Below are 113,961 nucleotides of genomic sequence, written 5' to 3'. Positions count from 1 at the left end.
TTTTTACTCTTTAGCTAATAAAGTGCTAAGTTGTTCAAGCTCTCGGTAATTAGTTCGATATTAACAAAAAATTTTTGCTTTAGCTTTAGGCGTTTGTCAAAATCTTAAATATAGTCTTCTATAGCATGAAATATAAGGATTTTTACATAATTAGTATTTTCAAAAAATAATCTGGAATTTTTTTTTTTACAAATTCTTTAAGTTAAGTGTTTGAGGTGAATGCTTCTATTATTTGTGTAAGTGGTTCTTGAAATAAGAAAACTAGTCCTACAAACATTATACTATATTGGTAATAATGGAAAACTCTATACGAATCAATTCTACTATGAAAAGTATGAAAAGCTAAATTAAAACGAAAAAAAAAACAATTTAAGAATAACGAGTTATTTAATATACACAATAAGAATACCTCAATAATTTTTTAGTTTCGCAAACAGTACACTGAAAATCTACTTTAAACGTTTGGTAATAGTTAATACTTACATACATGGTAAAAAATTAAATTTTCTATTTTACTACTAATAAAAATTAAGACGTTAAAAATTAAATATTGTGCATAACTAGAATAATAGTTCGGCAACATAAAAAAAATTTCACAAAGTTATGACGGAACAAAAATTGTTCAAAAATTTTTTAAAAGGAAATGTATTACCTATTTAATTTATTTACGCTATTGTTAGTTTATTTATTTTGTTCGGGTGTAACACTGATACCAAATATTTTTTTCAACCTTATAAAGTAAAATAATATACTAACTCTTCAATTTTATTCATATTGATTAAACATAAATCGCTGAATTAACAGCTTAGGCGGTAAAATATGCATACATTTATGAGTTAAAAGCGTATGAAAAAAGAGCTGAACATAACTTATAAAAGTGACACTGAAAAAGAAGGGGATCACAATAAAGTCTGAAATTAATTTATAAAAGTTATTCAGAGAAACTGGAGAAGAGCTGATTAATATAGTACAACTGTACAGACAATAACACAATTATTGCAATTAGAAAAACGACTTGTAACACACTTGCAATGGTTGCGCACCTTTGCCTTCTTTCGCCTTTTGCATCATCATGAAGTTTATCAAGATAGTCAAAGCGCTTGTCAATGTTATCAAAACGGTTTTGACTATCAGCTACACTCTGATCAAGCGAATAAAAGCGACTTTCATACGCTTTGTGGTTACGGTCTATTTGCTGCTCGAGTCCTTCTAAAAGCGTGTGATCTGACTGCTGATTTCTTATGACCCTGCTTAATTTGGAGTTTACACGATTGAAATCGAACATCGGCAAGTTGTGGTTACTGGTGTTGGGTTCTTTTTGAAGGTAACTTCCGAGAAATCTTCCACCAGATAAATCATAATTGCATGAGGAGCGAAAATTGTTTGAAGCACTATTATTTCTGGAAGCTGTTAAATCAGTATTAGTCAAGTACTTCGTAGGAGCTACGCTCGATGTATAAGGTATTTGGTTGGTGTTGTAAGGTCTCGTACCACCAAATTTTGGAGAATATGGTGGAGCAGAACTATTTAAAGATTTTGGAATGTCAGAAAAAGCTGTAAAATGTGGATAAGTTTCAACACCCCTCAATATTCTTGTTCCACTACTTGCCTGTTGAGGTACTCCGCCGTTTATCATGTTATTTGTTAAATTTTGTATACGATATTGTTCGTAAGCCTTTTGTTGATCAGAAGGTGTTATACTGTAGGTTGATCCGGGAAACTTGGTCAGTGTCGAATAGTTGGCACTATGGATTCCAGGATTTTGATTAGTCATAGAACTGCTAGATACTGGAACATACTGGTAAATGGATTGAAATACTTTCTCACTGTTTTTCTTAGATTGTGACTGCATGACAGGTATTTTAAAAAATTACAAAAGCTGTAGAACCTTACATTGGTAACGGGTGATTCAAATTAAAAGTTCTTACAACTAATATTAAGGTCTTTTATACTTTAATATCAACTTATAAACACAGTTTATACTCAATGTACTACTTAAAAACAGCAGAGTTTAAAAAATATACAAATATACCTTTAAATAATTTAAAATGTAGACCTGTATGGCTTTATTTTTAAAATAAAGAACCATATATTGATTTTTATACACAAAATTGTACTGTAGATAAGTTAAAAGTATCTAATTTTTCTTTGACTATTTACTACTTATTGACTTAATATGAGAATAATTATAAAGACGTTTTACTTAACTTTGTTTTGTATATGCTACGTTAATATAAAGCGAAATCTATAAACAAATAAATTTCAAAGTACTTGAAATTAAGAGATATAAAAAAATATTTATACTTGCAATAATGAACTAATAAATTATAACAATTAAGTAATCAGTATTCTCAGTATGCTTATTAAGAACAACTTTAACTAATAAAGTTTATAATCTTTGATGTCAGTTTATGCTACTAAATATAATTACTGGTGATATCTACAGATTTGAACTGTAACTTACAACTGATTAAAAAGTATAAATTCAATATAATTTAATTACTGAATCAAATTAGGACTAGTTAGTAACTTTTTTATTACAGAAAACATTAATGTACTTCTATTAGCACTTATCTAAACTTCACATAAAAACTATAAAGATGTTTAAAATCGTTGGAAAAAAACTTAACTTTTACCGAAATAAATGAAACTGCTATTGATGTTATTAACGAGACTAAATTTATAGCAACATTTAAACTTTTAAGTTTTTAATCTGAACAAGAAAATATTTTCATCACTAAATTTATTTTGTAATTTTACTTAATTATTAATCATACTGTAATAATGCCTTAAAATCTTAGTTCTGCTTCTAAATCAGCAAATGAGAATTAGAAGCCTTTTACTTTACTTTATTCCAATTGAAAAACCTTTTCCACAATATCATTAAAAAATCAATTTTATTTCAAGTTTTAAATTTTTTGTACAGCACTTATTCTGCAACGAGTTTAAAACTTAAAATAGAAAGCAAGTATTTTACACACAGACAAAAACGATAAAAGTTTGAAACTTCTGTAAAAAGAAAATAATTTTAATATTGCTCCTACTGCATTAGCTGTTTATTTTTTGATTAAAAAACCAGTCACTGCTTAAAAGCTTCTTTGGATTAAATTTTGCCGAACTCGGTAGTTTTATTTAATAAATTCTTTATTCTTTATTATTTTCGTTAATCGGGATTTTATTACTTTTGCTAAATATACCTACAATGTTATACTTACTTTATTATAATGTGTTTAGCTGGACTTTCTTTTATAAAAAAAAGTTAGAATGTATAACTTTAGGTAACTTTTGACTAAAATAAATCATTTTAGCCTTAAATTATATTGGTTATTAAAATTTAGACTTTAATTAACTGAAATTAATTCACAGTTTGTGTTATATTCTTTTTTTTTTTATTGAAAAATTGTTTTAACAATACCTTATGAAATACTACGAATAAAGTATTTCATACATCCTTTATTTTATAAATATCGATCATCGCTATTAAAAAACTAATAAATTATAAACTTACCACACGATTGTTTATGATATCATTAACTGTTACTAATGGCAGAAAACATAACAGCTTTAAAGTATAGCCGAAATAAATACTGCTTAATTTAAACTAAAAAAAAATTTGAGATTAAACTTTGTAAAGTTTTATAACATTTTGTGTTATAATACTTAAACAAATTTTACAGATAGAGTGAATCGAAATTAAAATTTAATTTACTATGTTAAAAAACTTAAAGTTAAAACACATAATAAAATGCATACACAGGTGTCGTTGTTTCCGTTTGTAAAGACACCAGCTTAATTTTTACACGTTAAATACTTAACTACGTTAAAGTAAATAAATAACTTTATTTAGTTAAGTAAATGACTGGTTATATAATGTAGATTAGTAGTTACAATACAGTTTTGATTCAATTAAAAGTTTTAGTTTTCTGTTTTTGAAATTTAAAAACATCAAAACTTATTTCTGATTTTTTATATGTCCATGCTACTATTTTTTTTACAAAGGTTAAATAACTAATGTATTTACAAAATTTAAACAAATTTGTAAATTATAAAGTCATCCTATTATTAATTTATTACTTATGTACGAATACAAAACTTTATTCACTAAAAGATTTTGAGCAACAAAAATTTAAAAATATATATAAATAATTTGTAAACAAAAAATAATTTAATTAATTATTTTTAATGTACTAGACTTAGCCGCAATTTTAAACACCAACAAAAAATCTAAGTTTTCATTTTTTTTTAGTTTTAAGTTATATATAGCTGCGCATATAAAATATTTTTTGCATGATAAATCACACATTTTATCAACTACATACTTTGATATTAGAACTTGTAAGAATGTTATGTTTACTTATATTACAGTTTTTACTCAGTTTTTATTGATAAATATGTCTTAAGTAAAACTTTGAATTACAATTAAAACTGTTTTTTTCAAACTAAATTATTTATTTTGTTTAAATACTTTATGACTATAATAAATTTGCTCTACAAAAAAACAAAAAGCTAGTATATAGAAAAAAACAATCTAGCTTTATTTTTTTAGTTTATTTCAAAATTGTTTCACGCTTGAGTACATTTTTTATAGGAAAAAAAGTTTTGAAACTGAACAAAAATTTGATAAAATCAAAGGCCTGAAAGCTTTCAGAAAATAAATTCTTTAGTAATTTAATAACGGCTACATTGTTTATAAGCAAACATAAAAATAAGTATTTTCTTATGCTAACAAACTATGTGTGTATAAAAAGTTTTAGAAGGGAATGAATGTAAAGTGGTTAATAAACATATTTATAGTGTTATTTAAAAAAGCTTCAAAAAAGTCCTGCAGTATTTTTTAGCAGCTAAATGCTAAAAAGTGTCAACAAGCATATTATATATAAAATATAATACAATTAACATTAAGAAAGCTAACTGTTTTGTTTATCACTTTCGTTTGACAAAGAAACAAAATAACATTAAAATTAAGAAAATATTTTTTTAAATTTATTATTTATTTTGAAGATAAGTTCTATTGTAAAACTAAAACAATTTTAAGTACTACATATCAGTATTATATAAAGTAATACTACAACAACGTGTTATTTTATTAGCAAGTAAACTAACAAATCATTAGGTCTAATTAATAATTCTAATAAAAAAGTTATTATTTTATGATACTTAATTTTATGTATTTCTCAACTCAGAACTATTGAGAAATACTTATTTGGCTTGTAAGCAGTGAGTGTAACATAAAAGTTTTAGATAAAAACTTTAAAAAATATTTTACAATGAAAATTAGAAGTTTACATAAAAGAAAAATGTCTAAATCAAGTCAAGTAAATAAAAACAATCTCATCGGAAAAAAGCTGAGATCCCAATACAACGTTCTCAGCAAACTTGGAGAGGGAGCTTTCGGAACTGTATATAAATGCCTTGATATTACAACCAATCAAAACTTTGCTATCAAGGCAATGAACAACAAGCATGCAACAAATGAGTTGGAAACTTCAGAGAGTCTGAAAGACGCTGATGGAAAGTGCAACTACTTGATTGAATTACTTAGTTGGTTTAAGGAGGATAGCTTAGTTTGCTTGGTTTACCCAGTCTACGGACCTAATACAGAAGTAGCTATGGAAAAAAATAATCAACCGTTTAAGTTGCAAGATGTACAAGTCATGGCTAAACAGCTGATTAAAGCAACAAATTTTCTTCACAAAAATAAAATGTTGCATACCGATATCAAGACGGCAAATATTTTATTAAACAGGTTAATTGTTTTATGCAATTTTTTTACTCTTAAAGTTACTTTTGTATAACACAACTAACAACTTCTTTTTTTTTTGCCATTAAAATTCTTACTAAAAAATATTTCTTTTTCTGTTAAACACTATAGAGATTTTTATTAATAACTAAATTTAATAAATAAAAGATAATTAGTTAATTTAATTTTTAATAAACAGGTATTACTACGAAAAGTCGAAAAATGATTTTTACATGAAGCCTGACATCATATTGTGCGACCTTGGCTCTGTTTACTTTGAGGAAGAATTCGACTATGACGTCATAACAACACTTCAGTACCGCGCTCCTGACGTCATAATGGGTCACAAGGTTGTTTGAGTATATTACTAAGAAAGTAAACCATTTTACATAAACAAGCAACTTATTATAACTAAATATCTTAAACAGAGTAAGCCATTATCTTTGAAAGAAATGTAATCTTATAAACAAAGTGCTTGTATGTTTTGCCTTGTAATCAAACTAGGATTTATAAATTTAACATTAGTTTTATTTAAACAGATCGGGTATCCATGCGACGTTTGGTCAATCGGCTGCACTTTGTTCGAACTTTTCACAGGAGAAACGCTTTTCAAGGTGGATACTGTTCAGGAACTTTTCAGGATGATCCACTTGATGATTGCTCAATTTACTAAACAGGAAGTTCAAAGGATTAACTTGAAATTGACCGAAGATGATAAAAAGAGGAAAGTTGGTCAAAAACTGACTGAAGATAAGGAAAATGTAGATATTTTGAAAAAGCCAGAGTTTACAGAAATTAAAGGTGAAGTTAAGAAGTTAGAGTCTTATTTTGATAAGAACAACGCTGGCGAAAAGAATTTGTTGGAATTGATTGTTTGCATGCTAGATGTAGATCCAGTAACAAGAGTGAAATTAAAAGATTTGATCTAAACAATTACAAACAGTTTTATCGATTTTAAATAATCAAAATGTCTTTAAAGGTAGAATGATTAGGTTTTTTACCTCAATAAAAATAATAACTCATTTGTTTGTTTTATACTTTAATTTAAAATACGATTCATTTTTACTTTTACTTCCTACCATTTCGCAATACTTACTTAGACATAAAACTTAGACGTGATAATAATAGGCATAACTAAGTGGTTTGTAGTACTTGAAGATAAACTCTTAAATGTCAACTAATACTCTTGTTGTTTGTAATTGAGACATTTTATAAAATTCATACTTTTTGCGGACATTGTAGTAAAACATTATTGCGGACATTGGTAAAAACTACACTAAAGGGACTGTAACTCAAAATTAATATAATATCAACTGAAAAGTTATCCTAGCAATCTTTGATATTTGTCGAAAAATTTTTAAACGTAAATTGACACATAATAAAAAAGAAAAATAATTAGATAAGTTACTAACTTCCCGTAATGTTAAATTAATAGAGATTATGGTAGACAGATAAACAATTATATAAATAGTTTGTAACTACTGAGAGTACTATAACAGAAAAAATCTATATAAACATTATCTTTAATAAAAAAACTAATAAAAAAGGTCAATTGAGTAAAAATTACCATAGTAATGTCAGTCTTATCATAAGAATTTAAATCGTCCTACCAAATACATGATATAGGTACGTCAAACCACAATAAAAAACTAACTGACTTTGTATAAATTAAACTTTAAAATGTTTTAAAAAAAGTCCGAATTCACTGCATTTATGAATTATTATAATGTCATATTAATATAAAACATGTTAAACAATGTATTTTGCAATTATTTCGCTGTGGATATGAAGAGGTGATTGTAATGACAGCTTATAAACCTTATCAGTATCAAAAACCCATTTTGCTAACATGTTTTATATTTTTGCTTGAAAACATAATAAGTTCTTTATAAAATATTGATTTATTGCAAATAATTTATAATAAAGTATTGTTTTTATAATCTGAATGAAGTAACACAAAAACTCGTATTTTTTTCAATTCTGTGCTACAATAAACTTTTCCGACGATTTTTAAGTTTTATTAAAATAGCCTTTATAAAAACTTTAAAAGAGTTATTTTTAATTATTTGATTTATTAAGGTTCATCTTGTTTTAAGGGTTATAATGATGAAAAAAAGATTGTTTATAAATGATTGTGTTAATGACTAGTTTTTATTTTAAAAAGTTGCTTAAGAAGTTAGGTAAAAGGACCTCGTATACAAAAATATTTTGAACTAAACACTGCAGATATAGTCTAATGCGTGTCTAGAATTTTAAACAGAAAAAAAAACTATCAGTTGTGATTTTAATGTAAATCACGTAGATTAATTTTTGTTTTTATGTTAAACGTACTTCCACATTAAAAAGGTTTGTACTTAGATTTAAAAGAAAAAACTATTTTTTAATCAGTTAAGCTAAAAAAATATTCAATTTTAATATTATACGAAACGGGTAGCTGTTTAACATGCTTTAAGGGTCAATTTTGCACAAAAACACTTTTGCACAAAGACCTTTTTGCTGGAGGGGTTGCTTTTACACGATGACACATTTTTGAACGCAAATATTTTTGCACAGTCTCGATTTTGCACGAAAGCTAATTTTTAAATGGAGACACTTTTGCAAGGGTCAAATTTTTTTAATTTTTTTTTTAATAATTTTTTACGTTTTTATTAATACTATCACTTTTACCCCTCACACTCAGTCAGCATTTTTTTTCGATTTTAATTAATTTGTTTTTAATCGTTTTTTACTATCACAGTTTTTTTAATTATTACATTTTACTCGGTTCTTTTTACGTTTATTATCACTGTTACCACTAACCCTTACTTCGGTTAATAACTTTTTTTAATATTTTTTTGTTTTTGATTAATTTTTTTTGCTTGTTTGTATTTATTTAATATTTTTATACTTTTTTCGCTCGTGCAAAAAATTACCTTCCGTGTAAAAATGTCTTTGTTTATATTTTACCCGTCCGCCCACAAAACAATACAAATTAAAACAACATTTTATATTGAACTTTATTAAGCTGCATTAAAAAACTTAATCTCAAAATAAAACTATAACTTTAATTTACGAAAGTTTAAAAGTATCTAATTTTTCATTATGTGACAAAAGTCATTATTATTTTTTATCGAGTTATTCGTCAACTATTCAACAAATTTAGATTGGTATTATATTAAATAAGCTAAGAAACTATTTACAAATTTATTACACTTTAAAATTAGTTTAAAAGTAAAATACTTAAAATAAAGATCCTATATAAATAGAAAAATAACTATTTTTGGGTTAACATAATGTTATATAATTTGTCCTATCGGTCTTTTTTTGCACAAAAGTAAAAGGAAAAACGAGTCAATAAATAGAAAAAAGCATAAAATAATTAAAAATACCTGTCTAAGGTAAAGGTTAAGGGCAACAGTGATAGTAAAAATATATGTAGATAAAATATATATGTAAAAATAATAATTAAATAATAATAAAGCAAAGTTACCGACAATATTAATGATAAGGGGCAACAGTGATAGTTAAGAAACATTTAAAGTAAATTAATAAAATTAATAAAAAAATGACAAGAAAAAAAAACCTACAGACCAATGGTAAAGTTTCGTAGTAAGAGTTATAATAATAGTAGTATCTATCTATTTACAAGTTTCTCAGTGCTAAAGTTACCCTTCGTGCAAAATATATTCTCTCGTGCAAAAAAGTCCTTCGTGCATATTTGGTACCTTACATATTTAATCTTTGTACGTTTTGATACAAACTTATTTAACTTAAAATTTAACAGCATTTTAGTTTAGCATTTTATACTAGCAGATCAGATAGTTTGCAAATTGAGCTTGTGGACCAAGTACAGTAGGAAAACAAAAAAAAAGTTATGCATTGTAATTTATAGTACATTATAAACTCTTTTTTAAATGATTGAAATAAAATTGTAAAAATTTTAAAACTAGGCTCTACGTTTTTCTTCAGTAGTTACTAGTCTGTTACTAATGCTTATTTATAACACTTTTAGTCTGAAACATAAACTTTTTATTGGTTAATACTTAAAATATTTAAAAATAAATAATAACACTCTATTGTTTAAAACCTACTTACTGTAACTAAAAAAAATAAAAAAACAAAAAAAAAGTTAAATGTGTGCTGTTATATTTTTTGAATACGTTCTGCACCTGTTACTTTGTTTTATGAAATTTAACCTTTTTATTTTATTTGAATATGCTGCAGAAACCCCTGTAACACAATAAAATTTAATATCTATAATAAAAAATTACTATAAAACAGCTAAAAACTTTTATTAGACGTAACTTACACACAAGATTCCTTGTAAAAACCAGATAAACCAAAAAAACTTTAAGACCTTATTTTTGTTACTTTTTTTTTATCTGTGACCATTTACTGTTTGAGTCTGGTTTGTCTTTTAACACGAACATCATTAGTTTAACAAATACAGAAACTTAATAATATAAATTTTTACTTAATTAATAACTATCTTATAAGCTCATAACGTGTACATGTAGTGTACAAACAAGTAATATTAGGTAGTTATTATTACTGAAAGGATCATGATAACAAAACAATGTTCGAATATTTCAGTCAAAGGACTAGCTGAATAGAAAGACCTTTGGTCATCAAGATACACACCGTTTTATTTTAAAATTTACTTAATCTATCTTTGACTATCTTTATATTTGAAATTTGACTTTTTCGGCTAAATTTTTTTTTAAATATATATTGATTGACATTTAAAGAATGTGTTTTTATTGTCACACTCCTAACAAAAGTTTAATGTTAGTATAATGTAAAAAACTATAATTCAAATCAAAAGTGATTTAAATTTAACATCTAATGAACCTACGAAAAACCTTGTAGTTATCTGCAAGTATCATTTTCTCGTAAATCAGCTTGTGATTTTCTATTATGACATGAAAACTAAACTAAAAACATATTTTACTTGTGACCTAAAGTTCAGTGCAACTCTATCAAACATAATAAAACCAATGATGTAAATTACAGTTTAAAAAAACTTAATAATATTAATTAATTAAAAATTTTTAAAACAAGTATTTTTTCAAAGACACATTCTATAGCAAGTAGAGTATCAATTATTTTTCACGTAATCTGTATACTATACTAGTATTAAAATCTTCAAATACTACCAACAAATTGAAAAATATAAATAGAAATACTTATTATGAGTAACTTATTTATTAATGACATTTGAAGATGAAGAAACTAGGTAAAATAAATACCAAAAAGATAAAATTCAAAAAATGTTAACAATGTTTTTTTCTAAATTATGTGAAGTGTTACACAATTTATCTACTAAAGACTTAGAAACTCCTCTCACTAAAGTTTAAATTTAGTTTTTGAATAGTGGTTTTCCAAAGATATTCATTTTAACTTATTTCTTTACTTAATTTTTGATAACAACTTAAGCTGTAAAACGTTGAGTTTTGTAGATGTTATCAAAATTAGATCATTCCTATAACATTAGATGAGTTCATAGACAAACTACATTTTAATTAATAGATGTTAGGAAGAAATTTTCTAAAACAACGATGATAAATTAACAGCTAAATTAAGCTTTCACTATTTTCAAAGTTTCTAATAAGTAAAATATTTTCTTTTTATTACTATTCAACTTATTTTTAATTAATAAGACCCTTTAAGTCTATTAATATATCCTTATATTAATATTAATTACTAATAGATAACGTGTACACAGCAATTATACTACTATTTAAAATACAATTAGAATGTCCAATTCAAGTCCAGTAAACTCATTGAAAAAATTGAAAGATATACTTACTGTCGTTGGAAACTTGCATGGAAATGGTTTCACATACGAAGTTCTCAAGGAAATCGGCAAGGGAGCCTACGGTGTCGTCTATGAATGCCTTGACGTTTCAACGAACCGGAACGTTGCTATTAAAGCCGTCGAACACGAGTATGGAAACAATGAGCGGGAAGCTTTCGACAGTCTGCACGACGGTGATGGGAATTGTAACCACTTGGTCGAGGTACTCAATGGTTTTACTGATCACACTTTGGCTTGCCTGGTATACCCGATTTACGGCCCCAATCTGAGCAAGGCAATGGAGATTAATAAACAGCCGTTTAAAGCGCAAGAGGTTAGAATAATGGCGAAGCAGCTAGTTGAAGCGGTGAATTTTCTTCACAAAAACGGAATGTTGCATTGCGATATCAAGCCGGAAAATATTTTATTAAACAGGTTAATTAATTGACAGGACATGAAGGCTTTACTTCAATATAATTTTTACCAATCAAATGCCTCTATTAACTGTTCTTGAAGATGTTTGTTTATAACAAATTATAACCACTTTAAATGACTTTTTTTTTTTTTTTTTAAATTTTATTTACTACAAATTGATTCGTCTTTATTTATAGTATAATATGTTAAAAAATAAATACTTTTTTTAAACAGGTTCTACTACGACCAGACTAAAATGTTTTCTTACTTTATGCCCGACATCAAACTGTGCGACCTTGGTTCTGTGCGTTGGGAGAGAGATTTCAACTATGACGTCATAACGACACTTCCTTACCGCGCCCCTGACGTCATAATGGGCCATAAAATTGGGTATCCATGCGACGTTTGGTCGATCGGCTGCACTTTATACGAACTCTTCACAGGAAAGGTTCTCTTTAATGCATTGACGGTTCAGGAATTGCTCCGGATGATCCATTTTATGATAGAGAATTTTACTGGCGATGAAGTTGAAATGATAAACTGAAAACTCTCTAAAGACGGGGAAATTGTTGATATTTTGAATGAGCAAGAGTTGGGACCCATAAAGGGCAAAACCTTGCTTTACGAATCAAAGAAGATGCGTTCTTACACTAATAACCAAAATAGAGTTAAGTTATTGTGGAAACTAATAAATAGGATGATTGACCGAAATCCAGTATCAAGAGTTAAACTGAAAGACTTAGTTGAAGAAGAAGAAGAAAATTAAATGGTAATTTTTCTGTGTGACCGTAATATCAACAAAGGAAACTTAACCTTTTGTGTTTGTTTTATGGACTACTATGTTTTTTACTTTGTTGCACTTATTTTCACTTTAACTCAGTAGCTTTTTGTTTTCGTTACTGAGATGGAAAACCTTGTGTTATTTATAAAATAAAAAAAGTTGTTTTGTACTACTTTAAAACAAACTTTAGAATTTTTTTTTTTAATCCTGCTTCTATATTTTTTGTTTTCAGTAGTTTAACCCTTATAAACAAAATTTGTAATTTAATTTGCTCGATTAGTAAAAAAGTGTAGCCTACATTTATAAAACGTATTCTTTAGATATTAAATGAATATTTTTAACTTTTAGAAAATAGATAAAATATTTTTATATAGGACCTCAAAACAAAACAAAGCTACAAAACAGTGCAAGTAAATTTTTTCTAACAAGGTTTTCCGGAGTTTAATGAAGTAAGACAAAAATTCATAGTATTTTATAGTTTGTCGCATCATAATTTTTTTGAATGTCTTTTTGTTTTTAAATATGCCTTTATGGCAGCTTCTAAGATTAATTGTAGACCATCAGTTGCAAACTTGTTTTTCCTAGATTCTAAAATAGATAGAAATTTAAGAAAGAGATATAGTATTAAAGCTAACGTTTAAAAATAAAAAAATCAGTAGTACACTGGTTAGTTAAAAATAGAAACATATACTTTATATAATATAAAGTATATATATAAACATATTAACATATTTTTAACGGTCATATTTCTTTTACTCGTTGGTATCAGACGAGCGGTCGCTTATCGAAACAAAGTTATACAAACAAAGTAAAAAAAACAAGTTAGTGAAGAATAAAATAAATTGGCAATTGGTGTTTTTAAAGCTAAAAAAATTAATTAGAGTTTTTGTTTTACTTTGTACACCTTTGCAGCTCTTGCTCCCGGGACTTTTGCACAAATAACGAAAGCCGTCCTTTAGGCCGCGTCCTTATGCTGGTCGGCACCTAATTAGTTTTTTGCTTGATGTACGAGTAGTTACGCACAATTTTTCGGTATGTTATTTTTCTTTTAAACTCAATATTAACATATATAAATTACAAGTAAAGTTTTATGTTTTATAGTATGTATCTTTGGTGTCGTACTACAAACGCTACAGATTTGTAGTAGACAGCCTGGTATTATTCTATAATAAACACTTCAACTTACTTTGTAATTTTATTTATCAGGATCATTTTATTGTCGTCATTTAACTAATTACATTGTTACACAGTATTAAATACCTAGTATGTCTAGTAAATAAATTACATCTTAGTTTGTTTGTGTATAAAGGTCTATTGAAAGTTAGTTATGGCAAGTTTGTAATACATCAAAGCTAATCATTTGTTTAGTTGTTATGGCATTTATAATTATCTACTAAAACTTATATGTTAAGTAACATTCTGTAGTAGGTACATTGATTTAATTTATATTACATTTAACATTTGGTATATGTCTATTTCAAGTTTGACCACTGTTTTGATTATATGTATTATTACTTTGTTGATCAGCAGGTCTGATAACATCTTTTGTTGGTTACTTGATAAACTATACAAAGTAAGTGAGTACATTAACTTCTCGTTTTAATTAGTATCGTTGTCACTCCACAACAACTTAAATTTTGGAAAATCTACGCTAAAGTTTTCCATTTACACAAGTAAGTATTTACGTCTTAACTTGTATAAAACAGTTTAGGCGTCTTTTAAGTTAGACTTTAATAAATCAGACTGTTTTTGTCCACGATTTTTCAAGTAATTATGTAATATTTTTCATTTTTACCTTTTTACTATTATTACGTCATCACTTTGTAGTCTTATACAGTTTAAACTTAGTTTAGCATAAATTTCACTTACACTTTAGTTGTATGTGTATGGTATGTTTTATAAATTATTTAATTGCTCTATATTTTTAAGTTGAATAAAGCAACTTATATAGTAATGAATAACACTAACTATATGTCCATGTATTGGATAATGTGCATCTTAATTAAACTAACAGATACAAATATATATGGCAATTAGCTCTTAAATATTTTACTGCTGTATATAAATGAATCTAATTTTTATATGATTTACATGATCGTTTCTAGTTTTATATCACAAACAACATATGTATTTAGCTATAAATTTAAAACATTAAACTGTTTCTTTTAAGTAATAATTACAGTTCAAATAAAATTCCATTTAGAGCCTTTATGAGTTTAAAGGTCTCTATTAGATTTAACCATTATATATAACTTTATTTACCACCGTATGTGTTAAAATAAATAAACAATGGTAGGTACCAGCTCTGTACTTTTGATAAAATAAATCAAATACCGTTACACCGACTAAGTACCATTATAATTTTAAGTTTTTATTTTTAGTTATATTTTAATAACAATTATTTAGTGCCATCTAAGCCAAGGTTTTGGTCTACAGGGTTTTTTATGTGTATCATATACAATGTTTTCTAATGTCTTATATCTAAGCATAAATTTGCTGTTAATTAGTTTGAAAGACATTAATATCCTTACTTACCTATGTTTTGAAGTACATCTACTAAGTTTAAGTTTTTTAAAGTATCTTTTTTTTCTCGGTTAACCTTAACACTTTTCATTATTTTAAAAAATCAAATCATTTCGTCTATGTAAAATGAAGGGTAAACTTGGTCTTTTAACTGTAGAAACGCCTGGGATTAATGTAGTTCAGCCTTACATTCTTTATTATACTTCTGCTTAATTAGACATTACAATCAATAATCTTAAATTTATCAGCATTATAAGCAACCACGTGAATTTATTTGACATAAAAGTCCAGGCAGGTAAATTAGAATTCCTGGCATTGATGATTTAAAAGTTTAGATATTCTACCACATTTTATTCATACCCATATAATTTTCATTACTGGCTGGTTCAACAAAATATCAAAACGACAACGTAAATGCTTGTGATGTTTCTAAAACTTTGCTTTGTGATATAAATGCTGTTATAATGTTGATTTTAATTTTGAAATATATCTCCTTTGCTTTAGTTCTGATTTTCGATAATATATAAACTGTTAGGTTATATTTGCATCTGTTTTGCCATAATAGCTAATTAAAGCTGGATAAGTTTGTTTAATTTATAAAGTTTTAATACTTTAAATGTACAAAAAAAAGTTTTTGCACGCTGAATTTTTCTTATTATCAAAGCATTTAATCAGTTTTGTTCTTTTAAATTAGATTTAAGCAACAAAAATCAAAACTGCCTTTAATAAGTACACTTGCTCTGCTTATGCAGCTTTTGAATGGAAAACTTTCAAGTATTAAAATTCACGTAAACGTTATGTGCAAAAAAAAAACAGTCTTATCTTTGTAAATATGTTTCAAATAAAAAAATAATAGCAATTTACAGAAAGGTAAACTAATAAGTACTAAATGAACTTATTTAAATCTAAAGTTTTTAAAGTTTATATACCAGCATTGAAGTCAACAAGCAAGTGGTTGTGTGGTTCAGCGATCGCCGACCCGATGCGTGAGTAGAAGGTCGCGAGATCGAGTCCGGTGGTACACACTTTTATTGATAAAATTTTATCTATATTTTAGGTTTAACTAGTCAGCATCTTAAATTATTCTTTAACTTTACTATGTACAAAAGTATTTCGTTTTCAAAACAATAATTCCGTAACAGAAGGTATTTACAAATATCAACGAATAGTATAAACTTAATTCAAAAAACATAAATTGAATAGAATAGTTCTAATTTTATTAAAAAAAAACACAAAGAACTAAAATATGGTTAGAAAAGTTGTTAAAAAAGTTATGCTTTGGTGTTAATTTTTCTGTGTTGACTTAAATGATTTGAAGAAACTTTCACCTTACCTCTAACCGATTTTCTAATTTCCACGCCAATGCAAAATGGGATCAAAAAAAAGCGACCTTGGAGTTTTAAGCTGATTTATTTTAAATGTGGCTACACACAAACAGATTGTGAACATTTTGAAACGACTCAAATGAAGTTTTGTTGTGGAATTTTTGATTTTATGTTATTTTTATGACTTTTTGTAAGTTTTCCAGTTTTTTTTCGAAAAATGAGCAATGATACAAAAAAGCTTTCTTTGAATATGTTAAGAAAAAAAATTACTGACCAACGGTAAGGGTTGCGATTAGATTATTAGTAAAACTAACTGACTGTGAAATAGTGTGATAACAAGTGAACTGTCTTTGAAAGGTATAAAAATCATCAAAAATTGTTTAATGTTGTATTTATACACTACTTTTTGATACAGTTTCAAATTAACTCCATTGTGCTTATTCCAATAAAATATTTTGGGTTCGAGTTTCATTGATAGTTGCCAAAACATCGATTATGAAAATAATTTTGTTATGTATACTCGAAAATGTAATAGTATCCAAGTGGAATCATGGCGGAGAGGTCACCACCGGTGCCTTCCAATCCAGAGACCCGAGTTCGAGTCCGCACTGCAAATCTTTTTAACTAACAAAATTTCGTTGACTTTTTTAATCTTATTTTTTTAGTTTAACTATTTTCAATAACTAAGAATTTTTACTTTAATTAGCATCTATGTTACAGCTCCTTAAAGGTAGGTTGCTTTTCTTCATTTCTATTTTTTTTGTGAATTATTTTCTTGTTTTATAGTTAGTATATATAATGCTGATACTATTTATCTTTTTATTATTTAATCAATATTTATCTTTCTTTTCGTTTATTGCTTTCTGTAACTATTTAAAATGATTTGAAGTACCAAGAAATCAAAAACTTTTCGTTTATAGCAATTAAAACTAATATCAACTACATACCAATAAAATAAAACGTAGTGAGGAAATTTTGTCAAATAAAAAACAAATAATTGTTTTTTTCAACAAGTATCAAATTATTTTTCAATAATGTTATTCATATATTATTCTTAAATAAAAAATTATTCTAGTTTTTCAAAGCATTTAATCCGAAAAATAATAATATAACTATGCTTTATACACTAAAAGTATGACAAACTAACATTAGAACTATGAAGGCTTTATTAAGCATTAAATTCTGGATCACTAGTTATCAAAATTATAAGTTATCATCCAATAAGAAAAGAATAAAAAACGTGCGGAATTGTATGCATAAAAAAGCATTTGAAAATAAATTTAACACCAAAAGTGATGTATAAAATAATTTAGAGAAATATTATTACAGCTGGTTTATATAGTACAACTGTGCAGCCGACATTATAATTAATACAAAAGAGAAAATATTCAAGATTATACCAACAATAAATGCAACCGTTATAAATTTCTTAAACTTTTTATAAAGATCATCAAAACGTCTATCAAAACACTTCTGTATACTATCTGCACTCTGATTCAACAAATTAAAACATCTCACAGACGCTTCTTGGTTGTCTTTGATTTGCCGTTCAATACCATTTAGTCGATTGATAACTGCTTGCTCGTTTCTTACAACTTCGTTCAATGTGTGGTTTATGAAGTTGAAACGAAATATTGATACACGGTTAGAGGTGTCATCATCATCGATAGGGTGGGATTGGATCGGTTGATAACCTCTTTGTATAAAACTTCCATAATTTGATAAGTCATTGTTAGCCGAATAGTTCATAGGAACTAAATTTGTTGTAGAAAGTACTTGATTTGTAACCGTGTTTATTGACCGCGAATTACTAGAACTGGCAGCAAGTAATGGAGCTATGCTACTTGCGTCAGAAGAAACTGTAGAAGCTGGATGACTATTAACACCACTCGATAAAGACGTTTTTATTCCACAATCTGCTGCTGGAGGCACTCCGCCCTTCATCATACTGTTTGCAATTAATACGAAATTTAGATTAGTATATTGTCCGTCAGAGTGAATAATATTTGATAATGTTGAAGCACTTCGTGCATCAGAACGTGTTATAATGCTTGTTGGTTCAGAAAACTGCGTCAGTGTAGGAAAGTTGACTCTGTTTTGCTGGATTCCAGGATTTTGATTAGTCATAGAATTGCTTGATACTGGAAAATTGCTGGATCTTAAGCCACTCTCACTGTTTTTCTTCGGTTGTGAATGCATGACAGGTGTTTTAATTTAATCAAATACAAAAGCTGCAAGAGTATTACTTGTTTTGAAAATATTCAAAGAAAACACTTACAATTATTATGATGGTAAACTATATTTTTTATTATATAATAAAAAAAAATTCACTTAATATATTAAAATTAACAGAATTTAAAGATATACATTTATGGTAAGGTTTTTAAGAAACAAATTTGTCTTTTAAATTTTTAAGTATTTTATTACAAAGTTGTACTATAAAACAAACAATAAACTCTGTTTGATAAAACCTGTGACTTGTTTAACTAAATACTACTGATTGATTAAAAGTTTATGTAAAGAAGTTTAATAATTTTACTCAATTTGGTTGTATATTTGTTAATTTAAAATTTTACTTTTGTAAATTTTAAACCTAAGTTTCTTTCAACAAAAGTAAAATGTAATATTTCGGTTAGATATAAAGAATATTTTACTTTCCACGTAAGTATGATCGAAAAAATTAAACTAATTAAGCTTTCTGAATGGATTCCTCTTATTAAACAATCTATATTTAATAAAATTTGTGGTCTGTAATGTTAATATATGCTGCATTTTCTGATTAACGGTGATGTTTACAGCCTTACATATAACTTTCAACTGATTACAAAGTACAAAATCAAAGTAGTTTAACTAAATGTTTACATTTACTTAAAGTAGTTGAAATTAATAACTTAAAGTTTTTTTTTTAATAAAGAGAACGAAAATGCATTTATGTTATAAAGTATCTAAACTGTTTCAATGAAAAGTATAAATATTTATATCGTTTTGTAAAAATTCGATTCTTACCTAACTAATTAAAATTGTATTTCACATAAACTACTAGATTTAATTTTAAGCAGAACTTGAAACATTTTTCTTAAAAAAAATTGTTTCTAAACTAAACATTTATTATACTTTTTCAAAATTTTAATTCTCGTAATGCATTCTTAACTTAATATTGATTCGTTTAAAAGTAAAGAGGAATCAACTGTATTTCGAATACGGTACTTGAGGAGGCTTCTTGATTTTTTGTTAATTTAAGCATCTACATAAACCTTTCTCTAAATCGTTTTAAATTGTGCTCAATGTTTTTACGTGATTATTGGCCCAATATGAAAAAAGATCGGATAAAAATGTAAAGTCGATTTTTTTTTCGTTCTCATACAGTTTGCATTGGGATGGTTTTCAGAAAATATAAAGTAACGTCTATAAAAACTTTTTCAAATATGCTAAATTTTTCTACAAGGTTGTTGTATGGTAGTTCAAACATACTTATACCTCATTACGCCTTCCTATCGTAATATTGGTTCGTAAGAAAATAAAGAACAATAAACAGTAGGTCGGCTTCGGTGGCTTAAGGAGTTTTTCGATTTTACGTAATTTTTATCACTTTTTGTAAATTTTCTTGAATTTTTTAAAGAAAAAAAATAAGCAACTCCATAAAACTTTCTCTGAATCTTATTAAATGTGAACAATGTGTTTATGTAATATTGGGCCACTTAAAAGCAAAATCGAGTAAAAAATTTAAAGTCAATTTTTGTTTTTCTCATACAGTTTGCATTTGGATGGTTATCAGAAAGTAGAAAACGTCGTCTAAAAAATTTTTTTAATCAGCTAAATTTTTGCAAATGGTGGTTGTATGGTAGTTAAAAAACTTTAGCAGAAAACTCAAAGATTGCCGTATTTATCAGCACCCTAATCAACAGCATTTTACTTTTTACTTAAAACCCAAGCCACGGTGTTTTTTTATTTTTATTATAAAAAGTCCATGCTTGAGATTGATTATGTATCGAAATAAAAATTCAAAATGGGCAGAAGTAGTTTACAAACAAGCGAACAAGAGAATTGTTAAAACTCTTGATGTGAATAGTTTAGCTATTAGTCTACTGCATAAGCAATTTAAAAGTAAAAAGCACAATATAGATATAACTAAATACCTTAAGATTATGCGGATCGAAATTCGGCAAACTCCGTACTAAAGCATATTGATTAAACTGTTTGTTAAAATTAAATGATAATGAAAATTAATTTTTTTTTGTAGAGAAACTTCTGTAAATCATCAATAAAAAGTGTTTAGCATTCGTTTTGAATTTAACGTTAAAAAGGCGACAACTCAAATGTAAAATATTTAAAAAAAAACGTGTACTTATCTGTAGCTATTACCTAAAAACCTTTATTTTTGTAAAAATATTAATATTTCGTATAAATTCTGCTACAATAAGGATTTAAAAATAAGGTTCTCTAGTAATTTTTTATATTTTCCATTAGCTTTTTTTTTGAAAATTAAAAATAGTTTTTTTTTATATAAATTGCAGTTATACCTACAAACGCTTTTGTATCATATATATAACTTTTTGAGCTGTGACCCTTAAATTTGTTTTGGAGTTTCAATATGCAGAATATTTATTGTACAAATTTGAATAGTCATATAACAATATATAATAAAAATTATGTAAAACTACAATGTAAAATTTAATACACATTGGTGGTTTGTTTACTTAAAATGGTTCTGTTTAATAATTTACTGGTAAATTAGGATTTTCTTTTATATGGGACACTATGTATTTATTGTCTTCTTTAAAAGTATTCTAGTAAGCAAAACTTGTGTTATTTCTAATTATGCCAATTTTACATTGTTTGAAATTTTATTGTTTTAATTTGGTTAACTTATGAACGTTTACTTTTTTTGTTAAATCTATAGGTAAAGATAAGTATTTATAACTCAAAACAAGTCACTAGGCATACGTTTATAGTTTAAGCTAAGCTAACTCTACCAGTTATCAAACCACTTATATTTTTAAATTTAGTCGGAGTTAAATATCTTATAGTGTATTGTTTATCTTATGACATATAGTATTTTACTCTTTTGTTTTTTTTTAATACAAAATATTAATGTTAAATATTATTTTCATAAAACAATAAAGATAAAGTAAATAGTTGATGCGTAGCTCGATAGTAAAAAGGTCTTTTAACAAATAAAGTTTTTTGACTACATTTTTTATGCGCTTTTTTCATTCCACTTAAAAAAATTTTAACTCATTAAATATTTTAATCCTAACTTTTTTTAATTTTAATTAACTCGTATTGATTAAGTAAAATGCTTTTTATATATAAGATTTTAATAAAGGTTTTATAAAACAATAAAAACAAAATAATCTATTTTGTGTTATTAAATTTTTCTGTTTACTAATAAAGTTTAGTTATTTTTTCAACGTTTTTTGAACAGAATAATTTTACATTTGATATTTTTACTCTTTAGCTAATAAAGTGCTAAGTTGTTCAAGCTCTCGGTAATTAGTTCGATATTAACAAAAAATTTTTGCTTTAGCTTTAGGCGTTTGTCAAAATCTTAAATATAGTCTTCTATAGCATGAAATATAAGGATTTTTACATAATTAGTATTTTCAAAAAATAATCTGGAATTTTTTTTTTTACAAATTCTTTAAGTTAAGTGTTTGAGGTGAATGCTTCTATTATTTGTGTAAGTGGTTCTTGAAATAAGAAAACTAGTCCTACAAACATTATACTATATTGGTAATAATGGAAAACTCTATACGAATCAATTCTACTATGAAAAGTATGAAAAGCTAAATTAAAACGAAAAAAAAAACAATTTAAGAATAACGAGTTATTTAATATACACAATAAGAATACCTCAATAATTTTTTAGTTTCGCAAACAGTACACTGAAAATCTACTTTAAACGTTTGGTAATAGTTAATACTTACATACATGGTAAAAAATTAAATTTTCTATTTTACTACTAATAAAAATTAAGACGTTAAAAATTAAATATTGTGCATAACTAGAATAATAGTTCGGCAACATAAAAAAAATTTCACAAAGTTATGACGGAACAAAAATTGTTCAAAAATTTTTTAAAAGGAAATGTATTACCTATTTAATTTATTTACGCTATTGTTAGTTTATTTATTTTGTTCGGGTGTAACACTGATACCAAATATTTTTTTCAACCTTATAAAGTAAAATAATATACTAACTCTTCAATTTTATTCATATTGATTAAACATAAATCGCTGAATTAACAGCTTAGGCGGTAAAATATGCATACATTTATGAGTTAAAAGCGTATGAAAAAAGAGCTGAACATAACTTATAAAAGTGACACTGAAAAAGAAGGGGATCACAATAAAGTCTGAAATTAATTTATAAAAGTTATTCAGAGAAACTGGAGAAGAGCTGATTAATATAGTACAACTGTACAGACAATAACACAATTATTGCAATTAGAAAAACGACTTGTAACACACTTGCAATGGTTGCGCACCTTTGCCTTCTTTCGCCTTTTGCATCATCATGAAGTTTATCAAGATAGTCAAAGCGCTTGTCAATGTTATCAAAACGGTTTTGACTATCAGCTACACTCTGATCAAGCGAATAAAAGCGACTTTCATACGCTTTGTGGTTACGGTCTATTTGCTGCTCGAGTCCTTCTAAAAGCGTGTGATCTGACTGCTGATTTCTTATGACCCTGCTTAATTTGGAGTTTACACGATTGAAATCGAACATCGGCAAGTTGTGGTTACTGGTGTTGGGTTCTTTTTGAAGGTAACTTCCGAGAAATCTTCCACCAGATAAATCATAATTGCATGAGGAGCGAAAATTGTTTGAAGCACTATTATTTCTGGAAGCTGTTAAATCAGTATTAGTCAAGTACTTCGTAGGAGCTACGCTCGATGTATAAGGTATTTGGTTGGTGTTGTAAGGTCTCGTACCACCAAATTTTGGAGAATATGGTGGAGCAGAACTATTTAAAGATTTTGGAATGTCAGAAAAAGCTGTAAAATGTGGATAAGTTTCAACACCCCTCAATATTCTTGTTCCACTACTTGCCTGTTGAGGTACTCCGCCGTTTATCATGTTATTTGTTAAATTTTGTATACGATATTGTTCGTAAGCCTTTTGTTGATCAGAAGGTGTTATACTGTAGGTTGATCCGGGAAACTTGGTCAGTGTCGAATAGTTGGCACTATGGATTCCAGGATTTTGATTAGTCATAGAACTGCTAGATACTGGAACATACTGGTAAATGGATTGAAATACTTTCTCACTGTTTTTCTTAGATTGTGACTGCATGACAGGTATTTTAAAAAATTACAAAAGCTGTAGAACCTTACATTGGTAACGGGTGATTCAAATTAAAAGTTCTTACAACTAATATTAAGGTCTTTTATACTTTAATATCAACTTATAAACACAGTTTATACTCAATGTACTACTTAAAAACAGCAGAGTTTAAAAAATATACAAATATACCTTTAAATAATTTAAAATGTAGACCTGTATGGCTTTATTTTTAAAATAAAGAACCATATATTGATTTTTATACACAAAATTGTACTGTAGATAAGTTAAAAGTATCTAATTTTTCTTTGACTATTTACTACTTATTGACTTAATATGAGAATAATTATAAAGACGTTTTACTTAACTTTGTTTTGTATATGCTACGTTAATATAAAGCGAAATCTATAAACAAATAAATTTCAAAGTACTTGAAATTAAGAGATATAAAAAAATATTTATACTTGCAATAATGAACTAATAAATTATAACAATTAAGTAATCAGTATTCTCAGTATGCTTATTAAGAACAACTTTAACTAATAAAGTTTATAATCTTTGATGTCAGTTTATGCTACTAAATATAATTACTGGTGATATCTACAGATTTGAACTGTAACTTACAACTGATTAAAAAGTATAAATTCAATATAATTTAATTACTGAATCAAATTAGGACTAGTTAGTAACTTTTTTATTACAGAAAACATTAATGTACTTCTATTAGCACTTATCTAAACTTCACATAAAAACTATAAAGATGTTTAAAATCGTTGGAAAAAAACTTAACTTTTACCGAAATAAATGAAACTGCTATTGATGTTATTAACGAGACTAAATTTATAGCAACATTTAAACTTTTAAGTTTTTAATCTGAACAAGAAAATATTTTCATCACTAAATTTATTTTGTAATTTTACTTAATTATTAATCATACTGTAATAATGCCTTAAAATCTTAGTTCTGCTTCTAAATCAGCAAATGAGAATTAGAAGCCTTTTACTTTACTTTATTCCAATTGAAAAACCTTTTCCACAATATCATTAAAAAATCAATTTTATTTCAAGTTTTAAATTTTTTGTACAGCACTTATTCTGCAACGAGTTTAAAACTTAAAATAGAAAGCAAGTATTTTACACACAGACAAAAACGATAAAAGTTTGAAACTTCTGTAAAAAGAAAATAATTTTAATATTGCTCCTACTGCATTAGCTGTTTATTTTTTGATTAAAAAACCAGTCACTGCTTAAAAGCTTCTTTGGATTAAATTTTGCCGAACTCGGTAGTTTTATTTAATAAATTCTTTATTCTTTATTATTTTCGTTAATCGGGATTTTATTACTTTTGCTAAATATACCTACAATGTTATACTTACTTTATTATAATGTGTTTAGCTGGACTTTCTTTTATAAAAAAAAGTTAGAATGTATAACTTTAGGTAACTTTTGACTAAAATAAATCATTTTAGCCTTAAATTATATTGGTTATTAAAATTTAGACTTTAATTAACTGAAATTAATTCACAGTTTGTGTTATATTCTTTTTTTTTTTATTGAAAAATTGTTTTAACAATACCTTATGAAATACTACGAATAAAGTATTTCATACATCCTTTATTTTATAAATATCGATCATCGCTATTAAAAAACTAATAAATTATAAACTTACCACACGATTGTTTATGATATCATTAACTGTTACTAATGGCAGAAAACATAACAGCTTTAAAGTATAGCCGAAATAAATACTGCTTAATTTAAACTAAAAAAAAATTTGAGATTAAACTTTGTAAAGTTTTATAACATTTTGTGTTATAATACTTAAACAAATTTTACAGATAGAGTGAATCGAAATTAAAATTTAATTTACTATGTTAAAAAACTTAAAGTTAAAACACATAATAAAATGCATACACAGGTGTCGTTGTTTCCGTTTGTAAAGACACCAGCTTAATTTTTACACGTTAAATACTTAACTACGTTAAAGTAAATAAATAACTTTATTTAGTTAAGTAAATGACTGGTTATATAATGTAGATTAGTAGTTACAATACAGTTTTGATTCAATTAAAAGTTTTAGTTTTCTGTTTTTGAAATTTAAAAACATCAAAACTTATTTCTGATTTTTTATATGTCCATGCTACTATTTTTTTTACAAAGGTTAAATAACTAATGTATTTACAAAATTTAAACAAATTTGTAAATTATAAAGTCATCCTATTATTAATTTATTACTTATGTACGAATACAAAACTTTATTCACTAAAAGATTTTGAGCAACAAAAATTTAAAAATATATATAAATAATTTGTAAACAAAAAATAATTTAATTAATTATTTTTAATGTACTAGACTTAGCCGCAATTTTAAACACCAACAAAAAATCTAAGTTTTCATTTTTTTTTAGTTTTAAGTTATATATAGCTGCGCATATAAAATATTTTTTGCATGATAAATCACACATTTTATCAACTACATACTTTGATATTAGAACTTGTAAGAATGTTATGTTTACTTATATTACAGTTTTTACTCAGTTTTTATTGATAAATATGTCTTAAGTAAAACTTTGAATTACAATTAAAACTGTTTTTTTCAAACTAAATTATTTATTTTGTTTAAATACTTTATGACTATAATAAATTTGCTCTACAAAAAAACAAAAAGCTAGTATATAGAAAAAAACAATCTAGCTTTATTTTTTTAGTTTATTTCAAAATTGTTTCACGCTTGAGTACATTTTTTATAGGAAAAAAAGTTTTGAAACTGAACAAAAATTTGATAAAATCAAAGGCCTGAAAGCTTTCAGAAAATAAATTCTTTAGTAATTTAATAACGGCTACATTGTTTATAAGCAAACATAAAAATAAGTATTTTCTTATGCTAACAAACTATGTGTGTATAAAAAGTTTTAGAAGGGAATGAATGTAAAGTGGTTAATAAACATATTTATAGTGTTATTTAAAAAAGCTTCAAAAAAGTCCTGCAGTATTTTTTAGCAGCTAAATGCTAAAAAGTGTCAACAAGCATATTATATATAAAATATAATACAATTAACATTAAGAAAGCTAACTGTTTTGTTTATCACTTTCGTTTGACAAAGAAACAAAATAACATTAAAATTAAGAAAATATTTTTTTAAATTTATTATTTATTTTGAAGATAAGTTCTATTGTAAAACTAAAACAATTTTAAGTACTACATATCAGTATTATATAAAGTAATACTACAACAACGTGTTATTTTATTAGCAAGTAAACTAACAAATCATTAGGTCTAATTAATAATTCTAATAAAAAAGTTATTATTTTATGATACTTAATTTTATGTATTTCTCAACTCAGAACTATTGAGAAATACTTATTTGGCTTGTAAGCAGTGAGTGTAACATAAAAGTTTTAGATAAAAACTTTAAAAAATATTTTACAATGAAAATTAGAAGTTTACATAAAAGAAAAATGTCTAAATCAAGTCAAGTAAATAAAAACAATCTCATCGGAAAAAAGCTGAGATCCCAATACAACGTTCTCAGCAAACTTGGAGAGGGAGCTTTCGGAACTGTATATAAATGCCTTGATATTACAACCAATCAAAACTTTGCTATCAAGGCAATGAACAACAAGCATGCAACAAATGAGTTGGAAACTTCAGAGAGTCTGAAAGACGCTGATGGAAAGTGCAACTACTTGATTGAATTACTTAGTTGGTTTAAGGAGGATAGCTTAGTTTGCTTGGTTTACCCAGTCTACGGACCTAATACAGAAGTAGCTATGGAAAAAAATAATCAACCGTTTAAGTTGCAAGATGTACAAGTCATGGCTAAACAGCTGATTAAAGCAACAAATTTTCTTCACAAAAATAAAATGTTGCATACCGATATCAAGACGGCAAATATTTTATTAAACAGGTTAATTGTTTTATGCAATTTTTTTACTCTTAAAGTTACTTTTGTATAACACAACTAACAACTTCTTTTTTTTTTGCCATTAAAATTCTTACTAAAAAATATTTCTTTTTCTGTTAAACACTATAGAGATTTTTATTAATAACTAAATTTAATAAATAAAAGATAATTAGTTAATTTAATTTTTAATAAACAGGTATTACTACGAAAAGTCGAAAAATGATTTTTACATGAAGCCTGACATCATATTGTGCGACCTTGGCTCTGTTTACTTTGAGGAAGAATTCGACTATGACGTCATAACAACACTTCAGTACCGCGCTCCTGACGTCATAATGGGTCACAAGGTTGTTTGAGTATATTACTAAGAAAGTAAACCATTTTACATAAACAAGCAACTTATTATAACTAAATATCTTAAACAGAGTAAGCCATTATCTTTGAAAGAAATGTAATCTTATAAACAAAGTGCTTGTATGTTTTGCCTTGTAATCAAACTAGGATTTATAAATTTAACATTAGTTTTATTTAAACAGATCGGGTATCCATGCGACGTTTGGTCAATCGGCTGCACTTTGTTCGAACTTTTCACAGGAGAAACGCTTTTCAAGGTGGATACTGTTCAGGAACTTTTCAGGATGATCCACTTGATGATTGCTCAATTTACTAAACAGGAAGTTCAAAGGATTAACTTGAAATTGACCGAAGATGATAAAAAGAGGAAAGTTGGTCAAAAACTGACTGAAGATAAGGAAAATGTAGATATTTTGAAAAAGCCAGAGTTTACAGAAATTAAAGGTGAAGTTAAGAAGTTAGAGTCTTATTTTGATAAGAACAACGCTGGCGAAAAGAATTTGTTGGAATTGATTGTTTGCATGCTAGATGTAGATCCAGTAACAAGAGTGAAATTAAAAGATTTGATCTAAACAATTACAAACAGTTTTATCGATTTTAAATAATCAAAATGTCTTTAAAGGTAGAATGATTAGGTTTTTTACCTCAATAAAAATAATAACTCATTTGTTTGTTTTATACTTTAATTTAAAATACGATTCATTTTTACTTTTACTTCCTACCATTTCGCAATACTTACTTAGACATAAAACTTAGACGTGATAATAATAGGCATAACTAAGTGGTTTGTAGTACTTGAAGATAAACTCTTAAATGTCAACTAATACTCTTGTTGTTTGTAATTGAGACATTTTATAAAATTCATACTTTTTGCGGACATTGTAGTAAAACATTATTGCGGACATTGGTAAAAACTACACTAAAGGGACTGTAACTCAAAATTAATATAATATCAACTGAAAAGTTATCCTAGCAATCTTTGATATTTGTCGAAAAATTTTTAAACGTAAATTGACACATAATAAAAAAGAAAAATAATTAGATAAGTTACTAACTTCCCGTAATGTTAAATTAATAGAGATTATGGTAGACAGATAAACAATTATATAAATAGTTTGTAACTACTGAGAGTACTATAACAGAAAAAATCTATATAAACATTATCTTTAATAAAAAAACTAATAAAAAAGGTCAATTGAGTAAAAATTACCATAGTAATGTCAGTCTTATCATAAGAATTTAAATCGTCCTACCAAATACATGATATAGGTACGTCAAACCACAATAAAAAACTAACTGACTTTGTATAAATTAAACTTTAAAATGTTTTAAAAAAAGTCCGAATTCACTGCATTTATGAATTATTATAATGTCATATTAATATAAAACATGTTAAACAATGTATTTTGCAATTATTTCGCTGTGGATATGAAGAGGTGATTGTAATGACAGCTTATAAACCTTATCAGTATCAAAAACCCATTTTGCTAACATGTTTTATATTTTTGCTTGAAAACATAATAAGTTCTTTATAAAATATTGATTTATTGCAAATAATTTATAATAAAGTATTGTTTTTATAATCTGAATGAAGTAACACAAAAACTCGTATTTTTTTCAATTCTGTGCTACAATAAACTTTTCCGACGATTTTTAAGTTTTATTAAAATAGCCTTTATAAAAACTTTAAAAGAGTTATTTTTAATTATTTGATTTATTAAGGTTCATCTTGTTTTAAGGGTTATAATGATGAAAAAAAGATTGTTTATAAATGATTGTGTTAATGACTAGTTTTTATTTTAAAAAGTTGCTTAAGAAGTTAGGTAAAAGGACCTCGTATACAAAAATATTTTGAACTAAACACTGCAGATATAGTCTAATGCGTGTCTAGAATTTTAAACAGAAAAAAAAACTATCAGTTGTGATTTTAATGTAAATCACGTAGATTAATTTTTGTTTTTATGTTAAACGTACTTCCACATTAAAAAGGTTTGTACTTAGATTTAAAAGAAAAAACTATTTTTTAATCAGTTAAGCTAAAAAAATATTCAATTTTAATATTATACGAAACGGGTAGCTGTTTAACATGCTTTAAGGGTCAATTTTGCACAAAAACACTTTTGCACAAAGACCTTTTTGCTGGAGGGGTTGCTTTTACACGATGACACATTTTTGAACGCAAATATTTTTGCACAGTCTCGATTTTGCACGAAAGCTAATTTTTAAATGGAGACACTTTTGCAAGGGTCAAATTTTTTTAATTTTTTTTTTAATAATTTTTTACGTTTTTATTAATACTATCACTTTTACCCCTCACACTCAGTCAGCATTTTTTTTCGATTTTAATTAATTTGTTTTTAATCGTTTTTTACTATCACAGTTTTTTTAATTATTACATTTTACTCGGTTCTTTTTACGTTTATTATCACTGTTACCACTAACCCTTACTTCGGTTAATAACTTTTTTTAATATTTTTTTGTTTTTGATTAATTTTTTTTGCTTGTTTGTATTTATTTAATATTTTTATACTTTTTTCGCTCGTGCAAAAAATTACCTTCCGTGTAAAAATGTCTTTGTTTATATTTTACCCGTCCGCCCACAAAACAATACAAATTAAAACAACATTTTATATTGAACTTTATTAAGCTGCATTAAAAAACTTAATCTCAAAATAAAACTATAACTTTAATTTACGAAAGTTTAAAAGTATCTAATTTTTCATTATGTGACAAAAGTCATTATTATTTTTTATCGAGTTATTCGTCAACTATTCAACAAATTTAGATTGGTATTATATTAAATAAGCTAAGAAACTATTTACAAATTTATTACACTTTAAAATTAGTTTAAAAGTAAAATACTTAAAATAAAGATCCTATATAAATAGAAAAATAACTATTTTTGGGTTAACATAATGTTATATAATTTGTCCTATCGGTCTTTTTTTGCACAAAAGTAAAAGGAAAAACGAGTCAATAAATAGAAAAAAGCATAAAATAATTAAAAATACCTGTCTAAGGTAAAGGTTAAGGGCAACAGTGATAGTAAAAATATATGTAGATAAAATATATATGTAAAAATAATAATTAAATAATAATAAAGCAAAGTTACCGACAATATTAATGATAAGGGGCAACAGTGATAGTTAAGAAACATTTAAAGTAAATTAATAAAATTAATAAAAAAATGACAAGAAAAAAAAACCTACAGACCAATGGTAAAGTTTCGTAGTAAGAGTTATAATAATAGTAGTATCTATCTATTTACAAGTTTCTCAGTGCTAAAGTTACCCTTCGTGCAAAATATATTCTCTCGTGCAAAAAAGTCCTTCGTGCATATTTGGTACCTTACATATTTAATCTTTGTACGTTTTGATACAAACTTATTTAACTTAAAATTTAACAGCATTTTAGTTTAGCATTTTATACTAGCAGATCAGATAGTTTGCAAATTGAGCTTGTGGACCAAGTACAGTAGGAAAACAAAAAAAAAGTTATGCATTGTAATTTATAGTACATTATAAACTCTTTTTTAAATGATTGAAATAAAATTGTAAAAATTTTAAAACTAGGCTCTACGTTTTTCTTCAGTAGTTACTAGTCTGTTACTAATGCTTATTTATAACACTTTTAGTCTGAAACATAAACTTTTTATTGGTTAATACTTAAAATATTTAAAAATAAATAATAACACTCTATTGTTTAAAACCTACTTACTGTAACTAAAAAAAATAAAAAAACAAAAAAAAAGTTAAATGTGTGCTGTTATATTTTTTGAATACGTTCTGCACCTGTTACTTTGTTTTATGAAATTTAACCTTTTTATTTTATTTGAATATGCTGCAGAAACCCCTGTAACACAATAAAATTTAATATCTATAATAAAAAATTACTATAAAACAGCTAAAAACTTTTATTAGACGTAACTTACACACAAGATTCCTTGTAAAAACCAGATAAACCAAAAAAACTTTAAGACCTTATTTTTGTTACTTTTTTTTTATCTGTGACCATTTACTGTTTGAGTCTGGTTTGTCTTTTAACACGAACATCATTAGTTTAACAAATACAGAAACTTAATAATATAAATTTTTACTTAATTAATAACTATCTTATAAGCTCATAACGTGTACATGTAGTGTACAAACAAGTAATATTAGGTAGTTATTATTACTGAAAGGATCATGATAACAAAACAATGTTCGAATATTTCAGTCAAAGGACTAGCTGAATAGAAAGACCTTTGGTCATCAAGATACACACCGTTTTATTTTAAAATTTACTTAATCTATTTTTGACTATCTTTATATTTGAAATTTGACTTTTTCGGCTAAATTTTTTTTTAAATATATATTGATTGACATTTAAAGAATGTGTTTTTATTGTCACACTCCTAACAAAAGTTTAATGTTAGTATAATGTAAAAAACTATAATTCAAATCAAAAGTGATTTAAATTTAACATCTAATGAACCTACGAAAAACCTTGTAGTTATCTGCAAGTATCATTTTCTCGTAAATCAGCTTGTGATTTTCTATTATGACATGAAAACTAAACTAAAAACATATTTTACTTGTGACCTAAAGTTCAGTGCAACTCTATCAAACATAATAAAACCAATGATGTAAATTACAGTTTAAAAAAACTTAATAATATTAATTAATTAAAAATTTTTAAAACAAGTATTTTTTCAAAGACACATTCTATAGCAAGTAGAGTATCAATTATTTTTCACGTAATCTGTATACTATACTAGTATTAAAATCTTCAAATACTACCAACAAATTGAAAAATATAAATAGAAATACTTATTATGAGTAACTTATTTATTAATGACATTTGAAGATGAAGAAACTAGGTAAAATAAATACCAAAAAGATAAAATTCAAAAAATGTTAACAATGTTTTTTTCTAAATTATGTGAAGTGTTACACAATTTATCTACTAAAGACTTAGAAACTCCTCTCACTAAAGTTTAAATTTAGTTTTTGAATAGTGGTTTTCCAAAGATATTCATTTTAACTTATTTCTTTACTTAATTTTTGATAACAACTTAAGCTGTAAAACGTTGAGTTTTGTAGATGTTATCAAAATTAGATCATTCCTATAACATTAGATGAGTTCATAGACAAACTACATTTTAATTAATAGATGTTAGGAAGAAATTTTCTAAAACAACGATGATAAATTAACAGCTAAATTAAGCTTTCACTATTTTCAAAGTTTCTAATAAGTAAAATATTTTCTTTTTATTACTATTCAACTTATTTTTAATTAATAAGACCCTTTAAGTCTATTAATATATCCTTATATTAATATTAATTACTAATAGATAACGTGTACACAGCAATTATACTACTATTTAAAATACAATTAGAATGTCCAATTCAAGTCCAGTAAACTCATTGAAAAAATTGAAAGATATACTTACTGTCGTTGGAAACTTGCATGGAAATGGTTTCACATACGAAGTTCTCAAGGAAATCGGCAAGGGAGCCTACGGTGTCGTCTATGAATGCCTTGACGTTTCAACGAACCGGAACGTTGCTATTAAAGCCGTCGAACACGAGTATGGAAACAATGAGCGGGAAGCTTTCGACAGTCTGCACGACGGTGATGGGAATTGTAACCACTTGGTCGAGGTACTCAATGGTTTTACTGATCACACTTTGGCTTGCCTGGTATACCCGATTTACGGCCCCAATCTGAGCAAGGCAATGGAGATTAATAAACAGCCGTTTAAAGCGCAAGAGGTTAGAATAATGGCGAAGCAGCTAGTTGAAGCGGTGAATTTTCTTCACAAAAACGGAATGTTGCATTGCGATATCAAGCCGGAAAATATTTTATTAAACAGGTTAATTAATTGACAGGACATGAAGGCTTTACTTCAATATAATTTTTACCAATCAAATGCCTCTATTAACTGTTCTTGAAGATGTTTGTTTATAACAAATTATAACCACTTTAAATGACTTTTTTTTTTTTTTTTTAAATTTTATTTACTACAAATTGATTCGTCTTTATTTATAGTATAATATGTTAAAAAATAAATACTTTTTTTAAACAGGTTCTACTACGACCAGACTAAAATGTTTTCTTACTTTATGCCCGACATCAAACTGTGCGACCTTGGTTCTGTGCGTTGGGAGAGAGATTTCAACTATGACGTCATAACGACACTTCCTTACCGCGCCCCTGACGTCATAATGGGCCATAAAATTGGGTATCCATGCGACGTTTGGTCGATCGGCTGCACTTTATACGAACTCTTCACAGGAAAGGTTCTCTTTAATGCATTGACGGTTCAGGAATTGCTCCGGATGATCCATTTTATGATAGAGAATTTTACTGGCGATGAAGTTGAAATGATAAACTGAAAACTCTCTAAAGACGGGGAAATTGTTGATATTTTGAATGAGCAAGAGTTGGGACCCATAAAGGGCAAAACCTTGCTTTACGAATCAAAGAAGATGCGTTCTTACACTAATAACCAAAATAGAGTTAAGTTATTGTGGAAACTAATAAATAGGATGATTGACCGAAATCCAGTATCAAGAGTTAAACTGAAAGACTTAGTTGAAGAAGAAGAAGAAAATTAAATGGTAATTTTTCTGTGTGACCGTAATATCAACAAAGGAAACTTAACCTTTTGTGTTTGTTTTATGGACTACTATGTTTTTTACTTTGTTGCACTTATTTTCACTTTAACTCAGTAGCTTTTTGTTTTCGTTACTGAGATGGAAAACCTTGTGTTATTTATAAAATAAAAAAAGTTGTTTTGTACTACTTTAAAACAAACTTTAGAATTTTTTTTTTTAATCCTGCTTCTATATTTTTTGTTTTCAGTAGTTTAACCCTTATAAACAAAATTTGTAATTTAATTTGCTCGATTAGTAAAAAAGTGTAGCCTACATTTATAAAACGTATTCTTTAGATATTAAATGAATATTTTTAACTTTTAGAAAATAGATAAAATATTTTTATATAGGACCTCAAAACAAAACAAAGCTACAAAACAGTGCAAGTAAATTTTTTCTAACAAGGTTTTCCGGAGTTTAATGAAGTAAGACAAAAATTCATAGTATTTTATAGTTTGTCGCATCATAATTTTTTTGAATGTCTTTTTGTTTTTAAATATGCCTTTATGGCAGCTTCTAAGATTAATTGTAGACCATCAGTTGCAAACTTGTTTTTCCTAGATTCTAAAATAGATAGAAATTTAAGAAAGAGATATAGTATTAAAGCTAACGTTTAAAAATAAAAAAATCAGTAGTACACTGGTTAGTTAAAAATAGAAACATATACTTTATATAATATAAAGTATATATATAAACATATTAACATATTTTTAACGGTCATATTTCTTTTACTCGTTGGTATCAGACGAGCGGTCGCTTATCGAAACAAAGTTATACAAACAAAGTAAAAAAAACAAGTTAGTGAAGAATAAAATAAATTGGCAATTGGTGTTTTTAAAGCTAAAAAAATTAATTAGAGTTTTTGTTTTACTTTGTACACCTTTGCAGCTCTTGCTCCCGGGACTTTTGCACAAATAACGAAAGCCGTCCTTTAGGCCGCGTCCTTATGCTGGTCGGCACCTAATTAGTTTTTTGCTTGATGTACGAGTAGTTACGCACAATTTTTCGGTATGTTATTTTTCTTTTAAACTCAATATTAACATATATAAATTACAAGTAAAGTTTTATGTTTTATAGTATGTATCTTTGGTGTCGTACTACAAACGCTACAGATTTGTAGTAGACAGCCTGGTATTATTCTATAATAAACACTTCAACTTACTTTGTAATTTTATTTATCAGGATCATTTTATTGTCGTCATTTAACTAATTACATTGTTACACAGTATTAAATACCTAGTATGTCTAGTAAATAAATTACATCTTAGTTTGTTTGTGTATAAAGGTCTATTGAAAGTTAGTTATGGCAAGTTTGTAATACATCAAAGCTAATCATTTGTTTAGTTGTTATGGCATTTATAATTATCTACTAAAACTTATATGTTAAGTAACATTCTGTAGTAGGTACATTGATTTAATTTATATTACATTTAACATTTGGTATATGTCTATTTCAAGTTTGACCACTGTTTTGATTATATGTATTATTACTTTGTTGATCAGCAGGTCTGATAACATCTTTTGTTGGTTACTTGATAAACTATACAAAGTAAGTGAGTACATTAACTTCTCGTTTTAATTAGTATCGTTGTCACTCCACAACAACTTAAATTTTGGAAAATCTACGCTAAAGTTTTCCATTTACACAAGTAAGTATTTACGTCTTAACTTGTATAAAACAGTTTAGGCGTCTTTTAAGTTAGACTTTAATAAATCAGACTGTTTTTGTCCACGATTTTTCAAGTAATTATGTAATATTTTTCATTTTTACCTTTTTACTATTATTACGTCATCACTTTGTAGTCTTATACAGTTTAAACTTAGTTTAGCATAAATTTCACTTACACTTTAGTTGTATGTGTATGGTATGTTTTATAAATTATTTAATTGCTCTATATTTTTAAGTTGAATAAAGCAACTTATATAGTAATGAATAACACTAACTATATGTCCATGTATTGGATAATGTGCATCTTAATTAAACTAACAGATACAAATATATATGGCAATTAGCTCTTAAATATTTTACTGCTGTATATAAATGAATCTAATTTTTATATGATTTACATGATCGTTTCTAGTTTTATATCACAAACAACATATGTATTTAGCTATAAATTTAAAACATTAAACTGTTTCTTTTAAGTAATAATTACAGTTCAAATAAAATTCCATTTAGAGCCTTTATGAGTTTAAAGGTCTCTATTAGATTTAACCATTATATATAACTTTATTTACCACCGTATGTGTTAAAATAAATAAACAATGGTAGGTACCAGCTCTGTACTTTTGATAAAATAAATCAAATACCGTTACACCGACTAAGTACCATTATAATTTTAAGTTTTTATTTTTAGTTATATTTTAATAACAATTATTTAGTGCCATCTAAGCCAAGGTTTTGGTCTACAGGGTTTTTTATGTGTATCATATACAATGTTTTCTAATGTCTTATATCTAAGCATAAATTTGCTGTTAATTAGTTTGAAAGACATTAATATCCTTACTTACCTATGTTTTGAAGTACATCTACTAAGTTTAAGTTTTTTAAAGTATCTTTTTTTTCTCGGTTAACCTTAACACTTTTCATTATTTTAAAAAATCAAATCATTTCGTCTATGTAAAATGAAGGGTAAACTTGGTCTTTTAACTGTAGAAACGCCTGGGATTAATGTAGTTCAGCCTTACATTCTTTATTATACTTCTGCTTAATTAGACATTACAATCAATAATCTTAAATTTATCAGCATTATAAGCAACCACGTGAATTTATTTGACATAAAAGTCCAGGCAGGTAAATTAGAATTCCTGGCATTGATGATTTAAAAGTTTAGATATTCTACCACATTTTATTCATACCCATATAATTTTCATTACTGGCTGGTTCAACAAAATATCAAAACGACAACGTAAATGCTTGTGATGTTTCTAAAACTTTGCTTTGTGATATAAATGCTGTTATAATGTTGATTTTAATTTTGAAATATATCTCCTTTGCTTTAGTTCTGATTTTCGATAATATATAAACTGTTAGGTTATATTTGCATCTGTTTTGCCATAATAGCTAATTAAAGCTGGATAAGTTTGTTTAATTTATAAAGTTTTAATACTTTAAATGTACAAAAAAAAGTTTTTGCACGCTGAATTTTTCTTATTATCAAAGCATTTAATCAGTTTTGTTCTTTTAAATTAGATTTAAGCAACAAAAATCAAAACTGCCTTTAATAAGTACACTTGCTCTGCTTATGCAGCTTTTGAATGGAAAACTTTCAAGTATTAAAATTCACGTAAACGTTATGTGCAAAAAAAAAACAGTCTTATCTTTGTAAATATGTTTCAAATAAAAAAATAATAGCAATTTACAGAAAGGTAAACTAATAAGTACTAAATGAACTTATTTAAATCTAAAGTTTTTAAAGTTTATATACCAGCATTGAAGTCAACAAGCAAGTGGTTGTGTGGTTCAGCGATCGCCGACCCGATGCGTGAGTAGAAGGTCGCGAGATCGAGTCCGGTGGTACACACTTTTATTGATAAAATTTTATCTATATTTTAGGTTTAACTAGTCAGCATCTTAAATTATTCTTTAACTTTACTATGTACAAAAGTATTTCGTTTTCAAAACAATAATTCCGTAACAGAAGGTATTTACAAATATCAACGAATAGTATAAACTTAATTCAAAAAACATAAATTGAATAGAATAGTTCTAATTTTATTAAAAAAAAACACAAAGAACTAAAATATGGTTAGAAAAGTTGTTAAAAAAGTTATGCTTTGGTGTTAATTTTTCTGTGTTGACTTAAATGATTTGAAGAAACTTTCACCTTACCTCTAACCGATTTTCTAATTTCCACGCCAATGCAAAATGGGATCAAAAAAAAGCGACCTTGGAGTTTTAAGCTGATTTATTTTAAATGTGGCTACACACAAACAGATTGTGAACATTTTGAAACGACTCAAATGAAGTTTTGTTGTGGAATTTTTGATTTTATGTTATTTTTATGACTTTTTGTAAGTTTTCCAGTTTTTTTTCGAAAAATGAGCAATGATACAAAAAAGCTTTCTTTGAATATGTTAAGAAAAAAAATTACTGACCAACGGTAAGGGTTGCGATTAGATTATTAGTAAAACTAACTGACTGTGAAATAGTGTGATAACAAGTGAACTGTCTTTGAAAGGTATAAAAATCATCAAAAATTGTTTAATGTTGTATTTATACACTACTTTTTGATACAGTTTCAAATTAACTCCATTGTGCTTATTCCAATAAAATATTTTGGGTTCGAGTTTCATTGATAGTTGCCAAAACATCGATTATGAAAATAATTTTGTTATGTATACTCGAAAATGTAATAGTATCCAAGTGGAATCATGGCGGAGAGGTCACCACCGGTGCCTTCCAATCCAGAGACCCGAGTTCGAGTCCGCACTGCAAATCTTTTTAACTAACAAAATTTCGTTGACTTTTTTAATCTTATTTTTTTAGTTTAACTATTTTCAATAACTAAGAATTTTTACTTTAATTAGCATCTATGTTACAGCTCCTTAAAGGTAGGTTGCTTTTCTTCATTTCTATTTTTTTTGTGAATTATTTTCTTGTTTTATAGTTAGTATATATAATGCTGATACTATTTATCTTTTTATTATTTAATCAATATTTATCTTTCTTTTCGTTTATTGCTTTCTGTAACTATTTAAAATGATTTGAAGTACCAAGAAATCAAAAACTTTTCGTTTATAGCAATTAAAACTAATATCAACTACATACCAATAAAATAAAACGTAGTGAGGAAATTTTGTCAAATAAAAAACAAATAATTGTTTTTTTCAACAAGTATCAAATTATTTTTCAATAATGTTATTCATATATTATTCTTAAATAAAAAATTATTCTAGTTTTTCAAAGCATTTAATCCGAAAAATAATAATATAACTATGCTTTATACACTAAAAGTATGACAAACTAACATTAGAACTATGAAGGCTTTATTAAGCATTAAATTCTGGATCACTAGTTATCAAAATTATAAGTTATCATCCAATAAGAAAAGAATAAAAAACGTGCGGAATTGTATGCATAAAAAAGCATTTGAAAATAAATTTAACACCAAAAGTGATGTATAAAATAATTTAGAGAAATATTATTACAGCTGGTTTATATAGTACAACTGTGCAGCCGACATTATAATTAATACAAAAGAGAAAATATTCAAGATTATACCAACAATAAATGCAACCGTTATAAATTTCTTAAACTTTTTATAAAGATCATCAAAACGTCTATCAAAACACTTCTGTATACTATCTGCACTCTGATTCAACAAATTAAAACATCTCACAGACGCTTCTTGGTTGTCTTTGATTTGCCGTTCAATACCATTTAGTCGATTGATAACTGCTTGCTCGTTTCTTACAACTTCGTTCAATGTGTGGTTTATGAAGTTGAAACGAAATATTGATACACGGTTAGAGGTGTCATCATCATCGATAGGGTGGGATTGGATCGGTTGATAACCTCTTTGTATAAAACTTCCATAATTTGATAAGTCATTGTTAGCCGAATAGTTCATAGGAACTAAATTTGTTGTAGAAAGTACTTGATTTGTAACCGTGTTTATTGACCGCGAATTACTAGAACTGGCAGCAAGTAATGGAGCTATGCTACTTGCGTCAGAAGAAACTGTAGAAGCTGGATGACTATTAACACCACTCGATAAAGACGTTTTTATTCCACAATCTGCTGCTGGAGGCACTCCGCCCTTCATCATACTGTTTGCAATTAATACGAAATTTAGATTAGTATATTGTCCGTCAGAGTGAATAATATTTGATAATGTTGAAGCACTTCGTGCATCAGAACGTGTTATAATGCTTGTTGGTTCAGAAAACTGCGTCAGTGTAGGAAAGTTGACTCTGTTTTGCTGGATTCCAGGATTTTGATTAGTCATAGAATTGCTTGATACTGGAAAATTGCTGGATCTTAAGCCACTCTCACTGTTTTTCTTCGGTTGTGAATGCATGACAGGTGTTTTAATTTAATCAAATACAAAAGCTGCAAGAGTATTACTTGTTTTGAAAATATTCAAAGAAAACACTTACAATTATTATGATGGTAAACTATATTTTTTATTATATAATAAAAAAAAATTCACTTAATATATTAAAATTAACAGAATTTAAAGATATACATTTATGGTAAGGTTTTTAAGAAACAAATTTGTCTTTTAAATTTTTAAGTATTTTATTACAAAGTTGTACTATAAAACAAACAATAAACTCTGTTTGATAAAACCTGTGACTTGTTTAACTAAATACTACTGATTGATTAAAAGTTTATGTAAAGAAGTTTAATAATTTTACTCAATTTGGTTGTATATTTGTTAATTTAAAATTTTACTTTTGTAAATTTTAAACCTAAGTTTCTTTCAACAAAAGTAAAATGTAATATTTCGGTTAGATATAAAGAATATTTTACTTTCCACGTAAGTATGATCGAAAAAATTAAACTAATTAAGCTTTCTGAATGGATTCCTCTTATTAAACAATCTATATTTAATAAAATTTGTGGTCTGTAATGTTAATATATGCTGCATTTTCTGATTAACGGTGATGTTTACAGCCTTACATATAACTTTCAACTGATTACAAAGTACAAAATCAAAGTAGTTTAACTAAATGTTTACATTTACTTAAAGTAGTTGAAATTAATAACTTAAAGTTTTTTTTTTAATAAAGAGAACGAAAATGCATTTATGTTATAAAGTATCTAAACTGTTTCAATGAAAAGTATAAATATTTATATCGTTTTGTAAAAATTCGATTCTTACCTAACTAATTAAAATTGTATTTCACATAAACTACTAGATTTAATTTTAAGCAGAACTTGAAACATTTTTCTTAAAAAAAATTGTTTCTAAACTAAACATTTATTATACTTTTTCAAAATTTTAATTCTCGTAATGCATTCTTAACTTAATATTGATTCGTTTAAAAGTAAAGAGGAATCAACTGTATTTCGAATACGGTACTTGAGGAGGCTTCTTGATTTTTTGTTAATTTAAGCATCTACATAAACCTTTCTCTAAATCGTTTTAAATTGTGCTCAATGTTTTTACGTGATTATTGGCCCAATATGAAAAAAGATCGGATAAAAATGTAAAGTCGATTTTTTTTTCGTTCTCATACAGTTTGCATTGGGATGGTTTTCAGAAAATATAAAGTAACGTCTATAAAAACTTTTTCAAATATGCTAAATTTTTCTACAAGGTTGTTGTATGGTAGTTCAAACATACTTATACCTCATTACGCCTTCCTATCGTAATATTGGTTCGTAAGAAAATAAAGAACAATAAACAGTAGGTCGGCTTCGGTGGCTTAAGGAGTTTTTCGATTTTACGTAATTTTTATCACTTTTTGTAAATTTTCTTGAATTTTTTAAAGAAAAAAAATAAGCAACTCCATAAAACTTTCTCTGAATCTTATTAAATGTGAACAATGTGTTTATGTAATATTGGGCCACTTAAAAGCAAAATCGAGTAAAAAATTTAAAGTCAATTTTTGTTTTTCTCATACAGTTTGCATTTGGATGGTTATCAGAAAGTAGAAAACGTCGTCTAAAAAATTTTTTTAATCAGCTAAATTTTTGCAAATGGTGGTTGTATGGTAGTTAAAAAACTTTAGCAGAAAACTCAAAGATTGCCGTATTTATCAGCACCCTAATCAACAGCATTTTACTTTTTACTTAAAACCCAAGCCACGGTGTTTTTTTATTTTTATTATAAAAAGTCCATGCTTGAGATTGATTATGTATCGAAATAAAAATTCAAAATGGGCAGAAGTAGTTTACAAACAAGCGAACAAGAGAATTGTTAAAACTCTTGATGTGAATAGTTTAGCTATTAGTCTACTGCATAAGCAATTTAAAAGTAAAAAGCACAATATAGATATAACTAAATACCTTAAGATTATGCGGATCGAAATTCGGCAAACTCCGTACTAAAGCATATTGATTAAACTGTTTGTTAAAATTAAATGATAATGAAAATTAATTTTTTTTTGTAGAGAAACTTCTGTAAATCATCAATAAAAAGTGTTTAGCATTCGTTTTGAATTTAACGTTAAAAAGGCGACAACTCAAATGTAAAATATTTAAAAAAAAACGTGTACTTATCTGTAGCTATTACCTAAAAACCTTTATTTTTGTAAAAATATTAATATTTCGTATAAATTCTGCTACAATAAGGATTTAAAAATAAGGTTCTCTAGTAATTTTTTATATTTTCCATTAGCTTTTTTTTTGAAAATTAAAAATAGTTTTTTTTTATATAAATTGCAGTTATACCTACAAACGCTTTTGTATCATATATATAACTTTTTGAGCTGTGACCCTTAAATTTGTTTTGGAGTTTCAATATGCAGAATATTTATTGTACAAATTTGAATAGTCATATAACAATATATAATAAAAATTATGTAAAACTACAATGTAAAATTTAATACACATTGGTGGTTTGTTTACTTAAAATGGTTCTGTTTAATAATTTACTGGTAAATTAGGATTTTCTTTTATATGGGACACTATGTATTTATTGTCTTCTTTAAAAGTATTCTAGTAAGCAAAACTTGTGTTATTTCTAATTATGCCAATTTTACATTGTTTGAAATTTTATTGTTTTAATTTGGTTAACTTATGAACGTTTACTTTTTTTGTTAAATCTATAGGTAAAGATAAGTATTTATAACTCAAAACAAGTCACTAGGCATACGTTTATAGTTTAAGCTAAGCTAACTCTACCAGTTATCAAACCACTTATATTTTTAAATTTAGTCGGAGTTAAATATCTTATAGTGTATTGTTTATCTTATGACATATAGTATTTTACTCTTTTGTTTTTTTTTAATACAAAATATTAATGTTAAATATTATTTTCATAAAACAATAAAGATAAAGTAAATAGTTGATGCGTAGCTCGATAGTAAAAAGGTCTTTTAACAAATAAAGTTTTTTGACTACATTTTTTATGCGCTTTTTTCATTCCACTTAAAAAAATTTTAACTCATTAAATATTTTAATCCTAACTTTTTTTAATTTTAATTAACTCGTATTGATTAAGTAAAATGCTTTTTATATATAAGATTTTAATAAAGGTTTTATAAAACAATAAAAACAAAATAATCTATTTTGTGTTATTAAATTTTTCTGTTTACTAATAAAGTTTAGTTATTTTTTCAACGTTTTTTGAACAGAATAATTTTACATTTGATATTTTTACTCTTTAGCTAATAAAGTGCTAAGTTGTTCAAGCTCTCGGTAATTAGTTCGATATTAACAAAAAATTTTTGCTTTAGCTTTAGGCGTTTGTCAAAATCTTAAATATAGTCTTCTATAGCATGAAATATAAGGATTTTTACATAATTAGTATTTTCAAAAAATAATCTGGAATTTTTTTTTTTACAAATTCTTTAAGTTAAGTGTTTGAGGTGAATGCTTCTATTATTTGTGTAAGTGGTTCTTGAAATAAGAAAACTAGTCCTACAAACATTATACTATATTGGTAATAATGGAAAACTCTATACGAATCAATTCTACTATGAAAAGTATGAAAAGCTAAATTAAAACGAAAAAAAAAACAATTTAAGAATAACGAGTTATTTAATATACACAATAAGAATACCTCAATAATTTTTTAGTTTCGCAAACAGTACACTGAAAATCTACTTTAAACGTTTGGTAATAGTTAATACTTACATACATGGTAAAAAATTAAATTTTCTATTTTACTACTAATAAAAATTAAGACGTTAAAAATTAAATATTGTGCATAACTAGAATAATAGTTCGGCAACATAAAAAAAATTTCACAAAGTTATGACGGAACAAAAATTGTTCAAAAATTTTTTAAAAGGAAATGTATTACCTATTTAATTTATTTACGCTATTGTTAGTTTATTTATTTTGTTCGGGTGTAACACTGATACCAAATATTTTTTTCAACCTTATAAAGTAAAATAATATACTAACTCTTCAATTTTATTCATATTGATTAAACATAAATCGCTGAATTAACAGCTTAGGCGGTAAAATATGCATACATTTATGAGTTAAAAGCGTATGAAAAAAGAGCTGAACATAACTTATAAAAGTGACACTGAAAAAGAAGGGGATCACAATAAAGTCTGAAATTAATTTATAAAAGTTATTCAGAGAAACTGGAGAAGAGCTGATTAATATAGTACAACTGTACAGACAATAACACAATTATTGCAATTAGAAAAACGACTTGTAACACACTTGCAATGGTTGCGCACCTTTGCCTTCTTTCGCCTTTTGCATCATCATGAAGTTTATCAAGATAGTCAAAGCGCTTGTCAATGTTATCAAAACGGTTTTGACTATCAGCTACACTCTGATCAAGCGAATAAAAGCGACTTTCATACGCTTTGTGGTTACGGTCTATTTGCTGCTCGAGTCCTTCTAAAAGCGTGTGATCTGACTGCTGATTTCTTATGACCCTGCTTAATTTGGAGTTTACACGATTGAAATCGAACATCGGCAAGTTGTGGTTACTGGTGTTGGGTTCTTTTTGAAGGTAACTTCCGAGAAATCTTCCACCAGATAAATCATAATTGCATGAGGAGCGAAAATTGTTTGAAGCACTATTATTTCTGGAAGCTGTTAAATCAGTATTAGTCAAGTACTTCGTAGGAGCTACGCTCGATGTATAAGGTATTTGGTTGGTGTTGTAAGGTCTCGTACCACCAAATTTTGGAGAATATGGTGGAGCAGAACTATTTAAAGATTTTGGAATGTCAGAAAAAGCTGTAAAATGTGGATAAGTTTCAACACCCCTCAATATTCTTGTTCCACTACTTGCCTGTTGAGGTACTCCGCCGTTTATCATGTTATTTGTTAAATTTTGTATACGATATTGTTCGTAAGCCTTTTGTTGATCAGAAGGTGTTATACTGTAGGTTGATCCGGGAAACTTGGTCAGTGTCGAATAGTTGGCACTATGGATTCCAGGATTTTGATTAGTCATAGAACTGCTAGATACTGGAACATACTGGTAAATGGATTGAAATACTTTCTCACTGTTTTTCTTAGATTGTGACTGCATGACAGGTATTTTAAAAAATTACAAAAGCTGTAGAACCTTACATTGGTAACGGGTGATTCAAATTAAAAGTTCTTACAACTAATATTAAGGTCTTTTATACTTTAATATCAACTTATAAACACAGTTTATACTCAATGTACTACTTAAAAACAGCAGAGTTTAAAAAATATACAAATATACCTTTAAATAATTTAAAATGTAGACCTGTATGGCTTTATTTTTAAAATAAAGAACCATATATTGATTTTTATACACAAAATTGTACTGTAGATAAGTTAAAAGTATCTAATTTTTCTTTGACTATTTACTACTTATTGACTTAATATGAGAATAATTATAAAGACGTTTTACTTAACTTTGTTTTGTATATGCTACGTTAATATAAAGCGAAATCTATAAACAAATAAATTTCAAAGTACTTGAAATTAAGAGATATAAAAAAATATTTATACTTGCAATAATGAACTAATAAATTATAACAATTAAGTAATCAGTATTCTCAGTATGCTTATTAAGAACAACTTTAACTAATAAAGTTTATAATCTTTGATGTCAGTTTATGCTACTAAATATAATTACTGGTGATATCTACAGATTTGAACTGTAACTTACAACTGATTAAAAAGTATAAATTCAATATAATTTAATTACTGAATCAAATTAGGACTAGTTAGTAACTTTTTTATTACAGAAAACATTAATGTACTTCTATTAGCACTTATCTAAACTTCACATAAAAACTATAAAGATGTTTAAAATCGTTGGAAAAAAACTTAACTTTTACCGAAATAAATGAAACTGCTATTGATGTTATTAACGAGACTAAATTTATAGCAACATTTAAACTTTTAAGTTTTTAATCTGAACAAGAAAATATTTTCATCACTAAATTTATTTTGTAATTTTACTTAATTATTAATCATACTGTAATAATGCCTTAAAATCTTAGTTCTGCTTCTAAATCAGCAAATGAGAATTAGAAGCCTTTTACTTTACTTTATTCCAATTGAAAAACCTTTTCCACAATATCATTAAAAAATCAATTTTATTTCAAGTTTTAAATTTTTTGTACAGCACTTATTCTGCAACGAGTTTAAAACTTAAAATAGAAAGCAAGTATTTTACACACAGACAAAAACGATAAAAGTTTGAAACTTCTGTAAAAAGAAAATAATTTTAATATTGCTCCTACTGCATTAGCTGTTTATTTTTTGATTAAAAAACCAGTCACTGCTTAAAAGCTTCTTTGGATTAAATTTTGCCGAACTCGGTAGTTTTATTTAATAAATTCTTTATTCTTTATTATTTTCGTTAATCGGGATTTTATTACTTTTGCTAAATATACCTACAATGTTATACTTACTTTATTATAATGTGTTTAGCTGGACTTTCTTTTATAAAAAAAAGTTAGAATGTATAACTTTAGGTAACTTTTGACTAAAATAAATCATTTTAGCCTTAAATTATATTGGTTATTAAAATTTAGACTTTAATTAACTGAAATTAATTCACAGTTTGTGTTATATTCTTTTTTTTTTTATTGAAAAATTGTTTTAACAATACCTTATGAAATACTACGAATAAAGTATTTCATACATCCTTTATTTTATAAATATCGATCATCGCTATTAAAAAACTAATAAATTATAAACTTACCACACGATTGTTTATGATATCATTAACTGTTACTAATGGCAGAAAACATAACAGCTTTAAAGTATAGCCGAAATAAATACTGCTTAATTTAAACTAAAAAAAAATTTGAGATTAAACTTTGTAAAGTTTTATAACATTTTGTGTTATAATACTTAAACAAATTTTACAGATAGAGTGAATCGAAATTAAAATTTAATTTACTATGTTAAAAAACTTAAAGTTAAAACACATAATAAAATGCATACACAGGTGTCGTTGTTTCCGTTTGTAAAGACACCAGCTTAATTTTTACACGTTAAATACTTAACTACGTTAAAGTAAATAAATAACTTTATTTAGTTAAGTAAATGACTGGTTATATAATGTAGATTAGTAGTTACAATACAGTTTTGATTCAATTAAAAGTTTTAGTTTTCTGTTTTTGAAATTTAAAAACATCAAAACTTATTTCTGATTTTTTATATGTCCATGCTACTATTTTTTTTACAAAGGTTAAATAACTAATGTATTTACAAAATTTAAACAAATTTGTAAATTATAAAGTCATCCTATTATTAATTTATTACTTATGTACGAATACAAAACTTTATTCACTAAAAGATTTTGAGCAACAAAAATTTAAAAATATATATAAATAATTTGTAAACAAAAAATAATTTAATTAATTATTTTTAATGTACTAGACTTAGCCGCAATTTTAAACACCAACAAAAAATCTAAGTTTTCATTTTTTTTTAGTTTTAAGTTATATATAGCTGCGCATATAAAATATTTTTTGCATGATAAATCACACATTTTATCAACTACATACTTTGATATTAGAACTTGTAAGAATGTTATGTTTACTTATATTACAGTTTTTACTCAGTTTTTATTGATAAATATGTCTTAAGTAAAACTTTGAATTACAATTAAAACTGTTTTTTTCAAACTAAATTATTTATTTTGTTTAAATACTTTATGACTATAATAAATTTGCTCTACAAAAAAACAAAAAGCTAGTATATAGAAAAAAACAATCTAGCTTTATTTTTTTAGTTTATTTCAAAATTGTTTCACGCTTGAGTACATTTTTTATAGGAAAAAAAGTTTTGAAACTGAACAAAAATTTGATAAAATCAAAGGCCTGAAAGCTTTCAGAAAATAAATTCTTTAGTAATTTAATAACGGCTACATTGTTTATAAGCAAACATAAAAATAAGTATTTTCTTATGCTAACAAACTATGTGTGTATAAAAAGTTTTAGAAGGGAATGAATGTAAAGTGGTTAATAAACATATTTATAGTGTTATTTAAAAAAGCTTCAAAAAAGTCCTGCAGTATTTTTTAGCAGCTAAATGCTAAAAAGTGTCAACAAGCATATTATATATAAAATATAATACAATTAACATTAAGAAAGCTAACTGTTTTGTTTATCACTTTCGTTTGACAAAGAAACAAAATAACATTAAAATTAAGAAAATATTTTTTTAAATTTATTATTTATTTTGAAGATAAGTTCTATTGTAAAACTAAAACAATTTTAAGTACTACATATCAGTATTATATAAAGTAATACTACAACAACGTGTTATTTTATTAGCAAGTAAACTAACAAATCATTAGGTCTAATTAATAATTCTAATAAAAAAGTTATTATTTTATGATACTTAATTTTATGTATTTCTCAACTCAGAACTATTGAGAAATACTTATTTGGCTTGTAAGCAGTGAGTGTAACATAAAAGTTTTAGATAAAAACTTTAAAAAATATTTTACAATGAAAATTAGAAGTTTACATAAAAGAAAAATGTCTAAATCAAGTCAAGTAAATAAAAACAATCTCATCGGAAAAAAGCTGAGATCCCAATACAACGTTCTCAGCAAACTTGGAGAGGGAGCTTTCGGAACTGTATATAAATGCCTTGATATTACAACCAATCAAAACTTTGCTATCAAGGCAATGAACAACAAGCATGCAACAAATGAGTTGGAAACTTCAGAGAGTCTGAAAGACGCTGATGGAAAGTGCAACTACTTGATTGAATTACTTAGTTGGTTTAAGGAGGATAGCTTAGTTTGCTTGGTTTACCCAGTCTACGGACCTAATACAGAAGTAGCTATGGAAAAAAATAATCAACCGTTTAAGTTGCAAGATGTACAAATCATGGCAAAACAGCTGATTGAAGCGACAAATTTTCTTCACAAAAATAAAATGTTACATACCGATATCAAAACAGCAAATATTTTATTAAACAGGTTAATTGTTTTATGCAATTTTTTTACTCTTAAAGTTACTTTTGTATAACACAACTAACAACTTCTTTTTTTTTTTTTGCCATTAAACGTCTTACTAAAAAATATTTCTTTTTCTGTTAAACACTATAGAGATTTTTATTAATAACTAAATTTAATAAATAAAAGATAATTAGTTAATTTAATTTTTAATAAACAGGTATTACTACGACAAGTCGAAAAAATACTTTTATATGAAGCCTGACATCATATTGTGCGACCTTGGCTCTGTTTACTTTGAGGAAGAATTCGACTATGACGTCATAACAACACTTCAGTACCGCGCTCCTGACGTCATAATGGGTCACAAGGTTTTTTGAGTATATTACTAAGAAAGTAAACCATTTTACATAAACAACCAACTTATTATAACTAAACATCTTAGACAGAGTAAGCCATTATATTTGAAAGAAGTGTAATCTTATAAACAAAGTGCTTGTATTTTTTGCCTTGTAATCAAACTAGGATTTATAAATTTAACATTAGTTTTATTTCAACAGGTCGGGTATCCATGCGACGTTTGGTCGATCGGCTGCACTTTGTTCGAATTTTTCACAGGAGAAACGCTTTTCAAGGTGGATACTGTTCAGGAACTTTTCAGGATGATCCACTTGATGATTGATCCTTTTACTCAACATGAAGTTCAAAGGTATAACTTGAAATTGACCGAAGATGATAAAAAGAGGAAAGTGGTCAAAAACTGACTAAAGATAAGGAAAATGTAGATATTTTGAAAAGCCAGAGTTTACAGAAATTAAAGGTGAAGTTAAGAAGTTAGAGTCTTATTTTGATAAGAACAACGCTGGAGAAAAGAATTTGTTGGAATTGATTGTTTGCATGCTAGATGTAGATCCAGTAACAAGAGTGAAATTAAAAGATTTGATCTAAACAATTACAAATAGTTTTATCGATTTTAAATAATCAAAATGTCTTAGTAGGTAGAATGATTAGGTTTTTCACTTTAATAAAAATAATAATTAATTTGTATGTTTTATACTTTTTCAAATTTTAAAATACGATTTATTTTTATTTTTACTTTCTACCATTTTGCAATATTTACTTAGACATAAAACTTTTACGTGATAATAATAGGCATAACTTTGTGGTTTGTAGTACTTACAATGAACTCTTAAATGTCAACTAATTCACTTAGTGTTTTATTGTAACTTTTGCTTTATAAAATTCAAAATTTTCGCGGACATTAGTTAAAACTACACTGAAGGGACTGTAACTCAAAATTAATATAATATCATAAGAAAAGAAAAAGTATCCTTGCAACGTTTGATATTTGTCGAAAATTATTAAAACATAAATTGACACATAAAAAAAAGAAAAAATAATTAGATAAGTCACTAACTACCCGGAATGTCGAATTACTAGAGATAATGGTAGAAATCTATATACGTATTATATTTTGTAAACAAAACTAGTAGAAAAGGTAAAGTCAGTAAAAATTACCATAGTAATTTCAAAACTTATTATAATTATTTAAATCGTCATGCCAAATACGTGATATAGGTACTTCAAATCGTAAAAAACTGACTTAATATGTTTCAAGTGTAATAAAAAAAAGTCTGATTTCAATGCATTTTAAATTATTATAATGTCGTATTAAAATAAAAAATTTTAAACAACGTGTTTTGCAGTTATTTCGCTGTGGATATTAAGAAGTGATTGTATTGACAGCTTATAAACCATATCAGTATCAAAAACACATTTTGCTAACAAGTTTGATATTTTTGCTTGAAAACATAATAAGTTCTTTACAAAATATTGATTTATTGCAAATAATTTATAATTAAGTTAAGTATTGTTTTTATAATCTGATTGAAATAACACAAGAACTCGTATTTTTTTTTAATTCTGTGCCACAATAAAGTTATCTGATGATTTTTAAGCTTTATCAAAACAGCCTTTATAACAACTTTAAAACAGTTATTTTTAACTATTTGATTTACTAAGGTTCATCTTGTTTTGAGAAAAAAATAATGATAAAAAAAAGATTGTTTATAAATGATTGTGTTGATGGCTAGTTTTATTTTAAAAAGTTGCTTAAGAAGTTAGGTAAAAGGAACTCATATACAAAAAAATGTTTGAACTAAAACTGCAGATACAGTCTAATGCGTGTCCAAAACTTTAAACAGAAAAAAATCATTTGTTGTAATTATAATGTAAATCACGTGGATTAATTTTTATTATTATGTCAAAAATCAGTTAAGCTATAGAAGTATTCAATATTAATAGTATACGAAACGGGTAGCTGTTAGGTTGTAGTTGAGTCAATAAATAGAAAAAAACATAAACTAATTAAAAACACCTGTCTAAGGTAAAGGTTATGGGCAACCGTAATAGTAAAAGTATATGCATATAAAACATATGTATACAAAAAAATAATTAAATAGTAAGAAAGCAAAGTTACCGACCATAGGTAATGATAAGGGGCAACAGTGATAGTTCAGAAACATTTAAAATAAATGAATAAGTTTAAAAAAAAAATAATAAGAAAAAAAACCTACTGACCAATGGTAAAGGTTCGGGGTAAGAGTTGTAATAATAGTAATATCTATCTATTCAAAAGTTTCTTAATGCTAAAGTTACCCTTCGTGCAAAATATATTCCCTCGTGCAAAAGTGTCCCTCGTGCTTATTTGACACCTACTCATCTTAATCATTATAGGTTTTGATACAAACTTAGATAATTTATATTTTAACAAAAGCATTTTAGTTTAGAATTTTATACTAAGCAAATTATATAGTTCGCAAATTGTTGCCTGTGGACCGAGTGCTATAGAAAACAAAAAAAAGAGTTATGCATTATAATTTAGAATACATAATATAATTTTTTAAACAATTAAAACGTTTTGTAAGAAAAATTTAAAATCAGGCTCTATCTTTTAACTAGTAATTACTAGTCTGTTATTAATGCTTATTTTATAACACTTTTGGTTTTAATCATAGATTGTTATTTATTATGCTAAAGCTATAAAAAAATATATAATAACACACATTTTATTATTACTTCATACTGTTAATAAAATAAAAAAAAAACAAATAAAAAATATTTAAATGTGTGTAGTTAAATGTTTTGAATAAATTGTGCACCAGTATTTGTTTTTTTATGAAGTTTCACAATTTTACTTTATTCGAAGATTCTGCAGAATCCATGTAAAACAATAGAACTTAAAACGCTACTGAACACTATAAAAACTGTTTAAGTTTTTGTATAAACATAGCTTATGTTTTACAAGATTCTTCGTAAAAACCAGACCAACCAAAATAACTTTATGACGTTATTTGTGATTATTTGCTGTTTGAATTTGATTTGTTTTGTTAACACGAACATCATTAGTTTAACAAATACAGAATATTAACATTTTTAAATCCTACTTAATTATCTTATAGGCTAACAATGTGTTACATGTAGTGTTAAAACAAGTGGTGTTATGTACTTAAATCATCAAAAGGACCATGATAACAATGTTTTAATATTTTAGTTTAAGATCTTGCTGTGTAGAATAACCTTTATTATCGAGATACACACCGTTTTATTTTAAAATTTGCTTGACTTAAATTGACTATCTTTATGTTTCAAATTTGATTTTATTTGCTGAAAACTTTTTGTGTATAAAATATATGTTGACTTCGAAAGTATATGTTATTATTGTCACACTCCTGATAAAAGTTCAATAGTATTATAGTATAAAAAAACTGTATTTCAAATTGAAAGTTTTTCCAACATAACGTCTTACATAACAAAACTTACAATTATATGCGAGTATCATTTTTTAGTGATTCAGCTTGTGATTTTTTATTATGACTTCACAACTAATTTTAAGTCATATGTTACTTGTGGCCTAAAGTGCAGTGCAACTCTATCAAATATAATAAAATCAATGATGTAAATCACAGTTTCACTAGGATTAACTAAATAAATTATTAACTAATTTTTACAACAAGTATTTTTTCAAAGACACATTCTATAGCAAATATATTTGATTTTGTTTTTACGTAATCTGTGTACTATGCTTTTCTTATAATTCTGAAAAACTACGAACAAATTAAAAAATAATAGATAGAATTACTTAAAATTTTTTCATTATTAAAATTTTAAGATGAAGAAGCTAGGTATTATAAATACCAATAAGATGAAGTTTGAAAAATAATTTACAACATTTTTTACTAAATTATGTGAAGTGTTACACAATTTATCTACTACAGACTTTGAAACACCCTTCAGTAAAGTTTAAACTTAGTTTTTGAATAAAGGTTTTGAAAACAAAAAACTAGTATCTTAATTTTTACACAATTTTTGATAACTACTTAAGCTGTAAGACTTTGAGTTTTGTAAATTTCATCAAAATTAGATCACTCCCATAACATTAGATGAGTTTATAAGACAAACTACATTTTAATTACAAAATGTTAAAAAGAACTTTTATAAAATGGCAATGACAATTTAACTGCTAAATTAAACTTTAAATATTTTTAAGCTGCTTCAGACTTTTTAATTAGTAAAATGATGTCTTTATAATATTACCTATCTTTTTTTTTCATTAATAAGATCCTTTTATTTTGAAAAATAAGTAACTAACAAAAAAAATACATGTACACAGCAATTATACTACTATTTAATATACAATTAGAATGTCCAATTCAAGTCCGGTGAACTCATTGAAAAAATTGAAAACTATACTCACTGTCGTTGGAAACTTGCACGGAAATGGTTTTACATACGAAGTTCTCAAGGAAATCGGCAGGGGAGCCTACGGTGTCGTCTATAAATGCCTGGACGTTTCAACGAACCGGCACGTTGCCATTAAAGCCGCCGAACACAAATATGGAAATAATGAGCGGGAAGCTTTCGACAGTCTGCACGACGCTGATGGGAAGTGTAACCACTTGGTCGAGGTACTCAATGGTTTTACTAATCACACTTTGGCTTGCCTGGTGTACCCGGTTTACGGCCCCAATCTGAGCAAGGCAATGGAGATTAATAAGCAGCCGTTTAAAGCACAAGAGGTTAGAATAATGGCGAAACAGCTGATTGAAGCGGTAAATTTTTCTTCACAAAAACGGAATGTTGCATTGCGATATCAACCCAGAAAATATTTTATTAAACAGGTTAATTGATTGATAGTACATGAGGGCTTTACTTCAATATAATTTTCACCAGTCAAATGCCTCTATTTACTGTTCTTGAAGATGTTTGTTTATAAGAACTTATAGCCACTTTAACTAAACTTATTTTTTTGTTTTTTAAAATTCAATTTACTGTAAATTTATTCGTTTCTATTTATAGTATAATATATTAAAAAATAAAATCTTTTGTTAAACAGGTTCTACTACGATCAGACTAAAATGTTTTCTTACTTTATGCCCGACATCAAACTGTGCGACCTTGGTTCTGTACGTTGGGAGAGAGATTTCAACTATGACGTCATAACGACACTTCCTTACCGCGCCCCTGACGTCATAATGGGCCATAAAATTGGGTATTCATGCGACGTTTGGTCGAACAGCTGCACTTTATACGAACTCTTCACAGGAAAGGTTCTCTTCAATGCATTGACGGTTCAGGAACTGCTCCGGATGATCCATTTTATGATAGAGAATTTTACTGGCGATGAAGTTGAAATGATAAACAGAAAACTCTCTAAAGACGGGGAAATTGTTGATATTTTGAATGAGCAAGAGTTGGGACCCATAAAGGGCAAAACCTTGCTTTACGAATCAAAGAAGATGCGTTCTTACACTAATAACCAAAATAGAGTTAAGTTATTGTGGAAACTAATAAATAGGATGATTGACCGAAATCCAGTATCAAGAGTTAAACTGAAAGACTTAGTTGAAGAAGAAGAAGAAAATTAAATAATATTTTTTCTGTGTGACCGTAATATCAACAAAGGAAACTTAACCCTTTGTGTTTGTATTATGGACTACTCTTTTTTTTTTTACTTTGTTGCACTTATTTTCACTTTAACTCAGTAGCTTTTTGTTTTAGTTACTGAGATGGAAAACCTTGTATTATTTATAAAATAAAAAAAGTTGTTTTGTACTACTTTAAAACAAACTTTAGAAAGTTTTTTTTTTTTATCCTGCTTCTATATTTTTTGTTTTCAGTAGTTTAACCCTTATAAACAAAATTTGTAATTTAATTTGCTCGATTAGTAAAAAAGTGTAGCCTACATTTATAAAACGTATTCTTTAGGTATTAAATGATTATTTTTAACTTTTAAAAAATAGATAAAATATTTTTATATAGGAACTCAAAACAAAACAAAGCTACAAAACAGTGCAATTAAATTTTTTCTAACAAGGTTTTCCGGAGTTTAATGAAGTAAGACAAAAATTCATAGTATTTTAAAGTTTGTCGCAGCATAACTTTTTTTGAAGGTCTTTTTGTTTTTAAATATGCCTTTATGGCAGCTTCTAAAATTAATTGTAGACCATCAGTTGCAAACTTGTTTTTCCTAGATGCTAAAATGTAAATGTTTTTCATAAATTCGAACTAAAAATAAAAACAGAAATTATCTGATAGAAATTTAAGAAAGAGATATAGTATTAAAGCTAACGTTTAAAAAATGAAAAATTCAGTAGTAAACTATTTAGTTAAAAATAGAAACATATACTATATATAATATAAAGTATATATATAAACATATTAACATTTTTTATAGGTCTATATTTCTTTTACACGTTGGTATCAGACGAGCGGTCGTTTATCGAAACAAAGTTATACAAACAAAGTAAAAAAACAAGTTAGTGAAGAACAAAATAAATTGGTAATTGGTGTTTTTATAGCTAAAAAAATTAATTAGAGCTTTTGTTTTACTTTGTACAATTTTTGTATACGTTCTACAAACAAACAAAATGTTTCAAGAATAACATTAATATCTAAAACACTACACTCTAAATTGCTGGCGACATATGGCACTAACTTAATCTAATTAATAAACATTAAAAAAGACCGTTAACGAGTACTGTACGGTAAAAAACTTCTATTAGTTGCAAAGACTTTAATTCGATTTATAAAGAGCGCCAGTCTCTACCTTAGATTATTAAAAAAAAATGTATTAAAAAAAAACTTCAAGTACTAAAACATCGAAATTCACTTTTTTTAGTATAACATTAATGATTACTTTTAGAATTGTTATAATAAGTTAAGCAAACTTAGTTATGTAATATTTATTCTCGACACTTATCTTACTTCTGGACAAGCAACTGTGTACAGTTTGGTTTGAAAGGTGATAAAGCAGAATGTGTGTTTTATATAGAAGTGCTTGGTTTTCTACAAAATTAACTAAATGAAGTTACTTGTACTCAAAGTAATAACGTAAAACTAGTTAAAAAGTTAACCGAGTACAGTTGATTTTCGCTTAAGTACGTATTTAATACGCAACTTTATACAAGTAATTTTGAGTACTGACCTTAAAATAAATTGTACCAATATGAAATTATAAATTTGTAGTTTTTTTTATATTTGTCTTTTTGAAATTGAAAATCTTAAATAAAAAAATTTTAGAGCAAACTTTCAACATTGTTTGGCGTTGTAAATATAAAGCAGTTTCAAAATTTTTGTTTTTAACTAACCAGTGCTACTGCTAAACTTTACAATTTTTTAAGCTAGCTATTACAATATACACATGACTATTATTTTTGTTTGATAGTATTAATAAGCTTTAGTTTTATTTCTTTTTTAAAATTAAGAAAAAATACTAAGAAAAAAAAGGCAAGAAATTTGCAAGAAATAAATAAATTAACAGCGGTCATAAAACTTTCCGAAAATTTTAGTATGGCACAGGATTTGAAGTAATACAAGTTTTTGTATATACTCTACTCAGATTATAATAAACTACTAAACTTAATTCAAAAAATGTTTTGTTATATAATAATATATTATAAAGAACTTATTATTTGTTTTTGAGAATAATAATAATAATAATAAATATAAAATAATAATAATAATAAAACATGTTACCAAAAGGTGTTTTATAAACTGATAAGGTTTAAAATCTAAATGAACCTTTTTATACTTAAAGCAAAAAAGAAAATAAAGGAAAATTAGTGTTAAGTATATATTCAAACATTTTCGAAACTAATATGGCATCCTACTAATTCAATAATGCAGTGGAATTTTTTGACGTGTTTTAAATAAACTCTTTTGAAAATCTTTTATATTGTTATGTGAGTTGACGTTTCTTTATCAGGTTCACAAATAGTATGTATTGGGTATGATGATGCAAGTTCAAATAATTAAAGTTTTAACATTTATTCTCGTAATATAAATAAGTTACTTAGTAAATTTTATTAGTTTGACACTAGAGTTGTTTTTTTCTTTTAAGATAGTTTATTAAGGTAGATTAATTATTTTATAATGCTACCACCTGTTAAAAATTATTTATTTAGTTGTCTAAATTAGTTTAACTTTTTACCGCAATCTCTATTAGTTTGACATTCTGTTAAGTTAACAAAATTTATATAAAAAGATTTTTTTTAATGGATAATTTATGCTTCAATCTTTTTTGACAAATATTATATAAAGGAGATAACTAGGATATTTCTTTAGATATTATGTTATACTATTTTTCAGTTCAGACCTTTCAATTAATTTTTGAAAAACTTTAATATTATTAAAATATCAGAAAAAAAAATTAAGACTTTTATCAAAAGTATTAATTACTCCAAACCACCTGGTTTATTAGTTGACAATTTGAAGTTTACCGTAAATATTATAACTCACTTTATTGTACTTATTATTATTACGTCAAGGTTTTATATATAAGTAAATGTTAAAAATTTTAGGAAGTAAAAGTGCAAAATAAATCGTAGTGTTAAGATATTGAAAAAAAAATATACAAATGAAGAACTATTTTTATTAAGGTTATTTTTAAAGTAATAAAAAATTTAAACATTCTACTTTTTTAACAGCTTTAAAAATTTAGATCAGATAAAAAAACTAATAATTATTTATATGAGGTCTTCCAGTTTCACTCTTGTTACTGGATCCGGATTTAGCATGCGCACAATTAATTTCAACAAATTCTTTTCTCCACAGTCGTTCTTATCAAAATAAGACTCTATCTTCTTAACTTCGACTTTTATGTATGCAAACTCTGGCTCTTTCAAAACATCTACATTTTTCTCATCCTTTGACAGCTTTTGACCAATCCTCTTCTTTTTATCATCTTCGGTCAATTTCAAGTTAATCCTTTGAACTTCCTGTTCAGTAAAAGGATCAATCATCAAGTGGATCATCCTGAAAAGTTCCTGTACAGTATCCACCTTGAAAAGCGTTTCTCCTGTGAAAAGTTCGAACAAAGTGCAGCCGATCGACCAAACATCGCATGGATACCCGATCTGTTGAAATAAAATTAATGTTAAATGTATGAAGTATAGTTTAATTACAAGGCAAAAAATACATGTACTTTGTTTATAAGGTTATATTTCTTTTGAAAATTAACTTATTGTATTAGCTTACTCTCTTAAAGATATTTAGTTATAATAAGTTGCTTGTTTATGTAAAGTTGTTAACTTTCTTAGTAATATACTTAAACAACCTTGTGACCCATTATGACGTCAGGAGCGCGGTACTGAAGTGTTGTTATGACGTCATAGTCGAATTCTTCTTCAAAGAACACCGAGCCAAGGTCGCACAACTTGATGTCAGGCTTCATGTAAAAATCATTTTTCGACTTGTCGTAGTAATACCTGTATAATAAAAATGTAAGTTAACTACATATCTTTTAATCAATAATATTTAATTATTAATAAATATTTGTATAGTGTATAGTACAAAACAAATATTATTTAGTAAGGCGTAATGGCAAAAAAAAGAAGTTGTTATCTGTGTTATACAAATGTAATTTAAAGAGTAAAAAATATAAATTGAAACAATTAACCTGTTTAATAAAATATTTGCTGTCTTGATATCGGTATGCAACATTTTATTTTTGTGAAGAAAATTTGTCGCTTCAATCAGCTGTTTTGCCATGATTTGTACATCTTGCATCTTAAACGGTTGATTATTTTTTTCCATAGCTACCTCTGTATTAGGTCCGTAGACTGGGTAAACGAGGAAAGCTAAACTGTCTTCCTCAAACCATTCAAGTATTTCAATCATGTAGTTACACTTTCCATCAGCGTCTTTCAGACTCTTTAAAGCATCCAACTCGTCTTTTGCATGTTTTGGATTCATTGCCTTGATAGCAACGTATTGATTTGTTGTGATGTTAAGGCACTTATATACAGTTCCGAAAGTTCCCTCTCCAAGTTTGCTGAGAACATTGTATTGGGATCCCAGATTGTTTCCAATTAAATTGTTTTTATTTACTTGACTTGATTTAGACATCTTTTTTTAAGTAAAGTTCTAATATTTTATTACTTTGTTACACTTACTTCATACAAGCTAATAAGTATTTTTGAAAAGTTTTAAATTATAATATAGCCAATGTTTAGTAGTGAAAATTAATAACTGTTGGTAATAAAAAGTTCTATAATTACTGCAACTTATTAGAATTTAATTTCTTTGTTATTAAGATAACGAAGTGTTGTAGTATTGCTGTGTACAACAGTTATATGTAGTACTAAAAAGTATTTCAGTTAAGCTATATTACAGATTTTATGCTAAAAATATTTTTCTTTGACTAACGAAAGTGTTAAAATTAAAACAGTAGGCTGTCTTAAAATGTTATTTTCTTTTTTGACATGCTTGTTAACATACTTTGGCATTCAGTTGTTTTCAAGATACAACTGCAGATACATTTCAAGCTTCCTTAAATAATGCTACAAATAAATTTGTTCCAAACTTAACATTCATTACACTCTAAAACTTTTTTCTCATATAATTTGTTGGCATAAAATATACAAATATACTGATATACTATAGTCGTTTTAGAATTTATTTTTAAATATGTTTCCTGAAAGCGTTTAAAGCCTTTGATTTAATCACTTTTTTTTTAAAAACTTGTTTATTACAAAAGCCGTACTTGAAAGTAAAAAAAAAATAAAATCAGTTAAAAAAAAAAGCTATAATGTTTATTTTTTATATTAGCTCTTCGTATTTTTGTAGACAAATTATTTATTATAGATACAAAAAATAAATTAGATAAATATGTTCGAAAAACAACAGTTCAAAAAGACATTTAAAGTTTAATAAAGAAATAACTATCAATGTAAACTAGGAAAACACTGTAATTAAAACTAAACATAAAATTTTTATAACTGCTATTGTCAAAGTATGTAGTAGAAAAAATGTGTAACTGGTTACGCTATTAATATTTAATATGCACAGCTTTGTACGTCATAAAACTTCAAAAAAATACTCAGTTAGATTTATTCATATATAAAATATTTAGCTAACTTTAGAACATTCTAAAAAAGTATAATTAACAGAGTAGCTTAAAAATTTTTCAAAATAACTTTATTTCTTTAGCCACTTTTATCTTGTAGTAAATAAAAAATTTAAATTACACTTAAGCAATATAAGTTAATTCAATTATTTTTAAGTTTGTTCAAAATTGATTGAAAAAAAAATATTTGGTTTCATTATCAGTATCATAATTATACAACGATTGTATAACTAAGAAATTTGTTTAAATATTTCAAATAGATTGGTTGTTTAATTTTTGTTAAAAACGAGTAGTATGTCTATAACAAGAAAAAAAACGAATTAAAATTTAACGTGTTACAAAAAACTTAAAATAAATTTAAAAAACTATATTGTATTATTTGGATTAAAGATTTATGCATAAGTGTAGGCATGTGTTTAACAAATAAAATTAAGCTATTGTCTTTTCAGAAGTAATTAACGACAACAGTTATGTATTTTAAGATGTGTTTCTACTTTAGGTTATTATAAAGTTGAACATCAAACTTAAATTAAAGTTCACAATATATGTAAGATCCGTAATAACTATAAAAGTACTACAAAAGTAAATAAAATGTAAGTACTACAAAAAAAATCTATTAATTACTGTTATGTGTGTAAATTGCTTCCTATTTTGAGTTTTTATTTTAAAACACCATCAGTACCATACATGATTTTTTTACTTTTAAGTACAATTGTTCAAACATATCATTGAAGGAGTTATTCAATTGTAATTAATAATTGAACTTAAAAGGTTTCTAATTCTAAACTGCTTTTATTGATGCTTTCCGCTAAAAAACTAAGTTTTAAAAGCATTAGTATGGTTTAATTAATAAAAAAAATTACAAACTAGTTTTAATGGTAAGAATATTATCTCGTTTGTTTTAAAAACCAAAACAGTTTAAATTTTGCTAAAACTTTATTCTCTTTATCAACGGCGGTTTTGGTCATTTAAGTAAAAATTTAGTTTTATTTTCTATAAACTATGAACATGTTTAAAGTTTTTAAGTTAAGTTTAGATAAGTAATAACAGAATTACATTAATGGTCTCTTGAATGAAAAATATACTGCAAAGTTGTAATTTTAATCAATGATTAAGTTATTTTGAATTGTATCTTGTAATCAGTTGTAAGACAGTTAAAAGCTGTAGATATCACCAGTAAACATAAATACTAGCATAAGTTGACATCAAAAATTAAAAACTCAATTTAAATAAAGCTGTTTATTATTACTATACTGAAAATACTGCCAGCTTAACAATTATGATTTTTAAGGTCATATTTACAGAAAATTTTGTTTTTTGTTTAACTCTAAGTGTAATGAAAACTATTTAATATAGAAGTAAAAAAAACTTGGATATAAAGTTACTAAAAGTTTTTTTTCTTAAATTTAGTATTAGCGTAACATATACAAAACAAATCTAAGTAAAACAGCTTGATAATTTTTTCTAGAATTTTTTTTTTAAATAAATAGTCAATAATCAAAGATTAATTCACATATTTTTAATTTGTTCTACAGTACTATTTTGTATAAAATCTCAATAAGTAGTTTTTTTTCTTAATAACCACGCCAAACTTTTTAAAACTGTTTTAAAGTTGTAAATTATTCAAAGATATTACTGTATACTTTTTAATGTCTGGTTTTTTTAAGCGGTACATAATAAAGAATTATAACAATTGTAAGAACATTTTTTTTTAATTATTTTATAACGATGATTATTTCTACAGCTTTTGTACTTGATTGAAAAACAAACACCTGTCATGCATTCAGAGCCGAAGAAAAACAGGGAGAAAGGTTTTCAATCCAGTTACCAGTATGTTCCAGTATCTAACAGTTCTACAACTAATCAAAATCCTGAAATCCATAGTGCCAACTATTCGACACTGACCAAGTTTCCCGGATCAACCTACAGTATAACACCTTCTGATGAACAAAGGGCTTCGAACGGTCCTTTTTCAATGTTTATTAATTAGACTTAGTTAGTGCCATATGTCCCCAGCAATTTAGAGTGTAGTGTTTAAGATATAAATGTTATTCTTGAAACATTTTGTTTGTTTGTAGAACGTATACAAAAATTGTACAAAGTAAAACAAAAGCTCTAATTAGTTTTTTTAGCTATAAAAACACCAATTGCCAATTTATTTTATTCTTCACTAACTTGTTTTTTTTTAACTTTGTTTGTATAACTTTGTTTTGATAATCGACCGCTCGTCTGAAACCAAGGAGTAAAAGAAATATAGACCGTTAAAAATATGTTAATATGTTTATATATATACTTTATATTATATATAGCATATGTTTCTATTTTTAACTCACCAGTGTACTACTGAATTTTACTTTTTTTAAACGTTAGCTCTAATACTATATCTCTTTTTTAAATTTATATCAGATAATTGTCTGTTTTTATTTCTTGTTCGAAGTTATGAAAAACATTTACATTTTAGCGTCTAGGAAAAACAAGTTTGCAACTTATGGTCTACAAGTAATTTTAGAAGTTGCCATAAATGCACATTTAAAAACAAAAAGACCTTCAAAAAAGTTATGATGCGACATACTTTAAAATACTAATATTTAAAATAATTTTTGTCTTACTTCATTAAACTCCGGAAAACGGTTTAAACAAAATTTATTTATAATTTAATTCCACTGTTTTGTAGCTTTGTTTTGTTTTGAGGTCCTATATAAAATTATTTATCAATTTTTAAGAAGTTAAAAATTTACGTTTAATATCTAAAGAACACGATTTATAAATGTAGGCTACACATTTTTACAAATCGAGCAAATTTAATTACCAAATTTTGTCTATAAGGGTTAAACTACTGAAAACAAAAATATAAAAGCAGGATAAAAACATAAACTTTCTAAAGTTTGTTTTCAAGTCGTACAAAACCACTTTTTTTATTTTATAAATAACACAAGGTTTTCCATCTCAGTAACGAAAACAAAAAGCTACTGAGTTAAAGTCAAAATAAGTGCAACAAAGTAAAAAAAAAAGTAGTCCATAAAACAAACACAAAAAGTTAAGTTTCTTTTGTTGATATTACGGTCACACAGAAAAAATACCATTTAATTTTCTTCTTCTTCATTTAAGTTTTTCAGTTTAACTCTTGATACTGGATTTCGGTCAATCATCCTATTTATTAGTTTCCACAATAACTTAACTCTATTTTGGTTATTAGTGTAAGAACGCATCTTCTTTGATTCGTAAAGCAAGGTTTTGCCCTTTATGGGTCCCAACTCTTGCTCATTCAAAACATCAACAATTTCACCGTCTTCAGAGAGTTTTCTGTTTATCGTTTCAACTTCATCGCCAGTAAAATTCTCTATCATAAAATGGATCATCCGGAGCAGTTCCTGAACCGTCGATGCATCGAAGAGAACTTCTCCTATGAAGAGTTCGTATAAAGTGCAGCCGATCGACCAAACGTCACATGGATACCCAATTTTATGGCCCATTATGACGTCAGGAGCGCGGTACTGAAGTGTTGTTATGACGTCATAGTTGAAATCTCTTTCCCAACGCACAGAACGAAGGTCGCAGAGTTTGATATCGGGCATAAAGTAAGAAAACATTTTAGTCTGGTCGTAGTAGAAACTGTTTAGTAAAAGTTTTTTTAATGTTACACTTTAGATATTATTTTAAAATTTATTATTATATATATAAATTTTTAGTATAATAAATTGTTAAAAAAACAAAAAAAAGTCATTTAACTCGGCTATAAGTTGTTTTAAACAAACATCATAAAGATCAGTAAAAAATGCACCTAATTAGTAAAAATTATAATTAAGTAAAGTCTTTATGTCCTATTAACCTGTTTAATAAAATATTTTCTTGGTTAATATCGCAATGCAACATTCCGTTTTTATGAAGAAAGTTCACCGCTTCAATCAGCTGTTTCGCCATTATTCTAACCTCTTGCGCTTTAAACGGATGTTTATTAATCTCCATTGCCTTGCTCAGATTGGGGCCGTAAACCGGGTACACCAGGCAAGCCAAAGTGTGATTAGTAAAACCATTGAGAACCTCGACTAAGTGGTTACACTTCCCATCAGCGTCGTGCAGACTGTCGAAAGCTTCCCGCTCATTATTTCCATACTTGTGTTCGACGGCTTTAATAGCAACGTTCCGGTATGTTGAAACGTCAAGGCATTCATAGACGACACCGTAGGCTCCCCTGCCGATTTCCTTGAGAACTTCGTACGTAAAACCATTTCCATGCAAGTTTCCAACGACAGTAAGTATGTCTTTCAATTTTTTCAGTGAGTTCACTGGACTTGAATTGGACATTATAATTGTATTTTAAATAGTAGTATTGCTGTGTACATGTTTTTTTTTGTTAGTTACTTATTTTTCAAAATAAAAGGATCTTATTAATTAAAAAAAGTTAGGTAATATTATAAAGACATCATTTTACTAATTAAAAAGTCTGAAGCAGCTTAAAAATATTTAAAGTTTAATTTAGCTGTTAAATTGTAATTGCTATTTTATAAAAGTTCTTTTTAACGTTTTGTTATTAAAATTTAGTTTGTTTTATAAACTCATCTAATGTTATTGGATTGATTTTAGATAAAAGCTACTTTAGTTTGTGTGAGTATATTGATATAATTTGTTCTTTAACAGTTTTTTTAATCTAATATATCCATTAGTTATTTGTTATGTGTTAAACATAGTTTGTAAAGTTAAGCTAAGCCTCAACGTCTTTATTAAGGTGTTTAATACTAATGAACTCATAAAAATAAGAGTGAAGCACTCTTTAAAAATAAATAAACTAATCAATAAGTTTGTATAGTAAGTTACACCAACTAAACTATTAATCTCAAATTTATGGTTATAATATTAAATTAAAGTTTGAATTGAAACATTTAAATTTACTTATAACGATTTTTTAAGCAGTTAATGAAAAATTACAAATATAACAAATATTCAAAGCTGAAATTAAAAACATAGCAGAGGTATTGGCTATGAACATAGTTCGAGTACTAACACCTGCTAATTGTTTCTAACTCATATCATGCAAGTTTGAAAGATACTCAAAGCTACAAAATAGTCTAAATTCAAAGCTTTGAAGTTTTTTAGCTCTATTATGCTTATTTTTCATCTTTTTTGTAAAGTGTTTGGTGTTTTTTTAAGCAGAATTTGGTGCTCGACATGATGGTAAAGTTTATTTTTGAGAAAAACAAGGTTTAAAAAAAAATTAAATAAAATTTCAAAAATAAAACTTACTTGTTCATTTTCATTGAATTTTGTTGCTCAAAAATTTGCATAAATTTTCATATTTACAGTTCTGTCTAGTTTTCAGATAAAAAAGTACTTTAGCTTGTTTGTATCACTTTTTTATAGAGTTAATTAATGTAATTTGTTCTTTAACAGTTTATTAAAGATTTTTTACTTCGCTTAACAGTATTGTTAGTGTTTTGATACGTATTAATATAGTTTGTAAAGTTAAGCTAAACATTGGTGTTTGTATAAGTGTTTATTCTCATACTTATTGCAACTAAATGTTCTCTTTAATTCTAGAGTTAAGCATTAATTTATAAATAAGCATTACACTAATCAATAAGTTTTTATAATAAGTTTCATCAACTACATTTCAGTAACTTTCAATGTAAGTGGTAGCTGTTAGTTTAAGTGTTAGATTATTGGTCATTTTTATCACTATGTTTTAAATGAAAAACATAAAATAGTTTTAGTATAAAAATAGTTAAATCTTTACTTTAGTGAAACTTGATAATACTGAAATATTTATGATAAAGTGAAACACCTTTTGTTAAAAACTATATTTAGCAATAAGTGCACATGTATTTACTTTTGAATGATACCTGTTCAAGTATCATGATAAGTTTTAGCTCAGTTTATATGTAAGTTACATGATAGGTAAAATTTGCTGGTTTTTCCATCAGGAACAGTATGTAGTTTAAAAACACAATACTGTGAATACTTGTGTTACAATTTTAAGATTCTATTGGAGCTAAATTAGTTCAACTGTTCTGCAGCTCACAAGTATTTATTCAAACAACTTGAATGTAATAATATTTTGAAAAGGTCAATTAAGTAAACAACAGTATTTACAAGTACCAAAAGTTTACATTATCAATTTATTTGACTATACATAGAAATACAGTCAAATCATATAGATAAGTTTGTCAGTGTACACATCAAATAAAGACTCAACAGTTGTCTATAAACTTGATGAAATTTTTTTTATTGTAACTTACATTATACTAACATTACATTTACATTTTAATTAAGAAATAATGCTAAACTTAAGTCATGTAAAAATAAACTGTTGTACAAATAAAAACGACAAAATTAAAAGTACAGAGTTTTTGAGATTAAGCTTTAATGTGTGCATAAATTTTTAACCACATACTTATCACAACTGAGAGTATCTACTAGATTGAAGTAAACGTTGATAAATAAGTACAAAAACCAACAAGTTTCTATAAAAAGTAGTTTAGAAAAAAATTTACTAATCAATCAAAAGTTTACTGTAACTGTATTAAAATCGCACCTCTATTTTAATCATTTATATTTACACATGTAAGTAATGTTTTGTTTAAGCAGTTAATGAATACATACAAGTGTAAATCTTTAAGTAAAACAAAAGTTTAAAATGAATTTTAAAAACATAGAAGAGATATTTGTTACGAACATAGTTTGAATACTAGTATCTGCTAATTGTTTCTAAATCTTTTCATACAAGAGATACAAGTTTGACAAAACTTTAAATTTAAATTTAAAGCTTTGAAGTTTTTAAGTTCTATTTTGCTTATTTTTCATCCTTTTTATAAAGTGTTTGGTGTTTTTTGAAGCAGAATTCGGTGCTCGACATGATGGTAAAATTTATTTTTGAAAAAACCAAGGTTTAAAAAAAGTATAGCTATAAGTTTAAAATTAGCTTAAAATTATCAAAGCGAGAGAAGAGAGAACTCGTGAATGTCACCAAGTGAATTTTTTGCACAAGTTTTATTTGTTACGTAATTATACAAAAATTCTGTTTGCAGAAATTTTTTAAGAAATTGCAATTCATATTAGGAAAGTTTTCATAGGAGTGGTAGGTCATCAAATTTTTACTTAAACTTTCTTTACATAAGTATTTTTAGAGTTTTCCTTTTATAAGTTTTTATAAGTAATAAAAGGTACTTAATTACAAGCACATACAATTCAAAACCAATCACTTAGTATGAATCACTTAGTATGAAAAAAATCAAAGTTGTCTTAAAAAGTTGAAACTTGAACTGTTTATGGTTGAAAAAAAAGAACACAAAACAAATCTACATCATCTGCATGTTGCCAAAGTGATTTAAATCAACAGACTTCTACTTTATAGTGATGATCTTGTGTTTAATTATCTTTTTGTTTACAACTTCAAAGAAAAGTCTTTACCTGTATGTTAAAAAATTGTCTTAAGTTAACAGATTTCTACTTTATAGTGATGATCTTGTGTTTTACTTTCTTTTTGTTGACAACTTCACAGAAAAGTCTTTACCTGTATGTTGAAAAACTGTCTTAAATCAGCAGACTTCTACTTTGTTGTGATAACCTTGTGTTTTACTTTCTTTTTGTTGACAACTTCACAGAAAAGTCGTTACCTGTATGTTGAAAAATTGTCTTAAATCAACAGACTTCTACTTTATTGTGATAATCATGTTCAATTCTGTTTGCAGAAATTTTTATGAAATTGCATTCATTAGTAAAATGTTTTGTTACTGGTAGCAGCTCTTGTCATTTTTAACTTTACTTTCATAAATCATTTTAGAGTTTACCTTGTTGTATGTTTTTGTAAGTAATAAAAGGTACTAAAAGCAGACACATAAAATCAATTACTTGGTTTGAAAAAAAAATCAGCATTGTCTTTAACAGTTGAAACTTAAACTGTTTATGCAAGTAAAAAATGTAAATAAACATAATGTCTGTATGTTTTGAAAGTATCTTGAATCAACAGTCTTTTACTCTAACCATATGATTAATTATCTATTTTTTCATGATTTCAGAGGAAAGTCTTTTTCTTTATGTTGAAAAAGTATCTCAACCAACAGTCTTCTACTCTAACCATATGATTGATTATCTTTTTATTTCATGGTTTCAGAGAAAATTCTTTACCTTTATGGTGAAAAAGTGTCTCAAATCAGCAGTCTGCTACATGAGTTATCATGTGTTTCTATTTAACCATAGTTGCACTGAAAAGTTTTTATTAAGCACAAACAAATTGGACATCTCTATTTCTACAGCAGTCATCTATATCAACCCTTCTTGTGGCAATTTGAATATCAGGTCTGTTCTTGGTTTACTGCTCTTACTGAGGTAAGTGCTTTATATACAAAATAGTTAATGTTGAGATAATAAATGATTATTTTTCAGGGCTGCCAAAACTTATTTTTTTAGTAGTGCTTTCTCAATTTTAAATACTTGAAAATTAATTGTTTCATTAAATATTGTCATTTATTTGTAAATATAGAATATCATTAGTGTAAATTAGTGCTCAAACTCAATTGATATCAAGTAAAGTACATTAACAGCTTTTGCTGCTTAGTTTCTAATTTTATTCAAGTTAAGCTGAAATTTGGTTAAAAGAGTACAGTTTTCGAATTGAAGAGTGGCAGCCCTGGTATTCATAAATGCTAGTCATAAAGTTATGAATTAATTACAATGAAAATTTTAGATTATAAAATATCCTACAGAGTTTCTAAAGTGTGCAAAATTAACTAAAAGCTGTTACTATTAAACTTCATTAGCTTTTCTATATGTCAAAACTTATGTGTTATGAATCTCTGTAATAAGATTACAATGTAAAATGTTCAATTACAATTTTAGAGCTAAAAATCAAGCTGTTCTTTTGTTTGTTGTAACTCTGAATGCTACAAGCTTTAAAATTAAGCAGTTAATTTTAAATCTTTGCACACTTTTAGAGACACATTGTTATTAACGGTTAAAGTAAATGTTTTATTATTATGTTTTTATCCACTAAGCAATTAAAACTATAGTGTAAAATGTTTGTGTATAAGTGATATACTTTATTACATGTGAACATGTAGGAACACAAGCAACATTAAGGCAGCTTGATCAACTGACTTATGTTGAGTGTTTTTGTATGTTCATATTACTAATTTAGATAAGAGTCTGGTTTGTTTCAGTCACTTTTAGTGTTTATAGTTAACAGTAAAATTCAAAGTTTAAGTGTATTATTACTTTGATTACCATTTAGTGGTTATTATAGTTGATGGAGTTATGATAAGTTAAATGTAACTAGCTGACAAAAACCAGACCTTTATCTGACTATGTATGATCTTTATAAAAAGACTATGTTGTACTGATGTGTTAAACTTAATTTTTGGAGTATTAATAGTACTAAAAAACAGTCTTTGTTTGGAATTTTAATAGTGATATTATAAAATAAGTATTTGTTTAATCTTCAGCTTGATACTATGTGTAGCATTAAATCAGATATTATTTTGTTGGTTTCATTATACCAATGCTGTTTGATGATGTAGAACAAAAACTTAAGATATACTATTAGACAGTGTCACCATAGAAATTCTTATCAAAGAGTATTTGAACATTTAGTAATAGTTAGTCTTTGAAAAAATATACAAGCATGTCTATGTCTCTGAACTGTTCAAAACATAACAAGAAATGATTAACCACTGTTTTTCCTGTTAAATATTTTAGAATTATGTAGCATAGTGTAATAATTGATAATGCTAATATAACTAAATTAGATAAGAGTCTGGTTGTTTGTTACTTGTAGTGTTTATGAAGTGTATTTAAAAGCTAAAAAATCTTTGATAACCATTTAATGTTTTATAGAGTTATTATAAGCAACTGTGACTAGCTGACAAAAGCCAGACTCTTATCTGACTAGATCAAGTATGACTTGCAGTGGCTTTATAGAATGACATGTGAAAATGGCTTTTTTTTTTGAATATTTGTTGTAAATCAGCCTAATAACAACAGTAAGCATTTGTTTTATTAAAGTTTTCGATTGATATTGTGTTAACATAACATCAAATCAAAATGTTAGCAGTACTCAAATTTAAGTTATAAGTTTTGGATACTGTTATTAGACTGTGTCACAACAAACATTCCAAAAAGAAAAGACTATTTAACATGTCTCACACGAATTTTATGGTTATAGGTATTTATTATTACAATGATAACACCTTCGAAAAATTAATAATATTCCAAATTAAGATTAATCCTACTATTACCACCTAAAAAGACATTCATTTTTTAGTTAACAACTATATGGTAGTAAGTTAGGGTTATGTTTAAGGAGTACGCTATAAGGTAGTCACTTAATTTTTAAGCCAAGCCGCACAAATTTTTTTCAAAATGGGGATTTCCCCAAATCAAAACTTTTTTTGGAAAATTTTTGGGTAGATTATTTAAAAAATCATTTTTTAGTCATTTCGCCGGCTCTGCCGGCGAAAAATTTTTCACTTTTTCTCCCAACCATTTTTTCTTAAAAACCTAATTACGCTTTGAGCCCAGTTAGTAAGCCTGACAGCCAAACCAGATAAAAGTGTGGTACTGAGCTCTAAGAAGTAGTTCGGTTTTGGGTTAAAGTGGTAGCGGACAGCTTTCGTTATTTGTTTTTAAGTCCCTTCCGCTGCGAGCTGCTCCTATCGGAGCAGCTCTTGCTCCCGGGACTTTTGCACAAATAACGAAAGCCGTCCTTTAGGCCGCGTCCTTATGCTGGTCGGCACCTAATTAGTTTTTTGTTTGATGTACGAGTAGTTACGCACAATTTTTTGGTATGTTATTTTTCTTTTAAACTCAATATTAACACATATAAATTACAAGTAAAGTTTTATGTTTTATAGTATGTATCTTTGGTGTCGTACTACAAACGCTACAGATTTGTAGTAGACAGCCTGGTATTATTCTATAATAAACACTTCAACTTACTTTGTAATTTTATTTATCAGGATCATTTTATTGTCGTCATTTAGCTAATTACATTGTTACACAGTATTAAATACCTAGTATGTCTAGTAAATAAATTACATCTTAGTTTGTTTAATTATAAAGGTCAATTGAAAGTTAGTTATGGCAAGTTTGTAATACATCAAAGCTAATCATTTGTTTAGTTGTTATGGCATTTATAATTATCTACTAAAACTTATATGTTAAGTAACATTCTGTAGTAGGTACATTGAATTAATTTATATTACATTTAACATTTGGTATATGTCTATTTCAAGTTTGACCACTGTTTTGATTATATTTATTATTACTTTGTTGATCAGCAGGTCTGATAACATCTTTTGTTGGTTACTTGATAAACTATACAAAGTAAGTGAGTACATTAACTTCTCGTTTTAATTAGTATCGTTGTCACTCCACAACAACTTAAATTTTGGAAAATCTACGCTAAAGTTTTCCATTTACACAAGTAAGTATTTACGTCTTAACTTGTATAAAACAGTTTAGGCATTTTTTAAATTAGACTCTAATAAATCAGACTGTTTTTGTCCACGATTTTTCAAGTAATTATGTGATATTTTTCATTTTTACCTTTTTACTATTATTACGTCATCACTTTGTAGTCTTATACAGTTTAAACTTAGTTTAGCATAAATTTCACTTACACTTTAGTTGTATGTGTATGGTATGTTTTATAAATTATTTAATTGCTCTATATTTTTAAGTTGAATAAAGCAACTTATATAGTAATGAATAACACTAACTATATGTCCATGTATTGGATAATGTGCATCTTAATTAAACTAACAGATACAAATATATATGGCAATTAGCTCTTAAATATTTTACTGCTGTATATAAATGAATCTAATTTTTATATGATTTACATGATCGTTTCTAGTTTTATATCACAAACAACATATGTATTTAGCTATAAATTTAAAACATTAAACTGTTTCTTTTAAGTAATAATTACAGTTCAAATAAAATTCCATTTAGAGCCTTTATGAGTTTAAAGGTCTCTATTAGATTTAACCATTATATATAACTTTATTTACCACCGTATGTGTTAAAATAAATAAACAATGGTAGGTACCAGCTCTGTACTTTTGATAAAATAAATCAAATACCGTTACACCGACTAAGTACCATTATAATTTTAAGTTTTTATTTTTAGTTATATTTTAATAACAATTATTTAGTGCCATCTAAGCCAAGGTTTCGGTCTACAGGGTTTTTTATGTGTATCATATACAATGCTTTCTAATGTCTTATATCTAAGCATAAATTTGCTGTTAATTAGTTTGAAAGACATTAATATCCTTACTTACCTATGTTTTGAAGTACATCTACTAAGTTTAAGTTTTTTAAAGTATCTTTTTTTTCTCGGTTAACCTTAACACTTTTCATTATTTTAAAAAATCAAATCATTTCGTCTGTGTAAAATGAAGGGTAAACTTGGTCTTTTAACTGTAGAAACGCCTGGGATTAATGTAGTTCAGCCTTACATTCTTTATTATACTTCTGCTTAATTAGACATTACAATCAATAATCTTAAATTTATCAGCATTATAAGCAACCACGTGAATTTATTTGACATAAAAGTCCAGGCAGGTAAATTAGAATTCCTGGCATTGATGATTTAAAAATTTAGATATTCTACCACATTTTATTCATACCCATATAATTTTCATTACTGGCTGGTTCAACAAAATATCAAAACGACAACGTAAATGCTTGTGATGTTTCTAAAACTTTGCTTTGTGATATAAATGCTGTTATAATGTTGATTTTAATTTTGAAATATATCTCCTTTGCTTTAGTTCTGATTTTCGATAACATATAAACTGTTAGGTTATATTTGCATCTGTTTTGCCATAATAGCTAATTAAAGCTGGATAAGTTTGTTTAATTTATAAAGTTTTAATACTTTAAATGTACAAAAAAAAGTTTTTGCACGCTGTTTTCTTATTATCAAAGCATTTAATCAGTCTTGTTCTTTTAAATTAGATTTAAGCAACAAAAATCAAAACTGCCTTTAATAAGTACACTTGCTCTGCTTATGCAGCTTTTGAATGGAAAACTTTCAAGTATTAAAATTCACGTAAACGTTATGTGTAAAAAAAAACAGTCTTATCTTTGTAAATATGTTTCAAATAAAAAAATAATAGCAATTTACAGAAAGGTAAACTAATAAGTACTAAATGAACTTATTTAAATCTAAAGTTTTTAAACTTTATATACCAGCATTGAAGTCAACAAGCAAGTGGTTGTGTGGTTCAGCGATCGCCGACCCGATGCGTGAGCAGAAGGTCGCGAGATCGAGTCCGGTGGTAATCAGTTTTGTTGATAAAATTTTATCAATATTTTAGGTTTAATTAGTCAGCATCTTAAATTATTCTTTAACTTTACTATGTACAAAAGTATTCCGTTTTCAAAACAATAATTCCGTAACAGAAGGTATTTACAAATATCAACGAATAGAATAAACTTAGTTCAAAAAACATAAACTGAATAGAATAGTTCTAATTTCATTAAAAACAAACACAAAGAACTAAAATATGGTTAGAAAAGTTGTTAAAAAAGTTATGCTTTGGTGTTAATTTTTCTGTGTTGACTTAAATGATTTGAAGAAACTTTCACCTTACCTCTAACCGATTTTCTAATTTCCACGCCAATGCAAAATGGGATCAAAAAAAAGCGACCTTGGAGTTTTAAGCTGATTTATTTTAAATGTGGCTACACACAAACCGATTGTGAACATTTTGAAACGACTCAAATGAAGTTTTGTTGAGGAATTTTTGATTTTATGTTATTTTTATGACTTTTTGTAAGTTTTCCAGTTTTTTTTCGGAAAATGAGCAATGATACCAAAAAGCTTTCTTTGAATATGTTAAGAAAAAAAATTACTGACCAACGGTAAGGGTTGCGATTAGATTAATAGTAAAACTAACTGACTGTGCAATAGTGTGTTAACAAGTGAACTGTCTTTGAAAGGTATAAAAATCATCAAAAATTGTTTAATGTTGTATTCTTACACTACTTTTTGATACAGCTTCAAATTAACTCCATTGTGCTTATTCCAATAAAATATTTTGGGTTCGAGTTTCATTGATAGTTGCCAAAACATCGATTATGAAAATAATTTTGTTATCTATACTGGAAAATGTAATAGCATGCAAGTGGAATCCTGGCGGAGAGGTCACCACCGTTGCCTTCCAATCCAGAGACCCGAGTTCGAGTCCGCACTGCAAAACTTTTTAACTAACAAAATTTCGTTGACTTTTTTAATCTTATTTTTTTAGTTTAACTATTTTCAATAACTAAGAATTTTTACTTTAATTAGCATCTATGTTACAGCTCATAAAAGGTAGGTTACTTTTCTTCATTTCTATTTTTTTTGTGAATTATTTTCTTGTTTTATAGTTAGTATATATAATGCTGATACTATTTATCTTTTAAACTAATAACATTAAATAATATAACAAAGTTAATTTTATAAATATTTATTAAAAACGAATAACTGAATTAACAGCTAAGGCGGTAAAAATTAACAATAAATCACAAGAGTATAAAAAAAAATAAAAATATAAAATATAAAAAAAAACGAGTAGTATGTCTATGACTAATAAGAAAACGAATAAAAATTTATTGTGTTAGTAAAAAGTAAAAAAAATATAAAAAATTATACTGTATTACTTGAATTAGAGATATTTGCATAAAAGTAGTTATGTATTTAACATATAAAAATTAAGCTATTGTCTTTACAGAAGTAATAAACGACAACAGTTTTGCATTTTATGATGTGTTTCAACTTTAAGTTATTATGAACTTATACATTAAACTTAAATTATAGTTCACAATATCTGTAAGATCCGTAATAACTATAAAATTAATATAAAAGTAAATAAAATAAAAGTATTACAAAAAAATTCCTATTCATTTTCACTAAAACTTTAATCTAACAAAACTTTTCGTAGTTTAAACTAAGTAATATTAATTGTTAATGTAATCAACTAGGTTTTTTGCAAACAATAATAACTAATGATGTCCAAAATAATCGTGTGAAGAAGTTTAAAATTTATTAGTTTTTAATAGCGATGATTACTATTCATAGAATAAGTGATGCATAAAATATTTACATAACTTCATAATATATTGTTAAATAAAGTTTCAATTAACAAAAAAAAGAATATAAAACAAGTTATGTTATAACTTGATATAAACAAAGTCTACAATTTAATAACCTTTAATTAGGGTTTAAACGAATTATTTTAATTTAAAAAGAATAATTTAAACCAATTTTTTTATTTGTTTATATGAAAATCCCCAGCTAAACACAAGTGATAAAGTAAGTACAACATTGTAGGCACATTAAGCAATAGTATTAAAAAACCGATTATACAAACAACTTTAATTTATAAATTCGCTGTATTCAGTATTTTCACCAAAAAAAAATATACAGGCATGTTTTTCCATACATTCTATTATCATTTAATTAATTCAATTCATTTTTGTACTAAAATATTTATTTTTAATTTTTTTAATCAAGATTAAATCAAAAAATAAGCTAAAAAAAATTATCACAGACTAACAGTATTTTTTTTTCTAATACAAAAATTTTTCAAAGTTATATTAACTTTGACTAACAATAAATTATATATACTACCTTGAAGTCGGCAAACTTCAACTCAAAGAAGCGTTTATGGTTAGACTGGTTTTTATTAATTAAAAAAACAGCTAACGCAGTAGGAGCAAGATAAAAACTGTTTTCTGTTTACAAAAATTTCAACTTATTATCTTTTTGCCTGTGTGTAAATTGCTTCCGTTTTTGAGTTTTAATTCATTACACACTTTACGTAATTTTTAAATTTGAAATAAAATTGTTTAAACATGTTGTTGTAGAGGTTATTAAATTGTAATTAATCGTTTTACGTAAAAGATTTCTAATTATAAACTGGTTCCATTGCTGCTTTACGAAACAGAACTAAGTTTTAAAGGCATAAGTTCGGTTTAAATTTAAAAAAAATTACAAACTAGTTTAAATGTTAAGAATATTTTCTGGTTTACTTTAAATTTAGCTAAAACTTTAGTTTCTTTATCAACGGTGGTTTTAATAATTTAATGAAAAATTTAGTTTTATTTTCTAATATTTATGAGCATCTTTAAAGTTTTTAAGTTAAGTTTAGAAAAGTAATAACAGAATTACATTAATGGTATTAATGGTCTCTTAAATAAAAAATATACTGCTAAGTTGTAATTTTAATCAATGATTAAGTTATTTTGAATTGTATTATGTAATCAGTAGTAAGACAGTTAAAAGCTGTAGATATCACCAGTAGACATAAATACTAGCATAAATCAAAAATAAAAAACTCAATTTAAATAAAGGTGTTTATTATTACCATACTGAAAATACTGACAACTTAATTATTATAGTTTTTAAGATAAAATTTACGTATAATTTTTTTTAACTGTAAGTGTAATAAAAATTATTAAATATATAAATAAATGAAGCTTGGATATAAAGTAAATAAAAGTTTTTTTTTCCAAATTTAGTATTAACGTAACATATACAAAACAAATCTAAGTAATTCTGATAATTTTTTCTGAAAGACATTTGTTAAATAAGTAGTCAATATTCAAATATTAATTCAGATATTTTTAATTTGTTCTACAGTACTATTTTGTATTAAATCTCAATAAGTAGTTTTGTTTTTCTTGATAACCACGCCATACTTTTTAAAACTGTTTTAAGGTTGTAAATTATTCAAAGATATTACTGTATACTTTTTAATGTCTGGTTTTTTTAAGCGGTACATTGAGTATATACTGTGGTGATGAGAAGATAAAAAACATAATAAAGAATTATAACATTTGTAAGAACATTTTTTTTAATTATTTAATAACGATGATTATTTCTACAGCTTTTGTACTTGATTGAAAAACAAACACCTGTCATGCATTCAGAGCCGAAGAAAAACAGTGAGAAAGTATTTCAATCCATTTACCAGTATGTTCCAGTATCTAACAGTTCTACGACTAATCAAAATCCTGAAATCCATAGTGCCAACTATTCGACACTGACCAAGTTTCCCGGATCAACCTACAGTATAACACCTTCTGATGAACAAAGGGCTTCGAACGGTCCTTTTTCAATGTTTATTAATTAGACTTAGTTAGTGCCATATGTCCCCAGCAATTTAGAGTGTAGTGTTTAAGATATAAATGTTATTCTTGAAACATTTTGTTTGTTTGTAGAACGTATACAAAAATTGTACAAAGTAAAACAAAAGCTCTAATTAGTTTTTTTAGCTATAAAAACACCAATTGCCAATTTATTTTATTCTTCACTAACTTGTTTTTTTTTAACTTTGTTTGTATAACTTTGTTTTGATAAACGACCGCTCGTCTGAAACCAAGGAGTAAAAGAAATATAGACCGTTAAAAATATGTTAATATGTTTATATATATACTTTATATTATATATAGCATATGTTTCTATTTTTAACTCACCAGTGTACTACTGAATTTTACTTTTTTTAAACGTTAGCTCTAATACTATATCTCTTTTTTAAATTTATATCAGATAATTGTCTGTTTTTATTTCTTGTTCGAAGTTATGAAAAACATTTACATTTTAGCGTCTAGGAAAAACAAGTTTGCAACTTATGGTCTACCAGTAATTTTAGAAGTTGCCATAAATGCACATTTAAAAACAAAAAGACCTTCAAAAAAGTTATGATGCGACATACTTTAAAATACTAATATTTAAAATAATTTTTGTCTTACTTCATTAAACTCCGGAAAACGGTTTAAACAAAATTTATTTATAGTTTAATTCCACTGTTTTGTAGCTTTGTTTTGTTTTGAGGTCCTATATAAAATTATTTATCAATTTTTAAGAAGTTAAAAATTTACGTTTAATATCTAAAGAACACGATTTATAAATGTAGGCTACACATTTTTACAAATCGAGCAAATTTAATTACCAAATTTTGTCTATAAGGGTTAAACTACTGAAAACAAAAATATAAAAGCAGGATAAAAACATAAACTTTCTAAAGTTTGTTTTCAAGTCGTACAAAACCACTTTTTTTATTTTATAAATAACACAAGGTTTTCCATCTCAGTAACGAAAACAAAAAGCTACTGAGTTAAAGTCAAAATAAGTGCAACAAAGTAAAAAAAAAAGTAGTCCATAAAACAAACACAAAAAGTTAAGTTTCTTTTGTTGATATTACGGTCACACAGAAAAAATACCATTTAATTTTCTTCTTCTTCATTTAAGTTTTTCAGTTTAACTCTTGATACTGGATTTCGGTCAATCATCCTATTTATTAGTTTCCACAATAACTTAACTCTATTTTGGTTATTAGTGTAAGAACGCATCTTCTTTGATTCGTAAAGCAAGGTTTTGCCCTTTATGGGTCCCAACTCTTGCTCATTCAAAACATCAACAATTTCACCGTCTTCAGAGAGTTTTCTGTTTATCGTTTCAACTTCATCGCCAGTAAAATTCTCTATCATAAAATGGATCATCCGGAGCAGTTCCTGAACCGTCGATGCATCGAAGAGAACTTCTCCTATGAAGAGTTCGTATAAAGTGCAGCCGATCGACCAAACGTCACATGGATACCCAATTTTATGGCCCATTATGACGTCAGGAGCGCGGTACTGAAGTGTTGTTATGACGTCATAGTTGAAATCTCTTTCCCAACGCACAGAACGAAGGTCGCAGAGTTTGATATCGGGCATAAAGTAAGAAAACATTTTAGTCTGGTCGTAGTAGAAACTGTTTAGTAAAAGTTTTTTTAATGTTACACTTTAGATATTATTTTAAAATTTATTATTATATATATAAATTTTTAGTATAATAAATTGTTAAAAAAACAAAAAAAAAGTCATTTAACTCGGCTATAAGTTGTTTTAAACAAACATCATAAAGATCAGTAAAAAATGCACCTAATTAGTAAAAATTATAATTAATTAAAGTCTTTATGTCCTATTAACCTGTTTAATAAAATATTTTCTTGGTTAATATCGCAATGCAACATTCCGTTTTTATGAAGAAAGTTCACCGCTTCAATCAGCTGTTTCGCCATTATTCTAACCTCTTGCGCTTTAAACGGATGTTTATTAATCTCCATTGCCTTGCTCAGATTGGGGCCGTAAACCGGGTACACCAGGCAAGCCAAAGTGTGATTAGTAAAACCATTGAGAACCTCGACCAAGTGGTTACACTTCCCATCAGCGTCGTGCAGACTGTCGAAAGCTTCCCGCTCATTATTTCCATACTTGTGTTCGACGGCTTTAATAGCAACGTTCCGGTATGTTGAAACGTCAAGGCATTCATAGACGACACCGTAGGCTCCCCTGCCGATTTCCTTGAAAACTTCGTATGTGAAACCATTTCCATGCAAATTTCCAACGACAGTAAGTATGTCTTTCAATTTTTTCAATGAGTTCACTGGACTTGAATTGGACATTATAATTGTATTTTAAATAGTAGTATTGCTGTGTACATGTTTTTTTTTGTTAGTTACTTATTTTTCAAAATAAAAGGATCTTATTAATTAAAAAAAGTTAGGTAATATTATAAAGACATCATTTTACTAATTAAAAAGTCTGAAGCAGCTTAAAAATATTTAAAGTTTAATTTAGCTGTTAAATTGTAATTGCTATTTTATAAAAGTTCTTTTTAACGTTTTGTTATTAAAATTTAGTTTGTTTTATAAACTCATCTAATGTTATTGGATTGATTTTAGATAAAAGCTACTTTAGTTTGTGTGAGTATATTGATATAATTTGTTCTTTAACAGTTTTTTTAATCTAATATATCCATTAGTTATTTGTTATGTGTTAAACATAGTTTGTAAAGTTAAGCTAAGCCTCAACGTCTTTATTAAGGTGTTTAATACTAATGAACTCATAAAAATAAGAGTGAAGCACTCTTTAAAAATAAATAAACTAATCAATAAGTTTGTATAGTAAGTTACACCAACTAAACTATTAATCTCAAATTTATGGTTATAATATTAAATTAAAGTTTGAATTGAAACATTTAAATTTACTTATAACGATTTTTTAAGCAGTTAATGAAAAATTACAAATATAACAAATATTCAAAGCTGAAATTAAAAACATAGCAGAGGTATTGGCTATGAACATAGTTCGAGTACTAACACCTGCTAATTGTTTCTAACTCATATCATGCAAGTTTGAAAGATACTCAAAGCTACAAAATAGTCTAAATTCAAAGCTTTGAAGTTTTTTAGCTCTATTATGCTTATTTTTCATCTTTTTTGTAAAGTGTTTGGTGTTTTTTTAAGCAGAATTTGGTGCTCGACATGATGGTAAAGTTTATTTTTGAGAAAAACAAGGTTTAAAAAAAAATTAAATAAAATTTCAAAAATAAAACTTACTTGTTCATTTTCATTGAATTTTGTTGCTCAAAAATTTGCATAAATTTTCATATTTACAGTTCTGTCTAGTTTTCAGATAAAAAAGTACTTTAGCTTGTTTGTATCACTTTTTTATAGAGTTAATTAATGTAATTTGTTCTTTAACAGTTTATTAAAGATTTTTTACTTCGCTTAACAGTATTGTTAGTGTTTTGATACGTATTAATATAGTTTGTAAAGTTAAGCTAAACATTGGTGTTTGTATAAGTGTTTATTCTCATACTTATTGCAACTAAATGTTCTCTTTAATTCTAGAGTTAAGCATTAATTTATAAATAAGCATTACACTAATCAATAAGTTTTTATAATAAGTTTCATCAACTACATTTCAGTAACTTTCAATGTAAGTGGTAGCTGTTAGTTTAAGTGTTAGATTATTGGTCATTTTTATCACTATGTTTTAAATGAAAAACATAAAATAGTTTTAGTATAAAAAAAGTTAAATCTTTACTTTAGTGAAACTTGATAATACTGAAATATTTATGATAAAGTGAAACACCTTTTGTTAAAAACTATATTTAGCAATAAGTGCACATGTATTTACTTTTGAATGATACCTGTTCAAGTATCATGATAAGTTTTAGCTCAGTTTATATGTAAGTTACATGATAGGTAAAATTTGCTGGTTTTTCCATCAGGAACAGTATGTAGTTTAAAAACACAATACTGTGAATACTTGTGTTACAATTTTAAGATTCTATTGGAGCTAAATTAGTTCAACTGTTCTGCAGCTCACAAGTATTTATTCAAACAACTTGAATGTAATAATATTTTGAAAAGGTCAATTAAGTAAACAACAGTATTTACAAGTACCAAAAGTTTACATTATCAATTTATTTGACTATACATAGAAATACAGTCAAATCATATAGATAAGTTTGTCAGTGTACACATCAAATAAAGACTCAACAGTTGTCTATAAACTTGATGAAATTTTTTTTATTGTAACTTACATTATACTAACATTACATTTACATTTTAATTAAGAAATAATGCTAAACTTAAGTCATGTAAAAATAAACTGTTGTACAAATAAAAACGACAAAATTAAAAGTACAGAGTTTTTGAGATTAAGCTAAGCTTTAATGTGTGCATAAATTTTTAACCACATACTTATCACAACTGAGAGTATCTACTAGATTGAAGTAAACGTTGATAAATAAGTACAAAAACCAACAAGTTTCTATAAAAAGTAGTTTAGAAAAAAATTTACTAATCAATCAAAAGTTTACTGTAACTGTATTAAAATCGCACCTCTATTTTAATCATTTATATTTACACATGTAAGTAATGTTTTGTTTAAGCAGTTAATGAATACATACAAGTGTAAATCTTTAAGTAAAACAAAAGTTTAAAAATGAATTTTAAAAACATAGAAGAGATATTTGTTACGAACATAGTTTGAATACTAGTATCTGCTAATTGTTTCTAAATCTTTTCATACAAGAGATACAAGTTTGACAAAACTTTAAATTTAAATTTAAAGCTTTGAAGTTTTTAAGTTCTATTTTGCTTATTTTTCATCCTTTTTATAAAGTGTTTGGTGTTTTTTGAAGCAGAATTCGGTGCTCGACATGATGGTAAAATTTATTTTTGAAAAAACCAAGGTTTAAAAAAAGTATAGCTATAAGTTTAAAATTAGCTTAAAATTATCAAAGCGAGAGAAGAGAGAACTCGTGAATGTCACCAAGTGAATTTTTTGCACAAGTTTTATTTGTTACGTAATTATACAAAAATTCTGTTTGCAGAAATTTTTTAAGAAATTGCAATTCATATTAGGAAAGTTTTCATAGGAGTGGTAGGTCATCAAATTTTTACTTAAACTTTCTTTACATAAGTATTTTTAGAGTTTTCCTTTTATAAGTTTTTATAAGTAATAAAAGGTACTTAATTACAAGCACATACAATTCAAAACCAATCACTTAGTATGAATCACTTAGTATGAAAAAAATCAAAGTTGTCTTAAAAAGTTGAAACTTGAACTGTTTATGGTTGAAAAAAAAGAACACAAAACAAATCTACATCATCTGCATGTTGCCAAAGTGATTTAAATCAACAGACTTCTACTTTATAGTGATGATCTTGTGTTTAATTATCTTTTTGTTTACAACTTCAAAGAAAAGTCTTTACCTGTATGTTAAAAAATTGTCTTAAGTTAACAGATTTCTACTTTATAGTGATGATCTTGTGTTTTACTTTCTTTTTGTTGACAACTTCACAGAAAAGTCTTTACCTGTATGTTGAAAAACTGTCTTAAATCAGCAGACTTCTACTTTGTTGTGATAACCTTGTGTTTTACTTTCTTTTTGTTGACAACTTCACAGAAAAGTCGTTACCTGTATGTTGAAAAATTGTCTTAAATCAACAGACTTCTACTTTATTGTGATAATCATGTTCAATTCTGTTTGCAGAAATTTTTATGAAATTGCATTCATTAGTAAAATGTTTTGTTACTGGTAGCAGCTCTTGTCATTTTTAACTTTACTTTCATAAATCATTTTAGAGTTTACCTTGTTGTATGTTTTTGTAAGTAATAAAAGGTACTAAAAGCAGACACATAAAATCAATTACTTGGTTTGAAAAAAAAATCAGCATTGTCTTTAACAGTTGAAACTTAAACTGTTTATGCAAGTAAAAAATGTAAATAAACATAATGTCTGTATGTTTTGAAAGTATCTTGAATCAACAGTCTTTTACTCTAACCATATGATTAATTATCTATTTTTTCATGATTTCAGAGGAAAGTCTTTTTCTTTATGTTGAAAAAGTATCTCAACCAACAGTCTTCTACTCTAACCATATGATTGATTATCTTTTTATTTCATGGTTTCAGAGAAAATTCTTTACCTTTATGGTGAAAAAGTGTCTCAAATCAGCAGTCTGCTACATGAGTTATCATGTGTTTCTATTTAATCATAGTTGCACTGAAAAGTTTTTATTAAGCACAAACAAATTGGGCATCTCTATTTCTACAGCAGTCATCTATATCAACCCTTCTTGTGGCAATTTGAATATCAGGTCTGTTCTTGGTTTACTGCTCTTACTGAGGTAAGTGCTTTATATACAAAATAGTTAATGTTGAGATAATAAATGATTATTTTTCAGGGCTGCCAAAACTTATTTTTTTAGTAGTGCTTTCTCAATTTTAAATACTTAAAATTAATTGTTTCATTAAATATTGTCATTTATTTGTAAATATAGAATATCATTAGTGTAAATTAGTGCTCAAACTCAATTGATATCAAGTAAAGTACATTAACAGCTTTTGCTGCTTAGTTTCTAATTTTATTCAAGTTAAGCTGAAATTTGGTTAAAAGAGTACAGTTTTCGAATTGAAGAGTGGCAGCCCTGGTATTCATAAATGCTAGTCATAAAATTATGAATTAATTACAATGAAAATTTTAGATTATAAAATATCCTACAGAGTTTCTAAAGTGTGCAAAATTAACTAAAAGCTGTTACTATTAAACTTCATTAGCTTTTCTATATGTCAAAACTTATGTGTTATGAATCTCTGTAATAAGATTACAATGTAAAATGTTCAATTACAATTTTAGAGCTAAAAATCAAGCTGTTCTTTTGTTTGTTGTAACTCTGAATGCTACAAGCTTTAAAATTAAGCAGTTAATTTTAAATCTTTGCACACTTTTAGAGACACATTGTTATTAACGGTTTAAGTAAATGTTTTATTATTATGTTTTTATCCACTAAGCAATTAAAACTATAGTGTAAAATGTTTGTGTATAAGTGATATACTTTATTACATGTGAACATGTAGGAACACAAGCAACATTAAGGCAGCTTGATCAACTGACTTATGTTGAGTGTTTTTGTATGTTCATATTACTAATTTAGATAAGAGTCTGGTTTGTTTCAGTCACTTTTAGTGTTTATAGTTAACAGTAAAATTCAAAGTTTAAGTGTATTATTACCATTTAGTGGTTATTATAGTTGATGGAGTTATGATAAGTTAAATGTAACTAGCTGACAAAAACCAGACCTTTATCTGACTATGTATGATCTTTATAAAAAGACTATGTTGTACTGATGTGTTAAACTTAATTTTTGGAGTATTAATAGTACTAAAAAACAGTCTTTGTTTGGAATTTTAATAGTGATATTATAAAATAAGTATTTGTTTAATCTTCAGCTTGATACTATGTGTAGCATTAAATCAGATATTATTTTGTTGGTTTCATTATACCAATGCTGTTTGATGATGTAGAACAAAAACTTAAGATATACTATTAGACAGTGTCACCATAGAAATTCTTATCAAAGAGTATTTGAACATTTAGTAATAGTTAGTCTTTGAAAAAATATACAAGCATGTCTATGTCTCTGAACTGTTCAAAACATAACAAGAAATGATTAACCACTGTTTTTCCTGTTAAATATTTTAGAATTATGTAGCATAGTGTAATAATTGATAATGCTAATATAACTAAATTAGATAAGAGTCTGGTTGTTTGTTACTTGTAGTGTTTATGAAGTGTATTTAAAAGCTAAAAAATCTTTGATAACCATTTAATGTTTTATAGAGTTATTATAAGCAACTGTGACTAGCTGACAAAAGCCAGACTCTTATCTGACTAGATCAAGTATGACTTGCAGTGGCTTTATAGAATGACATGTGAAAATGGCTTTTTTTTTTGAATATTTGTTGTAAATCAGCCTAATAACAACAGTAAGCATTTGTTTTATTAAAGTTTTCGATTGATATTGTGTTAACATAACATCAAATCAAAATGTTAGCAGTACTCAAATTTAAGTTATAAGTTTTGGATACTGTTATTAGACTGTGTCACAACAAACATTCCAAAAAGAAAAGACTATTTAACATGTCTCACACGAATTTTATGGTTATAGGTATTTATTATTACAATGATAACACCTTCGAAAAATTAATAATATTCCAAATTAAGATTAATCCTACTATTACCACCTAAAAAGACATTCATTTTTTAGTTAACAACTATATGGTAGTAAGTTAGGGTTATGTTTAAGGAGTACGCTATAAGGTAGTCACTTAATTTTTAAGCCAAGCCGCACAAATTTTTTTCAAAATGGGGATTTCCCCAAATCAAAACTTTTTTTGGAAAATTTTTGGGTAGATTATTTAAAAAATCATTTTTTAGTCATTTCGCCGGCTGTGCCGGCGAAAAATTTTTCACTTTTTCTCCCAACCATTTTTTCTTAAAAACCTAATTACGCTTTGAGCCCAGTTAGTAAGCCTGACAGCCAAACCAGATAAAAGTGTGGTACTGAGCTCTAAGAAGTAGTTCGGTTTTGGGTTAAAGTGGTAGCGGACAGCTTTCGTTATTTGTGCATAAGTCCCTCCCGCTGCGAGCTGCTCCTATCGGAGCAGCTCTTGCTCCCGGGACTTTTGCACAAATAACGAAAGCCGTCCTTTAGGCCGCGTCCTTATGCTGGTCGGCACCTAATTAGTTTTTTGTTTGATGTACGAGTAGTTACGCACAATTTTTTGGTATGTTATTTTTCTTTTAAACTCAATATTAACATATATAAATTACAAGTAAAGTTTTATGTTTTATAGTATGTATCTTTGGTGTCGTACTACAAACGCTACAGATTTGTAGTAGACAGCCTGGTATTATTCTATAATAAACACTTCAACTTACTTTGTAATTTTATTTATCAGGATCATTTTATTGTCGTCATTTAACTAATTACATTGTTACACAGTATTAAATACCTAGTATGTCTAGTAAATAAATTACATCTTAGTTTGTTTAATTATAAAGGTCAATTGAAAGTTAGTTATGGCAAGTTTGTAATACATCAAAGCTAATCATTTGTTTAGTTGTTATGGCATTTATAATTATCTACTAAAACTTATATGTTAAGTAACATTCTGTAGTAGGTACATTGAATTAATTTATATTACATTTAACATTTGGTATATGTCTATTTCAAGTTTGACCACTGTTTTGATTATATGTATTATTACTTTGTTGATCAGCAGGTCTGATAACATCTTTTGTTGGTACTTGATAAACTATACAAAGTAAGTGAGTACATTAACTTCTCGTTTTAATTAGTATCGTTGTCACTCCACAACAACTTAAATTTTGGAAAATCTACGCTAAAGTTTTCCATTTACACAAGTAAGTATTTACGTCTTAACTTGTATAAAACAGTTTGGGCGTCTTTTAAGTTAGACTCTAATAAATCAGACTGTTTTTGTCCACGATTTTTCAAGTAATTATGTAATATTTTTCATTTTTACCTTTTTACTATTATTACGTCATCACTTTGTAGTCTTATACAGTTTAAACTTAGTTTAGCATAAATTTCACTTACACTTAAGTTGTATGTGTATGGTATGTTTTATAAATTATTTAATTGCTCTATATTTTTAAGTTGAATAAAGCAACTTATATAGTAATGAATAACACTAACTATATGTCCATGTATTGGATAATGTGCATCTTAATTAAACTAACAGGTACAAATATATATGGCAATTAGCTCTTAAATATTTTACTGCTGTATATAAATGAATCTAATTTTCATATGATTTACATGATCGTTTCTAGTTTTATATCACAAACAACATATGTATTTAGCTATAAATTTAAAACATTAAACTGTTTCTTTTAAGTAATAATTACAGTTCAAATAAAATTCCATTTAGAGCCTTTATGAGTTTAAAAGTCTCTATTAGATTTAACCATTATATATGACTTTATTTACCACCGTATGTGTTAAAATAAATAAACAATGGTAGGTACCAGCTCTGTACTTTTGATAAAATAAATCAAATACCGTTACACCGACTAAGTACCATTATAATTTTAAGTTTTTATTTTTAGTTATATTTTAATAACAATTATTTAGTGCCATCTAAGCCAAGGTTTTGGTCTACAGGGTTTTTTATGTGTATCATATACAATGCTTTCTAATGTCTTATATCTAAGCACAAATTTGCTGTTAATTAGTTTGAAAGACATTAATATCCTTACTTACCTATGTTTTGAAGTACATCTACTAAGTTTAAGTTTTTTAAAGTATCTTTTTTTTCTCGGTTAACCTTAACACTTTTCATTATTTTAAAAAATCAAATCATTTCGTCTATGTAAAATGAAGGGTAAACTTGGTCTTTTAACTGTAGAAACGCCTGGGATTAATGTAGTTCAGCCTTACATTCTTTATTATAATTCTGCTTAATTAGACATTACAATCAATAATCTTAAATTTATCAGCATTATAAGCAACCACGTGAATTTATTTGACATAAAAGTCCAGGCAAGTAAATTAGAATTCCTGGCATTGATGATTTTAAAATTTAAATATTCTACCACATTTTATTCATACCCATATAATTTTCATTACTGGCTGGTTCAACAAAATATCAAAACGACAACGTAAATGCTTGTGATGTTTCTAAAACTTTGCTTTGTGATATAAATGCTGTTATAATGTTGATTTTAATTTTGAAATATATCTCCTTTGCTTTAGTTCTGATTTTCGATAATATATAAACTGTTAGGTTATATTTGCATCTGTTTTGCCATAATAGCTAATTAAAGCTGGATAAGTTTGTTTAATTTATAAAGTTTTAATACTTTAAATGTACAAAAAAAAGTTTTGCTGAATTTTTCTTATTATCAAAGCATTTAATCAGTTTTGTTCTTTTAAATTAGATTTAAGCAACAAAAATCAAAACTGCCTTTAATAAGTACACTTGCTCTGCTTATGCAGCTTTTGAATGGAAAACTTTCAAGTATTAAAATTCACGTAAACGTTATGTGTAAAAAAAAACAGTCTTATCTTTGTAAATATGTTTCAAATAAAAAAATAATAGCAATTTACAGAAAGGTAAACTAATAAGTACTAAATGAACTTATTTAAATCTAGAGTTTTTAAACTTTATATACCAGCATTGAAGTCAACAAGCAAGTGGTTGTGTGGTTCAGCGATCGCCGACCCGATGCGTGAGCAGAAGGTCGCGAGATCGAGTCCGGACGTAATCAGTTTTGTTGATAAAATTTTATCAATATTTTAGGTTTAATTAGTCAGCATCTTAAATTATTCTTTAACTTTACTATGTACAAAAGTATTCCGTTTTCAAAACAATAATTCCGTAACAGAAGGTATTTACAAATATCAACGAATAGAATAAACTTAGTTCAAAAAACGTAAACTGAATAGAATAGTTCTAATTTCATTAAAAACAAACACAAAGAACTAAAATATGGTTAGAAAAGTTGTTAAAAAAGTTATGCTTTGGTGTTAATTTTTCTGTGTTGACTTAAATGATTTGAAGAAACTTTCACCTTACCTCTAACCGATTTTCTAATTTCCACGCCAATGCAAAATGGGATCAAAAAAAAGCGACCTTGGAGTTTTAAGCTGATTTATTTTAAATGTGGCTACACACAAACCGATTGTGAACATTTTGAAACGACTCAAATGAAGTTTTGTTGAGGAATTTTTGATTTTATGTTATTTTTATGACTTTTTGTAAGTTTTCCAGTTTTTTTTCGGAAAATGAGCAATGATACCAAAAAGCTTTCTTTGAATATGTTAAGAAAAAAAATTACTGACCAACGGTAAGGGTTGCGATTAGATTAATAGTAAAACTAACTGACTGTGCAATAGTGTGTTAACAAGTGAACTGTCTTTGAAAGGTATAAAAATCATCAAAAATTGTTTAATGTTGTATTTATACACTACTTTTTGATACAGCTTCAAATTAACTCCATTGTGCTTATTCCAATAAAATATTTTGGGTTCGAGTTTCATTGATAGTTGCCAAAACATCGATTATGAAAATAATTTTGTTATCTATACTGGAAAATGTAATAGCATGCAAGTGGAATCCTGGCGGAGAGGTCACCACCGTTGCCTTCCAATCCAGAGACCCGAGTTCGAGTCCGCACTGCAAAACTTTTTAACTAACAAAATTTCGTTGACTTTTTTAATCTTATTTTTTTAGTTTAACTATTTTCAATAACTAAGAATTTTTACTTTAATTAGCATCTATGTTACAGCTCATAAAAGGTAGGTTACTTTTCTTCATTTCTATTTTTTTTGTGAATTATTTTCTTGTTTTATAGTTAGTATATATAATGCTGATACTATTTATCTTTTAAACTAATAACATTAAATAATATAACAAAGTTAATTTTATAAATATTTATTAAAAACGAATAACTGAATTAACAGCTAAGGCGGTAAAAATTAACAATAAATCACAAGAGTATAAAAAAAAATAAAAATATAAAATATAAAAAAAAACGAGTAGTATGTCTATGACTAATAAGAAAACGAATAAAAATTTATTGTGTTAGTAAAAAGTAAAAAAAATATAAAAAATTATACTGTATTACTTGAATTAGAGATATTTGCATAAAAGTAGTTATGTATTTAACATATAAAAATTAAGCTATTGTCTTTACAGAAGTAATAAACGACAACAGTTTTGCATTTTATGATGTGTTTCAACTTTAAGTTATTATGAACTTATACATTAAACTTAAATTATAGTTCACAATATCTGTAAGATCCGTAATAACTATAAAAGTAATATAAAAGTAAATAAAATAAAAGTATTACAAAAAAATTCCTATTCATTTTCACTAAAACTTTAATCTAACAAAACTTTTCGTAGTTTAAACTAAGTAATATTAATTGTTAATGTAATCAACTAGGTTTTTTGCAAACAATAATAACTAATGATGTCCAAAATAATCGTGTGAAGAAGTTTAAAATTTATTAGTTTTTAATAGCGATGATTACTATTCATAGAATAAGTGATGCATAAAATATTTACATAACTTCATAATATATTGTTAAATAAAGTTTCAATTAACAAAAAAAAGAATATAAAACAAGTTATGTTATAACTTGATATAAACAAAGTCTACAATTTAATAACCTTTAATTAGGGTTTAAACGAATTATTTTAATTTAAAAAGAATAATTTAAACCAATTTTTTTATTTGTTTATATGAAAATCCCCAGCTAAACACAAGTGATGAAGTAAGTACAACACTGTAGGCACATTAAGCAATAGCATTAAAAAACCGATTATACAAACAACTTTAACTTATAAATTCGCCGTATTTAGTATTTTCACCAAAAAAAATATACAGGCATGTTTTTTCCATACATTCTATTATCATTTAATTAATTCAATTCATTTTTGTACTAAAATATTTATTTTTAATTTTTTTAATCAAGATTAAATCAAAAAATAAGCTAAAAAAAATTATCACAGACTAACAGTATTTTTTTTTCTAATACAAAAATTTTTCAAAGTTATATTAACTTTGACTAACAATAAATTATATATACTACCTTGAAGTCGGTAAACTTCAACTCAAAGAAGCGTTTATGGTTAGACTGGTTTTTATTAATTAAAAAAACAGCTAACGCAGTAGGAGCAAGATAAAAACTGTTTTCTGTTTACAAAAATTTCAACTTACTATCTTTTTGCCTGTGTGTAAATTGCTTCCGTTTTTGAGTTTTAATTCATTACACACTTTACGTAATTTTTAACTTTGAAATAAAATTGTTTAAACATGTTGTTGTAGAGGTTATTAAATTGTAATTAATCGTTGTACGTAAAAGATTTCTAATTATAAACTGGTTCCATTGCTGCTTTACGAAACAGAACTAAGTTTTAAAGGCATAAGTTCGGTTTAAATTTAAAAAAAATTACAAACTAGTTTAAATGTTAAGAATATTTTCTGGTTTAGTTTAAATTTAGCTAAAACTTTAGTTTCTTTATCAACGGTGGTTTTAATAGTTTAATGAAAAATTTAGTTTTATTTTCTAATATTTATGAGCATCTTTAAAGTTTTTAAGTTAAGTTTAGAAAAGTAATAACAGAATTACATTAATGGTATTAATGGTCTCTTAAATAAAAAATATACTGCTAAGTTGTAATTTTAATCAATGATTAAGTTATTTTGAATTGTATTATGTAATCAGTAGTAAGACAGTTAAAAGCTGTAGATATCACCAGTAGACATAAATACTAGCATAAATCAAAAATAAAAAACTCAATTTAAATAAAGGTGTTTATTATTACCATACTGAAAATACTGACAACTTAATTATTATAGTTTTTAAGATAAAATTTACGTATAATTTTTTTTAACTGTAAGTGTAATAAAAATTATTAAATATATAAATAAATGAAGCTTGGATATAAAGTAAATAAAAGTTTTTTTTTCCAAATTTAGTATTAACGTAACATATACAAAACAAATCTAAGTAACACAGCTTTATAATTTTTTCTGAAAGACATTTGTTAAATAAGTAGTCAATATTCAAATATTAATTCAGATATTTTTAATTTGTTCTACAGTACTATTTTGTATTAAATCTCAATAAGTAGTTTTGTTTTTCTTGATAACCACGCCATACTTTTTAAAACTGTTTTAAGGTTGTAAATTATTCAAAGATATTACTGTATACTTTTTAATGTCTGGTTTTTTTAAGCGGTACATTGAGTATATACTGTGGTGATGAGAAGATAAAAAACATAATAAAGAATTATAACAATTGTAAGAACATTTTTTTTAATTATTTAATAACGATGATTATTTCTACAGCTTTTGTACTTGATTGAAAAACAAACACCTGTCATGCATTCAGAGCCGAAGAAAAACAGTGAGAAAGGTTTTCAATCCATTTACCAGTATGTTCCAGTATCTAACAGTTCTACGACTAATCAAAATCCTGAAATCCATAGTGCCAACTATTCGACACTGACCAAGTTTCCCGGATCAACCTACAGTATAACACCTTCTGATGAACAAAGGGCTTCGAACGGTCCTTTTTCAATGTTTATTAATTAGACTTAGTTAGTGCCATATGTCCCCAGCAATTTAGAGTGTAGTGTTTAAGATATAAATGTTATTCTTGAAACATTTTGTTTGTTTGTAGAACGTATACAAAAATTGTACAAAGTAAAACAAAAGCTCTAATTAGTTTTTTTAGCTATAAAAACACCAATTGCCAATTTATTTTATTCTTCACTAACTTGTTTTTTTTTAACTTTGTTTGTATAACTTTGTTTTGATAAACGACCGCTCGTCTGAAACCAAGGAGTAAAAGAAATATAGACCGTTAAAAATATGTTAATATGTTTATATATATACTTTATATTATATATAGCATATGTTTCTATTTTTAACTCACCAGTGTACTACTGAATTTTACTTTTTTTAAACGTTAGCTCTAATACTATATCTCTTTTTTAAATTTATATCAGATAATTGTCTGTTTTTATTTCTTGTTCGAAGTTATGAAAAACATTTACATTTTAGCGTCTAGGAAAAACAAGTTTGCAACTTATGGTCTACCAGTAATTTTAGAAGTTGCCATAAATGCACATTTAAAAACAAAAAGACCTTCAAAAAAGTTATGATGCGACATACTTTAAAATACTAATATTTAAAATAATTTTTGTCTTACTTCATTAAACTCCGGAAAACGGTTTAAACAAAATTTATTTATAGTTTAATTCCACTGTTTTGTAGCTTTGTTTTGTTTTGAGGTCCTATATAAAATTATTTATCAATTTTTAAGAAGTTAAAAATTTACGTTTAATATCTAAAGAACACGATTTATAAATGTAGGCTACACATTTTTACAAATCGAGCAAATTTAATTACCAAATTTTGTCTATAAGGGTTAAACTACTGAAAACAAAAATATAAAAGCAGGATAAAAACATAAACTTTCTAAAGTTTGTTTTCAAGTCGTACAAAACCACTTTTTTTATTTTATAAATAACACAAGGTTTTCCATCTCAGTAACGAAAACAAAAAGCTACTGAGTTAAAGTCAAAATAAGTGCAACAAAGTAAAAAAAAAAGTAGTCCATAAAACAAACACAAAAAGTTAAGTTTCTTTTGTTGATATTACGGTCACACAGAAAAAATACCATTTAATTTTCTTCTTCTTCATTTAAGTTTTTCAGTTTAACTCTTGATACTGGATTTCGGTCAATCATCCTATTTATTAGTTTCCACAATAACTTAACTCTATTTTGGTTATTAGTGTAAGAACGCATCTTCTTTGATTCGTAAAGCAAGGTTTTGCCCTTTATGGGTCCCAACTCTTGCTCATTCAAAACATCAACAATTTCACCGTCTTCAGAGAGTTTTCTGTTTATCGTTTCAACTTCATCGCCAGTAAAATTCTCTATCATAAAATGGATCATCCGGAGCAGTTCCTGAACCGTCGATGCATCGAAGAGAACTTCTCCTATGAAGAGTTCGTATAAAGTGCAGCCGATCGACCAAACGTCACATGGATACCCAATTTTATGGCCCATTATGACGTCAGGAGCGCGGTACTGAAGTGTTGTTATGACGTCATAGTTGAAATCTCTTTCCCAACGCACAGAACGAAGGTCGCAGAGTTTGATATCGGGCATAAAGTAAGAAAACATTTTAGTCTGGTCGTAGTAGAAACTGTTTAGTAAAAGTTTTTTTAATGTTACACTTTAGATATTATTTTAAAATTTATTATTATATATATAAATTTTTAGTATAATAAATTGTTAAAAAAACAAAAAAAAGTCATTTAACTCGGCTATAAGTTGTTTTAAACAAACATCATAAAGATCAGTAAAAAATGCACCTAATTAGTAAAAATTATAATTAATTAAAGTCTTTATGTCCTATTAACCTGTTTAATAAAATATTTTCTTGGTTAATATCGCAATGCAACATTCCGTTTTTATGAAGAAAGTTCACCGCTTCAATCAGCTGTTTCGCCATTATTCTAACCTCTTGCGCTTTAAACGGATGTTTATTAATCTCCATTGCCTTGCTCAGATTGGGGCCGTAAACCGGGTACACCAGGCAAGCCAAAGTGTGATTAGTAAAACCATTGAGAACCTCGACCAAGTGGTTACACTTCCCATCAGCGTCGTGCAGACTGTCGAAAGCTTCCCGCTCATTATTTCCATACTTGTGTTCGACGGCTTTAATAGCAACGTTCCGGTATGTTGAAACGTCAAGGCATTCATAGACGACACCGTAGGCTCCCCTGCCGATTTCCTTGAAAACTTCGTATGTGAAACCATTTCCATGCAAATTTCCAACGACAGTAAGTATGTCTTTCAATTTTTTCAATGAGTTCACTGGACTTGAATTGGACATTATAATTGTATTTTAAATAGTAGTATTGCTGTGTACATGTTTTTTTTTGTTAGTTACTTATTTTTCAAAATAAAAGGATCTTATTAATTAAAAAAAGTTAGGTAATATTATAAAGACATCATTTTACTAATTAAAAAGTCTGAAGCAGCTTAAAAATATTTAAAGTTTAATTTAGCTGTTAAATTGTAATTGCTATTTTATAAAAGTTCTTTTTAACGTTTTGTTATTAAAATTTAGTTTGTTTTATAAACTCATCTAATGTTATTGGATTGATTTTAGATAAAAGCTACTTTAGTTTGTGTGAGTATATTGATATAATTTGTTCTTTAACAGTTTTTTTAATCTAATATATCCATTAGTTATTTGTTATGTGTTAAACATAGTTTGTAAAGTTAAGCTAAGCCTCAACGTCTTTATTAAGGTGTTTAATACTAATGAACTCATAAAAATAAGAGTGAAGCACTCTTTAAAAATAAATAAACTAATCAATAAGTTTGTATAGTAAGTTACACCAACTAAACTATTAATCTCAAATTTATGGTTATAATATTAAATTAAAGTTTGAATTGAAACATTTAAATTTACTTATAACGATTTTTTAAGCAGTTAATGAAAAATTACAAATATAACAAATATTCAAAGCTGAAATTAAAAACATAGCAGAGGTATTGGCTATGAACATAGTTCGAGTACTAACACCTGCTAATTGTTTCTAACTCATATCATGCAAGTTTGAAAGATACTCAAAGCTACAAAATAGTCTAAATTCAAAGCTTTGAAGTTTTTTAGCTCTATTATGCTTATTTTTCATCTTTTTTGTAAAGTGTTTGGTGTTTTTTTAAGCAGAATTTGGTGCTCGACATGATGGTAAAGTTTATTTTTGAGAAAAACAAGGTTTAAAAAAAAATTAAATAAAATTTCAAAAATAAAACTTACTTGTTCATTTTCATTGAATTTTGTTGCTCAAAAATTTGCATAAATTTTCATATTTACAGTTCTGTCTAGTTTTCAGATAAAAAAGTACTTTAGCTTGTTTGTATCACTTTTTTATAGAGTTAATTAATGTAATTTGTTCTTTAACAGTTTATTAAAGATTTTTTACTTCGCTTAACAGTATTGTTAGTGTTTTGATACGTATTAATATAGTTTGTAAAGTTAAGCTAAACATTGGTGTTTGTATAAGTGTTTATTCTCATACTTATTGCAACTAAATGTTCTCTTTAATTCTAGAGTTAAGCATTAATTTATAAATAAGCATTACACTAATCAATAAGTTTTTATAATAAGTTTCATCAACTACATTTCAGTAACTTTCAATGTAAGTGGTAGCTGTTAGTTTAAGTGTTAGATTATTGGTCATTTTTATCACTATGTTTTAAATGAAAAACATAAAATAGTTTTAGTATAAAAAAAGTTAAATCTTTACTTTAGTGAAACTTGATAATACTGAAATATTTATGATAAAGTGAAACACCTTTTGTTAAAAACTATATTTAGCAATAAGTGCACATGTATTTACTTTTGAATGATACCTGTTCAAGTATCATGATAAGTTTTAGCTCAGTTTATATGTAAGTTACATGATAGGTAAAATTTGCTGGTTTTTCCATCAGGAACAGTATGTAGTTTAAAAACACAATACTGTGAATACTTGTGTTACAATTTTAAGATTCTATTGGAGCTAAATTAGTTCAACTGTTCTGCAGCTCACAAGTATTTATTCAAACAACTTGAATGTAATAATATTTTGAAAAGGTCAATTAAGTAAACAACAGTATTTACAAGTACCAAAAGTTTACATTATCAATTTATTTGACTATACATAGAAATACAGTCAAATCATATAGATAAGTTTGTCAGTGTACACATCAAATAAAGACTCAACAGTTGTCTATAAACTTGATGAAATTTTTTTTATTGTAACTTACATTATACTAACATTACATTTACATTTTAATTAAGAAATAATGCTAAACTTAAGTCATGTAAAAATAAACTGTTGTACAAATAAAAACGACAAAATTAAAAGTACAGAGTTTTTGAGATTAAGCTAAGCTTTAATGTGTGCATAAATTTTTAACCACATACTTATCACAACTGAGAGTATCTACTAGATTGAAGTAAACGTTGATAAATAAGTACAAAAACCAACAAGTTTCTATAAAAAGTAGTTTAGAAAAAAATTTACTAATCAATCAAAAGTTTACTGTAACTGTATTAAAATCGCACCTCTATTTTAATCATTTATATTTACACATGTAAGTAATGTTTTGTTTAAGCAGTTAATGAATACATACAAGTGTAAATCTTTAAGTAAAACAAAAGTTTAAAAATGAATTTTAAAAACATAGAAGAGATATTTGTTACGAACATAGTTTGAATACTAGTATCTGCTAATTGTTTCTAAATCTTTTCATACAAGAGATACAAGTTTGACAAAACTTTAAATTTAAATTTAAAGCTTTGAAGTTTTAAAGTTCTATTTTGCTTATTTTTCATCCTTTTTATAAAGTGTTTGGTGTTTTTTGAAGCAGAATTCGGTGCTCGACATGATGGTAAAATTTATTTTTGAAAAAACCAAGGTTTAAAAAAAGTATAGCTATAAGTTTAAAATTAGCTTAAAATTATCAAAGCGAGAGAAGAGAGAACTCGTGAATGTCACCAAGTGAATTTTTTGCACAAGTTTTATTTGTTACGTAATTATACAAAAATTCTGTTTGCAGAAATTTTTTAAGAAATTGCAATTCATATTAGGAAAGTTTTCATAGGAGTGGTAGGTCATCAAATTTTTACTTAAACTTTCTTTACATAAGTATTTTTAGAGTTTTCCTTTTATAAGTTTTTATAAGTAATAAAAGGTACTTAATTACAAGCACATACAATTCAAAACCAATCACTTAGTATGAATCACTTAGTATGAAAAAAATCAAAGTTGTCTTAAAAAGTTGAAACTTGAACTGTTTATGGTTGAAAAAAAAGAACACAAAACAAATCTACATCATCTGCATGTTGCCAAAGTGATTTAAATCAACAGACTTCTACTTTATAGTGATGATCTTGTGTTTAATTATCTTTTTGTTTACAACTTCAAAGAAAAGTCTTTACCTGTATGTTAAAAAATTGTCTTAAGTTAACAGATTTCTACTTTATAGTGATGATCTTGTGTTTTACTTTCTTTTTGTTGACAACTTCACAGAAAAGTCTTTACCTGTATGTTGAAAAACTGTCTTAAATCAGCAGACTTCTACTTTGTTGTGATAACCTTGTGTTTTACTTTCTTTTTGTTGACAACTTCACAGAAAAGTCGTTACCTGTATGTTGAAAAATTGTCTTAAATCAACAGACTTCTACTTTATTGTGATAATCATGTTCAATTCTGTTTGCAGAAATTTTTATGAAATTGCATTCATTAGTAAAATGTTTTGTTACTGGTAGCAGCTCTTGTCATTTTTAACTTTACTTTCATAAATCATTTTAGAGTTTACCTTGTTGTATGTTTTTGTAAGTAATAAAAGGTACTAAAAGCAGACACATAAAATCAATTACTTGGTTTGAAAAAAAAATCAGCATTGTCTTTAACAGTTGAAACTTAAACTGTTTATGCAAGTAAAAAATGTAAATAAACATAATGTCTGTATGTTTTGAAAGTATCTTGAATCAACAGTCTTTTACTCTAACCATATGATTAATTATCTATTTTTTCATGATTTCAGAGGAAAGTCTTTTTCTTTATGTTGAAAAAGTATCTCAACCAACAGTCTTCTACTCTAACCATATGATTGATTATCTTTTTATTTCATGGTTTCAGAGAAAATTCTTTACCTTTATGGTGAAAAAGTGTCTCAAATCAGCAGTCTGCTACATGAGTTATCATGTGTTTCTATTTAATCATAGTTGCACTGAAAAGTTTTTATTAAGCACAAACAAATTGGGCATCTCTATTTCTACAGCAGTCATCTATATCAACCCTTCTTGTGGCAATTTGAATATCAGGTCTGTTCTTGGTTTACTGCTCTTACTGAGGTAAGTGCTTTATATACAAAATAGTTAATGTTGAGATAATAAATGATTATTTTTCAGGGCTGCCAAAACTTATTTTTTTAGTAGTGCTTTCTCAATTTTAAATACTTAAAATTAATTGTTTCATTAAATATTGTCATTTATTTGTAAATATAGAATATCATTAGTGTAAATTAGTGCTCAAACTCAATTGATATCAAGTAAAGTACATTAACAGCTTTTGCTGCTTAGTTTCTAATTTTATTCAAGTTAAGCTGAAATTTGGTTAAAAGAGTACAGTTTTCGAATTGAAGAGTGGCAGCCCTGGTATTCATAAATGCTAGTCATAAAATTATGAATTAATTACAATGAAAATTTTAGATTATAAAATATCCTACAGAGTTTCTAAAGTGTGCAAAATTAACTAAAAGCTGTTACTATTAAACTTCATTAGCTTTTCTATATGTCAAAACTTATGTGTTATGAATCTCTGTAATAAGATTACAATGTAAAATGTTCAATTACAATTTTAGAGCTAAAAATCAAGCTGTTCTTTTGTTTGTTGTAACTCTGAATGCTACAAGCTTTAAAATTAAGCAGTTAATTTTAAATCTTTGCACACTTTTAGAGACACATTGTTATTAACGGTTTAAGTAAATGTTTTATTATTATGTTTTTATCCACTAAGCAATTAAAACTATAGTGTAAAATGTTTGTGTATAAGTGATATACTTTATTACATGTGAACATGTAGGAACACAAGCAACATTAAGGCAGCTTGATCAACTGACTTATGTTGAGTGTTTTTGTATGTTCATATTACTAATTTAGATAAGAGTCTGGTTTGTTTCAGTCACTTTTAGTGTTTATAGTTAACAGTAAAATTCAAAGTTTAAGTGTATTATTACCATTTAGTGGTTATTATAGTTGATGGAGTTATGATAAGTTAAATGTAACTAGCTGACAAAAACCAGACCTTTATCTGACTATGTATGATCTTTATAAAAAGACTATGTTGTACTGATGTGTTAAACTTAATTTTTGGAGTATTAATAGTACTAAAAAACAGTCTTTGTTTGGAATTTTAATAGTGATATTATAAAATAAGTATTTGTTTAATCTTCAGCTTGATACTATGTGTAGCATTAAATCAGATATTATTTTGTTGGTTTCATTATACCAATGCTGTTTGATGATGTAGAACAAAAACTTAAGATATACTATTAGACAGTGTCACCATAGAAATTCTTATCAAAGAGTATTTGAACATTTAGTAATAGTTAGTCTTTGAAAAAATATACAAGCATGTCTATGTCTCTGAACTGTTCAAAACATAACAAGAAATGATTAACCACTGTTTTTCCTGTTAAATATTTTAGAATTATGTAGCATAGTGTAATAATTGATAATGCTAATATAACTAAATTAGATAAGAGTCTGGTTGTTTGTTACTTGTAGTGTTTATGAAGTGTATTTAAAAGCTAAAAAATCTTTGATAACCATTTAATGTTTTATAGAGTTATTATAAGCAACTGTGACTAGCTGACAAAAGCCAGACTCTTATCTGACTAGATCAAGTATGACTTGCAGTGGCTTTATAGAATGACATGTGAAAATGGCTTTTTTTTTTGAATATTTGTTGTAAATCAGCCTAATAACAACAGTAAGCATTTGTTTTATTAAAGTTTTCGATTGATATTGTGTTAACATAACATCAAATCAAAATGTTAGCAGTACTCAAATTTAAGTTATAAGTTTTGGATACTGTTATTAGACTGTGTCACAACAAACATTCCAAAAAGAAAAGACTATTTAACATGTCTCACACGAATTTTATGGTTATAGGTATTTATTATTACAATGATAACACCTTCGAAAAATTAATAATATTCCAAATTAAGATTAATCCTACTATTACCACCTAAAAAGACATTCATTTTTTAGTTAACAACTATATGGTAGTAAGTTAGGGTTATGTTTAAGGAGTACGCTATAAGGTAGTCACTTAATTTTTAAGCCAAGCCGCACAAATTTTTTTCAAAATGGGGATTTCCCCAAATCAAAACTTTTTTTGGAAAATTTTTGGGTAGATTATTTAAAAAATCATTTTTTAGTCATTTCGCCGGCTCTGCCGGCGAAAAATTTTTCACTTTTTCTCCCAACCATTTTTTCTTAAAAACCTAATTACGCTTTGAGCCCAGTTAGTAAGCCTGACAGCCAAACCAGATAAAAGTGTGGTACTGAGCTCTAAGAAGTAGTTCGGTTTTGGGTTAAAGTGGTAGCGGACAGCTTTCGTTATTTGTGCATAAGTCCCTCCCGCTGCGAGCTGCTCCTATCGGAGCAGCTCTTGCTCCCGGGACTTTTGCACAAATAACGAAAGCCGTCCTTTTGGCCGCGTCCTTATGCTGGTCGGCACCTAATTAGTTTTTTGTTTGATGTACGAGTAGTTACGCACAATTTTTTGGTATGTTATTTTTCTTTTAAACTCAATATTAACACATATAAATTACAAGTAAAGTTTTATGTTTTATAGTATGTATCTTTGGTGTCGTACTACAAACGCTACAGATTTGTAGTAGACAGCCTGGTATTATTCTATAATAAACACTTCAACTTACTTTGTAATTTTATTTATCAGGATCATTTTATTGTCGTCATTTAGCTAATTACATTGTTACACAGTATTAAATACCTAGTATGTCTAGTAAATAAATTACATCTTAGTTTGTTTAATTATAAAGGTCAATTGAAAGTTAGTTATGGCAAGTTTGTAATACATCAAAGCTAATCATTTGTTTAGTTGTTATGGCATTTATAATTATCTACTAAAACTTATATGTTAAGTAACATTCTGTAGTAGGTACATTGAATTAATTTATATTACATTTAACATTTGGTATATGTCTATTTCAAGTTTGACCACTGTTTTGATTATATTTATTATTACTTTGTTGATCAGCAGGTCTGATAACATCTTTTGTTGGTTACTTGATAAACTATACAAAGTAAGTGAGTACATTAACTTCTCGTTTTAATTAGTATCGTTGTCACTCCACAACAACTTAAATTTTGGAAAATCTACGCTAAAGTTTTCCATTTACACAAGTAAGTATTTACGTCTTAACTTGTATAAAACAGTTTAGGCATTTTTTAAATTAGACTCTAATAAATCAGACTGTTTTTGTCCACGATTTTTCAAGTAATTATGTGATATTTTTCATTTTTACCTTTTTACTATTATTACGTCATCACTTTGTAGTCTTATACAGTTTAAACTTAGTTTAGCATAAATTTCACTTACACTTTAGTTGTATGTGTATGGTATGTTTTATGAATTATTTAATTGCTCTATATTTTTAAGTTGAATAAAGCAACTTATATAGTAATGAATAACACTAACTATATGTCCATGTATTGGATAATGTGCATCTTAATTAAACTAACAGATACAAATATATATGGCAATTAGCTCTTAAATATTTTACTGCTGTATATAAATGAATCTAATTTTTATATGATTTACATGATCGTTTCTAGTTTTATATCACAAACAACATATTTATTTAGCTATAAATTTAAAACATTAAACTGTTTCTTTTAAGTAATAATTACAGTTCAAATAAAATTCCATTTAGAGCCTTTATGAGTTTAAAGGTCTCTATTAGATTTAACCATTATATATAACTTTATTTACCACCGTATGTGTTAAAATAAATAAACAATGGTAGGTACCAGCTCTGTACTTTTGATAAAATAAATCAAATACCGTTACACCGACTAAGTACCATTATAATTTTAAGTTTTTATTTTTAGTTATATTTTAATAACAATTATTTAGTGCCATCTAAGCCAAGGTTTCGGTCTACAGGGTTTTTTATGTGTATCATATACAATGCTTTCTAATGTCTTATATCTAAGCATAAATTTGCTGTTAATTAGTTTGAAAGACATTAATATCCTTACTTACCTATGTTTTGAAGTACATCTACTTAGTTTAAGTTTTTTAAAGTATCTTTTTTTTCTCGGTTAACCTTAACACTTTTCATTATTTTAAAAAATCAAATCATTTCGTCTGTGTAAAATGAAGGGTAAACTTGGTCTTTTAACTGTAGAAACGCCTGGGATTAATGTAGTTCAGCCTTACATTCTTTATTATACTTCTGCTTAATTAGACATTACAATCAATAATCTTAAATTTATCAGCATTATAAGCAACCACGTGAATTTATTTGACATAAAAGTCCAGGCAGGTAAATTAGAATTCCTGGCATTGATGATTTAAAAATTTAGATATTCTACCACATTTTATTCATACCCATATAATTTTCATTACTGGCTGGTTCAACAAAATATCAAAACGACAACGTAAATGCTTGTGATGTTTCTAAAACTTTGCTTTGTGATATAAATGCTGTTATAATGTTGATTTTAATTTTGAAATATATCTCCTTTGCTTTAGTTCTGATTATCGATAATATATAAACTGTTAGGTTATATTTGCATCTGTTTTGCCATAATAGCTAATTAAAGCTGGATAAGTTTGTTTAATTTATAAAGTTTTAATACTTTAAATGTACAAAAAAAAGTTTTTGCACGCTGTTTTCTTATTATCAAAGCATTTAATCAGTTTTGTTCTTTTAAATTAGATTTAAGCAACAAAAATCAAAACTGCCTTTAATAAGTACACTTGCTCTGCTTATGCAGCTTTTGAATGGAAAACTTTCAAGTATTAAAATTCACGTAAACGTTATGTGTAAAAAAAAACAGTCTTATCTTTGTAAATATGTTTCAAATAAAAAAATAATAGCAATTTACAGAAAGGTAAACTAATAAGTACTAAATGAACTTATTTAAATCTAAAGTTTTTAAACTTTATATACCAGCATTGAAGTCAACAAGCAAGTGGTTGTGTGGTTCAGCGATCGCCGACCCGATGCGTGAGCAGAAGGTCGCGAGATCGAGTCCGGTGGTAATCAGTTTTGTTGATAAAATTTTATCAATATTTTAGGTTTAATTAGTCAGCATCTTAAATTATTCTTTAACTTTACTATGTACAAAAGTATTCCGTTTTCAAAACAATAATTCCGTAACAGAAGGTATTTACAAATATCAACGAATAGAATAAACTTAGTTCAAAAAACATAAACTGAATAGAATAGTTCTAATTTCATTAAAAACAAACACAAAGAACTAAAATATGGTTAGAAAAGTTGTTAAAAAAGTTATGCTTTGGTGTTAATTTTTCTGTGTTGACTTAAATGATTTGAAGAAACTTTCACCTTACCTCTAACCGATTTTCTAATTTCCACGCCAATGCAAAATGGGATCAAAAAAAAGCGACCTTGGAGTTTTAAGCTGATTTATTTTAAATGTGGCTACACACAAACCGATTGTGAACATTTTGAAACGACTCAAATGAAGTTTTGTTGAGGAATTTTTGATTTTATGTTATTTTTATGACTTTTTGTAAGTTTTCCAGTTTTTTTTTCGGAAAATGAGCAATGATACCAAAAAGCTTTCTTTGAATATGTTAAGAAAAAAAATTACTGACCAACGGTAAGGGTTGCGATTAGATTAATAGTAAAACTAACTGACTGTGCAATAGTGTGTTAACAAGTGAACTGTCTTTGAAAGGTATAAAAATCATCAAAAATTGTTTAATGTTGTATTTATACACTACTTTTTGATACAGCTTCAAATTAACTCCATTGTGCTTATTCCAATAAAATATTTTGGGTTCGAGTTTCATTGATAGTTGCCAAAACATCGATTATGAAAATAATTTTGTTATCTATACTGGAAAATGTAATAGCATGCAAGTGGAATCCTGGCGGAGAGGTCACCACCGTTGCCTTCCAATCCAGAGACCCGAGTTCGAGTCCGCACTGCAAAACTTTTTAACTAACAAAATTTCGTTGACTTTTTTAATCTTATTTTTTTAGTTTAACTATTTTCAATAACTAAGAATTTTTACTTTAATTAGCATCTATGTTACAGCTCATAAAAGGTAGGTTACTTTTCTTCATTTCTATTTTTTTTGTGAATTATTTTCTTGTTTTATAGTTAGTATATATAATGCTGATACTATTTATCTTTTAAACTAATAACATTAAATAATATAACAAAGTTAATTTTATAAATATTTATTAAAAACGAATAACTGAATTAACAGCTAAGGCGGTAAAAATTAACAATAAATCACAAGAGTATAAAAAAAAATAAAAATATAAAATATAAAAAAAAACGAGTAGTATGTCTATGACTAATAAGAAAACGAATAAAAATTTATTGTGTTAGTAAAAAGTAAAAAAAATATAAAAAATTATACTGTATTACTTGAATTAGAGATATTTGCATAAAAGTAGTTATGTATTTAACATATAAAAATTAAGCTATTGTCTTTACAGAAGTAATAAACGACAACAGTTTTGCATTTTATGATGTGTTTCAACTTTAAGTTATTATGAACTTATACATTAAACTTAAATTATAGTTCACAATATCTGTAAGATCCGTAATAACTATAAAAGTAATATAAAAGTAAATAAAATAAAAGTATTACAAAAAAATTCCTATTCATTTTCACTAAAACTTTAATCTAACAAAACTTTTCGTAGTTTAAACTAAGTAATATTAATTGTTAATATAATCAACTAGGTTTTTTGCAAACAATAATAACTAATGATGTCCAAAATAATCGTGTGAAGAAGTTTAAAATTTATTAGTATTTAATAGCGATGATTACTATTCATAGAATAAGTGATGCATAAAATATTTACATAACTTCATAGTATATTGTTAAATAAAGTTTCAATTAACAAAAAAAGAATATAAAACAAGTTATGTTATAACTTGATATAAACAAAGTCTACAATTTAATAACCTTTAATTAGGGTTTAAACGAATTATTTTAATTTAAAAAGAATAATTTAAACCAATTTTTTTATTTGTTTATATGAAAATCCCCAGCTAAACACAAGTGATAAAGTAAGTACAACATTGTAGGCACATTAAGCAATAGTATTAAAAAACCGATTATACAAACAACTTTAATTTATAAATTCGCTGTATTCAGTATTTTCACCAAAAAAAAATATACAGGCATGTTTTTTCCATACATTCTATTATCATTTAATTAATTCAATTCATTTTTGTACTAAATTATTTATTTTTAATTTTTTTAATCAAGATTAAATCAAAAAATAAGCTAAAAAAAATTATCACAGACTAACAGTATTTTTTTTCTAATACAAAAATTTTTCAAAATTATATTAATTTTGACTAACAATAAATTATATATGCTACCTTGAAGTCGGCAAACTTCAACTCAAAAGCGTTTATGGTTAGACTGGTTTTTATTAATTGAAAAAACAGCTAACGCAGTAGGAGCAAGATAAAAACTGTTTTCTGTTTACAAAAATTTCAACTTATTATCTTTTTGCCTGTGTGTAAATTGCTTCCGTTTTTGAGTTTTAATTTATTACACACTTTACGTAATTTTTAACTTTGAAATAAAATTGTTTAAACATGTTGTTGTAGAGGTTATTAAATTGTAATTAATCGTTGTACGTAAAAGATTTCTAATTATAAACTGGTTCCATTGCTGCTTTACGAAACAGAACTAAGTTTTAAAGGCATAAGTTCGGTTTAAATTTTAAAAAAATTACAAACTAGTTTAAATGTTAAGAAAATTTTCTGGTTTAGTTTAAATTTAGCTAAAACTTTAGTTTCTTTATCAACGGTGGTTTTAATAATTTAATGAAAAATTTAGTTTTATTTTCTAATATTTATGAGCATCTTTAAAGTTTTTAAGATAAGTTTAGAAAAGTAATAACAGAATTACATTAATGGTATTAATGGTCTCTTAAATAAAAAATATACTGCTAAGTTGTAATTTTAATCAATGATTAAGTTATTTTGAATTGTATTATGTAATCAGTAGTAAGACAGTTAAAAGCTGTAGATATCACCAGTAGACATAAATACTAGCATAATTCAAAAATAAAAAACTCAATTTAAATAAAGGTGTTTATTATCACCATACTGAAAATACTGACATCTTAATTATTATAGTTCTTAAGATAAAATTTACGTATAATTTTTTTTTTAACTGTAAGTGTAATGAAAATTATTAAATATATAATTAAATGAAGATCGGATATACAGTAAATAAAAGTTTTTTTTCCAAATTTAGTATTAACGTAACATATACAAAACAAATCTAAGTAACACAGCTTTATAATTTTTTCTGATGCTTTCTTAAATAAGTAGTCAATATTCAAATATTAATTCAGATATTTTTAATTTGTTCTACAGTACTATTTTGTATTAATCTCAATAAGTAGTTTTGTTTTTCTTGATAACCACGCCATACTTTTTAAAACTGTTTTAAGGTTGTAAATTATTCAAAGATATTACTGTATACTTTTTAATGTCTGGTTTTTTTAAGCGGTACATTGAGTATATACTGTGGTGATGAGAAGATAAAAAACATAATAAAGAATTATAACAATTGTAAGAACATTTTTTTTAATTATTTTATAACGATGATTATTTCTACAGCTTTTGTACTTGATTGAAAAACAAACACCTGTCATGCATTCAGAGCCGAAGAAAAACAGTGAGAAAGGTTTTCAATCCATTTACCAGTATGTTCCAGTATCTAACAGTTCTACAACTAATCAAAATCCTGAAATCCATAGTGCCAACTATTCGACACTGACCAAGTTTCCCGGATCAACCTACAGTATAACACCTTCTGATGAACAAAGGGCTTCGAACGGTCCTTTTTCAATGTTTATTAATTAGACTTAGTTAGTGCCATATGTCCCCAGCAATTTAGAGTGTAGTGTTTAAGATATAAATGTTATTCTTGAAACATTTTGTTTGTTTGTAGAACGTATACAAAAATTGTACAAAGTAAAACAAAAGCTCTAATTAGTTTTTTTAGCTATAAAAACACCAATTGCCAATTTATTTTATTCTTCACTAACTTGTTTTTTTTTAACTTTGTTTGTATAACTTTGTTTTGATAAACGACCGCTCGTCTGAAACCAAGGAGTAAAATAAATATAGACCGTTAAAAATATGTTAATATGTTTATATATATACTTTATATTATATATAGCATATGTTTCTATTTTTAACTCACCAGTGTACTACTGAATTTTACTTTTTTTAAACGTTAGCTCTAATACTATATCTCTTTTTTAAATTTATATCAGATAATTGTCTGTTTTTATTTCTTGTTCGAAGTTATGAAAAACATTTACATTTTAGCGTCTAGGAAAAACAAGTTTGCAACTTATGGTCTACAAGTAATTTTAGAAGTTGCCATAAATGCACATTTAAAAACAAAAAGACCTTCAAAAAAGTTATGATGCGACATACTTTAAAATACTAATATTTAAAATAATTTTTGTCTTACTTCATTAAACTCCGGAAAACGGTTTAAACAAAATTTATTTATAATTTAATTCCACTGTTTTGTAGCTTTGTTTTGTTTTGAGGTCCTATATAAAATTATTTATCAATTTTTAAGAAGTTAAAAATTTACGTTTAATATCTAAAGAACACGATTTATAAATGTAGGCTACACATTTTTACAAATCGAGCAAATTTAATTACCAAATTTTGTCTATAAGGGTTAAACTACTGAAAACAAAAATATAAAAGCAGGATAAAAACATAAACTTTCTAAAGTTTGTTTTCAAGTCGTACAAAACCACTTTTTTTATTTTATAAATAACACAAGGTTTTCCATCTCAGTAACGAAAACAAAAAGCTACTGAGTTAAAGTCAAAATAAGTGCAACAAAGTAAAAAAAAAAGTAGTCCATAAAACAAACACAAAAAGTTAAGTTTCTTTTGTTGATATTACGGTCACACAGAAAAAATACCATTTAATTTTCTTCTTCTTCATTTAAGTTTTTCAGTTTAACTCTTGATACTGGATTTCGGTCAATCATCCTATTTATTAGTTTCCACAATAACTTAACTCTATTTTGGTTATTAGTGTAAGAACGCATCTTCTTTGATTCGTAAAGCAAGGTTTTGCCCTTTATGGGTCCCAACTCTTGCTCATTCAAAACATCAACAATTTCACCGTCTTCAGAGAGTTTTCTGTTTATCGTTTCAACTTCATCGCCAGTAAAATTCTCTATCATAAAATGGATCATCCGGAGCAGTTCCTGAACCGTCGATGCATCGAAGAGAACTTCTCCTATGAAGAGTTCGTATAAAGTGCAGCCGATCGACCAAACGTCACATGGATACCCAATTTTATGGCCCATTATGACGTCAGGAGCGCGGTACTGAAGTGTTGTTATGACGTCATAGTTGAAATCTCTTTCCCAACGCACAGAACGAAGGTCGCAGAGTTTGATATCGGGCATAAAGTAAGAAAACATTTTAGTCTGGTCGTAGTAGAAACTGTTTAGTAAAAGTTTTTTTAATGTTACACTTTAGATATTATTTTAAAATTTATTATTATATATATAAATTTTTAGTATAATAAATTGTTAAAAAAACAAAAAAAAGTCATTTAACTCGGCTATAAGTTGTTTTAAACAAACATCATAAAGATCAGTAAAAAATGCACCTAATTAGTAAAAATTATAATTAAGTAAAGTCTTTATGTCCTATTAACCTGTTTAATAAAATATTTTCTTGGTTAATATCGCAATGCAACATTCCGTTTTTATGAAGAAAGTTCACCGCTTCAATCAGCTGTTTCGCCATTATTCTAACCTCTTGCGCTTTAAACGGATGTTTATTAATCTCCATTGCCTTGCTCAGATTGGGGCCGTAAACCGGGTACACCAGGCAAGCCAAAGTGTGATTAGTAAAACCATTGAGAACCTCGACTAAGTGGTTACACTTCCCATCAGCGTCGTGCAGACTGTCGAAAGCTTCCCGCTCATTATTTCCATACTTGTGTTCGACGGCTTTAATAGCAACGTTCCGGTATGTTGAAACGTCAAGGCATTCATAGACGACACCGTAGGCTCCCCTGCCGATTTCCTTGAAAACTTCGTATGTGAAACCATTTCCATGCAAATTTCCAACGACAGTAAGTATGTCTTTCAATTTTTTCAATGAGTTCACTGGACTTGAATTGGACATTATAATTGTATTTTAAATAGTAGTATTGCTGTGTACATGTTTTTTTTTGTTAGTTACTTATTTTTCAAAATAAAAGGATCTTATTAATTAAAAAAAGTTAGGTAATATTATAAAGACATCATTTTACTAATTAAAAAGTCTGAAGCAGCTTAAAAATATTTAAAGTTTAATTTAGCTGTTAAATTGTAATTGCTATTTTATAAAAGTTCTTTTTAACGTTTTGTTATTAAAATTTAGTTTGTTTTATAAACTCATCTAATGTTATTGGATTGATTTTAGATAAAAGCTACTTTAGTTTGTGTGAGTATATTGATATAATTTGTTCTTTAACAGTTTTTTTAATCTAATATATCCATTAGTTATTTGTTATGTGTTAAACATAGTTTGTAAAGTTAAGCTAAGCCTCAACGTCTTTATTAAGGTGTTTAATACTAATGAACTCATAAAAATAAGAGTGAAGCACTCTTTAAAAATAAATAAACTAATCAATAAGTTTGTATAGTAAGTTACACCAACTAAACTATTAATCTCAAATTTATGGTTATAATATTAAATTAAAGTTTGAATTGAAACATTTAAATTTACTTATAACGATTTTTTAAGCAGTTAATGAAAAATTACAAATATAACAAATATTCAAAGCTGAAATTAAAAACATAGCAGAGGTATTGGCTATGAACATAGTTCGAGTACTAACACCTGCTAATTGTTTCTAACTCATATCATGCAAGTTTGAAAGATACTCAAAGCTACAAAATAGTCTAAATTCAAAGCTTTGAAGTTTTTTAGCTCTATTATGCTTATTTTTCATCTTTTTTGTAAAGTGTTTGGTGTTTTTTTAAGCAGAATTTGGTGCTCGACATGATGGTAAAGTTTATTTTTGAGAAAAACAAGGTTTAAAAAAAAATTAAATAAAATTTCAAAAATAAAACTTACTTGTTCATTTTCATTGAATTTTGTTGCTCAAAAATTTGCATAAATTTTCATATTTACAGTTCTGTCTAGTTTTCAGATAAAAAAGTACTTTAGCTTGTTTGTATCACTTTTTTATAGAGTTAATTAATGTAATTTGTTCTTTAACAGTTTATTAAAGATTTTTTACTTCGCTTAACAGTATTGTTAGTGTTTTGATACGTATTAATATAGTTTGTAAAGTTAAGCTAAACATTGGTGTTTGTATAAGTGTTTATTCTCATACTTATTGCAACTAAATGTTCTCTTTAATTCTAGAGTTAAGCATTAATTTATAAATAAGCATTACACTAATCAATAAGTTTTTATAATAAGTTTCATCAACTACATTTCAGTAACTTTCAATGTAAGTGGTAGCTGTTAGTTTAAGTGTTAGATTATTGGTCATTTTTATCACTATGTTTTAAATGAAAAACATAAAATAGTTTTAGTATAAAAAAAGTTAAATCTTTACTTTAGTGAAACTTGATAATACTGAAATATTTATGATAAAGTGAAACACCTTTTGTTAAAAACTATATTTAGCAATAAGTGCACATGTATTTACTTTTGAATGATACCTGTTCAAGTATCATGATAAGTTTTAGCTCAGTTTATATGTAAGTTACATGATAGGTAAAATTTGCTGGCTTTTCCATCAGGAACAGTATGTAGTTTAAAAACACAATACTGTGAATACTTGTGTTACAATTTTAAGATTCTATTGGAGCTAAATTAGTTCAACTGTTCTGCAGCTCACAAGTATTTATTCAAACAACTTGAATGTAATAATATTTTGAAAAGGTCAATTAAGTAAACAACAGTATTTACAAGTACCAAAAGTTTACATTATCAATTTATTTGACTATACATAGAAATACAGTCAAATCATATAGATAAGTTTGTCAGTGTACACATCAAATAAAGACTCAACAGTTGTCTATAAACTTGATGAAATTTTTTTTATTGTAACTTACATTATACTAACATTACATTTACATTTTAATTAAGAAATAATGCTAAACTTAAGTCATGTAAAAATAAACTGTTGTACAAATAAAAACGACAAAATTAAAAGTACAGAGTTTTTGAGATTAAGCTAAGCTTTAATGTGTGCATAAATTTTTAACCACATACTTATCACAACTGAGAGTATCTACTAGATTGAAGTAAACGTTGATAAATAAGTACAAAAACCAACAAGTTTCTATAAAAAGTAGTTTAGAAAAAAATTTACTAATCAATCAAAAGTTTACTGTAACTGTATTAAAATCGCACCTCTATTTTAATCATTTATATTTACACATGTAAGTAATGTTTTGTTTAAGCAGTTAATGAATACATACAAGTGTAAATCTTTAAGTAAAACAAAAGTTTAAAAATGAATTTTAAAAACATAGAAGAGATATTTGTTACGAACATAGTTTGAATACTAGTATCTGCTAATTGTTTCTAAATCTTTTCATACAAGAGATACAAGTTTGACAAAACTTTAAATTTAAATTTAAAGCTTTGAAGTTTTTAAGTTCTATTTTGCTTATTTTTCATCCTTTTTATAAAGTGTTTGGTGTTTTTTGAAGCAGAATTCGGTGCTCGACATGATGGTAAAATTTATTTTTGAAAAAACCAAGGTTTAAAAAAAGTATAGCTATAAGTTTAAAATTAGCTTAAAATTATCAAAGCGAGAGAAGAGAGAACTCGTGAATGTCACCAAGTGAATTTTTTGCACAAGTTTTATTTGTTACGTAATTATACAAAAATTCTGTTTGCAGAAATTTTTTAAGAAATTGCAATTCATATTAGGAAAGTTTTCATAGGAGTGGTAGGTCATCAAATTTTTACTTAAACTTTCTTTACATAAGTATTTTTAGAGTTTTCCTTTTATAAGTTTTTATAAGTAATAAAAGGTACTTAATTACAAGCACATACAATTCAAAACCAATCACTTAGTATGAATCACTTAGTATGAAAAAAATCAAAGTTGTCTTAAAAAGTTGAAACTTGAACTGTTTATGGTTGAAAAAAAAGAACACAAAACAAATCTACATCATCTGCATGTTGCCAAAGTGATTTAAATCAACAGACTTCTACTTTATAGTGATGATCTTGTGTTTAATTATCTTTTTGTTTACAACTTCAAAGAAAAGTCTTTACCTGTATGTTAAAAAATTGTCTTAAGTTAACAGATTTCTACTT

At 26.4% G+C, this 113,961-nt stretch overlaps 11 protein-coding genes across 11 annotated transcripts; 6 read left to right on the top strand and 5 right to left on the bottom strand.

The window, feature by feature from the left end:
- The first annotated feature begins 5,297 nt into the window (after positions 1–5,297).
- LOC145832959 (dual specificity protein kinase CLK1-like) lies at positions 5,298–6,669 on the top strand. Its single transcript, XM_082940161.1, has 3 exons — positions 5,298–5,746; positions 5,940–6,090; positions 6,280–6,669. The coding sequence occupies exons 1-3, from the start codon at positions 5,298–5,300 to the stop codon at positions 6,667–6,669; spliced, it is 990 nt and encodes a 329-aa protein (XP_082796287.1).
- Positions 6,670–11,475: 4,806 nt separating this feature from the next.
- Positions 11,476–12,474, top strand: LOC145832958 (dual specificity protein kinase CLK1-like). Its single transcript, XM_082940160.1, has 2 exons — positions 11,476–11,951; positions 12,165–12,474. Exons 1-2 carry the CDS (start codon positions 11,476–11,478, stop codon positions 12,472–12,474), a joined length of 786 nt encoding a protein of 261 aa, XP_082796286.1.
- Positions 12,475–27,300: 14,826 nt separating this feature from the next.
- Positions 27,301–28,672, top strand: LOC145832956 (dual specificity protein kinase CLK1-like). The gene is made up of 3 exons (XM_082940159.1): positions 27,301–27,749; positions 27,943–28,093; positions 28,283–28,672. The coding sequence occupies exons 1-3, from the start codon at positions 27,301–27,303 to the stop codon at positions 28,670–28,672; spliced, it is 990 nt and encodes a 329-aa protein (XP_082796285.1).
- A 4,806-nt stretch (positions 28,673–33,478) lies between these two features.
- On the top strand, positions 33,479–34,477 carry LOC145832955 (dual specificity protein kinase CLK1-like). Its single transcript, XM_082940158.1, has 2 exons — positions 33,479–33,954; positions 34,168–34,477. The coding sequence occupies exons 1-2, from the start codon at positions 33,479–33,481 to the stop codon at positions 34,475–34,477; spliced, it is 786 nt and encodes a 261-aa protein (XP_082796284.1).
- A 14,826-nt stretch (positions 34,478–49,303) lies between these two features.
- On the top strand, positions 49,304–50,492 carry LOC145832954 (dual specificity protein kinase CLK1-like). Its single transcript, XM_082940157.1, has 3 exons — positions 49,304–49,752; positions 49,949–50,099; positions 50,289–50,492. Exons 1-3 carry the CDS (start codon positions 49,304–49,306, stop codon positions 50,490–50,492), a joined length of 804 nt encoding a protein of 267 aa, XP_082796283.1.
- A 3,939-nt stretch (positions 50,493–54,431) lies between these two features.
- Positions 54,432–55,655, top strand: LOC145832953 (uncharacterized). The gene is made up of 2 exons (XM_082940156.1): positions 54,432–54,839; positions 55,140–55,655. Exons 1-2 carry the CDS (start codon positions 54,432–54,434, stop codon positions 55,653–55,655), a joined length of 924 nt encoding a protein of 307 aa, XP_082796282.1.
- Positions 55,656–58,754: 3,099 nt separating this feature from the next.
- On the bottom strand, positions 58,755–60,135 carry LOC145832952 (dual specificity protein kinase CLK1-like). The gene is made up of 3 exons (XM_082940155.1): positions 59,687–60,135; positions 59,345–59,495; positions 58,755–59,144 (listed from the first exon to the last, which is right to left on the bottom strand). The coding sequence occupies exons 1-3, from the start codon at positions 60,133–60,135 to the stop codon at positions 58,755–58,757; spliced, it is 990 nt and encodes a 329-aa protein (XP_082796281.1).
- A 4,083-nt stretch (positions 60,136–64,218) lies between these two features.
- LOC145832951 (uncharacterized) lies at positions 64,219–65,440 on the bottom strand. The gene is made up of 2 exons (XM_082940154.1): positions 64,965–65,440; positions 64,219–64,747 (listed from the first exon to the last, which is right to left on the bottom strand). Exons 1-2 carry the CDS (start codon positions 65,438–65,440, stop codon positions 64,219–64,221), a joined length of 1,005 nt encoding a protein of 334 aa, XP_082796280.1.
- A 13,905-nt stretch (positions 65,441–79,345) lies between these two features.
- On the bottom strand, positions 79,346–80,568 carry LOC145832950 (uncharacterized). The gene is made up of 2 exons (XM_082940153.1): positions 80,093–80,568; positions 79,346–79,874 (listed from the first exon to the last, which is right to left on the bottom strand). The coding sequence occupies exons 1-2, from the start codon at positions 80,566–80,568 to the stop codon at positions 79,346–79,348; spliced, it is 1,005 nt and encodes a 334-aa protein (XP_082796279.1).
- Positions 80,569–94,470: 13,902 nt separating this feature from the next.
- Positions 94,471–95,692, bottom strand: LOC145832949 (uncharacterized). The gene is made up of 2 exons (XM_082940151.1): positions 95,217–95,692; positions 94,471–94,999 (listed from the first exon to the last, which is right to left on the bottom strand). Exons 1-2 carry the CDS (start codon positions 95,690–95,692, stop codon positions 94,471–94,473), a joined length of 1,005 nt encoding a protein of 334 aa, XP_082796277.1.
- A 13,900-nt stretch (positions 95,693–109,592) lies between these two features.
- Positions 109,593–110,814, bottom strand: LOC145832948 (uncharacterized). Its single transcript, XM_082940150.1, has 2 exons — positions 110,339–110,814; positions 109,593–110,121 (listed from the first exon to the last, which is right to left on the bottom strand). The coding sequence occupies exons 1-2, from the start codon at positions 110,812–110,814 to the stop codon at positions 109,593–109,595; spliced, it is 1,005 nt and encodes a 334-aa protein (XP_082796276.1).
- Positions 110,815–113,961: the final 3,147 nt, after the last annotated feature.

Source organism: Thalia democratica, chromosome 4 (genome assembly GCF_965202585.1).
Source record: "Thalia democratica chromosome 4, ktThaDemo2.hap1.1, whole genome shotgun sequence".
Lineage (NCBI taxonomy): Eukaryota > Metazoa > Chordata > Thaliacea > Salpida > Salpidae > Thalia > Thalia democratica.
This window is presented reverse-complemented; position numbering and strand designations above follow the sequence as displayed.

Bases quoted from the DNA above. Each gene is read 5' to 3' on its own strand.
- LOC145832949 (XM_082940151.1), bottom strand. From the start codon at position 95,692: ATGTCCAATTCAAGTCCAGTGAACTCATTGAAAAAATTGAAAGACATA. The intron at 95,000-95,216 runs GTTAATAGGACA...TTTACTAAACAG, and splicing joins GAAAATATTTTATTAAACAG to TTTCTACTACGACCAGACTA.
- LOC145832954 (XM_082940157.1), top strand. From the start codon at position 49,304: ATGTCTAAATCAAGTCAAGTAAATAAAAACAATCTCATCGGAAAAAAG. The intron at 49,753-49,948 runs GTTAATTGTTTT...TTTAATAAACAG, and splicing joins GCAAATATTTTATTAAACAG to GTATTACTACGACAAGTCGA. The intron at 50,100-50,288 runs GTTTTTTGAGTA...TTATTTCAACAG, and splicing joins ACGTCATAATGGGTCACAAG to GTCGGGTATCCATGCGACGT.
- LOC145832959 (XM_082940161.1), top strand. From the start codon at position 5,298: ATGTCTAAATCAAGTCAAGTAAATAAAAACAATCTCATCGGAAAAAAG. The intron at 5,747-5,939 runs GTTAATTGTTTT...TTTAATAAACAG, and splicing joins GCAAATATTTTATTAAACAG to GTATTACTACGAAAAGTCGA. The intron at 6,091-6,279 runs GTTGTTTGAGTA...TTATTTAAACAG, and splicing joins ACGTCATAATGGGTCACAAG to ATCGGGTATCCATGCGACGT.
- LOC145832955 (XM_082940158.1), top strand. From the start codon at position 33,479: ATGTCCAATTCAAGTCCAGTAAACTCATTGAAAAAATTGAAAGATATA. The intron at 33,955-34,167 runs GTTAATTAATTG...TTTTTTAAACAG, and splicing joins GAAAATATTTTATTAAACAG to GTTCTACTACGACCAGACTA.
- LOC145832952 (XM_082940155.1), bottom strand. From the start codon at position 60,135: ATGTCTAAATCAAGTCAAGTAAATAAAAACAATTTAATTGGAAACAAT. The intron at 59,496-59,686 runs GTTAATTGTTTC...TTTATTATACAG, and splicing joins GCAAATATTTTATTAAACAG to GTATTACTACGACAAGTCGA. The intron at 59,145-59,344 runs GTTGTTTAAGTA...TTATTTCAACAG, and splicing joins ACGTCATAATGGGTCACAAG to ATCGGGTATCCATGCGATGT.
- LOC145832950 (XM_082940153.1), bottom strand. From the start codon at position 80,568: ATGTCCAATTCAAGTCCAGTGAACTCATTGAAAAAATTGAAAGACATA. The intron at 79,875-80,092 runs GTTAATAGGACA...TTTACTAAACAG, and splicing joins GAAAATATTTTATTAAACAG to TTTCTACTACGACCAGACTA.
- LOC145832951 (XM_082940154.1), bottom strand. From the start codon at position 65,440: ATGTCCAATTCAAGTCCAGTGAACTCACTGAAAAAATTGAAAGACATA. The intron at 64,748-64,964 runs GTTAATAGGACA...TTTACTAAACAG, and splicing joins GAAAATATTTTATTAAACAG to TTTCTACTACGACCAGACTA.
- LOC145832953 (XM_082940156.1), top strand. From the start codon at position 54,432: ATGTCCAATTCAAGTCCGGTGAACTCATTGAAAAAATTGAAAACTATA. The intron at 54,840-55,139 runs GTAAATTTTTCT...TACTACGATCAG, and splicing joins CGAAACAGCTGATTGAAGCG to ACTAAAATGTTTTCTTACTT.
- LOC145832958 (XM_082940160.1), top strand. From the start codon at position 11,476: ATGTCCAATTCAAGTCCAGTAAACTCATTGAAAAAATTGAAAGATATA. The intron at 11,952-12,164 runs GTTAATTAATTG...TTTTTTAAACAG, and splicing joins GAAAATATTTTATTAAACAG to GTTCTACTACGACCAGACTA.
- LOC145832956 (XM_082940159.1), top strand. From the start codon at position 27,301: ATGTCTAAATCAAGTCAAGTAAATAAAAACAATCTCATCGGAAAAAAG. The intron at 27,750-27,942 runs GTTAATTGTTTT...TTTAATAAACAG, and splicing joins GCAAATATTTTATTAAACAG to GTATTACTACGAAAAGTCGA. The intron at 28,094-28,282 runs GTTGTTTGAGTA...TTATTTAAACAG, and splicing joins ACGTCATAATGGGTCACAAG to ATCGGGTATCCATGCGACGT.
- LOC145832948 (XM_082940150.1), bottom strand. From the start codon at position 110,814: ATGTCCAATTCAAGTCCAGTGAACTCATTGAAAAAATTGAAAGACATA. The intron at 110,122-110,338 runs GTTAATAGGACA...TTTACTAAACAG, and splicing joins GAAAATATTTTATTAAACAG to TTTCTACTACGACCAGACTA.